At 62.4% G+C, this 136,857-nt stretch overlaps 4 protein-coding genes across 5 annotated transcripts; all 4 read left to right on the forward strand.

The window, feature by feature from the left end:
* The first annotated feature begins 33,845 nt into the window (after window positions 1-33,845).
* On the forward strand, window positions 33,846-64,310 carry AXL (AXL receptor tyrosine kinase). Its single transcript, XM_077840552.1, has 20 exons — window positions 33,846-33,915; window positions 38,284-38,482; window positions 38,980-39,080; window positions 45,122-45,304; window positions 48,468-48,548; window positions 48,838-48,953; window positions 50,006-50,201; window positions 50,755-50,894; window positions 51,301-51,439; window positions 52,217-52,243; window positions 52,666-52,798; window positions 53,789-53,880; window positions 55,075-55,170; window positions 56,530-56,607; window positions 56,784-56,876; window positions 57,737-57,858; window positions 58,602-58,711; window positions 59,142-59,301; window positions 63,187-63,323; window positions 63,953-64,310. The coding sequence occupies exons 1-20, from the start codon at window positions 33,846-33,848 to the stop codon at window positions 64,308-64,310; spliced, it is 2,631 nt and encodes an 876-aa protein (XP_077696678.1).
* Window positions 64,311-70,663: 6,353 nt separating this feature from the next.
* On the forward strand, window positions 70,664-78,667 carry LOC144279256 (olfactomedin-like). Its single transcript, XM_077840745.1, has 5 exons — window positions 70,664-70,729; window positions 71,051-71,203; window positions 72,294-72,506; window positions 77,102-77,267; window positions 77,874-78,667. Exons 1-5 carry the CDS (start codon window positions 70,664-70,666, stop codon window positions 78,665-78,667), a joined length of 1,392 nt encoding a protein of 463 aa, XP_077696871.1.
* Window positions 78,668-80,440: 1,773 nt separating this feature from the next.
* On the forward strand, window positions 80,441-105,126 carry HNRNPUL1 (heterogeneous nuclear ribonucleoprotein U like 1). The gene is made up of 15 exons (XM_077840712.1): window positions 80,441-80,692; window positions 82,643-82,777; window positions 83,626-83,935; window positions 85,827-85,900; window positions 86,718-86,857; window positions 89,685-89,784; window positions 90,286-90,398; window positions 91,833-92,099; window positions 93,154-93,276; window positions 93,905-94,033; window positions 100,340-100,508; window positions 101,265-101,594; window positions 102,213-102,415; window positions 102,606-102,770; window positions 104,206-105,126. Exons 1-15 carry the CDS (start codon window positions 80,515-80,517, stop codon window positions 104,320-104,322), a joined length of 2,553 nt encoding a protein of 850 aa, XP_077696838.1. The 5' UTR covers window positions 80,441-80,514; the 3' UTR covers window positions 104,323-105,126.
* A 2,189-nt stretch (window positions 105,127-107,315) lies between these two features.
* On the forward strand, window positions 107,316-115,383 carry CCDC97 (coiled-coil domain containing 97). Of its 2 annotated transcripts, none has more exons than XM_077840524.1 (5): window positions 107,316-107,394; window positions 111,904-113,085; window positions 113,687-113,929; window positions 114,123-114,252; window positions 114,662-115,383. In XM_077840524.1, the coding sequence occupies exons 1-5, from the start codon at window positions 107,352-107,354 to the stop codon at window positions 114,774-114,776; spliced, it is 1,713 nt and encodes a 570-aa protein (XP_077696650.1). In that variant the 5' UTR covers window positions 107,316-107,351; the 3' UTR covers window positions 114,777-115,383. The 2 variants fall into 2 exon arrangements, with proteins under 2 accessions (XP_077696650.1, XP_077696649.1); XM_077840523.1 differs by having other exon boundaries at window positions 107,320-107,394; window positions 111,901-113,085.
* The last annotated feature ends 21,474 nt before the right edge of the window (window positions 115,384-136,857 follow it).

A 136,857-nucleotide genomic window follows, 5' to 3' on the forward strand; every position in this document is an offset into this window, starting at 1 on the left:
TAGCCATGCACACCATCTGGTTTTCCGGGCGGGAAGGAAGGCTCAGACAAATGTAACCCGCAAAACTGGTTCCTAAAGCCTAGTAGTCTACACGGGAGAACTTTTAAGGTGTAATGAAGGGGTGGAGTTAAACCGATATGGTTATTCAGTTATAAGAGTGCCTGGTTTTGGTTTAGTTTATGTTGCTTGGGGAGGTGTTTAAGCCAACCCATAAAAAAGCTACTCTGATACTGGAATAAGAGTGTCCACACAGGCCCGTATACGGGTATAGCTAGACCTGGATCACTATATTGGTATCATAGGTAACCCTTCCCTGTGCAGACACTGTTTGGTCACCGAGTGTTTGCGGTCCCTACACGTGAATGCAAGATTAGACAGATGGGTATGGATTTAAATGGCTTCATAAATGGGTATGTATAGAGGGGCGGGGGCGGGGGAGGGGGGGTTGGTAGCCTGGTTATGTGTGGGCAGGGAAGTAGGGATAGATTCTGTCCGTCCATTCCTCCATTCCCAGACATACCCATCTATCCGTTCATCCATCCCATCTCTTCCAAGCAATCCTTCTTCCCGGAACAACATCCCGTGGTCGAAGAATCCAAAGCCCTGTCTCCGACATCGCCTGTGTAACCATGCATTTACCTCTACAGTTCGATAAAGGACAACAATAAAGTTGTCCTTTGTTAATTTACTTAGTGGCAGGATCTTCGCAATTCAGGCCAGGGCACGGGCCCCAGGTAGAGCGAGGGCTCATTGCGGGCTGCAGGGTCGCAACAGCCAACCTATCTGTCAAGGCTGATTCTCCACTCTGGCACTCTGAGTGCAGAAGGTGGGGCCTGCAGGGATTCTGAAAATGAATACAGGCCACTCCAGCCTTGTATTAAACTCCCAAGGTTACAGCTTCTCTCCGAACTCGGATGGGTAGATGCTGCCACCACCCAAATGCAAAAAAACCCTTTGAACCCAGGAAGGCACGCTTAGGAATTGCTCCCTGTGGAGCACCCTTTCACCCCGCCTCCGGCGAAGAGCTGAGAAAGAAAACAAAGGAAATCAGCTGTTGCCACCAGCTACTTAAAGAACACGGGCACAAACCTCTTAGGACACCAAAAATCGAATCCTGTTCTTAAAAAAGGTAAATTTTGTTAAAAACAAAAAAGAAGAAAATACATTTGGAACTTAGGCTTTTTGCTAGATTTAAATAGAGCCACTTATCAGGATTAAGCAACAAAATAACTTTCTGCAGGTCCAGCTTAAAGGTTACAAGCAAAACAAAAGCATTTGGGGTTATCATAGAGGAGTCCACAAGCCAATAAGAAAGAAACAGAGATAAACCTAATTGCATCTTTCTAGACATTTTCTGAACAACTTACATATCTGGGGTTTCAAAGGAGTAGTTTTTAGGTATGATCTGATGATTTCCATACCTGACAAAAAGCTTTTTACATCATAGTCCCAGCTCTGTCTCTGCTCTGTCCCCTCTCTCCGGAGAACAACAATAGACAGATAAAAGGAAATTTTTCCCAATTTGAAAAAGTTCTAGCTCTGCCATTTTGGTCAGGTGCCCACTCCTTTTCTTTACCTGTGGACTTTTTTAACCCTTTACACATAAAGCAAGTAGAGAACAGCTCCTAACAGGGATTTTATAGCTAACTGGCAGGCTGGGTGTCCTTCCCCACCCCTTTCATTTATCACACTATCTGAGAGGGTTTTTGCAGGAACAGGGGAGAACACAATCAGCCCTACCCCACAGACAAATTCTCCTGTCCTGGGCAGAGCAAAGTTTCCTCTCTCCGTGCCCACTGTCCACCAAGTGGGAGGGGAGGCCCAGAGAGATGCAGTCACTTGGCCAAGAGACACTGGGGCTGAGCTATCTCCAAAGGGCTTTGGATAAGGGTGTAGGGAGCTGTGGGGCATCAGAGGAGGTGAACACTCATGGTATTCCTTCCCATAAAGTCATTTGAAGTCATTTCAATTAGTGGGAGAATTAGGTTCATGCCAGGCTGGGCTGTTGGCATTCCCCTGGCCACTAAGTGGCGTGATTTCTCCATAATTCACAGCAGCCGTAGGGTTTGTCTGCTAGAAGAATACCCAGCTTTAAAGCGTTTAACTCTCCCATTACTGGTGGGTCCCCACCTCTCGTATCCAGGGCACAGTTGTTTACACTGCTCTGGGCTCTGCTCACTAGGCCCAGAAAACTTCAACAAGCCACAAAGCTTCAAACCTGGTAATTTCTTGGATGAGAAAACAGCTGTAAGAAGGACGATGCCTTTTGCAATTTTCCTCAGGTACGAGAACCCGTACCTGTGTGGATAAGAAAGCCTCAGGTCCAGTATTGACCCCTTCAGGGCTCAGTGGACAGAACGTCAACGTTGCTGCATTTAAGAACATAAGAACGGCCATACTGGGTCAGACCAAAGGTCCATCAAGCCCAGTATCCTGTCTTCCAACAGTGACCAATGGCAGGTGCCGCAAAGGGAAAGAACAGAGAGGTTATCATCAAGTGATCCATGCCCTGTCACCAATCCCAGCTTCTGGCAAACTGAGGCTAGGGAAACCATTCCTGCCCATCAGGGCTAATAGCCATTGATGGACCTATCCTCCATGAATCTGTCTAGCTCCCTTTTGAACCCCGTTATAGTATTGGCCTTCACAACACCCTCTGGCAAGGAGTTCCAGAGGTTGATAGTGCTTTGCGTGAAAAAATACTTTCTTTTGTTTGTTTTAAACCTGCTACCTATTAATTTCATTTGGTGGCCCCTTGTTCTTGTATTATGAGAAGGAGTAAATAACACTTCCTTATTTACTTTCTCCACACCAGTCATGATTTTATAGACCTCAATCATATCCTCCCTTAGTCGCCTCTTTTCAAGCTGAAAAGTCCCAGTCTTATTAATCTCTCCTCATACGGAAGCCGTTCTCTACCCCTAATAATTTTTGTTGAACTTTTCTGAACCTTTTCCAATTCCAATCTATATTTTTTGAGATGGGGTGACCACATCTGTACGCAGTATTCAAGATGTGGGCGTACCATGGATTTATATAGAGGCAACATGATATTTTCGGTCTTCTTATCTATCCCTTTCTTGATGATTCCCAACATCCTGTTCGCTTTTTTGACTGCCGCTGGACACTGAGGGGATGATTTCAGAGAACTAGCCACAATAACTCCAAGAACGAGGAGTACTTGTGACACCTTAGAGACTAACAAATATCAACAACCTATCCTGAAAGACAATCCCTCACTCTCACAGATCTTGGGAGACAGGCCAGTCCTTGCTCACAGACAGCCCCCCAACCTGAATCAAATACTCACCAGCCACCACACACACCACACAACAAAAACACTAACTCAGGAACCTATCCTTGTAACAAAGCCCGTTGCCAACTCTGTCCACATATCTATTCAGGGGACACCATCATAGGACCTAATCACATCAGCCACATTATCAGAGGCTCATTCACCTGCACATCGACCAATGTGATATGTGCCATCATGTGCCAGCAATGCCCCTCTGCCATGCACATTGGTCAAACTGGACAGTCTCTACGTAAAAGAATAAATGGACACAAATCAGATGTCAAGAATTATAACATTCAAAAACCAGTCGGAGAACACTTCAACCTCCCTGGACACTCTATCTCAGACCTAAAAGTTGCAATTATTCAACAAAAAAACTTCAAAAACAGACTCCAACAAGAAACAGCAGAACTGGAATTAATCTGCAAACTGGACACCATTAAATTAGGCTTGACTAAAGACTGGGAGTGGATGAGTCATTACACTAACTAAAATCTATTTCCCTGTGCTAATTTTTCCCCCTACTGTTACTCACACCTTCTTGTCAACTGTTTGAAATGGGCCATCCTGATTATCACTACAAAATATTTTTTTTTCTCCTGCTGATGATAGCTCACCTTAATTGATTGGTCTCGTTAAGAGTTGGTATGGCAACCCCCATATTTTCATGTTCTCTGTATATATATATATATCTTCTGACTGTATTTTCCACTGCATGCATCTGATGAAGTGGGCTTTAGCCCACGAAAGATTATGCTCAGATAATTTTGTTAGTCTCTAAGGTGCCACAAGTACTTCTCATTCTTTCTGCTGATACAGACTAACACGGCTACCACTCTGAAATAACTCCAAGATCTCTTTCTGGAGTGGTAACAGCTAATTTAGACCCCATCATTTTATATGTATATTTAGGATTATGTTTTCCAATGGGCATTACTTTGCATTTATCAGCATTAAATTTCATCTGCCATTTTGTTGCCCAGTCCCCCAGTTTTGTGAGATCCTTTTGTAGCTGTTCACAGCCTGCCTGGGACTTAACTATCTTAAGTAGTTGTGTATCATCTGCAAATTTTGTCACCTCACTGTTTACCCGTTCTTCCAGATTGTTTATGAATATGTTAAATAAGACTGGGCGCAGGACAGATCCCTGGGGAACACCACTATTTACCTCTCTCCATTCTGAAAACTGACCATTTATTCCTACCCTTTGTTTCCTATCTTTTAACCAGGTACCAATCCATGAGAGCACCTTCCCTCTTATCCCATGACTGCTTATTTTGCTTAAGAGCCTTTGGTGAGGAACCTTGTGAAAGGCGTTCTGAAAATCTAAGTACACTATATCTGAGGAAGTGAGCGGTAGCTCACGAAAGCTTATGCTCAAATACATTTGTGAGTCTCTAAGGTGCCACAAGTCCTCCTTTTCTTTTTATATCCACTGCATCTCCTTTGTCCACATGCTTGTCCACATGCTCAAATTTATCATATTACTAACAGTGTATCTGGGTTTTCACCCAGCATGGACCCTGAGGTCCTTGTCTGCTCCTCTGAAATCCAGATCCTTACCTATAGCACCAGACCGAGTGGATCAGAGCAGGCAGTCATCTATCCCAGTAGCCCATCTCCAACAGTGGCCAGTGGTAGACGTTTCAGAGGAAAGTACAAGAGATCCCTTAAGGGACAGTTATGGAATAACCTGCCCACAGGGTGGTTTCTTCCTACCCCCCAGAGATTGGTTTATGCCTTCAAATAGGAGAGGTGTCTAGCCCTTCCAGTTCTTGAGATGCTTTTCTCCCCCGTCCTTGCCCAGGTAAGTCAGGATGTGTGCTTGTAGTTAGAAGAGGAGGCCTTAGGAGTGAGGACTCCTGGGTTTATCTGAGTTAACCATATCATGGTTCTTTAGATCTCAGCTGCCTTGGTTAAAGTTCAGACTTGAGACTCTTTTAAGTTCATCAGTTTTATTAACTGAGATCTTGTGGTCAGTTTGGAAGCTACAGAAGGGAAAATAAAAGCTGTCAAGTAACAACGTTCATCGCTTTTCAAAGAAAGAACATAAAATCCGACAAAACTTTATCAAGGATCAATAAATTAACATCCTATCACAGTACAATTTGTTACATGCTGGTAATTTATTCTAACCTATTCTAGAAAGTTAAGTTTAATATTAATGAAAACTATGGATATTTAATTCAGATTAACTAAAGTTGTCAGTCAAGCTTGATATGCTAGCAACAAGCTATGGCACTTGGTTTTCAATCTATCAGATAATGCCTGCGTGGAATTGGGTCATACTGGTTACAAAATGGAATTTCTGTCCCATGTGAAATTCTGATATTTTGATATTTGTTTTTGTCCTGAAATGCGATGACATGATGAAATACTGAAAATATTTGCAGAATGAAAAATGTTTCGAAATTGATTTTGAAGCGTTGAAACAAAACCTTTTGCTTTGAAATGTCTATTTGAAATGAAAAATTGTATTTGGTTTGACATTTCCCATTTCATTTCTAAGTGAAAATCTTCATTCTGAATCAACACTTGGAAAGGAAAAGTTGGGTTTTGATTTTTCCAAAATTGACATTTTCTCATGGAAAATTTATATTTTGACAAAACTACATTTTCCCTTGTGAAAACTTTTTGGACAAATAATTTCAACCAGCTGTAGGAGTTAGACAGTCACTTCCTGAAAACACCAGCTTAAGTCAAAACTGCCAGGCAATTCAGATTCATTGGCAAGGTTTCTGCTCACACATTAAACCCCCGATATGCAGATAATGACCCCAAACTATCTTTGCTATAAATAAGCAGAGATTCACGTACTTTCTTGGGATTCTCATTCCCAATATTAATAGTTGTATTTGCATAGCACGACAATATATAGCAGTGTTGTGACCAATGCTGAAATACTGTGTCCAGTTCTGGTCACACACTACAAAAAGGATGTTGAAAAATTGAGACATGTTCAGAGAAAGCTGAAGAAATGATTCGTGGTCGGAAAAACCTGCCTTTGAAGGAGCTCTGGGTAAAATATTCAAATAAAAATTTAAAAATCCTCAGGTCAGACTAGATACTTTCTGACTTTTTAATCTCTGAATCTGTCAGGAGTCTAAGTGACTTTAGGACCTATGTCCCATTGACTTTCAAATCACCTTTAAAAATCTGGGCCTTAGGCATGCTTAAAAATGTTACCCTCAGACGATTTAGTTTATCATGGAGAAGGTTACAAGATGACTTGATCACAGTCTCTGATTACCTACACAGAGAGAAGATAATCTAATACTAGAGGGTTCTTTAATCTACCAGACCAAGCCAGAACAAGAGACAAAGGCTGGAAGTTGAAGTTGGCCAAGTTTCAGATTGGAAATAAGGTAAAAAAATGTAACGGTGAGGGTAAATAAGCATTGAAACCACTTACCAAGGAATGTGTTGGATTCTCAGTCTCTTGGCATCTTGCTATTGAGACTGGACGTCTCTTCTTAGAAGATACCCTCTAGCTCAGTTTTCTCAACCTTCTTGATACCAGGAACCGGCTTGCTGCCTTCCTAAACTGTATCAGGGAGATCTCAGCGCTGGTCCACGGACCAGTCATTGGGAAACACTAGCTCACCCATAAACGATTGTGCTCAATGGAAGAATCCCTGGGTGAAGTTCTCTGGCCAGGGTTAGACAGGAGTCAGACTAGGTGATCTAATGCTCCCTTCTGAAACTCAGCATCTATCCACCACTTGGATCATTGGCAGACAGCTTTCAGAAAATAGAATCAAGGGGCATTCTGGGATGAGGTCAGTGTCTCTTGGGTCCACCAGTCGCTGCCCAAAGTGAGGAGCAAGAACAAATTAGCTTTGCTGGCACAGCAGAGAGATGGCAGCTGTAACAATATCTAGCTTCGTGCATCAGGAGCTTTACAAAGGATGGTCTGACGAAACGGGACTGTTCTTAATGTTGCCTCTGAATAGTGTGGGGGTGCCTCAGTTTCCCCTAGGCAGTTCTTAAGTATCTAGGGGGTGGGGTAAGGGTGTATGATCCTTACAGAGCCCTAGAGGCAGGTGTGTGCAGGGGTCTGGACACAAAGAATGGCTGACACCCTGTTTCCTGGCAACTGATGGCCTGGCCCTTCCCCCCTGCAAGGTGAGAGCTAAAGGGTTGGAGAACAAAGGAATCAGGTGCCCTCCTGGCCTGGGAAAGGGACAAAGCCCAGAGGAGGAGGGGCTGGAGGGAGTTTCAGTTGGGGGCTGGCTGGGGACATGGAGTGAAGGGCAGACGTGGTTGTCTGGCTCACTGCCCCCAAAATGGACCCGGCTGAGGGGTCCTGTTCTCTGCACCTACAAGCTCTGGTTTACACCATGTTCCTGTCATCTAATAAACCTCTGTTTTACTGGCTGGCTGAGAATCCCGTCTGACTGCGGAGTTGTGGGGCAGGACCCTCTGGCTTCCCCAGGACCCCGCCTGGGTGGACTCACTGTGGGAAGCGCACGGAGGGGCAGAGGAGGCTGAATGCTCCGAGGTCAGACCCAGGAAGGTGGAAGCCGGGTGAGCTGTGTGTCCTGCAGACAGGCTGCTCACAGAGAGGAGACTTCCCCAGAGTCCTGCCTGGCTTTGTAGGGAGCCGTTCCAGAGCATCGCCTGGGGACTCCGTGACAACTGGTGGCAGAAGTGGGATGTACTGCACCCCATGGATGGCGCTTCCTGCAGAAGTGACTGGGGAGCAGTAAAACGAAGGGGGATTGATGAGGACCAGGCGTGCTGAAGGCTGAGAGAAGAGCGGTTTCGGGGGGCGGTTAACCCCTGGGAGTGAGTGACCAGCGAGAAGGACTGTGCAGTAATGGGGTCCCCCTGGGGACTGCGGTGAGCATTCTCAGGGGCGGAGGAGTCTGCAGCTTGACCCTGGCAGAGAGGTGGTGACCTCGAGAAGGGCTGGCACACTAGGGGTTCTCCCTGGAAACCGTGGGGAGCTAAGAGCACACAGGCCTGTGAGTCCACAACTTGGGAGGAGCGAAGTGATGGCCTGTCACCGTCTCCTTAAGAAGGACATTATAACCCTGTGCAGGAAGAGGGGGTTGAGCATTGGAAAGTTCACCAAAGCACAGTTAATCGTGCAGCTGGAGGAGGATGACCGCGCTAAGGAACAGATTCCTGACCCCAAATGGGGCTATAGCAGGATCTGGGAGCAACTGGAGTGGGAGCCAGACATCCCCAAGACTCCTGTCCCCGACCAGATGGGGGTCTTCACGATCGGGTTCCCCATCCGGGGATCGGAGACGGATGGGATTGGAGCTGAGTCCGAGAGAGCAAGAGGACCGTGAGAGACAGCGAGAGCCCGAGAAATTGCTGCAGAAGCAGCAGCAGGATGAACTGGCGGTGGGGGAGCGGAGAGGCCTAGGGGACCTCCCAGGGGTGAGTGGGGATAGACCCTGGCGGGCCAGTTCCGCAGGGAACCTCGAGACTAAATTGCTGCCCCTGGTTAAGGAAGGGGGGATGTGGATGCCTTTGAGCAGGCTGGCGATTTGAACCAGGGGGACCCTGAGGAAAAGCCCCGGTGTCTAGCTCCCTTGCTGGGTCCCAAGGCCATAGACTCTGTCAGCCAGATGGGTGGGGAGGTGGACAGGCTCCCACTCCTGACCCCAACCTGTATGTCTGTGTGGAGTTTCCTGGGGTCAGACCCCTTGGACTCCCAGTGGGACCGGAAGGTGATGGTCAATGGGGAGACATTCCTGGGGTGGCAAGATCCTGGGACTGTTGTCAGGCCCTGGGTGGTGCAGCCTCAGATGCTGAGGGACTGTGTGAGGGTCCCAGGGATGAAGCCCCTCGCCCTGCCTATGGCCCAGATCCCTGTGCAGACCCAGGAGGGGTAGGGCTGGCTGGCCATTGGGGTTCTCCAGGATACCAGCTGCGAGACCCTGTTGTGGGGTGACTGTGTCTCTTTGGGACAGGATCCAGGCCCTGCTCCTGTAATGTCCAAGGGTTTGAATTTGAATCCAGGGAACCGATCGGTGGAGAGGGAAATGGTCAGTGAAAATGCAGATGACCTGGCTAGCAGCGGGGAGGAGCTGTAGGCTCAGGCTACCTGCCTGCCTGTAACCAGATCCCTGGGGCTGGGTGGGACAGAGAGATGCTCCCCGCCCCCTTGCACACTGGAGAGGGTGCTCAGGTGGCTCACGCTGGGACAGCAAGGGCAGCGCTGAGCATGGGGGGAGCTGAGACCCCAGCTGAGTGAGGGGAGACACAGGCAGGGCAGGGCAGGGGAGCTGTTGGGAGTGGCAAGGTGCTGGGTAAGGAAAGTCTGGATGAGCCTAGGCAGCCTTGTGAGCTGATGGCTGTGTCCAGTCAGCAGGGTGGGAAGGCGAGGAGAGTGGAAGATGAGTGTCCCTGGACCTTACCTGTTAGCTGGGTGGAGAAGTGTGACAGGGAAGGAAACGTGCCTGTGTCTTTCAGGGGTATTGACTTGCCTGTGGAGGGAGCTACCCCGGTCTCCAAGCAGTTGTCTGTGACCAGCCTTGTGTGCTGGGACCAGGGGAATGAGATCCCAAGCTGTGTGTCTGGGAAAGGAGAAAGTGTGTCCGGCTCTTCTTTGTCTGTGGAGCAGACAGAAGGGGCCTTTCAGCCTGTGATGGTTGAGGGTCGTGCAGTTGTCTCAGAGCTGGTTCTGGATTCAGCTAAAGCCCAGGAAGGGAAGGGTCCTAAGTTTGTGTCTGCTCGGGAGAATGGCCCTGTAACTAGGTCGCATCCAATTAGTGTCCTAGCAAAATCCCAGAGCCCAGACAATTCTGGTGCTTGTATTTTGCCTATTGCTAGTGTGTGGCTGGGAAAGGGTGAAGCAACTCTGTCTAATCAGGGTGAGATCCTAGCCAGGGCACAAGGAGAGCATGAAGGTGATGTGATTGTGTTACCTACTGAGGGTGTGGAAACCTGTAGCAAGAAGGAAAAGATTCCTGAACTTGTGTGTGGCAAAGAGAAGGAGAATGCTTCTAACTTTTTATCTAGGAAGTCTGTAAGTTTGCCTGAAAGGGGACTGTGTAGGAATCCGCCTGATGGGCCAGAGGTAATTCTGGATGTAAGTGAGATCCAGAAAGCGTCTGTTGTTGCTCAGGAAAGTGTTCCTCTAGAGCAAGCCCTAGGTAAAGAGGGTGAGAGCAGAATTTCTGTGAAGGGTGAATTGTTGCATAGAAAAGCCCTCGGAAAAGGAATCCTCATGGAGTCTTTGCAAGCAGTTTACTGCAACTGAAGGGTGTGAAAGTGATTTAATCAAGAAAGTTTCAGTTCCTAAAACAGCCAGAAATTTTCTGTTGTGAATAAAGCCACTGACTTCCCAGTTGAAAGATCCAGTGTGGATAGCTTTGAGAAGGTCTCAGATGAAGTGAAAGCTGTTAAAAGAAAGTTAAACAGTCCTATAACCAAGTGGCTGTGTTTGGCCAACTTGTTGGGGAGACAAGGTTGTGGAGAAAGGGATGTTTCCATGCTAGTTCTGTAAGTGAACAGTATGTGACCCAGGTCAAGATGGGGGCTCTTAACCAAGAGAGCTCGAATTGCAGCCCTCCAGACTGGAGCGCTGGGAGAAGACCCGATCCCAGTTTGACCCCCTGGGGTTTTGGGGCGGCAAAAGGCACAGGCTGCATAAACCTTCCCACATGTGGCATGCGAGTGCTATCGACCACCCCCAACCTAAGGGAGGGCGTGAAACTGGAAGGGCCTGGTATAACTCCCACCAAGGAACAGGAGAGATGCTGGGGCATCCATGGGAACACTGGTGGCTTCGAACTTCCCCAAGGCACCAGCTAAAGTGACCCTGCTCAGTTCGATCTCGAAGGGAGGAGAGATGTGATGAAGCAGGACTGTTCTTAATGTTTCCTCTGAATAGTGTGGGGGTACCTCAGTTTCCCCTAGGCAGTTCTTAAGTAGCTAGGTGGTGGGATGAGGGTGTATGATCATTGCAGAGCCCTAGAGGGCAGGTGTGTGCAGGGGTCTGGACACAGAGAATGGCCGACACCCTGTTTCCTGGCAACTGATGGCCTGGGCCCTTCCCCACTGCAAGGTGAGAGCTAAAGGGTTGGAGAACAAAGGAATTCGGTGACCTCCTGGCCTGGGAAAGGGACAAAGCCCAGAGGAGGAGGGGCTGGAGGGAATTTCAGTTGTGGGCTGGCTGGAGACATGAAGTGAAGGGCAGACGTGGTTGTCTGGCTCCCTGCCCCCCAAAATGGACCCAGCTGTGGGGTCCTGTTCTCTGCACCTACAAGCTCTGTGTCAGACCATGTTCCTGTCGTCTAATAAACCTTCTGTTTTCCTGGCTGGCTGAGAGTCACGTCTGACTGCGGAGTTGGGGGGCAGGACCCTCTGGCTTCCCCAGGACCCTGCCTGGGCGGACTGGCTGTGGGAAGCGCACGGAGGGGCAGAGGAGGCTGAATGCTCCGAGGTCAGACCCAGGAAGGTGGAAGCCGGGTGAGCTGTGTGTCCTGCAGACAGGCTGCTCCCCGAGAGGAGACTCCCCAGAGTCCTGCCTGGCTTCGTAGGGAGCAGTTCCAGAGCATCGCCCAGGCACTCCGTGACAACTGGTGGTAACAAAGATTGTTATTCTCAGGGACACAGTGGGAACTTGCAGGTCAGATGAGCCACAAGAGATAGACTCCAGGAACCCTGACACCTAGTTCCCTCCCAGAGCCAAGAACAGAAGCCAGGAGTCCTGACTCCCACCCAGTGCTGTAGCATTATCCAGATCATCCGGCACTAGCCTGGCAACCTCAGTAATAATAAAACCTAACTCTTATACAGCATTTTTCCTCGGTAGATCTCAAAGCACATCACAAACGAGATAAGTAGCATTATCCCCATTTTATAGATGGGGAAACTGAGATGCAGGACAGCACCGTGACTTGCCCCAGGGTCAGCCAGCCGACCAGCGGCAGAGAAGGTGTGACCTGAATAGTAATATCGCTCCAGAACTCTCTTTTCCCACTTCACTCTCCTAGTCTCTCTCTTTTCATTGTTGATCTCACTCCAGAAGAAGCGAGGGTGAAACACGCACTGTTATTTTACAACATTCCCTCGCTGCAGTGTAATCCTGAGGGATTAGCCCAGGACTACTCACATCAGGGGATTAAAACCTGACACTCAGTTGACAATGTATGTTCTGACCTAAAACCACTGGAGAATGTTCCCCCGCCTGGTGTCTGTTTAATCTGCCAGCTTTTGAACAAGGGAGCGAGTGATGCAGTGTCCCCTTCACACCAGAGAGAGCTCTGAACATCAAGTGAACCCCTTTATCTGCACACACCTAACCTTGGCAAGAGGCTGCATTCAAATCTGGCGACACAGTTTGCAGCTCGGCGCTTGACGCTTAAGGCGGGTGGGCACGGCCTGTTGGCCTGCACCGTGGGCACCTTCTGGGACCATGAAGGAATGTAGGTTGTGAGGAATTGTAGGTTGTGTGGCGTTTTTGACAGGCAGGGGATAGGCAATGCAGAAGAACCGCAGAGTCGATAGATGGACGTGCACCCGACAACGGCAGGTGGCTTGATGGGCACACATACGGCAGTCGAGGCATGCGTACACGTACATGGCACTAGATAGATGGAGGCAGGTATTTGGCAACAGACGGACGCATACACTCGTGACAACAGATACACGTCCCTATGGTGACAGAAAGACAGGTTAGCTAACCATGGGCACAATCCAAACACCCCACTGCCCGGGGCTTTCAGCCTTCTCTGAGGCACTCTGCGTGTTCATGTTCTTGGGTGAGCAACGGAGCTAAGCCAAAAGGCAGGGCTAAGGTCTCAGGCATTAGCACAGAGGAGGGTGGTGTCCTCGTTTCCTGGCTCTTCTGGCTCCCGTGCAAATGTGATGTCAGCAGCAGCGTGGCTGGTTTGTAAACAGCTCCTTCCTCGTGGGCTACGCCCCCCACTAGTCCTGACATGGTTCCAGAAAACAGGACACCGACAGCTTCTCACTAGGCCTGCTCCCTCCGGATTGAGGTCCTGCCTCGAGCCATGGACAAGGTCTGGTGTTTCCGGGAGGGAGAGCAGGAGGAAGGCTCAGACATATGTAACCAGCAAAACTGGTTCCTAAAGCCTAGTAGTCTACACGGGAGAACTTTTAAGGTGTAATGAAAGGGTGGAGTTAAACCGATATGGTTATTCAGTTATAAGAGTGCCTGGTTTTGGTTTAATTTATGTTGCATGGGAAGGTGTTTAAGCCAAATCATAAAAAAGCTACTCTGATACTGGAATAAGAGTGTCCACACAGGCCCGTATACGGGTATAGCTAGACCTGGATCACTATATTGGTATCATAGGTAACCCTTCCCTGTGCAGACACTGTTTGGTCACCGAGTGTTTGCGGTCCCTACACATGAATGCAAGATTAGACAGATGGGTATGGATTTAAATGGCTTCATAAATGGGTATATATGGGGGGGTATATAGTCTGGTTATATGTGGGCAGGGAAGCAGGGATAGATTCTGTCCATCCATTCCTCCGTCCCCAGACACACCCATCTATCGGTCCATCCATTCCTCCGTCCCCAGACACACCCATCTATCTGTCCATCCATTCCTCCGTCCCCAGACACACCCATCTATCGGTCCATCCATTCCTCCGTCCCCAGACACACCCATCTATCGGTCCATCCATTCCTCCGTCCCCAGACACACCCATCTATCGGTCCATCCATTCCTCCGTCCCCAGACACACCCATCTATCGGTCCATCCATTCCTCTGTCCCCAGACATACCCACCTATCGGTCCATCCATTCCTCCGTCCCCAGACACACCCATCTATCGGTCCATCCATTCCTCTGTCCCCAGACACACCCATCTATCGGTCCATCCATTCCTCTGTCCCCAGACACACCCATCTATCGGTCCATCCATTCCTCTGTCCCCAGACACACCCATCTATCGGTCCATCCATTCCTCCGTCCCCAGACACACCCATCTATCGGTCCATCCATTCCTCTGTCCCCAGACACACCCACCTATCGGTCCATCCATTCCTCCGTCCCCAGACACACCCATCTATCGGTCCATCCATTCCTCTGTCCCCAGACACACCCATCTATCTGTCCATCCATTCCTCTGTCCCCAGACACACCCATCTATCTGTCCATCCATTCCTCTGTCCCCAGACACACCCATCTATCTGGTTGTGACAAAGTTCCTCCTCTACCTTGGTGGGTCTTGCGCTTATTGACAGATTTGCTCGCCTTGGAGCTTCATGGCAGCCCTCAGTTTGGCCATTTTCATGAACCCACAGTCCAGGTTGACTCCTCTTGTGTCTGACCAGGAGTGGAGGATTTGGAGGGAACCTGGGCCCGCCCTCTACTCCGGGTTCCAGCCCAGGGCCCTGTGGAATGCAGCTGTCTAGAGTGCCTCCTGGAACAGCTGTGCGACAGCTACGACTCCCTGGCTACTTCCCCATGGCCTCCTCCCAACACCTTCCTTATCCTCACCATAGGACCTTTCTCCTGGTGTCTGATAATGCTTGTTCTCCTCAGTCCCCCAACAGTCTGCGTTCTCACTCTCAGCTCCTAGTGCCTCTTGCTCCCAGCTCCTCACACGTGCCACAAACTGAAGTGCCTTTTTAAACCCAGGTGCCATGATTAGCCTGCCTTAATTGATTCTAGCAGCTTCTTGATTGGCTGCAGGTGTTCTAATCAGCCTGTCTCTCTTAATTGTCTCAGAAGGTTCCTGATTGTTCTGGAACATTCCCTGTTACCTTTCCCAGGGAAAGGGAACCTACTTAACCTGGGGCTAATATATCTGCCTTCTATTATTCTCCTGTTGCCATCCGGCCTGACCCTGTCACGCCATCCATCCATTCCTCCGTCCCCAAACAAACCCATCTATTTCTATCTGAGTCCCCCTGGATTTGTACACATTTGAACAGTAGTGGTCTCTCTGAAAAACCATGTCTTGTTCCCTGCTAGAAGCAGGATCCAATCCAGATGGAGCCATGTTCCGAACCACTATGGCAGGGCCGGTGAAAAGCGGCAGGTATAGTGTTTGAAGCCAGCTAGTGCCGACCTGTCATGGATTTCTATCGGTTCGTAGCCTGCACTTCACCCAGCTCACAGGAGCTGGGCCCCAGCAGGCTGTGTGGGCTAGTTGTTAAGGCCCCGGACTGGCAGCCAGGAAACCTGGCTTCTAGTCCCAGTTCGGCTACTGACCTGCTGTGTGACCTGGTGCGGGTCAATCCAGGTACAACTTTCCATGGTGACTTGGGAGTCTAAATAGCACTGAAAGTCAATGAGACCTTGGCTCCTAACTGCCTCTGGCCCATCTGAAATTGGGTCTACGCTTGGGCTTACGGGTGCACTGATATAACTGTCTTTTAGGGGAGTGATTTTTACCCAGATACTTACACCAGTAAAAGCCCCAGTGTGGACACAGTTATACCATAGAGTGGTACCTTATACAACCCATATGGAAACAACTATCCCTATACAGCCCCGTGATCCTGATCCAGCAGCACGCTCATTACTAAGGGGCTGTGCAGCTTTCATGACCCTTTCTATTGTGCCAGGGCCTTCGGCTGCTAAATCACTTGGGACTTTCCATGCCTCAGTTTCCCTCTCTTTAAAATCAGGGCGTTGACCCACATTAGAGAGCTGAAGAGTAATTAGCACACGCCTGTAAAGAGCTTCCTCAGTAAGAAGGTCCTGTCAGGGCTGCTGTTTGCATCCCTCCCCGACAGACCGACCGGCCGAGCAGAGACCACGGGGAGACGGGAGGAGATTTCTACAGTTTAATGCAAAAAAATGGCAGAATGAACACTCCGGGGGGCCTGATCCTGCCACGGGTTACCCCAAGTGGGGGGAGGGGACATAACCAAGGGCAGGAGTCATGCCCGAGTCACCACGGCAGCAGGGGCACACGGGAAACCTGAGTGTTGAGGACAGTCGGACACGGAGGAGGGAGAGATTAAAAAAACAACAAATGGAAGAACAAACAAACACACAAACAAACAAACCTCCATCTTGGGAGAAGAGAAAAAACCCCTGTTAAAAACCAGCCCACCCCCCTCCCTGCCCTCCCCTGGGACACCAGTGTAAGGCTGCGTAATGTGCTGCCTCTCTGAGCCGGCAGCTCGGTGTGCGCGGGGACCTTGACAACGCCTGCTGACAGCGTGAGCACACCGCCAGCCTGTGCAGGGGGGCCTGGGAAAGACTTACGTCCTCTGTGAGCTGGGCACGCACCGACCAGGGGGCTATGGGAGCCTCTCACCCTCGCTTTGCTCTCCAAGGGCCTGGTTCTCACTTACCCCAGCTCCGCCTTTGGGGTTAAAGAGGCTTTACAACCCTCTTTGCACTCCCTGTATTACGAGCCTCGACTAGTCCTCTCGGCTGCTCTACCTCACACTCCAACCCCTTACAGGCCCTGCGACATGGAGAATAGCCACAGCACACTGCACTCCAGCCCCAGCCCCGATCTACCCGCCCCCCGGGGGCAGATCCTTTTGTGTAACAGCCTTGCAAAGCCTCACATGGCTGCTCCACATAAAGGATAACAGCCTAAAACTGCTGCTGGCTCTGAAGGGCGTGATTCAAACCCTGACCCTCTGGCCGGGAAGGGGGCGGTGTGAGGGGCAAGGCTGGGGGAGCCCTGGGAGGTGGCTGGTTTCTGAGGAAAAGAAGCCAGCAGCAAGATCCCCTCCCAGTCTCTGCTTAGCCCTTTAAATCTGGGGGCGTTGGGGGAGGATCGTGTGTGTCTAGAAGGCAAACCCCCCGAAATCCAGCGTGTCGAAGTCCTGGTCCAGCCCTTCGTAATCCAGCGTCTCATACTGAGAGGCCTCAGAGTCGCAGGCGGACGGGTGATAGCCCAGTTCTTTGAAGTCGGGGGGGTGCATCTCCCCAGGCCGGCTGGCCGTGGCCGAGGTCACCATGTAGCCCATGGTGGGGCCAGCTGCTGCTCCCCCCATCAGCAGGCAGGCGGCCTTCACCCCCGCGTGCATCTGGGAGCCGTGGCGCAGGCACCGGGGCGAGCAGTTCTCCTTGCACAGGCTGCTCCTGGTGGCTGGGGCAGAAGTGGGGGGAGAAGGAGGGTCAGTCGCCCAGAGCCAAACCCTGGGCCCAGTTCTCTGTCAGCTCTAATGCACTGAATGGGGATTCAGGAGATCCTGGTTCAATTCCCAGCTCTGCCAGTGACCCAGTCACTTCCACATCTCTGTGTGCCTCGGTTTCCCCATCTATGTACCCTGGGAAGAATGAGCCTTCCTTTGTCTGATGGGACTGTGAGCTCTTTGGGTGGAGGCTGTCTCTGTACCTGTGCAGCACCCAACACAGTGGGGCCCAGGTCTGAGCTATCCTGGCATAACCCCATAGCGTAGATGCAGCCTTTGCCGGCGGAAGGGGTTTTCTGTCAGTGTAGGAACACCACGTTCCTGCATGCTAAGTCAATGCAAGCATTCTTCTGTAACCTCGCTGTGTCTACACTAGGGACTGGGTGGGTGTAATTATATCAACCAAGGGTGGGATTTTTTCACCCCCCTGACCAAGGTAGATAGGTCAACCTGTTTTATGTGGAGACCAAGCCTCCATTGGAGTCTTTAGGGCCTACTGTAATACTAACAATAGTGCAGCAACTCCTGATTTGCGCTGGATTGTGTCTACACAGCAGTGAAATTACTCTGGAACAAAAGGCTCTCACTTCGCACCTTTACACTAGGCTTAATTTGGTTTACTTTGAATTGATTAGGAACAGGACTAAGCTACGCCAAAATCAGAGCATCTACACTGAGGTCTGAACCAGTTTAACTCAACCAGCACAAGTCTGTGTGTAGACAAGGCCTGAGTGGGATCAGAACCAGGCCCCAAAGCTCATGAGGTGGCAAGAACCCACATCCATTCCTGCTTTTAACTATCCTGGAGTTTGGCGCTTCCTAGATGTCAAGGCCAGAGGGGACCACTGTGTTCACCTGGTCTGACCTCCTGCGTAATGCAGCCCAGAGAACCCCACCTGGGCCCATTAATGAGAGCTAAACCCAGGAGGGAATTTGCCCAGGAAGTCTAGCTCGGCGACGAAGGAGGGCATGAGCGCCACTGAGAGGCGTTAGCGGGGTATGAACTCCAAGGAGGAGCCAGCAGGGTGAAGCTGAGGGTCAAGGGGCACTGCCTGGCAGTGAGATGTGGCAGGCTGTGGAACTGCTGCCCTGCGATGAGGGTGGAAGCCCCGTTCGCTGGCGCATTCAAACGACCTTGGGCAGGCTCCGGGGAGACAGACTGTAGAGGACAGTCACGCATTGGGCCGTCTCTGATCGAGTGTCTCGTCTCTTCTGGGCAGTGTTCTGGGGAATAGACTGTAGCAGGAGACCCTGCCTCCAGGACCTGGAGCAGGGTCCTGGTGGGAGTGCCCCAGATCCAGTTACAGGGAATCTGGGAACAAGCCTATCACGGTAGGTCTCTGGCACCAAGACAAATAGCCAAGAAAGCCAGAGCCCTTCCGAACCGGGTCCCAGTACCTTCTCTGCTCTGTGTGCCAGGAGAACCTCCTCCCCCTTCTTTCCAGCAGCATTTCCTAGACGGAGAATCAATGTGGAGCTTGCATCTCGCTGGGGACCCTTGGGAGAAGCTCTGTGCAGAGGGAGGAAACACCATCACTGTGGGGACAGTGGGATGGACCATCCAAAGTGGGGAGATCAACCCAAGGCAGAGGCGGGACCCATGGATGACATCCTGGACCGGCTGATGTCAAGTGCAAAACTTCCATTGACTGCCAGGGTTTCACCCAAGGGCCCGATTACTCAAGAGGTGCTGAGCACCCATGATCCCCCCCTGACCCTGGAAATCAGGCCCCAGGCATCTCAAGCTGGCAGCAAGAGCCAGTGACCACTTGTGAAAATGCAGCTGCCCGAGGCCATAGGGCAAAAGGAAACAATGGGCCCCATTTTCAGCTCCCCATCCCTGCATGGGGTGGGAGGGAGAGTCACAGGGAACTGGTCCCACCCCAGAGCGGCACAGAAGGACCTGGCTGTGACTGAGAATCAGACCAAGAATAGCCCCAGGTCCAAACCGAAATTGCTCTCGGAGCAGAAGAGGTGGATGGGGCACTGGTGAATTGCAACAACGGAGCGGCTTCCTGGCCCTCCCGGCACTCCTCAGTCCGTTCACTAAGGCACCGAGAAACTGCCAGGGCCGGAAAGCCCACTGGTGCCTTTGCCTCCTTTCCCAATGGCCCCTGCGAGGGTGATGCCGACATGCTTAGCTGCTGCGAGCTGGCATGGCGGGCAGCCTGGCTACGGTGACTGATGGCAGCCGGGGACCTGGCCCTGTATTTCGTACTTTGATTCCACTTACTTCTTTGACTTTGCGGAGGATGTTGAGCCACTGTCTGCAGCGGTGGGGAGGGAGAGAAGGGAAAAGCCTGATTAGCCCCGACAGCCTAACAAGCCGGTCACTCCTCGCCAGCTCCACATCTCCTGCGGTCTGGGGCCCAGGAGAGCGGGGCTCATTTCCCCTGTCTGCGGTCTCCTCCTGGGACATGCCCCTACGTCTCCGGGCCATGGGCAGAACTCTCTCCCAGGGAGCAAGCAGCAAAGCTGGTCTAGCCAGGCAGGAGGCAAGCCGTTCGGGGAGCCATCCAGTGCCGCTCCCCCTGGGGCACCACCCCCAGCAGCTGTGCGGATTTCAGCTCTCCCCATGCACCCTCACTGCCCCCAGCCCAGCCCGTGCCCTGGCCCCCTGCACGCCCCCCTTGGGCTTCACCTGCATTCCTGGTTGTCCGGGGCCAGCAGCAGCAGGAACTTCCCGTCACTGAGGCTGAGGCCTAAGCAGCTGCCCCGCTGGGCGCCCAGGGGCAGGCGGGGCAGGCCGCAGATCTCGCTGCCCTCCAGGATGGCCCGGCAGCTGGTGCTGAGCGAGATGCCCAGCTCGGCCGGGGACTGGGCATCACGGCAGATCTGGAGGCTCCCGTCCACGGAGAGGAAGAGGAACTTCTCCTTCCATTGCTTAAAGAGAAAGCCCCCTGCAAAGCAGAGAGGGGCCATGTGAGTCCAAGTCCCAACTGCTCATCATCCTGCCTGGCAGCTGCGAGGGAAGGATTAGCCCCATCTCACAGCTGGGGAAGAACCCAGGAGTCCTGGCTCCCAGCCCCCCTGCTCTAATCCACCAGACCCCACTCCCCTCCCAGAGCCAGGAATAGAACCCAGGAGTCCTGGCACCCAGCCCTCCTGCTCTAATCCACCAGACCCCACTCCCCTCCCAGAGCCAGGAATAGAACCCAGGAGTCCTGGCACCCAGCCCTCCTGCTCTAATCCACCAGACCCCACTCTCTTCCCACAGGGGCAGAGATTCAGTGACTTGTCCAAGGCCACGTAGAGAGTCTGTGGCAGAGCCAGGAACCAACCTGTGTCCCCAGCTGGCACCCCACTACTAGACCCTCCACTGCTCTTCCTCTGGCACCAGCGTCTCGCTGCACAATAGTCTCCGGGGGCTGAACCTGGGTCCACCAGCTGCTCAGCCTGGGCGGGAGAGCCAGCCCCACCCGCAGGGAGCTGGGAGAGACTCCCAGGGCCTGACTCTCAGTCATGCTCAGGCCCCTCTGTGCTGCTCCAGCCCCGGACAGTGCGCAGGATCGTCCCCCTGAGAGCCCTCCCACCCCACACAGGAGCCTCCCTGGCCAGAGTGGAGCTGGCGTAAGGGCCTGGCACCCATCCTGCTCCCAACCCCGGGCATAGGGGGTGGATCGGGGGCGTGGCTGGGGCGCACTGTGCTGGGGCTAGTCCCTGCTCCCCAGGGCCCATGGGGGGCGGATCAGGGGCGTGGCTGGGGCTAGTCCCTGCTCCCCAGGGCCCATGGGGGGATAGAGCATGAGTTAGAGCAGCCCTGAGGCTGGGACAACATTTTTTAAAAGTCCTACAATACCAAACCAGCGTAAACATCCCCAGTGCTCAGACCAATGACGCCTCAGTGTACAATCTCCATGGGGCTCATCAGCAACCCTCCAATAACAAAGCAGCAGGGGGCCCTGCCGAGAGCAATCGTGCGAGCGCTGGTGTAATTAGTGCTGGTGAGCCCATTGCTGGTGCACACACTTCTGCAAGCTTGCTGGGAGATTGGACGGGGATCAGAGCCGTGCGAGGCTGAGTCGAGGTCTGTGAAACACCCAGAAACCATCTGCTTGGCTTATGGACTCCGTCCCAGCCTGTGGGTACATACACAGGGACGGCGACGCCTACATAACCAGAGCAAGAGCCGACGGCTGGGAAAACTCGCTGCGGGAAACGCGGGGGATTTTGTGGCACGGCTGGTGGAGCGGAAGGGGACACTGAGACCGGCCTGCCCCCAAACCGCTGCCTAGCCAGCATCCAGGCTTTCGGTGCAGGAGCCGCGTTTGAAGGAGGCTGATGGATCTTGACAGGAGTCTTTGATCCAGGCCTGGGTCCCACCCCTCTAAAGAGCTGCCGTTCCCCTGTCTGCCGAAGGGAGAGTTAGGGGTCACCGGGGGGAGACCTAGCGCTGCAAGCGGCAGTAGGGGACCCTGACACAAGTTCCGACGGCTTTCTGAACACCGGGCCCTTGGTGCCACCCGCCCCCGTGACTCTCCTGCGGTGCCTTAACCCACGGGAGCCTGGCGGGGTTGGAGTCACGGGCTGCAGCTTCCCAGAGCCGGGCACCAGGCAGATTTAAACCCCTGATTAAATTTGGTTGGCCATTTGGGGATTAGAATTCAATCAAGGGTTGGCGGTTCTAATCCCAGCCCACGTGGGGGGACACAGACACAGGTAGCAGAGGGACAATGCTAAATCCCTGTGGTCAACTCGGACAAGGGAAGCAAGTGGGGATTGCTGAGGCCATCGGAAGAAAATGTAACCCTTTGGGGGCAGGTGAGATTGGTAGAAAAAAAAAATAACTCCCCGGTTCGCCAGTGGACAGAGCCAGTTGGGAGCGAATGCCTCCGTGTGCTGCTAAAGTCTTCATTCGCCCACTCACTGGGCTCCTGATTTCATTAAGAACTGATTTCAATTTCCAAAGGCCAAAGCCATTTACCCTGCAAAGTTTGCCACAACTGTGATCCCTACCAGTTAGAGCTGGTCAAAATGTTTTTCATCAAAATATTTTTTGATCACAAATGGCTTTCTCAGGCAGAGGACAACGTGAATTGACATTTCAAAGAAAAATAAAAAATATTCAGTAAAAGTGCTTGGATTTGGGGGAAAAATAAGTTTTTGTTTTAAAAAAAGAAGCTTTTGGTTAAAAAATAGCTTTCAGTTAAAAATTCAGGATTCGGTTTGTTGCAAAAAAGTCAGTTTTGATATAAACGGTCGAGACTCTGTGAAAACGTTAGTTTTTCCAGTGCGGTTTTCAAGTTCAAAACGTTTAGGGGTTTGGATTTCACAAAGTCACCACTGAGGAAAAGAAAAAACATTTTCCAACGTCCAGAGAACAAATCCTGGGGGTTCCCCAGCTGGCTCCACTCCCAAAGGCTTTCGGGCCAGGTCCAAAGCCCCATTGGAACCCACAGACTTTGGACCAGCACCTTGGACCAGCTGCTGGGGGTGTTTGAACCAAGGGAGGATTGGGGGAAAGCTGGGAGCTGAAATCCCTTCTGGGCTGCCTGGGATTAGAATCAGTGGGCAGCTGAGGGGAAGGGGGTAGAACCGGACCTGAGGGCACCCGGCCATTCAAACAAGGGGTGACATTTTGCCTGGATACCCACTGGCACTAATGGGTTAGGTTGGAGATTCTCCTTCCTTCCCCAAATGGTGCCTAATTAACGACTGCCACCAACAGCTCCAGAGTCCCTGGGCTGGGACTGCAGAATTGGTGCTGCTCCTGGGGTGCTATTCACACAGCACAGCAACTGCCAGATCCTGATCTGTTCCCCCCGGGTAAATCCAGAGTCACCCCCTGACTGCAATGGGCTCAGGGCCAGATTGTGAGCTCAGCTCCCCCCGGGGGTCAATCCAGAGTCACCCCCAGAATCCCAGAGCAGTTTCACTGCGATCCGGATGCTTCTTCTCATTCCAGGCTTTTGATACGGGAAGACAAATCGCAACAGGAATCAAGGCAGCTACTGGGAGCGGGGAGAGACCGACCCCCTGGGCCGGCAGTGAGGTGGGTGCTGGAGGCGCGGAAGGGAGGGGGCGCTCACCGTATTTCCTTAGGTAACCCTGATGAATTCTGGAGGAGCTCATGCTGGACCAAACCATCCATCAGACCGGCGAGCCAGGAAAGAGCCCGGGGGGGCCAGCTGCCAAGAGCCTTGATCAGAGGCCAAATCTAATCCCTAAAGCAGCTGGGGGAAGGCCAGGGATCTCATCCCTGCTGGCCAATCGCAGCTCACGCAGGCAGCCGCTCCCCCAGCCCCCCAGCTGGGGGGTGGGGGCGCGTATCATGGGCCAAATGCACAGGGGGTGTAAATAGAACTGGAGCAAAGGTGGTTCACACCATCAGGGGATCTGGCCCCAGTCGACGCATCCTTTTCACCTGGCTCTAGGGCCTTTAGCCCCCCGAGGCTGCAGCCAGTCCCTGGGTTGTTAGCGCTGCTACAAAACGCTATTCCCCCTGGGGGGACAAGGGCCCCACACCAGCCCTGCCCTGGCTGGGCACCGCTCGCCATGACATCACCAATCAGAGATCCCCGACGGGCAGGCCGGTCAAGGCGACGGGCTGTGAGGCCACAGGGAGAGAAGCCGCCAGGTCCAGACAGACTGTGGCCAGCAGCGCCTAGAGAGGGACAGTGTCCCAGCCCCGGCACCCAGTGCCCTGGCGCTGCAGAGGGTCCTACCTTCTGTGGGCTCTGCTCTGGGTGCTCAGTTTCTCTGTGAAAATTCCTCACTGCTAACATTGTTCTTTACTGGAAGGAAATTGTGAAATTCAAGGTGTTTGCTAAGAAAACGCCAAAGATAAATATTGTTATTTACTGCACAGCTGGTGGAGGGAATGCAAAACATCTCCCAGGATTCCCATGAAACCAGGCCATTGTTAACAAACTATAAATGAAACCTAGGAATGACGGGGATCCATCAGGAATCCTTTCACCTCAGGATCTCCTCTCTGGCAATGCCCAGTACAGGTCACTTGAGAGGAAGGTGAAAAAACCCTGTAGCAGAGATGAAAAACCTCTGCTTTTTGGGAGCTGTTAATTTCATTGCAAACATGTCGAAACTCTCCGACATCCTCTTTCCCCAGTGCTGCCGCTTAGATAAACCTCCTGGTCTGTGCTTTTCACACCCACTTCCCCAGATCGCCCGGTGCAGCATGACACAGGTACAAAAAATGTTTTTTTATTATTATAGCACCTGGAGGCCCAGACCGAGATTGGGGCCCTGTCGCACCGGGCGCTGCCCAGACCCCAGCCAAGATCCGGGCCCCGTCGCGCCGGGCGCTGCTCAGACCCCAACCGAGATCAGGGCCCCGTCGCGCCGGGCACTGCCCAGACCCCAACCGAGATCAGGGCCCCGTTGCGCCGGGCGCTGCCCAGACCCCCAGCGAGATCAGGGCCCCGTCGCGCCGGGCGCTGCCCAGACCCCAGCGAGATCAGGGCCCCGTCGCGCCGGGCGCTGCCCAGACCCCCAGCGAGATCAGGGCCCCATCGCGTCAGGTGTTGCAGAGACACATAGCGAGAGACAATTCCTGCCCCCCAGATCTGATCGTTTAAACAGAGAAGGGAAGGGTTACTATCCGCAGCACAAGGCCTGATGTCATTTGCAGCCGTCAGCTGCTATTCTAATAAGGAGGGGTCAGAGCCACAGCTGCACTCAACTCCATTGACTTCCAGCTGACTGGGCGGCTCTGAACCTGACCTATAGGAGAGAGCAGAGATTCCCCCTCTCTGGCGGGAGGAATGAGTTTGCAGGGTCTCAGCCCAGTTCTTAGGATCCAGCCCGCTCCATTGCAGAAACACCCGCATTAACTGGTAGCACCAGAGGCCGAAGACCGAGCGTGCCACACGGTGAGAAAGCCCCCCTGCCCCCCACCCCTTAGAGGGGTCCCTGCAGAGCATGCGCATGCGAAAGAGAGAGAGCTCCCCCTGCAGCTGCCCCTCCTCTGGGGAGAGCACTCCTGGGCGCAGCTCCCAGCTGGTGCAAACGGGTGGAGCTGGGCTGATTGAAACGGCCAAGGGTCCGGCCCCAGGGAGCAGAGCCTGACGCATGCAGCCATGGAGTGACTCACCCCAGACCACTAAGGACGCCTGGCCAGAGCCAGCAGCTGAACTCAGCTCTCTCCTGTCCCAGGCCACCGCTGGAACGACCCAGTCATCTTCGTGAAAAACTAAACAACTTGGAAATCCACAGACTGGGGGAAGCAAATAGCGATCGTATTAATAGGACCAAAAAATAAATAACCGAAGTCAAGAGGCAGGAAATTCCTTCCTGCTAAGACAACAGCCTCACGGCTGGGGAATGCAACTGAGCCGCTGGTGGGTTTTTTTCCATCTCACACAAACCAGCAGGACCGGCCAAGATTTCAGCCCTTCACAGACCCATAGCGAGGCGACAGGGGCTGAGTCTGTTCCGGCTGCATGGGGACGGCAGGGCACAACCACGATTCATGAGGTTGGGAGGGGCTGGGGCTAGTGGGTCAGAAGCCAGAAGCCACCCTTGTGGGCAGTTAGGGGGTGACCCACTCCTGCGGAGCCCCCCAGCTCCTATCACTTAGAGGGGAATTGACACCCCAAAGCCAGTGGCCTCCAGTGCCTCAGGTCTCTCCTTGCAGTGCACACCAGGCCTGGGGCTGCTTAGCACGGAACCAGGGCCCGGAGACCAGCCCCCTAAGGGGTGGGGAGTTGTCACGGAGTCCCTGGGCGATGCTCTGGAACTGCTCCCCATGAAGCCAGGCAGGACTCTGGGGAAGTCTCCTTTCTGTGAGCAGCCTGTCTGCAGGACACACAGCTCACCCGGCTTCCCCCTTCCTGGGTCTGACCTCGGAGCATTCAGCATCCTCTGCCCCTCCGTGCACTTCCCACAGCGAGTCCGCCCAGGCGGGGTCTTAAGGAAGCCAGAGGGTCCTGCCCCCCAACTCCGCAGTCAGACGGGACTCTCAGCCAGCCAGTAAAACAGAAGGTTTATTAGACGACAGGAACATGGTCTAACACAGAGCTTGTAGGTGCAGAGAACAGGACCCCTCAGCTGGGTCCATTTTGGGGGCAGTGAGCCAGACAACCACGTCTGCCCTTCACTCCATGTCCCAGCCAGCCCCAAACTGAAACTCCCTCCAGCCCCTCCTCCTCTGGCCTTCGTCCCTTTCCCGGGCCAGGAGGTCACCAGATTCCTTTGTTCTCCAGCCCTTTAGCTCTCACCTTGCAGGGGGGAAGGGCCCAGGCCATCAGTGGCCAGGAAACAGGGTGTCGGCCATTCTCTGTGTCCAGACCCCTGCACACACCTGCCCTCTAGGGCTCTGCAATGATCATACACCCTTATCCCACCCCCTAGATACTTAAGAACTGCCTAGGGGAAACTGAGGCACCCCCACACTATTCAGAGGAAACAGTAAGAACAGTCCCACTTCGTCAGGTCTCTCCTTGCAGTGCACACCTGGGCTGGGGCTGCTTAGCACGGAACCAGGGCCCGGAGACCAGCCCCGCTAAGGGATGGGGAGACCATCCCAGGACTGGGGGGATGGACAGCAGCCATGGGGGACTCATTCACCCTCTGCCTCCGCTGACGAACCTCTCAGGGGCCAGCTCCCCGGCCGGTGTGACCCAGCACAGCTCCATCAACTGCACCCACGGGCCCCAGCCTGTAACCCCTCTCCCCCCAGAGGGGGGCAGTGATCGCTCACACCCCCGCCACATAGGGGGCAGCTGGGAGCTTGGTCCCCCCACCCCATTCAGAGGCTGCCAGCAAGAGGGGTTTTGCAATGAAGAGGGCCATCCCACTAAGAACTGAGTCGAGACCCTGCAAACTCATTACACCCTGAAATGGGAGAAATCTCTGCTCATTGCCACACGCTCGCTCTGATGGGTCACTTTCAGATCCCCAACGGGCATCTATCAGCCCAGCCACCACTGAAATCGGTTCAGCTGTGTTCATCTAAACCAGCTTCATTATAATGGTCGCAACGATAGGCTCCAGCTGGAATTGGGGACGCATCGGGCTGGGCACTGCCCAGACCCCAACTGAGATCACGGCCCTCTTCTGCCAGGTGCTGCACAGACCTCGACTGAGATCGGGCCCCCTGTCATGCCAGGCACTGCCCAACCCCCAACTGAGATCAGGGCCCCGTCGCACCAGGTGCTGCCCAGACCCCAACCAAGATCAGGGCCCCGTCGGGCCGGGCGCTGCCCAGACCCTAACCGAGGCCAGGGCCCTGTTGTGCCAGGCGCTGCCCAGACCCCGACCGAGATCAGGGCCCCATTGTGCCGGGCGCTGCACACAGAGTGGGAGAGAGTCCCTGCGCTGAAAAGCTTCCAGTCTAAACGGTCAAAGGGTGGGAAGGGAAACTGAGGCACAGATCAGGGAAGGAACTTGCCCAAGGTCAGTGCTGGGCTGAGAACAGAACCTAGGCGTTTTGAGTCCTTGTCTAGGGCCCTTTTTGAGTCCTTGTCAGTAGGCCACGCTACCACCCAGGGCACTTGTAAATGGTGGGAGCTATCGATCCAAAGCCATGAACTCCCCTGTGATCCAGAGCTGGCTGGAACCGGGTCAAAGCAGGAGAGAGTCAGGACTGGGGGTAATCAGCCGGGTGCGGCTGCTGCAGCCGTGATCCCCCACTGGGCGCGTGCCGGCTCCAGGGGGAACCCTGCCCTGCCCGGGCCCAGGCCCGCAGCACCGCACACGAGCCCAGCTGGGATGGGCGTCTGCGTGAGGAGCTGCCCGGGGGCGAAGGGTTTGATGCAGCTGCTTTCCCGAAAAACATCTGGTGCCGATGTCATCAGCTGTGCAGAGCCCCCAGGCAGCGGGAAGGTGGTGAGGGGCTTGTCCCTGTCTGGCTCAGCTGGCCCAGCCCCACGGAAGGGAAAAGGCCAAACCCTGGCCAGGATCAACCAGCCCTAGGTGCGTGGAGTCAATGGGGCCAGATCTCCAGCGGGTGTGAATGGGCCCTGGCTCCAGCGGAGATCCCCTGCGATCTGTTTACGCCAGCACTAGCTCTGGTTCCCCAGTGCACTGAGGTAACCCCCACCCCGCCGGTCCCGGCTGTGGGAGGGGGCGGTTACAGCTCACCGGGGGAGTTTCACATCCCCAAACTGGCCTCATCATCTGCTCAGCTCTGCGCTGCTCTGACCTGAATATTTATTTATGACAGTCAGCAAACGGGGCCAGACCACGGGGAGCCTTAGGGCCAGATCAGCCACTGGAGGAAAGCCAAGGAGCTGCATGGACACCAGTGCGACCGTGCTGATTTACACCTGCCGGGGATCTGGCCCCGCTGACTCCAGGGGCGTGACCCCCTTTACACTGCCGGGGATCTGGACTTTCCCCTCAATCACTAGTTTACCTTTACCCGCCAGGTGGAGATCAGTGACGGGGAGGGAATTGCCCGCAGGTGCCTCCAGGTGCCGCCCAGCCAGCGCTCCATCCTCATTTATACCAAGGCACTTCAGTGCTGCTTCCGCTGGGAATGGAACCCAGGCATCCTGGTTCCCAGCCCCCCGGCTCTAACCACTAGACCCCACTCCCCTCCCAGAGCTGGGGATAGAACTCAGGAGTCCTGGCTCCCAGCCCCCCGCCACAATATTAAATTCCTTTAGCCTCGAGGGGCTGGGAGTGGGTATCCTTTGCTTTGTGAAGCCCCCTTTTCCCAGGGCAGCTGAGCGATGTGATTAGCAAGGCTTTCAGTAGATAAGGAAGGGATGATGGAACAATCAGGGGAGGAGGCAGGTGTGTGGGGCAGACACCAGGGGGCGCCAGCGGGGGGTGGGGGCGTTATCTGTGCTGGCAGGGCTCATGCGCATCCCTACAATGCAGCAGTCCAGTGGTCCACCTACCCAGAGTCTGGTGGCCCATCCCCAGGGAGAGACATGACGCCCCACAGTGGATAGTGCTGGGATAACCGGTGTTACGTGCCCAGCACACCGGGGGACAGCCCAGACCCACAGGAAATGCTCCTGCTGGCAGACAGCAGCATGAGGCTCCTTTCCCAGCACACATGGACCCCAAAACAGGGAGAGACGAAGCAGGCTGCTCCCTAGGGCAGTGAGCACAGCTCCCCCCACCCTAGGCTGGGCTGGCTGGAAACTGAGGAGCTCTCCACAGAGCCCCCGAGCCTGCAGGCAGGATCAGGAACGAGACCCCCCCCACCCCACCCCCACATAGCCCTTGGTACCCCACAGCCTGTCCCCATGGACGGTCAGACCCCCACCCCACCAGACTGAGTCTTTGCTACGCAGCGGTCCAGCTTCTCCTCCAGCAGCCTGGGGAGGGAGCAGCCTTGGGCTGGGCTCTTTGAGATCCAGGGTTTGAATCGGCCAAAGAAACAGCCATAAAATAACTCCCAGAGCTCCGCCAAGGCGGCCAGGCCGGGACTGGGCGGGGCTGCAGGTCAGCTGGGATGTGCACAGCAGATTGCGGGGCCAGGGTTCGGTACTCCAGTTAGCGTCACTCCGGATTGACCCCGGGGAGCTGAGATCAGGATCCGGCCCCACCCACTGCAGTCAGGGGTGACTCCGGATTGACCCCAGGGGAGCTGAGATCAGGATCCGGCCCTGCCCCCATTGCAGTCAGGGGTGACTCCGGATTGAGCCCAGGGGGAGCAGAGGTCAGGATCCGGCCCACACCTCTATGAGGCAGCCAAGTTTGGTCCCCTGATGGGGAGAACACCCCACTCCTGGCAGGTCCCCAAAGTCCCCAAATTGGCAGCCCCTGCATTAACCCTTTTCACACCCTGATCTCCAGCTGGCGGTGGGCAGGAGCAGGCTGGGGGGGGGGATGCTCCTCCTTCCCACCCCCTCCTCCTGTCTATATTGACTCCCTTTGGGAGGCGAGTCCGGCACCTGGATCCTCTCAGCCCAGCCACTCAGCGGGGTCATTGACCACAAGGCCACATTCTGGGGTTTGCTGGAGGAGCCCCTGCTTTGTGTCCTGCCCCAGGGGGTGGGATGCAATGTCAGGCTGCCTTAGGGGTCCAGCTGAGCACCCCTTGGAGCTGTGCCAGCCTTCCCGGGCTGAGAGATTAGAGACATGAAAGAGACTGACCCTGGGGACTGTGGGTCGGGAGTGAGGGGCACCACCGATCTGGGACAGGGAGCCCAGGGCTGGGCTAGCAGGGGCTGCAGGTTGGGAGTGAGGGGCACCGGCAGAGCTGGGGGGGGGGAGCCCAGGGCTGGCACCGGCAGAGCTGGGGGAGCCGTCTCAGGTGCCTGTGTACTGGAGCCACGTGGGATATAGCCCCCTCAACCCCTGGCTGCCCTCGGCGCCAGGCACCCCAGAGCCCAATGATCCCAGCTGGCATGGGGCACGGCAGGGGGTGGGGGTGGATGGCTCAGGCTGCCTGGCCGGTGGCTTCTCTGCCCCAGCCTGAGGCATGACGCATCCGCCCAACAGACCCCTGGGCACAAAGCCCCCAGCCTGGTGCTCCATGGCATGGAAACCTGAGCCTGACGAGCACTGCCCTCCGGAGCCGTCCGCTCATCGCTGCTGCTTTAACCCCTGCAGACAGACAGAGCGGAGGGATCTGGGACACCCTCGTGACCTGCGGCAGAGATCAGGGGCTAGTGGTTAGAGCAGGAGGGGCTGGGGGCCAGGACTCCTGGGTTCTCTCCCTGGATCTGAGAGGGGAGTGGGGTCTAGTGGTTAAAGCAGGGGGGCTGGAAGGCAGGATTCCAGGGTCTATTTCTGGGTCACCGTGGGGTCCTTCCCATCTCCATGCCTCGGTTTCCCCATTTATAAAATGGGGACAGTACCACTGACCCAGCTCTCAGATCTAGGGCCAAAGAGGGTGGAGTCTCCTGATTCATTTAGGGTCCCCCGACCAGCTCCCCTCCCCAGTCCCAGCTAGGATCACAAGGGAGACCCACATGCCCCAAGGGTGGAAGTGGGGTGGCTCCCCTCTCCCTTCCAGTGGCAAGTGTTCCTCCAGCTTGGCCTGGGGGGTGATCCTCCTGCTGGAAGCAGCCGCCCAGGACCACAGTCCCACCTGGCAGCTCTTCTGGGGGTTAATGTTTAAACCAAAAAGCCCCAGGCTTGTAATAGGCTCCCGCCCCATTGCAGCTTTTATTGGGCACTTAATCTGGGCAAATACACCCCAGGCTTTACTGGGGAGGAGTCCTGGGCTGGGAGTCACCCACCGAGGAGCCAGGACACCTGGGTTCCAGCCCCAGCTGCAGGAGGGGGCTGGGAGCCAGGTCTAGTAGTTAGGGCGGAGGGCTAGAGCCAGGACTCCTGGACTCTATCCCCACTCTTCCAGTGACCTCAGGCAAGTCTTGTCCTCTCTCTGTGCCTCAGTTTCCACATTTGTAAAATAGGGATAAGATTCCTCTTTGCGTCTATGGAGACTGAGCTGGTGGGGGCCGGGACTGTCTCTCACTCCGTGTCTGTGCAGCTGCAGCCACCCAGGGTCTCATCTCAGCTCCCACTGTAGGTGGGACCCTCACACAAACACCAGATAAGATCCCCTGGCCTTTATCAGATGCATTGTCTTTCCCTAGAGCTCTTTTACTCATGGGGAACCCTGCTGTGTGCTGGTTTGTTTATTGCAGGGTAGCTTGTCAGGACTGGGCCTGTGGATGTATTATTATTCAAATTACCGTGGCATTCAAAATTCAAATTCAAAAGCCTTGACTGACATCAGGGCCCCCATCGTGCCAGGCGCTGCCCAGACCCCAACCGAGATCAGGGCCCTCTTCTGCCAGGCGCTGCCCAGACCCCGACCGAGATCAGGGCCCCGTCATGCCAGGCGCTGCCCAGACCCCGACCGAGATCAGGGCCCCGTCATGCCAGGCGCTGCCCAGACCCCGACCGAGATCAGGGCCCCGTCATGCCAGGCGCTGCCCAGACCCGACCGAGATCAGGGCCCCCTTCTGCCAGGCGCTGCCCAGACCCCGGCCGAGATCAGGGCCCTCTTCTGCCAGGCGCTGCCCAGACCCCGGCCAAGATCAGGGCCCTCTTCTGCCAGGCGCTGCCCAGACCCCGACCGAGATCAGGGCCCCGTCATGCCAGGTGCTGCCCAGACCCCGACCGAGATCAGGGCCCCGTCATGCCAGGTGCTGCCCAGACCCCGGCCGAGATCAGGGCCCCGTCGTGCCAGGCGCTGCCCAGACCCCGGCCGAGATCAGGGCCCTCTTCTGCCAGGTGCTGCCCAGACCCCGACCGAGATCAGGGCTGTTTGAGGTGTTTGTCTTCCATTGACATGAACGAGCCTTGCTTCTCTCTGACACCCCAGTCCCAGCACAGGGAGACGCAGAGGAAACAGCCAGTCCTGCTCTAAGACAGGACAAAACCAGGAACTTGGTGGAGCAAAAATAAACTGACAGAAAGTCCCCACGGCAGTGGGTGTAAAGGGAAGCATGCCAGTCACAGCTGGTGTAAATCAGGAATAGCTGCAGGGAAGGCAGTGGGGATAGCCTGGGGTAAAGCTGCCGTAAACGAGTGAGGAGCCGGCTCCGAATTGCCCCTTCCTGTTTCAGTATTAGCTCTGTGCCAGCCACGGGCCAAGGCAGCATCATCTGGCGGTTGGGGGCTGGGCTGCAGTCAGGACACCTGGGTCTGGGCAGCGCCCGGCCCAACGGGGCCCTGATCTTGCTGGGATCTGGGCAGCGCCCGGCGTAAAGGGGCGCTGATCTCCACTGCTCACTATTATCATGTTAATAAGAATAGAAAAGGTCGAATTTTTACTCGCCCCTGGTGTGCCCTGGACGTGGGCAGCAGCCTCCCGCCCCCCTCAGCGCCCCAGCCCTGCGCCCGCCTGCCCCGGGCCTCGCCTGCTCCTTTCCCAGCGCCTGTAACTTTAACAGACAGAAAACTTTCTTTCAGGCTTTCTTCTGCTCTCCTCCCATTAACCCCTCGGCTGCCGGCTGGAATTTCCCAGCCATTCACCCCAGCGCTGGGGACAGCAGCTCCCTGCCCCCTTCTCCATTCGGGCCCAGCCAAGTTTCAGCCCAGGCAGCGTGGGTGGGTGGGGAGCCAGGCGGGGAGGGAAGCGTCAGCAGCCCTGGCTCTGGCCCTGGCCCTGGCTCTGGCTCTGGAAGGAGAGAAGCCAGAGGGCTGGGAAGGGGCCAGGCACTCGCTGGGGTTGGGGTGTGTGTTTCAATCTTGCTTTGGGAACTTTTCTGACACCCAGGTGCCGGCGGCTGAGAGAAGCGGGGAGTCAGGTGCGGACACCGCGAAGGGGGACGCAGCCAGGAGTGAAACCCACTGGTCGGCCGAGGAAGGAGAACTGGAACCAGCTCTGTTTCGGGGGGCTTGCACTGGTCTGGCCCTTCGCAGGAGGGACTCAGCCGGGAGGAATTTCTTTCCCGCAAGCCCCGGCAAACCAGTCTTCGAGGCACGGATCCGCCGTGTGGAGCCAGCGCTGCTTCGGGACCCGCCTGGACCAATTCCGGCTGTGGGACAGTTCCCAACCCCTGGGTGTTTCTTTCCGGGCAGTGCTCCTGGCTCTGGCCCACCACCCCGGCCCCCCAGATCAGTTCCGGGAGCCGGCGACTTGGGGGGAAATCGGAGCCGACGGCTTGTTTTGGTTTGCAGAACATGGGCAAGGCCCGCAGCTCCCTCCTGTGCGTGCTGGTGGCCTGCTGGATGGGCTCGGGCACCCCGGCGGGTGAGTACGCGAGGCTGCCCAGTGACCCACCCTGAGCCCCTCCGCGGAGGCTCGGTTCCCAGGCTGGGCCAGGCGCTGTGGAAATCTGGCCCTTTTAAGGCAGTCGGGCACCCCAGGCAAGTCACCCTGGCAAGTGTGAGCCTCCCTCACAGCGCTGCTCCGCCGGGCCGGACAGATTGGTGGCGAAAGCCTTTGCAATCCTTCTGGAAGGGCCTGGGCTGGAGGTCAGGACACCTGGGTCCAACGCCTGGCTCTTCCACTGCCTCCCTGGGCCTCCTGCACCAAGTAGGGCAGAGCCAACCCACAGGATCGGAGCCATCTTCCCCTGTGCCCCACTGCATGCAGAGGCAGCTGGGTCCTAGAGGGTAGGGCAAAGGGCTGGGCCTATGGGAGACCTGGGTTCAAATCCTGCCTCTGCCACAGACTCCTCATGTGACCCTGGCCAAGTCCCTTCACCCCCCACTGTGCCTCGGTTTCCCCATTTGGGATCAGGATCTTGACCAATCTCAGGGGCGCGGGAAGGGTAAATCTCCGTTGGGTTTAGGGGTGGGCTGGGACAGAGAGGAGGTCAGACTCCCTGCGCTGTTGGGGAGGCGCCCAGAGCCCACAGTGAGGAGGGTCGTAGAGGTACCTAAATAGGTGGGTGCTAAAAATGGCTTCACCACAAAGTATGCTGTGGGCAAGGGGCCTGGTCAGAGCCTAGCGGGGCTGGTGGACTCAGAGCCCAGGGCTGGGCTAGCAGGGGGCTGCGAGTCGGGAGTGAAGGGCACCAGGGCACCGGCAGAGCTGGGACCCAGGGGGCTGCGGGTCGGGAGTGAGGGGCACCGGCAGAGCTGGGGGGGCAGGGCTGGGACCCAGGGGGCTGCGGGTCGGGGCTGAGGGGCTCCAGCAGAGCTGGGGGCAGGGCTGGGACTCAGGGGGCTGCAGATCGGGAGTGAGGGGCACCGGCAGAGCTGAGGGGCAGGGCTGGGACCCAGGGGGCTGCGGGTCGGGGCTGAGTGGCACCAGCAGAGCTGGGGGGGGCAGGGCTGGGACGCAGGGGGCTGCGGGTCGGGGCTCCAGCAGAGCTGGGGGGCAGGGCTGGGACCCAGGGGGCTGCGGGTCGGGGCTGAGGGGCACCGGCAGAGCTGTGGGGGGCAGGGCTGGGACTCAGGGGGCTGCGGGTCGGGGCTCCAGCAGAGCTGGGGGGCAGGGCTGGGACCCAGGGGGCTGCGGGTCGGGGCTGAGGGGCACCGGCAGGGCTGGGACCCAGGGGGCTGCGGGTCAGGGCTCCAGCAGAGCTGGGGGGCAGGGCTGGGACCCAGGGGGCTGCGGGTCGGGGCTGAGGGGCACCGGCAGGGCTGGGACCCAGGGGGCTGCGGGTCAGGGCTCCAGCAGAGCTGTGGGGGGCAGGGCTGGGACTCAGGGGGCTGCGGGTCGGGGCTCCAGCAGAGCTGGGGGGCAGGGCTGGGACCCAGGGGGCTGCGGGTCGGGGCTGAGGGGCACCGGCAGGGCTGGGACCCAGGGGGCTGCGGGTCAGGGCTCCAGCAGAGCTGGGGGGCAGGGCTGGGACCCAGGGGGCTGCGGGTCGGGGCTGAGGGGCACCGGCAGGGCTGGGACCCAGGGGGCTGCGGGTCAGGGCTCCAGCAGAGCTGGGGGGCAGGGCTGTGCATGTCACACATGACGTCTCCTGGCTGGGAGAGTTTTGCACCTGCAGCTCCCCTCAGCCAGCGGCTCGGGGACCAGCACGCCCAGGGCCAGGCTGGTGGGTCTCTGCTCAGACCAGCCCCCCCCACCCCGAAGGGACCCAGAACAGCTGAGGAGCCCGCCCTGCTGATCGGGGCCAGACATCTGGGACTGGTTACAGCCAGGCCGGCCTGTACAGCCCCCGCCCTGAAGCCAGGCGTCCGGGGGCCCTTCCAACTGGCCCGAGAGCCCGACCGAGATCAAGCCTCCCCTTGCCGGGTGCTGCCCAGACCCTGACCGAGATCAGGCCCCCCCTTGCCGGGTCCCCCTTGCCGGGTGGTGCCCAGACCCCGACCGAGATCAGGCCCCGTCGGGCCGGGCGTTGCCCAGACCCCGACCAAGATCAGGGCCCCGTCGGGCCGGGGCGCTGCCCAGACCCCGACCGAGATCAGGCCCCGTCGGGCCGGGTGCTGCCCAGACCCCGACCGAGATCAGGGCCCCGTCATGCTGGGCGCTGCCCAGACCCTGACTGAGATCAGGCCCCCCCCTTGCCAGGTGCTGCCCAGACCCCAACCGAGATCAGGCCCCCCCCTTGCCGGGTCCCCCTTGCCGGGCGCTGCCCAGACCCCGACCGAGATCAGGCCCCCCCTTGCCGGGTGCTGCCCAGACCCCGACTGAGATCAGGCCCCGTCGGGCCGGGCGCTGCCCAGACCCCGACCGAGATCAGGCCCCGTCGGGCCGGGCGCTGCCCAGACCCTGACCGAGATCAGGCCCCGTCGGGCCGGGTGCTGCCCAGACCCCGACCGAGATCAGGCCCCGTCGGGCCGGGCGCTGCCCAGACCCTGACCGAGATCAGGCCCCGTCGGGCCGGGCGCTGCCCAGACCCTGACCGAGATCAGGCCCCGTCGGGCCGGGCGCTGCCCAGACCCCGACCGAGATCAGGCTCCGTCGGGCCGGGCGCTGCCAGAGACACAGGCCCTGCCCCGACGAGCTCCCAGTTGACCAGCCCAGAGGAAGATGATTCTCCTCATTTCCCAGAGCGATGCAGGGACTGACCCCAGGCCCCCTGGGGCAGCAGTGGCAGAGCTGAGATTTGAATGCAGGTTTCCACAGCCCTTTCACCACTAACCCAGCCCTCCCCGGGAGCCAGCCCCCCATCTCGGAGCCCAGCTGGGCTCTCGGGGGTGAGTCCCAGGTCCTGAGATCTCTGCCGCGGGGCCAGCTGGGCTCTCGGGGGTGAGTCCCAGGTCCTGAGATCTCTGCAGCGGGCCGGGACATGCTGGAAACAGCCGCCCGGGGGGGCCCTGGCCCCAGCCCCTCTGCCGGAAGCTCGGAGGGGAGAAATGAAAGAGGAAATAAATAGTTTTGAACCACAACAGGGGGAGGGGGAAGGGGGGGGGTGTCATGCTCCAGGCCGGGTGCCTGTGGCTGATACACACAGCTGGGGGGCGGGGGAGTTGGGGGCAGGGGCTGTACAGAGCTCTCAGGCTGCTGCTGTGACCCACAAGCTCCCAGAGTGAGGAGTGGGGCCCTTGCCAAGTAGCTTCTGCTTCCCACGCCCAAGGGTGGCGGGGGGGGGGGGGAATCTGGGAAGATCCCTGCTCAAGGGGGCTGCAGAATAATCATCTGTCAGTTGGCCGCTGGGGAAACCGAGGCACGGAGGGGCGGGCAGGGACTGTCCAAGGCAATGCAGAGAGTCAGTGGCCAAGCCAGGGATGGAACCCAGGTGTCCTGATTCCCAGCCCTCTGCTATGCGCAGGCATTCAGGTGATACGATACCAGCATGGGGGCAGCCGTGCCCACCCCAGGCACCGCTGGCTGCCAGCTCGCCTTGCACAAGGCAGGCCGCTCGCACGTAATGCCAGCTCGTGCATTCCCTCGGTGCTGTGCCAGCCAAGTGCCTCCCGGGGGGGGGGGGGAACAAGGGGCCTCTGTCCTGGGGGTCCTCCTGCCCCCCAGCCCAGGCCGCAGGGCGTCGCTGTGCAGGGGGGTCTGTCAACCCGGGACAGGCTCCGAACCCTGCCCCACCTTACCCAACACACCAGAGAGCCGGGCCCTCAGGATGAGCCCCCCTGGGCTCACTCCCAGAAGGTGCAGCGAGTCGCATGCTTCAGGGCCAGAGCCCCAGGGGTCAGAAGGGACGTCCCCTCAAACCCCAGCCCAGAGGCTGGCTCTGGGTGAAAACCAGCCTCTGACTGTCTCTAGGACTTCGGGACTGACGCTGTCCCAGGGGCTCATGATGATTTATGTCCCTGGGATGTAGGCATACGCAGGGATCCCTTGCCCAGCAGAGATGCAGCTGCTTCTGGGGTGGGGCGCGGGGGCTGTTTATCCAGGGACCCCTCACCCAGAGCTGAGATGCAGCCACCTCTGGGGTGGGGCGCGGGGGCTGTTTATCCAGGGACCCCTCACCCAGAGCTGAGATGCAGCCACCTCTGGGGTGGGGCGCGGGGGCTGTTTATCCAGGGACCCCTCACCCAGAGCTGAGATGCAGCCACCTCTGGGGTGGGGCGTGGGGGCTGTTTATCCAGGGACCCCTCACCCAGAGCTGAGATGCAGCCACCTCTGGGGTGGGGCGTGGGGGCTGTTTATCCAGGGATCCCGCGCCTGGCTCTGAGGTGCAGCTGCTTCCATACCCAGGGGATTCTGGGGGGCAGCCTCTGGCTCTGGACCCCTTCATCTCATCCCGTCCCCCCCCCGCAGACCTGCACTTCCTGGAGAGCCCCTCGAACCAGACCTCATCCCTGGGCAAGGACGTGCGGCTGCGCTGTGCCATGCAGCTGAGCCAGGAGCTGCCCGAGATCAGCTGGCGGCGGGACGGGCAGGCGCTGGAGGTGGCCGACAGCAACCAGATGCAGATGCCCATAAACGACACGGTCTGGCTGGCCATCAGCGAGCTCAGGTGAGCGGGGGCCTGGGGGGAGGGTCCTGGGGGGCACAACAGCTCCTGGGGACCAGGCAGGGTCCCCCCTGCCGCCTCCTGGTGTCGGCACACGGGGCGGCCGCGTGGCCCGGTAGGGGAGGAGCCAGGATCCTGGGCCAGAGGGGCCCCTTGGTCTCACCTGGGGTGGGAAGGACGGGGACACGGGGCTGGTGGCCTGTTGCTCTGACCTGGCTGCCCGCAGAGGCCCCTGTGTTGGCCCCGTTGGGGAGAGGCGGGTGGACTGGGAGAGGGGCAGAGGAAGGGTTGGGGGGGAGGTGATATTGGGGGACCACCCTCGCCATGGAGACCATTATATCCCCTCATTAATAATGATTTGCCTTGGGTGGGCAGCCCCCAAACGACCCACCTGTCCCCCACCCCTGCCCATGGCCATGTCCCTGTCCGGGGGCGAGCGGTGAGACCTCGCTGTGCCAGGGGGGTGCCCGCCCTGCTCACGCTCCCTCTCCACCCTGCAGCATCCCATCCGTGCAGCTCTCAGACGCGGGCAGCTACCAGTGTGTCATGTGGGTGAACGGGGAGGAGGTGCTGTCCGACACAGCCCACCTGGGGCTGGAAGGTGAGTGTCCCTGTGCCAGGGCAGGGCAGGGCATGCATAGCCCTGATCCTGCCACGGGCACCGCACCAGGGGGCCCGGCATAGATGCCCATGGGGTCAGGACGGTGTCTGAATAAAGGGAATTGCAGCGACGCTGCCTGGGTCTGCCGCGAGCCTGCGCCCGTCGCTGGGGGGGGCGGCCCCGAGCGTGAGTGACGCAGCGACGCTGCCTGGGTCTGCCGAGAGCCTGTCCCCGTCGCTGGGGGGGGGGGGGTCTGCTGCGAGCCTGCGCCCGTCGCTGGGGGGGGGGGGGCTGCCCCGAGTGTGAGTGACGCAGCGACGCTGCCTGGGTCTGCCGAGAGCCTGTCCCCGTCGCTGGGGGGGGGCGGCCCCGAGTGCGAGTGACGCAGCGACGCTGCCTGGGTCTGCCGCGAGCCTGTCCCCGTCGCTGGGGGGGGGCGGCCCCGAGTGCGAGTGACGCAGCGACGCTGCCTGGGTCTGCCGAGAGCCTGCGCCCGTCGCTGGGGGGGGGGGGCTGCCCCGAGTGCGAGTGACGCAGCGACGCTGCCTGGGTCTGCCGCGAGCCTGTCCCCGTCGCTGGGGGGGGGCTGCCCCGAGCGTGAGTGACGCAGCGACGCTGCCTGGGTCTGCCGCGAGCCTGTCCCCGTCGCTGGGGGGGGGGGGGCTGCCCCGAGCGTGAGTGACGCAGCGACGCTGCCTGGGTCTGCCGCGAGCCTGTCCCCGTCGCTGGGGGGGGGGCGGCTGCCCCGAGTGCAAGTGACGCAGCGACGCTGCCTGGGTCTGCCGCGAGCCTGAGCCCGTCGCTGGGGGGGGGCTGCCCCGAGTGCAAGTGACGCAGCGACGCTGCCTGGGTCTGCCGCGAGCCTGCGCCCGTCGCTGGGGGGGGGCTGCCCCGAGTGCGAGTGACGCAGCGACGCTGCCTGGGTCTGCCGCGAGCCTGTCCCCGTCGCTGGGGGGGGCTGCCCCGAGCGTGAGTGACGCAGCGACGCTGCCTGGGTCTGCCGCGAGCCTGAGCCCGTCGCTGGGGGGGGGCTGCCCCGAGTGCGAGTGACGCAGCGACGCTGCCTGGGTCTGCCGCGAGCCTGTCCCCGTCGCTGGGGGGGGGGGGGGGGCGGCCCCGAGCGCGAGTGACGCAGCGACGCTGCCTGGGTCTGCCGCGAGCCTGCGCCCGTCGCTGGGGGGGGGCGGCCCCGAGTGTGAGTGACGCAGCGACGCTGCCTGGGTCTGCCGCGAGCCTGCGCCCGTCGCTGGGGGGGGGCGGCCCCGAGCGTGAGTGACGCAGCGACGCTGCCTGGGTCTGCCGCGAGCCTGCGCCCGTCGCTGGGGGGGGGGGGCTGCCCCGAGTGCGAGTGACGCAGCGACGCTGCCTGGGTCTGCCGCGAGCCTGCGCCCGTCGCTGGGGGGGGGGGGCTGCCCCGAGTGCGAGTGACGCAGCGACGCTGCCTGGGTCTGCCGCGAGCCTGCGCCCGTCGCTGGGGGGGGGGGGCTGCCCCGAGTGCGAGTGACGCAGCGACGCTGCCTGGGTCTGCCGCGAGCCTGAGCCCGTCGCTGGGGGGGGGCTGCCCCGAGCGTGAGTGACGCAGCGACGCTGCCTGGGTCTGCCGCGAGCCTGAGCCCGTCGCTGGGGGGGGGGCGGCCCCGAGTGCGAGTGACGCAGCGACGCTGCCTGGGTCTGCCGCGAGCCTGTCCCCGTCGCTGGGGGGGGGCTGCCCCGAGTGCGAGTGACGCAGCGACGCTGCCTGGGTCTGCCGCGAGCCTGTCCCCGTCGCTGGGGGGGGGGGCGGCTGCCCCGAGTGCGAGTGACGCAGCGACGCTGCCTGGGTCTGCCGCGAGCCTGTCCCCGTCGCTGGGGGGGGGCTGCCCCGAGCGCGAGTGACGCAGCGACGCTGCCTGGGTCTGCCGCGAGCCTGTCCCCGTCGCTGGGGGGGGGCTGCCCCGAGTGCAAGTGACGCAGCGACGCTGCCTGGGTCTGCCGCGAGCCTGTCCCCGTCGCTGGGGGGGGGGCTGCCCCGAGTGCGAGTGACGCAGCGACGCTGCCTGGGTCTGCCGAGAGCCTGAGCCCGTCGCTGGGGGGGGGCTGCCCCGAGTGCGAGTGACGCAGCGACGCTGCCTGGGTCTGCCGAGAGCCTGAGCCCGTCGCTGGGGGGGGGCTGCCCCGAGCGCGAGTGACGCAGCGACGCTGCCTGGGTCTGCCGAGAGCCTGTCCCCGTCGCTGGGGGGGGCGGCTGCCCCGAGTGCGAGTGACGCAGCGACGCTGCCTGGGTCTGCCGAGAGCCTGAGCCCGTCGCTGGGGGGGGGGCTGCCCCGAGCGCGAGTGACGCAGCGACGCTGCCTGGGTCTGCCGAGAGCCTGTCCCCGTCGCTGGGGGGGGGGCTGCCCCGAGTGTGAGTGACGCAGCGACGCTGCCTGGGTCTGCCGAGAGCCTGCGCCCGTCGCTGGGGGGGGGGGGGGCTGCCCCGAGCGTGAGTGACGCAGCGACGCTGCCTGGGTCTGCCGCGAGCCTGTCCCCGTCGCTGGGGGGGGGCTGCCCCGAGTGCGAGTGACGCAGCGACGCTGCCTGGGTCTGCCGCGAGCCTGAGCCCGTCGCTGGGGGGGGGGGCTGCCCCGAGTGCGAGTGACGCAGCGACGCTGCCTGGGTCTGCCGAGAGCCTGCGCCCGTCGCTGGGGGGGGGGGGGCGGCCCCGAGTGCGAGTGACGCAGCGACGCTGCCTGGGTCTGCCGCGAGCCTGTCCCCGTCGCTGGGGGGGGCGGCCCCGAGCGTGAGTGACGCAGCGACGCTGCCTGGGTCTGCCGCGAGCCTGCGCCCGTCGCTGGGGGGGGGGGCGGCTGCCCCGAGCGCGAGTGACGCAGCGACGCTGCCTGGGTCTGCCGAGAGCCTGAGCCCGTCGCTGGGGGGGGGGGCGGCTGCCCCGAGCGCGAGTGACGCAGCGACGCTGCCTGGGTCTGCCGAGAGCCTGTCCCCGTCGCTGGGGGGGGGGCGGCTGCCCCGAGCGCGAGTGACGCAGCGACGCTGCCTGGGTCTGCCGAGAGCCTGAGCCCGTCGCTGGGGGGGGGCTGCCCCGAGCGTGAGTGACGCAGCGACGCTGCCTGGGTCTGCCGAGAGCCTGTCCCCGTCGCTGGGGGGGGGAGCGGCCCCGAGTGCGAGTGACGCAGCGACGCTGCCTGGGTCTGCCGAGAGCCTGTCCCCGTCGCTGGGGGGGGGAGCGGCCCCGAGTGCGAGTGACGCAGCGACGCTGCCTGGGTCTGCCGCGAGCCTGTCCCCGTCGCTGGGGGGGGGGAGCGGCCCCGAGTGCGAGTGACGCAGCGACGCTGCCTGGGTCTGCCGAGAGCCTGTCCCCGTCGCTGGGGGGGGGGGGGCTGCCCCGAGTGCGAGTGACGCAGCGACGCTGCCTGGGTCTGCCGAGAGCCTGAGTCCGTCGCTGGGGGGGGGGGCTGCCCCAAGCGTGAGTGACGCAGCGACGCTGCCTGGGTCTGCCGAGAGCCTGCGCCCGTCGCTGGGGGGGGGGGGCTGCCCCGAGCGTGAGTGACGCAGCGACGCTGCCTGGGTCTGCCGCGAGCCTGCGCCCGTCGCTGGGGGGGGGGGGCGGCCCCGAGTGCGAGTGACGCAGCGACGCTGCCTGGGTCTGCCGCGAGCCTGTCCCCGTCGCTGGGGGGGGGGCTGCCCCGAGTGTGAGTGACGCAGCGACGCTGCCTGGGTCTGCCACGAGCCTGCGCCCGTCGCTGGGGGGGGGCTGCCCCGAGTGCGAGTGACGCAGCGACGCTGCCTGGGTCTGCCGCGAGCCTGAGCCCGTCGCTGAGGGGGGGGGCTGCCCCGAGTGCGAGTGACGCAGCGACGCTGCCTGGGTCTGCCGCGAGCCTGCGCCCGTCGCTGTGGGGGGGGGGGGGGCTGCCCCGAGTGCGAGTGACGCAGCGACGCTGCCTGGGTCTGCCGCGAGCCTGTCCCCGTCGCTGGGGGGGGGGGGGCGGCCCCGAGCGTGAGTGACGCAGCGACGCTGCCTGGGTCTGCCGAGAGCCTGTCCCCGTCGCTGGGGGGGGGGGGGCGGCCCCGAGCGGGAGTGACGCAGCGACGCTGCCTGGGTCTGCCGCGAGCCTGTCCCCGTCGCTGGGGGGGGGGCTGCCCCGAGTGCGAGTGACGCAGCGACGCTGCCTGGGTCTGCCGCGAGCCTGTCCCCGTCGCTGGGGGGGGGGCGGCTGCCCCGAGTGCGAGTGACGCAGCGACGCTGCCTGGGTCTGCCGCGAGCCTGCGCCCATCGCTGGGGGGGGGGGGGCTGCCCCGAGTGCGAGTGACGCAGCGACGCTGCCTGGGTCTGCCGAGAGCCTGAGCCCGTCGCTGGGGGGGGGCGGCCCCGAGCGTGAGTGACGCAGCGACGCTGCCTGGGTCTGCCGAGAGCCTGTCCCCGTCGCTGGGGGGGGGGGGGGGCTGCCCCGAGTGCGAGTGACGCAGCGACGCTGCCTGGGTCTGCCGAGAGCCTGCGCCCGTCGCTGGGGGGGGGCGGCCCCGAGCGCGAGTGACGCAGCGACGCTGCCTGGGTCTGCCGCGAGCCTGCGCCCGTCGCTGGGGGGGGGGGGCGGCTGCCCCGAGCGTGAGTGACGCAGCGACGCTGCCTGGGTCTGCCGCGAGCCTGTCCCCGTCGCTGGGGGGGGGCTGCCCCGAGCGCGAGTGACGCAGCGACGCTGCCTGGGTCTGCCGCGAGCCTGCGCCCGTCGCTGGGGGGGGCGGCTGCCCCGAGCGTGAGTGACGCAGCGACGCTGCCTGGGTCTGCCGCGAGCCTGTCCCCGTCGCTGGGGGGGGGCTGCCCCGAGCGCGAGTGACGCAGCGACGCTGCCTGGGTCTGCCGCGAGCCTGCGCCCGTCGCTGGGGGGGGGGGGCTGCCCCGAGTGCGAGTGACGCAGCGACGCTGCCTGGGTCTGCCGCGAGCCTGCGCCCGTCGCTGGGGGGGGGGGGGCTGCCCCGAGCGCGAGTGACGCAGCGACGCTGCCTGGGTCTGCCGCGAGCCTGTCCCCGTCGCTGGGGGGCGGCTGCCCCGAGTGCGAGTGACGCAGCGACGCTGCCTGGGTCTGCCGCGAGCCTGTCCCCGTCGCTGGGGGGGGGCTGCCCCGAGCGTGAGTGACGCAGCGACGCTGCCTGGGTCTGCCGAGAGCCTGAGTCCGTCGCTGGGGGGGGGGGGGGGCGGCCCCGAGCGCGAGTGACGCAGCGACGCTGCCTGGGTCTGCCGCGAGCCTGCGCCCGTCGCTGGGGGGGGGGGCGGCTGCCCCGAGCGTGAGTGACGCAGCGACGCTGCCTGGGTCTGCCGCGAGCCTGTCCCCGTCGCTGGGGGGCGGCTGCCCCGAGTGCGAGTGACGCAGCGACGCTGCCTGGGTCTGCCGAGAGCCTGTCCCCGTCGCTGGGGGGGGGCGGCCCCGAGCGCGAGTGACGCAGCGACGCTGCCTGGGTCTGCCGAGAGCCTGTCCCCGTCGCTGGGGGGGGGGGCGGCCCCGAGCGCGAGTGACGCAGCGACGCTGCCTGGGTCTGCCGAGAGCCTGAGCCCGTCGCTGGGGGGGGGGGGCTGCCCCGAGCGTGAGTGACGCAGCGACGCTGCCTGGGTCTGCCGCGAGCCTGCGCCCGTCGCTGGGGGGGGGCGGCCCCGAGCGTGAGTGACGCAGCGACGCTGCCTGGGTCTGCCGCGAGCCTGCGCCCGTCGCTGGGGGGGGGGGCGGCCCCGAGCGTGAGTGACGCAGCGACGCTGCCTGGGTCTGCCGCGAGCCTGTCCCCGTCGCTGGGGGGGGGGGGGGGCTGCCCCGAGCGTGAGTGACGCAGCGACGCTGCCTGGGTCTGCCGCGAGCCTGAGCCCGTCGCTGGGGAGCTGCCCCGGTGTCTTGGTGGGGTGCTAACACCCAATCCCACTGCTCTGGGGATGCTGTGTAGGGCAGTGTGGGGAGAGGGCAGCTAGAGATGCCCCAGCTCCTGGGGCCCCCCAGTGCCCGTCCAAGTGGGGGTGACACTGTGCATGGGCAGAGCCCTGGAGGATGGACTAGCCTGAATGCAATTCTGCCCTCCCCCAGGTCTGCCCTTCTTCTCCGAGGAGCCCCAGGACCTGGAGGTGGCAGCTGACACCCCCTTTAACCTGAGCTGCAGCGCCCAGGGCCCCCCCGAGCCGGTGCGGGTCATCTGGCTGCAAGACGGGGCCCCCCTCAACTCTCTGGTGGACCCTATGGCGCAGGCGCCCTCCATGCTGGCTGTGAGCGGTGAGTGTGGGGGAGGTGACCCCTTGGGGGCGGTGGGTGGGGGGCCAGAGCACCCCATCTGTGGGCTCTGTAGAGCGGAGGAGTCCTTGGGATGGGGGATGGGGAAGGAGGCAGAGGCAGGAGTGGGGGGAGCAGCCAGCAGAGGCGTGCACTGGCCTCCGTCACCATTCAGTGGGGGGCCCTCGCTGCCCCCCCTCACCGGCCCCGCTCTCAATAGGCCCCTTGTCTCCAGCCCGTGGCCCCGTTTGTCACCTGTCTGGAAGGTGGCATCGGTCACTGGCGGCAGCTGGTTCTCCAGGGCTGAGGCTGGGGCAGGGGGCCACTCTCCGGGCGTGGGAATGGCTTCTGCCAGCCCCCGGGGCGGGAGGCTCAGCCCGGGGCTCTGTTATTGTAGGGTTGCTGCTGGGCAGGGTGTTTATTGCAGAGTCGGCCGCTCGTGCCTGCTGGGTCAGCAGGACTTGTCCCTCCCGCCCGCAGCTCGCCCGGCGCTCGATACAGGGTGAAACCACCGCGGATCCTTGGAGACGAGCACACTGATTCGGGCGACAGCTTTCGCGGGCTGGACCCCACTTCACCAGCTGCATGGGGGGAAAGTACAGAGGCAGGTAGAAATGCACAGCGCCTGAAAAGCTGGGAGTTGCCTTACCAAGGGGGGCAGTGGGGGTCACTACAAAAACTACTTACACCTTCTTGTCAACTGTTTGAAATGGCCACCTTGATTGCCATGGCCTCGTTAGCACTACAAAGGTGATTTCCCCTCCCTTGGTATTCACCCCTTCTTGTCAGCTGTTGAGAATAGCCCACCTCCACCTTAACTGAATTGGCTCGTTAGCCCTGCCCCCCACCTGGCAAGGCAACTCCCATCTTTTCATGTGCTGTGTATTTCTACCTGCCTCTGTATTTTCCACTCCATGCATCTGATGAAGTGGGTTCTAGCCCACGAAAGCTTAGGCCCAAATCAATGTGTTAGTCTCTAAGGTGCCACAAGGACTCCTCGTTGTTTTTGCTGATACAGACTAACACGGCTGCCCCTCTGAAATCTTTATAGAGGATGTCGCTCATTACAGGGGAAACTGAGGCGCAGAGCACTGAAGCAGCATCTCCATGGTCACATAGGGAGTCCATGATAGACCCAGGAGTCCTGCTTCCCAGTTCCCCCGCCCTCAGCCAGGGAGAGAACCCAGGAGTCCTGGCTCCCAGCCTCCCCCACCCTGCTCTAACCACTAGGCAGGGGTGGAACCCAGTCTAATTAGCTGAATGTTGAAACAAAAGGCATTTTGACCCGAAAACGGGAATTTTTCCTTGTGAACCATTTGGCTGGTTCCGGTGTCCGTGGGACCGCGGGGAGCTGGGAGATGTCGGCGGTTGCCCCATCCGCGCTGGTCGATCTGCATGGGGAGGGTCTCGTCTTGCGTGTGGGGGAGGGTCTGTCCCCCCCGGATCAGGACCCGGGAGGGTGTCCCACTGGCCCTGCCCACCGTGTCCAGGGCCCTGAAGCCAGGAGCAGGGCCCCTACCCATGTACCTGGCAGTCCCGGGCTGTGACAGCGCCCGACCCCCCTCCCCCCTGCCCCAGCCCCTGCGGACGTGGCCAGCCCGGCTGTGCTGACTCAGGCCGGGGGCACGCGCGGCAGATGCAGGAGGTGACCAGGGAGTGAGTCAGGCGCCCATCCCAGCCAGGCTGGGGGGAGGAGGGACTGGAGAGGGGCTGAGATGGGTGATGGGGGCTCTGCAGTAGCAGAGTTGGGGGCTGGGAATGGAGAGGCAGCAGTGGGAGGGGCAGGGGAACAGGGGTGTGGGTAGGGGGTGCAGGGCAAGGGGTGCTGGGGGCAGGAGGACTGTGGCGAACAGGGAAGGTGGGGGCAGGGGGTGCAGAGCAAGCGGTGCATGCAGGACATGGGGGGCTATGGCACGGTTGGCACAGGGGGACCACAGGGGGTGCAAATCCCTGGAAATTGCTTTGCCCCGCTGCCCCTGGGCAGTGGTTCTGGGGCTGCTGCCCAGATCCCCACAGCCCCCCAGATCCCCTGGGCTGGGATCCAGGTAGCGGCAGGAGTGCTGGGGGGGGGGCAGTACAGCCCCTCACCCAGGTGTCAGGTCTCATGGTGCTTGAGCAACACCTCAGGCCTTCCATTGGCTGTATCTCTCCTGATCTGTACCCGCTTATCAGCCAGGAGAGAACCCAGGAGTCCTGGCTCCCAGCCCCCCAGCTCTAACCAGTAGACCCCACTCCCCTGCCAAAGCTGGGGGTGGAACCCAGGAGTCCTGGCTCCCAACCCCCCCAGTCCAGCCCCTAACCCCGTTTGCGGTCCCTGCGCTGAGCAGCGAGACTGGCTGCGGCCGGGGGGCCAGCCCCGGAAATGCCGAGCACACGGCGGGAGCTGGGGACCCGCCTGCAGCTGGGAGGGAGCCTGGGCCCCAGATGTGCGGGGGGAGGGGGGCACTGCCAGGCTGGGGATGGTGGGTCTGACTCCCCGGGCAGGCGCCGGATGGGTTCATGGAGCACAGTGTGGACAAACACACGCCTTGCTGCCCTGCCCCCCGCCCCGCCCCCTCTGCCCCCGTCAGGCCGGGGCACCCTGGCTGGGCCTGCCCTGCCTGGTGCCCTGGGCTGCGGCGGGCTGGGGACCCCCTCCCATCACTGCAGTCGGGGGGGCCCCAGGCTAGGCAGAGGGGCAGGGAGTGGGGAGGTGCCAGGGATTTGGGGGCGCTGGGAATGTGGGGCACTGGGGGGGACTGGGAATTTGCACCACAGCCGCTCCCTGCCAGTCGCCCGTCCTGGCGTCCTGAGCAATCTGGCCTTGGGCCGAAGAGCCAGCACCCCGCCCCCCACGCCCCGTGCCTCTTCTCCCAGTCCCTGCGGGGGACGCCCCGATAAGCTGGAGGCGCCATGACCTTGGGGGACGGGAGGCTGCAGGAGCTGGTGCTGGGAACAGGGAGGGATGGGAATGCTTGGCACTGACGTCCCTCGCCCGGACAGACCCGGCCAGGGAAGGGCAGGGCCCAGGAAACGGGGCGGGGGTCAGCAGGCGGGCGCTGCTGGGCAGGAGTGAGGGGCACCGGGGGGGGTAGGGCTGGCTGTGGGTTTGGAGTGCGGGGCACCGGGGGGCAGCCTGGTCCCCTTGCCCCATGCTCTCATCCCTCCCCCGCTTTACCCCTTCCAGGCCTGAACAGAACTGCCTCCTTCTCCTGCGAAGCCCACAATGCCAAGGGCGTGGCCACCTCCCGGACCGCGGCCGTGACAGGTGAGGGGGCCGGGCCCTGCCCCACGCCGTGGATCGGGCCCCGGGAGCCCAGGCTCAGGCCCCGTGGCTGATTGGCAGCTGCTGGGCTCCCCACTGCACCAGGGGGAGGGCGCGCCCCAGGTTGCTTGCAGGGGGCAGGCCCCTGCCCCGACCCCCCCATGAGCCCACAGAGGGTCCCTCAGGATAGCACCTCCCTGCCCAGCCCCCCACGGCCTGGAGCACAGAGGTGGGGTGACGTGGGGCACAGGCTGGGGCAGCCCCTGAACCCTCCCCCATTTGCCGCCGGCAGTGGTCCCCCAGCAGCCCAGGAGCCTGGTGCTGGTGACGCGCAGCGAGAACGCCCTGGAGGTGGGCTGGGAGCCGGGGGCCAGCGGGGCATCGCCCCTCAGCGTCTGCACAGTCCAGGTACGCTCGGCCGGGGGCTGGTCCGCGGGGATCGGGGCCCTGGGGAGCTGAGCACACGGGGGGCTGGTCTGCGGGGATCAGAGCCCTGAGGGGCTGAGCACATGGGGGGCTGGTCCTTGGGGATTGGGGCCCTGAGGGTCCTGAGGGGGGTCTGAGCACACGGGGGGCTGGTCTGCGGGGATCAGAGCCCTGAGGGTCCTGATGGGGGGCTGAGCACACGGGGGGCTGGTCTCCGGGGATCAGGGCCCTGAGGGTCCTGAGGGGGGGCTGAGCACATGGGGGGCTGGTCCGTGGGGGATTAGGGCCCTGAGGGGGCTGCGTACACGGGCCAGCTCCGGGGGATGTTATGGGGGTGAACATCCCCGGTGAGGAGGGGGGCGGTCACATAGGGGGTTAAGCAGGTGGGAGGGAAGGTGACACGGGGGGGCAGCAGCCCCCCATTTCCTGTGACCCACAGCTGAGAAAGGGGAAGTGTAAGTTGCTGAGCGCCCGGATTTGGGGTTTATGAAAGAAGTTGGCCTCCCACTTCTGCTTTCCCCAGAGCCCGGACGTCCCGTTCCCCCACCTCCCGTGGCTGGCGGTGACCGCTGCCCCCCCCCGTGACCACTGGCCCCCCCACACTGTGTCTGCTGCCCAGCCCGGCACCCTGGGAAAATGAAACTCAGGAGGGGAAGGGAGTTTCCATGGGGGGACGGTTACCCCACCCTGCTGCCCTTCGGCCCATGTGCGATGGGGATGGGGCTGAGAAACCTTCCGCCCCCCCTGCCCTGGGGCTGGGGGCGGGGGTTAGGACTGGCCCAGCAGCGAATGCAGATAGGGGCCCAGTTCTGGGGAGGGTGGGGGGGCTCTTGGCCACCCCACTGGTGCGAGAGCCTCCTCCTCTGCAGCCTGGAGCTGCCTAGCTCTGCTCCCCCAAGAATGGGGGTCAGGGGCCCGGGGGCGCCCCGTGGCTTGCAAGGGGGATTGAAGAGGAATCCGGACTCCTGCAGGCAGGGGTGGGGGCACCCCAGACGGGGCCCCGCCCCCACTAATGCCCCTGCTGTCTCCCCCAGGCCGTGCGCACAGACCCGGACCTCAGCACCGTCCCCGCCGAGGCCATGTACAACCAGAACCTCAACGTGCCGCCCTTCCGCCACCTCATCCAGGGGTTGGCGCCCTTCGCCTCCTACCACGTCCGCGTGGCCTGCCGCAGCGGGGCTGGTGCCTCCCGCTGGACCCACTGGGTGCCCATGGAGACCCTGGAAGGGGGTGAGGGGTGTCAACAGGCCCGGGGGGGGCTGAGTGGGGAGGGGAGTGGGGTCTAGTGGTTAGAGCAGGGGGCTGGAAGCCAGGACTCCTGGGTTCTGTCCCCAGCTCTGCGAGGGGAGTGGGGTCTAGTGGTTAGTGCATTTTGAACCACCTGCCCAGGGCCCAATCCCTGGTGCCAGCTGGGCATTTGCTGACTTATTACATGGCATCACCATGACTAAGTGCCCGGTTCCCCGGTGTCCTGGATTCCTGGGTCCCCGCTGGGGCAGGATGGAGCAGGGGGGCTCTCCTGGCCCCCCAAGGCCACTCCACGTGTCAGGGCGGAGGCGGGCTGGGCTGAGGAATGTTTTGCTCCGATACGGGGCTTTGCACGGTGCCAAGATAGACACGGGGGCAGGGCCGGGGGGAGCTCTGTTCCCATGGCGGGGAGGGGAATCGGCATGTGCCCAGTGCTGCATGGGGGAGTTCTGCTCCAGGGCAGGGCCCTGCCCCCGCCAGGGGACAGGCCTGGAGAGGGGCAGCCCCCGAGTGACGAGTCTGTGCCCCCCGGCAGCGCCCCACGACCCCCCGGAGAACGTCACGGCCTTCCAGAACGGCACCCGCGCCACGGTACAGTGGCTGGAGCCCCGCGGGCCGCTGGGCGGGATCCTGCGTGGGTACAAGCTGGCCTATCAGAGCCCCGATTCAGCCGAGGTGAGCTCGCCCCTGGCCCGGGACCCCAGCTGTGGGGCACAGGGGGTTCCCCCAGCCCTTGGTCTGCCTGCTGGGGCCACGCAGCATTAGAGAACCCACCAGCTCACCACCGCCCCCTAAGCTAGGCTCCTACTGCAATCCCGGCCCCCTTGCCGCAGCCAGAACCCCATGCTGGGGCCAGATTTGGGCTGGAGCCCCCTAGAGAGGACAGGCCCCCTGCCCCATGCCCTGCCCCCCTTAGCCAGCCAGTCCCTGCCCTGGGGCCAGATGGGAACCAGCACCCCCTAGAGGGGACAGGCCCTCTGCCCCATTCCCTGCCCCCCTAAATTGGCCAATCCCTGGGGCCAGCGCCCCCTAGAGGGGAAAGCCCGGTGTCCCAGCCCTGGCTAACCCCGCTCCCTGGCAGGTGGTGGTGGATGTGGGGCTGACCACCGAGAAGACCCTGGAGCTGGTCTCGGAGGTGCAGAACCTGACCGTGCGGGTGGCGTCGTACACCAGCGCCGGGGACGGGCCCTGGAGCGACTCCGTCATGGTCTCCCCGTCCTGTGAGTGCGGGGGGGCTGGGCCGGGTGGGGGACCGGCCCACGGGGTGGGGCTCTCCAACGGGGTAACCTGGGGGTGGTGCTGACGCCCGCGAACCCAGGGATGGCTCTGGTCCAGGTCCTGCTCTCAGCCCATTTCCAGGGACAGGTCCAATCCAGGTACTGTAGTTCTGAACTCAGTCTCCCGGCACCGATCCAGGTCCCATGGTTCTGAACTCAGTCCCCTGGCTCTGATCTGGATCCCGTGGTTCTGAACTGGGTCCCACAGCACCGATCCAGGTCCCATGGTTCTGAACTGGGTCCCCCGGCTCTGATCTGGATCCCCTGGTTCTGAACTGGGTCCCACAGCACCGATCCAGGTCCCATGGTTCTGAACTGGGTCCCCTGGCTCTGATCCAGATCCCGTGGTTCTGAACTGGGTCTCCCGGCGCCGATCCGTGTATTGTAGTTCTGAACTCAGTCCCCCAGCACCAATCCGGATCCCGTGGTTCTGAACTGGGTCCCCTGGCTCTGATCCGGATCCTGTGGTTTCTGAACTGGGTCCCCCGGTGCCGATCTGGGTCCCATGTTCTGTGTTGGTTGCAGTTTCTTGCTACCAGCAGTGGCTTTGATTTCTCGCAAACCCAGAACCAAGGCCGGTTCCGATCCAGGTCCCATTTCTGGCTCAAAAGCCCCTGGACCTGCTGGTTGGAAGCGACTTATTGCACCAGCCCCCTAAACTTGTCCCCCCAACCTGCTCCCCATGGCTAAGAGCGCCTCTCTTCTCTCTCCCCTCTGCAGATCAGCTCGCCCCACAGACCCAGCGAGGTGAGGAGCCCCCATCCCCCTGCCCGCCCCCCCACCCCCTCACTCTGCCCTGACCCCTAGCCCCCCTCCCCTCTGTCCACCCCCCCACTCTGCCCTGCCCCCTCTACCCCTTCTACAGCACTGCCCCCCCAGTCCTGCAGGACGTTTGGGGTCAGATCTCACAGGGATCTGTGAGGATCCGGCGCTGGGGGGAGGCACCTGACAGGGGCCAATTCTCCCCACCTGGGGTGCAGCCCTCAAGTGACACGGCCCCCGCCCCCTGCAGGGAGGGGGGTGTTCAGTCTGGTGGAGCTGGGGGGGTGGGGAGCCCAGGGAGAGCCTGGTTTCCTGGGCGGGTCTGTGGCCAGGGCTGGGGGCAGATCCACGGGGGGCACCGTGCTGCCCGCCCCCCACCCAGCTAACCCTCCCCCTTGGCCCTGCAGTGAGGGAGAACGCGACCCCCGCCTTCTCGTGGCACTGGTGGGCCGTGATCCTGGCCGTGGGCCTGGCCGTGGCCTTCGCCGTCTTCTTCGTCCTCATCCTGGCCCGGCTGCGCAAGAAGGAGACGCGGTTCGGGTGAGCAGGGGGCGGAACGGGGGCTGGGAGTAGGTGGGTGGGGAAGGGGGCAGGGGGGCCTTTCTCCTCTATGGGGCTGTCACGGGGTCCCCGGGCGATGCTCTGGAACTGCTCCCCACGAAGCCAGGCAGGACTCTGGGGGAGTCTCCTCTCGGGGAGCAGCCTGTCTGCAGGACACACAGCTCCCCCCGGCTTCCACCTTCCTGGGTCTGACCTCGGAGCATTCAGCCTCCTCTGCCCCTCCGTGCGCTTCCCCCAGCCAGTCCGCCCAGGCGGGGTCCTGGGGGGGCCAGAGGGTCCCTGCCCCCCAACTCCGCAGTCAGACGTGACTCTCAGCCAGCCAGTAAAACAGAAGGTTTATTAGACGACAGGGACATGGTCTAACACAGAGCTTGCAGGTGCAGAGAACAGGACCCCTCAGCCGGGTCCATTTTGGGGGGCAGGGAGCCAGACAACCACGTCTGCCCTTCACTCCATGTCCCAGCCAGCCCCAAACTGAAACTCTCTCCCAGCCCCTCCTCCCCTGGCCTTCGTCCCTTTCCCGGGCCAGGAGGTCACCGGATTCCTTTGTTCTCCAACCCTTTAGCTCTCACCTTGCAGGGGGGAAGGGCCCAGGCCATCAGTGGCCAGGAAACAGGGTGTCGGCCATTTTCTGTGTCCAGACCCCTGCACACACCTGCCCTCTAGGGCTCTGCACTGATCATACACCCTTATCCTACCCCCTAGAGACTTAAGAACGGCCTAGGGGAAACTGAGGCACCCCCCACACTATTCAGAGGAAACATTAAGAACAGTCCCGCTTCGTCACTGGGGCGCTGGTCCCCGATCCAGTCCTAGGGTGGGGACTGGCTGGCTCAGGGTGGTGAGCATGGGGCCTTTCCCCTCTAGGGGGTGCCGGCCCCAATCTGGCCCCAGCGCAGGGACTGGCTGCTTGGGTGTCCGGATGTTGCGGCTGGGGGGTCTCTCTCACCGGCTGTTGCCCCCACGCAGGGAGGCCTTTGAGCCCCACGTGGAGCGGGGCGAGCTGGTGGCACATTACCGTGTCCGCAAGTCGTACAGCCGCAGGACCACCGAGGCCACGCGTGAGTACCCTGCCCGCCACGCCACGCCCCGCCACGCCCCGCCCACGGCTCCCCGCACACTCCAGGACCTCACAGTCAACCTGTGGCCAGCCCCCCAGCCAGGCTGGTCCCAGCTGCCCCCATCCTCCTCAGGACATCTCCCGAGAGAGCATGGGCCAGAGACTGGGCCCCACGCGACTCCCGACACCTGGGTTCCCATCCTGGTTTTGCTGCTGGCTGGCACGCTGCCCCTGGGCCAGTCCCTGGCCCCCTCCAGGCCTCCTTCCCCTCCCGGCCCTGGTATCAGACTGAGAGCCTGATCTTGGCTGGGGTCTGGGCAGCGCCCAGCACGACGGGGCCCTGATCTTGGCTGGGGTCTGGGCAGCGCCCAGCACGACGGGGCCCTGATCTCGGCTGGGGTCTGGGCAGCGCCCGGTGCGACAGGGCCTGATCTCGGTTGGGGTCTGAGCAGCGCCCAGCACGACGGGGCCCTGATCTTGGCTGGGGTCTGGGCAGCGCCCGGTGCGACAGGGCCTGATCTCGGTTGGGGTCTGGGCAGCGCCCAGCACGACGGGGCCCTGATCTTGGCTGGGGTCTGGGCAGCGCCCGGTGCGACAGGGCCTGATCTCGGTCGGGGTCTGGGCAGCGCCCGGCGCGACGGGGCCCAGATCGCGGTTGGGATCTGGGCAACGCCCGGTGCGACAGGGCCTAATCTCGGTCGGGGTCTGGGCAGCGCCCGGCCCGACGGGGCCCTGAGCTCGGCTGGGGTCTGGGCAGCGCCCGATGCGACAGGGCCTGATCTCGGCTGGGGTCTGGGCAGCGCCCGGTGCGACAGGGCCTGATCTCGGTTGGGGTCTGGGCAGCGCCCGGTGCGACGGGGCCCTGATCTTGGCTGGGGTCTGGGCAGCGCCCGGTGCGACAGGGCCTGATCTCGGTTGGGGTCTGGGCAGCGCCCGGTGCGACGGGGCCTGATCTCGGTTGGGGTCTGGGCAGTGCCCGGCGCGACGGGCCTGATCTCAGTCGGGGTCTGGGCAGCGCCCAGCGTGACGGGGCCTGATCTCGGCTGGGGTCTGGGCAGCACCCGGTGCGACAGGGCCTGATCTCGGCTGGGGTCTGGGCAGCACCCGGCCTGACGGGGCCTGATCTCAGCTGGGGTCTGTGCCCCACTCTTGCTGTCCCAGAGTCTGACCCCTTGTCCCCGCCCTTGCGCCGCAGTGAACAGCCTGGGGATCAGTGAGGACCTGAAGGAGAAGCTGCGGGACGTGATGGTGGATCGGCACAAAGTGGCTCTGGGGAAGACCCTGGGTGAAGGTAGGTGGCCTGCACCCAATGCTGGAGGGCAGCAATGCATTGTGCTACCCCCTGATGGGGTTGGCGGGTTCCTCCCCACGCGGCCCAGGGAGCCAGGCCAGCGGGGTGCTGGGGGCTGCGTGTTCCCAGCGCGGGGAGCTGCGGGGCCGTGGCCAGGCCAGGTTCCCCACGCGCCGCCGACGTGGCCAGGGAGCTCCGGCTTTGGAAAGTCGAGGGCCCGGCTGGAAAAGCCCCTGGCTCTCAGCCCAGCGCTGCCGGTGTTTCCAGTCCCCGCCCCGGCCCGATTCCACAGCCCGGTCCAGCTCCCGGCTTGGCAGGGAGACTTTCCCCAAGCTGCTCCCTCCCCACGGAGCGGATTTAACCCTTTCCGGGCACATTTCCCTCCTGCTCTTGGCACTGAGATCTGGGGGGCAGCTGGGGCTGGTGGAAGTGGGGGTCTGCCTGTCAATTTCCCCACAGAGGTGCAAGGCCCCCCCCAAGGCAGGGCCCCTGCGGCCCCCAGGTAGGCATGCAGCTGGTCCCTGTCCCACCACGTTCAGGGGTGCCCGCCCGGCGCAGCCAGGATCAGCCACGGGAAGGCTGCGTCCATGTGCGCAGGGGCCGTGCCAGGCTGACGGCGTCGTGCCAGGCAGCTGGGAAAGCCATTCCCGTCCCACCCCCCCGGCTTCCTGTCCCCTTGGGAGCCTGCCACCCGCCATCCCCAGCCAAGCCGACGCCCAAGCACTCGAGTTCTGTCCTGCCCCCCGGGCCTGGCTCCCAGCTTCCGCATCCAGCCCCACACTGGGCATCGAGGGGCTCTAAGCCCGCAGGACACCCCCATGTCTTGGGCCTCCGGTGTCACTTACAGCAGCCCCTGGGCTCCTCTAACTCGCACACCACCCCACGGGCCCTGGGGGCTGTGAATAGCCCCAGCACAGCGCGCTCTGGCTACGCCCCTATTTGCCCCTGGCTTGGAGTGGGGCCCTTATTCCCAGCTCTGCACCAGCCGGGTGGCCCCTACTCGGGGCGGGGGGGATTCTCAGGAGGGGCCCGCGCATCGCTGAGACTCAGGCCCCAGAGTCAGCAGCGTGCGGGGTGGTGGGATTTTAGTCCCTGCTGCTGAGCCAGCAGGGGGCGCTGCGAGCAATGGGGGCCCTGGGAGCTCAACAACCTGCGGGGTAAGAACCCCCTATTGTGCTGAATGGGGGGGTGCACTGCTGGGTGTGCGCACTGCCGGGGGGGTGCGTGTGTGCACTGCCGGGTGTGTCTCTGTGCACAAGCTGCTGCCCCCTGCTGGCTGCCCGGGGGATGGCCGTGCTGTGTGTCCCAGCCCCCGCACTGCCGGGGATCTCACAGCCCATCTGCCTCCGGCTTCCCCAGGCGAGTTCGGCTCCGTCATGGAAGGGCAGCTCAACCAGGACGACAGCGTCCTCAAGGTGGCCGTCAAGACCATGAAGAGTAAGTGTCCGGCAGGCGCCTGGGGGTCTGGCGAGTCCCTTCCCCCCAGAACCCCCCTCTTGTTGCACCCCTAATGGGCCCTCCTGCCCCCGCCACCAGGGTCCCCTCCCCTCCCCTGCGGCTCTGCCCTGGTGCCCGCGGCTCTGGCGTCACCCCCCATCCCGTGTGCCCCGCAGTCGCCATCTGCACCCGCAGCGAGATGGAGGATTTCCTGAGCGAGGCCGTCTGCATGAAGGAGTTCGACCACCCCAACGTCATGAAGCTGCTGGGTGAGAGGCCCCCGCCTGGGCATGGCACCCACAGGGGTAACGGGGCAGGGCTTCCCGGGGGGGGCACAGCAGGGCCCATGGCACTGGCAGCCCCCAGCCCATCACGTACGCCAGGCCGGGGTGGTGAGCGGCTGCAGTCTGGCCCTGGCGGGACGGATGGCCTGGGAAAGCAGAGAGGAAGTTGGGGGGCTGGGGCCCCGGGGCGCAGGCTGGGCTGGGGGCGGGAGGTTTCCCTGGGAAAGCAGATGTGGGAGGGAGAGACGGGAACTCAGGGCAGCCGCCCGGGGAATTGGGCCCTGGATTCCCTCCCTCGCCGTGTCACGCCTTGGCTGCACAGGGCCCGGGTTCAGGCCCTGCCTCCACCGCTGCCCCACGGGTGACCCAGGCCGGTCCCCCGTCTCCCCAGGCCGCCCCCCAGAGCAGAGCCTGCCCCTCGTCCCATGGGGCCCGTGCGGTGCCCAGCTCGGCCGGGGCTCCCCTGGCCACACGGAGCAACGGACCACCGAACCGGGGGAGGGACTCACCCACCTCCCGGAACCCAGGAGTCCGGCTCTAACCCCTACACCCCACTCCCCTCCCCAAGCTGGGGATGGAACCCAGGAGTCCTGGCTCCTAGCCCCCTCCCCCGCTGGAACCACTAGACCCCACTCCTTCCTTTTCGATTGGTATCTAACCTGCCTTGGTGGCCCTGTCCCATCTCGGGGGCTGAGATCCAGGGGGAGTCTGGGGGTGGAGAACCGGGGGAGCTGGGACCCCGGGGGTCTGGGATCCAGGGGGGCAGGTATTTGAGGGGGCTGGGATCTGGGGGGGCTGGGACCCCTGGGGGCGGGTCTCACGGCCGCTCTGCTCCCTCTCGGCAGGGGTGTGTCTGCAGAGCACGGAGAGCGAGGGCTGCCCCTGGCCCGTGGTCATCCTGCCCTTCATGAAACACGGCGACCTGCACAGCTTCCTGCTCTACTCCCGGCTCGGGGAGAGCCCCGTGGTGAGTGTGGGCCCCCGGCCCCACGCGCTGCCCGGCCCCACGCGCCGCCGCCCGGCCCCGCGCCGCCGCCCGGCCCCACGCGCCGCCGCCCGGCCCCACGCGACGCCTCCCGGCCCCACGCGCCGCCGGCCCGGCCCCACGCGCCGCCGCCCGGCCCCACGCGCCGCCGCCCCGCCCCACGCGCCGCCGCCCGCCCCACGCGCCGCCGCCCCGCCCCACGCGCCGCCGCCCGGCCCCACGCGCCGCCGCCCTGCCCCACGCGACGCCTCCCGGCCCCACGCGACGCCGGCCCGGCCCCACGCGCCGCCGCCCGGCCCCACGCGCCGCCGCCCCGCCCCACGCGCCGCCGCCCGCCCCACGCGACACCGCCCCGCCCCACGCGCCGCCGCCCGGCCCCACGCGCCGCCGCCCGGCCCCACGCGCCGCCGCCCTGCCCCACGCGACACCGCCCCGCCCCACGCGCCGCCGCCCGGCCCCGCGCCGCCGCCCGGCCCCACGCGCCGCCGCCCTGCCCCACGCGACGCCTCCCGGCCCCACGCGACGCCTCCCGGCCCCACGCGCCGCCGCCCGGCCCCACGCGCCGCCGCCCGGCCCCACGCGACGCCTCCCTGTCCTACGCGCCGCCTCCCCAGCCCCAGCCGCCGCCCTGGCCCCAGGAGCCGCGGGCCATGTGGGGGGATGCGGCGGGGGCCCGGCTCGGGGAGAGCCCCCGGCCCGGGCACTGACCGGCTCGTCTCCCCCAGTACCTGCCCACCCAGACGCTGGTGCGGTTCATGGCCGACATCGCCAGCGGGATGGACTATCTCAGCAGCCGGAACTTCATCCACCGGGACCTGGCCGCCCGCAACTGCATGTGAGAGACGCGGGGGGGTCGCCCCCCCGGCCGGCGCCCCAGGGACGGCTCCGCACTCGGGGCACCCCATGGGGAGCCTGGCCCGCCCCCACCCCCCAGTGCTGCTCACTCCTCCTCCCCGGCCCCCCCAGGGTCCCATTTCCCCTCCTGCCCCCGCAGGCCTGCCCCTCATTCCCCGCCCCCCCCCCGTCCCATTTCCCCCCTCCTATCTCTGCCCAGGCCTGCCCCTCCTCCCCCAGCCCCCCCAGGGTCCCATTCCCCCTTCTGCCTCCCCCAGGCCTGCCCCTCATGACCTGGCCCCCTCAAGGTCCCAGCCCCTCTCTTCCCCCGGCAGCCCCAGGGTCCCAATCCCCCTCCCACCCACCCCTGGCCAGCCCCTTCTCCCCCAGCCCCCAAGGACCCCCCTCACCGGGCCCCATGCTCCCCGCAGGCTGAACGAGAACATGAACGTCTGCGTGGCCGACTTCGGCCTGTCCAAGAAGATCTACAGTGGGGACTATTACCGCCAGGGCCGCATCGCCAAGATGCCCGTCAAGTGGATCGCCATCGAGAGCCTGGCCGACCGCGTCTACACCACCAGGAGTGACGTGGTGAGCCGGGGGCGGCGCGGCTACGGACCCCTCCTGCCCGGCCACCGACCCCCCCCGCCTGGCCACCGACCCCTCCTGGTGCAGCCACCGACCCCTCCTGGTGCAGCCACAGACCCCTCCTGGCCCGGCCACCGACCCCTCCTGCCTGGCCACCGACCCCTCTTGGCCCAGCCACCGACCCCTCCTGGCCCAGCCACCGACCCCTCCTGGCCCGGCCACCGACCCCTCCTGGCCCAGCCACCGACCCCTCCTGGCCCAGCCACCGACCCCTCCTGGCCCGGCCACCGACCCCTCCTGGCCCAGCCACCAACCCCTCCTGCCTGGCCACCGACCCCTCCTGGTGCAGCCACCGACCCCTCCTGGCCCGGCCACCAACCCCTCCTGGCCCAGCCACCGACCCCTGCTGGCCCGGCCACCGACCCCTCCTGGCCCAGCCACCAACCCCTCCTGCCTGGCCACCGACCCCTCCTGGTGCAGCCACGGACCCCCCCTGGCCCAGCCACCAACCCCTCCTGCCCGGCCACCGACCCCTCCTGCCTGGCCACCGACCCCTCCTGGTGCAGCCACGGACCCCCCCTGGCCCAGCCACCAACCCCTCCTGCCTGGCCACCGACCCCTCCTGGTGCAGCCACGGACCACTCCTGGCCCAGCCACCGACCCCTCCTGCCCGGCCACCGACCCCTCCTGGCCCAGCCACCGACCCCTCCTGGCCCAGCCACCGACCCCTCCTGCCCGGCCACCAACCCCTCCTGCCCGGCCACCAACCCCTCCTGGTGCAGCCACCGACCCCTCCTGGTGCAGCCACCGACCCCTCCTGGCCCAGCCACCGACCCCTCCTGGCCCGGCCACCGACCCCTCCCGGTGCAGCCACGGACCCCTCCTGGCGCGGCTACGGACCCCTCCTGCCCGGCCACCGACCCCTCCTGCCCGGCCACCGACCCCTCCTGGTGCAGCCACGGACCCCTCCTGGTGCGGCCACCGACCCCTCCTGCCCGGCCACCGACCCCTCCTGGTGCAACCACGGACCCCTCCTGGCGCGGCTACGGACCCCTCCTGCCCGGCCACCGACCCCTCCTGCCCAGCCACCGACCCCTCCTGGCGCGGCCACGGACCCCTCCTGGCGCGGCCACCGACCCCTCCTGGCCCAGCCACCGACCCCTCCTGGTGCAGCCACGGACCCCTCCTGGCCCGGCCACCGACCCCTCCTGCCCGGCCACCGACCCCTCCTGCCCAGCCACCGACCCCTCCTGGCGCGGCCACGGACCCCTCCTGGCGCGGCCATCGACCCCTCCTGGCCCAGCCACCGACCCCTCCTGGTGCAGCCACGGACCCCTCCTGGCGCGGCCACCGACCCCTCCTGCCCGGCCACCAACCCCCCCCGCCTGGCCACCGACCCCTCCTGGTGCAGCCACCGACCCCTCCTGGTGCAGCCACGGACCCCTCCTGGCCCGGCCACCGACCCCTCCTGCCTGGCCACCGACCCCTCCTGGCCCAGCCACCGACCCCTCCTGGCCCGGCCACCGACCCCTCCTGGCCCAGCCACCGACCCCTCCTGCCTGGCCACCGACCCCTCCTGGTGCAGCCACGGACCCCCCCTGGCCCAGCCACGGACCCCCCCTGGCCCAGCCACCAACCCCTCCTGCCCGGCCACCGACCCCTCCTGCCTGGCCACCGACCCCTCCTGGTGCAGCCACGGACCACTCCTGGCCCAGCCACCGACCCCTCCTGCCCGGCCACCGACCCCTCCTGCCCGGCCACCGACCCCTCCTGGCCCAGCCACCGACCCCTCCTGCCTGGCCACCGACCCCTCCTGGTGCAGCCACCGACCCGTCCTGGCCCAGCCACCGACCCCTCCTGCCTGGCCACCGACCCCTCCTGCCCGGCCACCGACCCCTCCTGGCCCGGCCACCGACCCCTCCTGCCTGGCCACGACCCCTCCCGGTGCAGCCACGGACCCCTCCTGGCGCGGCTACGGACCCCTCCTGCCCGGCCACCGACCCCTCCTGCCTGGCCACCGACCCCTCCTGGCCCAGCCACCGACCCCTCCTGCCTGGCCACCGACCCCTCCTGCCCGGCCACCGACCCCTCCTGCCTGGCCACCGACCCCTCCTGGCCCAGCCACCGACCCCTCCTGCCTGGCCACCGACCCCTCCTGGTGCAGCCACCGACCCGTCCTGGCCCAGCCACCGACCCCTCCTGCCTGGCCACCGACCCCTCCTGCCCGGCCACCGACCCCTCCTGGCCCGGCCACCGACCCCTCCTGCCTGGCCACGACCCCTCCCGGTGCAGCCACGGACCCCTCCTGGCGCGGCTACGGACCCCTCCTGCCCGGCCACCGACCCCTCCTGCCTGGCCACCGACCCCTCCTGGCCCAGCCACCGACCCCTCCTGCCTGGCCACCGACCCCTCCTGGTGCAGCCACCGACCCCTCCTGGCCCAGCCACCGACCCCTCCTGGCCCGGCCACCGACCCCTCCCGGTGCAGCCACGGACCCCTCCTGGCGCGGCTACGGACCCCTCCTGCCTGGCCACCGACCACTCCTGCCCGGCCACCGACCCCTCCTGCCTGGCCACCGACCCCTCCTGGTGCAGCCACCGACCCCTCCTGGCCCAGCCACCGACCCCTCCTGGCCCAGCCACCGACCCCTCCTGGTGCAGCCACCGACCCCTCCTGCCCGGCCACCGACCCCTCCTGCCTGGCCACCGACCCCTCCTGGTGCAGCCACCGACCCCTCCTGCCTGGCCACCGACCCCTCCTGGTGCAGCCACCGACCCCTCCTGCCCGGCCACCGACCCCTCCTGCCCGGCCACCGACCCGTCCTGGCCCGGCCACCGACCCCTCCTGCCTGGCCACGACCCCTCCCGGTGCAGCCACGGACCCCTCCTGGCGCGGCTACGGACCCCTCCTGCCCGGCCACCGACCCCTCCTGGTGCAGCCACGGACCCCTCCTGGTGCGGCCACCGACCCCTCCTGCCCGGCCACCAACCCCTCCTGGTGCAACCACGGACCCCTCCTGGCCCAGCCACCGACCCCTCCTGCCTGGCCATGACCCCTCCTGCCCGGCCACCGACCCCTCCTGCCCGGCCACCGACCCCTCCTGGCCCAGCCACCGACCCCTCCTGGCCCAGCCACCGACCCCTCCTGGCACGGCTACGGACCCCTCCTGCCCGGCCACCGACCCCTCCTGGCCCAGCCACCAACCCCTCCTGCCGGCCACCGACCCCTCCTGCCTGGCCATGACCCCTCCCGGTGCAACCATGGACCCCTCCTGGCGCGGCTACGGACCCCTCCTGCCCGGCCACCGACCCCTCCTGGCGCGGCCACGGACCCCTCCTGGCGCGGCCACCGACCCGTCCTGCCCGGCCACCGACCCCTCCTGGCCCAGCCACCGACCCCTCCTGCCTGGCCACCGACCCCTCCTGGCCCGGCCACCGACCCCTCCTGCCTGGCCATGACCCCTCCCGGTGCAGCCATGGACCCCTCCTGGCGCGGCTACGGACCCCTCCTGCCAGGCCACCGACCCCTCCTGCCCGGCCACCGACCCCTCCTGCCCGGCCACCAACCCCTCCTGGCGTGGCTACTGACCCCTCCTGCCCCGCCACCGACTCCTCCTGCCCGGCCACCGACCCCTCCTGGCCCAGCCACCGACCCCTCCTGCCTGGCCACCGACCCCTCCTGGCCCGGCCACCGACCCCTCCTGGCGTGGCTACAGACCCCTCCTGCCCCGCCACCGACCCCTCCTGCCCCGCCACCGACCCCTCCTGCCGGCCACCAACCCCTCCTGGCGTGGCTACTGACCCCTCCTGCCCCGCCACCGACCCCTCCTGCCGGCCACCGACCCCTCCTGCCGCAGCCCATGCCAGCGCTCACGCTCTCCTCCCGCAGTGGTCGTTCGGGGTCACCATGTGGGAGATCGCCACGCGGGGGCAGACGCCGTACCCGGGCGTGGAGAACAGCGAGATCTACGACTACCTGCGCCAGGGGCATCGCCTCAAGCAGCCCCTCGACTGCCTGGACGGGCTGTAAGGGCACCCGCCCCCCGGGACCCCCTGGCTCCCCCCAGGACCTCCCAGCATGCCATGGGGCCACCCTCTGAGGCCCCCCCGGGACCCTCCCAGTGCCCCAGGACCGTCCAGCATGCCATGGGCCACCCCCTGCAGTCCCCTGGGACCCTCCCAGTCCCCCAGGACCTCTCAGCATGCCATGGGCCACCCCCTGCAGTCCCCTGGGACCCTCCCAGTCCCCCAGGACCTCTCAGCATGCCATGGGCCACCCCCAACCCAGGGACTTGCCTCCAGGCGTTCCCAGCATGCTGCATCTCAGCCCCCGCCGAGGGATCGCTCTATCACCCCCCTCCCGCAGCCCACCCCAGAGATGGCTGTATCTCTGTGCCGGGCGAGGGGACCCCCGTATAGCCAGCCCCACCCCGTGCCCCGCCCCAGAGATGGCTGTATCTCTGTGCCGGGCGAGGGGACCCCCGTATAGCCAGCCCCCCCCGTGCCCCGCCCCAGAGATGGCTGTATCTCTGTGCCGGGCGAGGGGACCCCTGTATAGCCAGCCTCCCCACCCCGTGCCCCGCCCCAGAGGGGCCACATCCCCATAGGCTGTGGGGCGAAGGCAGCCCCCTGTTCATCACTGCCCCTCTCCCCAGGTACCAGCTGATGAGCAGCTGCTGGGCCCTGCACCCCAAGGAGCGCCCCAGCTTCAAGGAGCTGCACGGGGAGCTGGAGAAGACCCTGCTGAGTCTCCCCCCCACCCAGGGCCCCGAGGAGATCCTCTACGTCAACATGGAGGACGGGGGCGCGGAGCGGGGCGCCGTGGGGGGGCTGGGCCCCCAGCAGCCGGCCAAGGAGCAGCTGCTTCCAAAGGGGGCCGTGGCGGCCCAGGTGCACCGGGCCGAGGGGGCGGGACGCTATGTGCTGTGCCCCGCCCCCCCCGAGAGTGGCCGGCGGCCGGGCGACCCCCCCGCCTCCCCCACGCCCTGCGCTGCCTCCGAGGAGGGGGCCTGAGGTGGGGCTGATCCCCAAGGGGCCCCGATCCCCGTCTCTCTGGCAGGGCTGGGCAGCCTATGGTGATGGGCAGGAGACCCTCCCTCTACCAGCTGCCCCCTTCTCCTGTCTGACCCCCCCAACCCTGGACCCCCACCCCTCATCTCCTGTCTGACCCACCCCCCTGATCCTGGGCCTCTGCCCCCCATCTCCTGTCTGACCCCCGCACTGACCCTGGGCCCCTCCCCTCACCTCCTGTCTGACCCCCCAATCTTGGGCCCGCGCCCCCCCCCCAACTCCATTCCCCAACAGTTCCTCCCCCAACATCGCCTGTTCCCACCGCCCCTTCCACCCCCAGCAATGGAACCCGACCCCCAAACCATCTTCCCGAATCCCTCCCACCCCTCCCTACCTGCACCCAGCCCCCCCACTCCCCAACTCCAGTCCCCCAGCTCCTCCCCACCCACAGCGAGACCTTCCCTCCCAGCCCCCTTTGCCATGAGGTGGGGCTGGAGCGTGGCCGGTCTCCCTGCCGAGCCCAGGCCTGGCTGCCCCCCATGGGAGGGACGCCGATTGCCCCCCGCCCCGCAGCCTGCTGGGACAGAGACACTTGGGGTGAGCAGGGGGCTGCCAGGCCTGGGCGGGGCAGGAAAAGGGACTGGCTGGGCCACTGCCCCCCCCGGCCCAGCCCCGCCATTTCCCCTCCAGCTGTTTCACTGCCATAGGGCGGGGCAGGGCCCCTGCCCCTCGCCAGGCCGGGACAACCAGGAAGAGGGCGACGCCGGGACAGGACCAGGCCCTCGGGGCCGGACCGAGGTCGCCCCGCGCCGGGGAATGGAGCAGGGGGGGAGCTCGCAGGAGCCACCGGGCACCCGGCCACCGACTCCCCCGGGCTGGTCCGACGGAGCCGGCGCCATGCGCAGAGCGTCGCGGGAAGAGAGTCACGGCACGGGGCCGGCTCCCAGCGCCCTGGGGCCGAGCCGCCCCCTGGATGCTGCTGGCCTCTGGAGCCCGGCTCCCCTCCGGGGGGGCCTCGCGTGGGGCCCCTGTCAGGTCCCGCGTCGCTCCGGAGCTTCGGACCCAGCTGGCAGCTCCGCAGACGCGGCCCCCACCCCGGCCGGCGCCCAGGGTCGCAACGAACCCTGCCGGCGAGCTCAGCAAAGGGCCGCGGGGCCGGGGCGGGTTTGCCGTGGCCAAAGCCCTGGGCGAGGCCGGGCCACCCCCACGCGGGGCCAGGGACTCGGGGCTGATGCAGGAGATTTATCTCCCCCCGGCCCGGCTTCGAGACAAAGCCATTTTTGCACTATTGTCCGTGCTGGGCCGGGCGCGCTCCAGGCTGAGCCACTGCCGACCAGCTCCGGGTTCGAATCCCTCGTGCCGTGGAGCCGCCCGGACTCGATGCAGCCGGCAGCTCCAGCTGGCCCAGGGCGGCCTGTGAGCTCCGTCCGGCTGGGGGGCCTCCAGGGGCTCACATCGGTGCTGCTGTGGGTCCACGAGTGCCGTGGGGCTCCCCACGGAAAGGGGGCGCAGTGTGGACATGGCAGACACCGGGCCCCGGCTTGCGCCCACCATCAGCTGTCAGGCTGGCGTGAAACCCACCGAGGCCAAGAGCTTCCCGGGGCCGCGCCCGCCGTCAGCTCCCACGGGGCGCCCGGCTCCGGCTTGGGGGCTGCAGGGAATTCGGCCTTCGTTAGCCCCCCGGATGCAAACGCCGCATGTGCTGGTCCATCCGGCCTGCCTGCCCCTGGCACCGTCGGCCCCAGCGCTGCCCCCAAGCGCCCGGCAGCAAACCCGGCCCGGCCGGGGTCCGGGGCGAGGGACGCGGCCCGTCTGCGGAGCGGAGCCGTTTCCGGGGACGTTTCCGGAAATGTACATACTTCGTTTACACGCTGTATATGGACCGGCTGCTCCGGTGTGTAACGCACCCGCTGCCCTGTCGGGGCGCGAGCCGGGCGAGAGCGTTCGGCCACAGCCCTGCTTATAAATAAACGCTTCCTCCAAGAGACGGCCAGTGAGCGGCTTTCATTTCCGCTTCAGAGCCTTCAGCAGGGGAGCGGGGGCTAGTGTGGAGAGCAGGGGGCTGGGAGCCAGGACGCCTGGGTTCTATCCCAGCGCGGGGGCGGGGGTCTGGCTCTGTCACTGACTTGCCACCCGGAGCCAGGCAGGTCCCGTCTCTCTGTGCCCCTGTATCGGGGCCGCCCCAGCCTTGCGCGCGGCAGGCGGGGGGATTAACGGGCCCGTCCGGCGCTGGGCAAGTGGCCGGAGGCTGCAGCCTGAGCCGACCCCGCAGAGCAAGGGCTGGTCCCCCAGGGCGAACGGGGCCCAGGACGGGGGACTGGTCCCCCAGGGTGAACGGGGCCCAGGATGGGGGACTGGTCCCCCAGGGCGAACGGGGCCCAGGACGCGGGACTGGTCCCCCAGGGCGAACGGGGCCCAGGACTCGGGACTGGTCCCCCAGGGCGAACGGGGCCCAGGATGGGGGACTGGTCCCCCAGGGCGAACGGGGCCCAGGACTCGGGACTGGTCCCCCAGGGCGAACGGGGCCCAGGACTCGGGACTGGTCCCCCAGGGCGAACGGGGCCCAGGACGGGGGACTAGTGCCAGGGCAAACGGGGCCCAGGACGGGGGGCTGGTCCCCAGGGTGAATGGGCCCAAGACAGGGGGGCTGGTCCCCCAGGGCGAACGGGGCCCAGGACGGGGGACCGGTCCCCCAGGGCGAACGGGGCCCAGGACGGGGGGCTTGTCCCCAGGGTGAATGGGCCCAAGACAGGGGGGCTGGTCCCCCAGGGCGAACAGGGCCCAGGACGCGGGACTGGTCTCCCAGGGCGAATGGGGCCCAGGACGCAGGACTGGTCCCCCAGGGCGAATGGGCCCAAGACAGGGGGGCTGGTCCCCCAGGGCGAACGGGGCCCAGGACGCGGGACTGGTCCCCCAGGGCGAACGGGACCCAGGACGGGGGGCTGGTCCTCTGGGGCGAACAGGGCCCAAGATGGGGGGGCTGGTCCCCCAGGGCGAACGGGGGGGGCGGCGAGGTGGGGGAGCTAGAGCAGGCTCCAGTGTGTCCGTCCGTCTGTGCGGCGGGTGGGGGGGGGAGCCTTGCTGTGAGTATCCTCTTAGCAAAGCATGCTGGGAGTGGGAGGAGCTTCTGGGGCTATAAAACACAGGCCCCTCCGACCCCTGCCTAGATTCAGTGTGAGGGGAGCAGTTGGGGGCTCTGTGGGGTCTGGTGCCAGCAGCCCCACCCTGCCATGGGCCCTGCGCTGCCCCAGCCCCACGGGAGCAGGGGGGAGGGGCTCAGCACAGCTGGTTCGGTTCTGCCGCGTGGGTCGGGCCCACGGCTGGTGCAAAGTGGGGTGGTTCTGGTGTCAGTTGAGTGATGCTCCTCACAGCCCCCCAGGGGCGTTCCTCCCCGCAGCCCTGCCGGTGCCCCTCGCTCCCGACCGCAGCCCCCCAGGGGCGTTCCTCCTCCCCCCAGCCCTGCCGGTGCCCCTCGCTCCCGACCGCAGCCCCCCAGGGGCGTTCCTCCCCGCAGCCCTGCCGGTGCCCCTCGCTCCCGACCGCAGCCCCCCAGGGGCGTTCCTCCTCCCCCCAGCCCTGCCGGTGCCCCTCGCTCCCGACCGCAGCCCCCCAGGGGCGTTCCTCCTCCCCCCAGCCCTGCCGGTGCCCCTCGCTCCCGACCGCAGCCCCCCAGGGGCGTTCCTCCTCCCCCCGGCCCTGCCGGTGCCCCTCGCTCCCGACCGCAGCCCCCCAGGGGCGTTCCTCCCCCCAGCCCTGCCGGTGCCCCTCGCTCCCGACCCGCAGCCCCCCAGGGGCGTTCCTCCCCCCAGCCCTGCCGGTGCCCCTCGCTCCCGACCGCAGCCCCCCAGGGGCGTTCCTCCCCCAGCCCTGCCGGTGCCCCTCGCTCCCGACCGCAGCCCCCCAGGGGCGTTCCTCCCCCCAGCCCTGCCGGTGCCCCTCGCTCCCGACCCGCAGCCCCCCAGGGGCGTTCCTCCTCCCCCCAGCCCTGCCGGTGCCCCTCGCTCCCGACCCGCAGCCCCCCAGGGGCGTTCCTCCTCCCCCCAGCCCTGCCGGTGCCCCTCGCTCCCGACCGCAGCCCCCCAGGGGCGTTCTTCCTCCCCCCGGCCCTGCCGGTGCCCCTCGCTCCCGACCGCAGCCCCCCAGGGGCGTTCCTCCCCCCAGCCCTGCCGGTGCCCCTCGCTCCCGACCGCAGCCCCCCAGGGGCGTTCCTCCCCCCAGCCCTGCCGGTGCCCCTCGCTCCCGACCCGCAGCCCCCCAGGGGCGTTCCTCCTCCCCCCAGCCCTGCCGGTGCCCCTCGCTCCCGACCGCAGCCCCCCAGGGGCGTTCCTCCCCCCAGCCCTGCCGGTGCCCCTCGCTCCCGACCCGCAGCCCCCCAGGGGCGTTCCTCCTCCCCCCAGCCCTGCCGGTGCCCCTCGCTCCCGACCCGCAGCCCCCCAGGGGCGTTCCTCCTCCCCCCAGCCCTGCCGGTGCCCCTCGCTCCCGACCCGCAGCCCCCCAGGGGCGTTCCTCCCCCCAGCCCTGCCGGTGCCCCTCGCTCCCGACCGCAGCCCCCCAGGGGCGTTCCTCCTCCCCCCAGCCCTGCCGGTGCCCCTCGCTCCCGACCGCAGCCCCCCAGGGGCGTTCCTCCCCCCAGCCCTGCCGGTGCCCCTCGCTCCCGACCGCAGCCCCCCAGGGGCGTTCCTCCTCCCCCCAGCCCTGCCGGTGCCCCTCGCTCCCGACCGCAGCCCCCCAGGGGCGTTCTTCCTCCCCCCGGCCCTGCCGGTGCCCCTCGCTCCCGACCGCAGCCCCCCAGGGGCGTTCCTCCGCCCAGCCCTGCCGGTGCCCCTCGCTCCCGACCCGCAGCCCCCCAGGGGCGTTCCTCCTCCCCCCAGCCCTGCCGGTGCCCCTCGCTCCCGACCCGCAGCCCCCCAGGGGCGTTCCTCCTCCCCCCAGCCCTGCCGGTGCCCCTCGCTCCCGACCCGCAGCCCCCCAGGGGCGTTCCTCCTCCCCCCAGCCCTGCCGGTGCCCCTCGCTCCCGACCGCAGCCCCCCAGGGGCGTTCCTCCTCCCCCCGGCCCTGCCGGTGCCCCTCGCTCCCGACCGCAGCCCCCCAGGGGCGTTCCTCCCCCCAGCCCTGCCGGTGCCCCTCGCTCCCGACCGCAGCCCCCCCAGGGGCGTTCCTCCCCCCCCAGCCCTGCCGGTGCCCCTCGCTCCCGACCCGCAGCCCCCCAGGGGCGTTCCTCCCCCAGCCCTGCCGGTGCCCCTCGCTCCCGACCCGCAGCCCCCCAGGGGCGTTCCTCCTCCCCCCGGCCCTGCCGGTGCCCCTCGCTCCCAACCCGCAGCCCCCTGCTAAGCCTGTGCCTCCAAGCGCCAGATCTCTCGGAGCCGGGGCTCGTGGCCTGTCTTGCCCCAGGGAGCTGAGCCCCCGGCTCTGGAGCCCTGATCTGACGGGGGCTGGTTTCCATTTGCCACGGAGCAGGGCCCAGCCGAGAACAAAGGCTCCCCAGTGCCACGCTCAGCGTTCCCCTTATCGGGGGGATTAAGCCATTTTGCAACTGGGAGGGTGGGGGCCCATCAGAGAAGGACAAACACACCCCCCTTGCTCCGGGGGCTGTTCCGCAAACTGATACGGGGGGGGGAGGGTGGCAGGAATGTGCCAAGTTCCTGCTGGGTGTCCGGCACCAGGCCCCTAATCAGGGCCCAGTTACGCAACGGGATTTACAGCAATTCCCCCCATCGCCCTCCGCATCATCAGCACTGGGTTAGGTGCCCCTCACTCCTGACCCGCAGCCCCTGCTAGCCCAGCCCTGGGCTCCCCCCCCCGCCAGATCTGCTCCCCCCCGCCAGCTCTGCCGGTGCCCCTCACTCCCGACCCGCAGCCCCTGCTAGCCCAGCCCTGGGCTCCCCCCCCCGCCAGATCTGCTCCCCCCCGCCAGATCTGCCGGTGCCCCTCACTCCCGACCCGCAGCCCCTGCTAGCCCAGCATGGGGCTCCCCACCCCCCCAGCTCCACTGGTGCCCCCCAATCCTGACCCACAGGTCCTGCTCGCCCGCTCCAGCCTTGGCTCCTTAGCACCCCCTGCAGCCCCCCCCCCCCCCAGGTTCCCATCAGGTCACACCCAGGCCTCAGGCCTCTCTTGCTAGGGCACGAGACCCCCCCGTTAATCCCCCTGCCCCGCTATCTCGCTGGCATAGGCAGCCTGTCAATCACCGAGCTGAATGAGCAAACCTGAAACCAGCCAATTTAGGGATCAGTGTCACATCACCTGGCTAGTGAGCAGCTATTATCGGACCGTCCCTCCGTCATGCGCCGGCCCGCGGCATCTTCCGCTGCCTATATAAAGGGCCTGGGGGCGCCAGGGGCTGACACAGCCTGGCCATGGCCACCATCGCACTCGCCCTGTTCCTGGCGGGCTGCCCGCTCCTGCGCTGGACGGCTGCCTCCGTGAGTACCTCGGCCCATGTGCCACTTCGCCAGGGTGGCCTGGAGGGGAACAGCCGCAGGGTTGAAATCCCCTGCCCGCCCTGGACACGGGTGAAATCCTGCCGGGACGGCTGGCGATTCCATCCCTGTCTGTGCTGCGTGGCCATGAAACGTCCCCTGGGTTTCCCCTCCGCCTGCCCCGATCCCCTCTGCCCTGGCCACTGCGCCCTGTGACGCGCTCCTCCCCAGAGGTGGCTGCATTCCTGGGGCGCTTTGCGAGGGACGTGAGATGTGACGCTCCCGTAACGGGTCCCACCTGCTCCCCCCTCGCCCCCCTTCCAGGCCGTCCAGAATCTGAGCAGCGTGATGGACGCCAGCGGTCACTGCGTCTGCACCGTCATCCTGCCCGACGACACCTTCCCCCTGCAGCGGATCGAGCTGCTGGAGACGTCGGCCCGCAACTTGACCTTCCGCGTGCAGTGGGAGATGAAGAAGGTGAGGCCGGGGAGGGGACGGGGCGGGATGAGGGGTGCTGGGGGGATCAGAGGTCTGTGAATTCCTTCCCCACCCTGGGCGAGGGCAGCGCCGGCCCTGGGGCTGGTTCCCACCGTCCCCGGTCAGGGCAGGCTACGCAAGGGGGGTTGGCAGGCTGGGGCCCCACGGAGCCGCCCTGGAGCCCGGGAGCCAGCCTCTGGGAGCTGCTGGGCACTCAGCCCTGGGCTGGGCTCCCCTGGGCTGGGCTGGAGCCCGCAGGCTGCGTGTGGCGTGGCTGCCCTCTGCTGGCCTGGCTCTCGGCACCGTCGTGGGGGGACGCACCCCGCCCTGGCCACCCGGCGGGCCAATTTTAGCCCACTCTTTGTCACTAGCGAATCACTCGCGGCCAATGTTCCTTGAGCGACCCCTGTCCCCGCTCTCCCTACTCCCCGGGGCCCTCAGCTCCCAGCGCCAAGGCCCGAGCCCAAGGGAACCACGAACGACGTCGTCCCGGGACTCGCCGGGGCCTGGACTCAGCCGCAGTGGGCATGACTCAGTCCCTGCCCTGGTCAGTCTCAGGCCTCCACCCCCCACAGCTCCAGGAGCCCTGTTGGGAGGAGGCAGCTGGACGGTTTTTGTCAGTGTGGCTAATGAAACTGACCCAGGCGTGGGAACGGACCCTTTCCCCCGAACTCCCTCCCCGGGGAATCTCGCCTCTGACTCTGTCCCAGCTCGAGAGGAATTTGGGGTTTGTTTCTTTGTTCCCCAAACTGTGAAATTTTCAGGAAAAGGGATTTCTGCTGCCCAGCTGCTGGGTGTGACTGAGATGGGTGGGGAGCTCCCCCCACATCCAGCCTCAGGGGAGCAGGGTCTGCACATATGGGGCTGGCTTCTGGGCTGAGTAACACGGGTGTGAATCCAGAGTCACCCCCAACTGCAGTGGGGTCAGGGCCAGGTTCTGATCTCAGCTGCTCCAGTGTTAATCCGGAGTCACCCCTGACTGCAATGGGGTCGGGGCTGGTTCTGACCGAGGGGAGCAACACGGGTTTACACCAGATGAGGTCTGACATCCTCTCCCCACTTCGGGGTCTTTGCTTCCTCCCCCCGGCAGCTCCAGGAATACGGGCAGCGCCTGGCGTGGTACGAGGCCAAGCTGCAGAACGCCAGCCGCCGGCTGCAGCTGCTGGAGGTGGGCGACCTGACCCCCGCCGAGCTGGCCTTCCAGGAGCTGCGGAAGGAGATCGGCGAGATGGAGTCCTTCGTGGGCCACCTCCGCTCCTCCCTCAACGGGAGCGACTCCACGGTGGAGGTGGTGCACCGGGAGGTGAGCGTCACGCGGTGCCGGGGTCTGACCCCCGGGGCCTGGTGGGAAGGGCCAGGGCCCCCCGGCGGGGCGGGGCTCAGATCCCGTGTGGATCAGACACAGACTGTGGGGAGTGTTCGGGGCGACCCCCAATTCCCACCTGCGCTCAGACCCCCGGCTGGCCATGGGGCGGGGTTCCCTGCAGCATGGAGTGGCCAGAAGAACCAGCCAATTGCAAGCTGGGAAGGCCGCGTGTCACTCTCATGCCTCTTCTGCGTCCAATTGCTTCCCTTCCCGACACAGGCCACGCCCACAGGGGATAATCCATCTAAGCCCCACCCCCAGAAGAGGGTCCTGGGCCGTCCCACTCCGGAGCAGCCCCGGCAGGGTGGGGCTGACACTATGAAGTGCCCTCGACACCGACTCCCACCCTCCTTGGGGCTGGCATGGGGCCCACTGCCAGGCCAGCCTTCCCTGGGCTTCAGCTGGGTTTGGGTCCAGCCCGCAGGAGGGAGGACTCAGCCCCTGCCTGTCCCTCCATGTGTAGGGCCCCCACCTGCCCCCACAGAGCCATGAGGTCCCCTGCACACACATGGGTCAACACCTGCTCCCAGCGACGGGGACAGGCTCGCGGCAGACCCAGGCAGCGTCGCTGCGTCACTCGCGCTCGGGGCCGCCCCCCCCAGCGACGGGCTCAGGCTCGCGGCAGACCCAGGCAGCGTCGCTGTGTCACTCACGCTCGGGGCAGCCCCCCCCCCCGCCAGCGACGGGCTCAGGCTCGCGGCAGACCCAGGCAGCGTCGCTGCGTCACTCGCACTCGGGGCAGCCCCCCCCCCCCCCAGCGACGGGGACAGGCTCGCGGCAGACCCAGGCAGTGTCGCTGCGTCACTCGCACTCGGGGCAGCCGCCCCCCCCCAGCGACGGGCGCAGGCTCGCGGCAGACCCAGGCAGTGTCGCTGCGTCACTCGCACTCGGGGCAGCCCCCCCCAGCGACGGGCGCAGGCTCGCGGCAGACCCAGGCAGCGTCGCTGCGTCACTCGCACTCGGGGCAGCCCCCCTCCCCCCCCCCAGCGACGGGCTCAGGCTCGCGGCAGACCCAGGCAGCGTCGCTGCGTCACTCGCACTCGGGGCAGCCCCCCTCCCCCCCCCAGCGACGGGCTCAGGCTCTCGGCAGACCCAGGCAGCGTCGCTGCGTCACTCGCACTCGGGGCCGCCCCCCCCCAGCGACGGGGACAGGCTCGCGGCAGACCCAGGCAGCGTCGCTGCGTCACTCACGCTCGGGGCAGCCCCCCCCCCCCAGCGACGGGGACAGGCTCGCGGCAGACCCAGGCAGCGTCGCTGCGTCACTCGCACTCGGGGCAGCCGCCCCCCCCCCCCAGCGACGGGGACAGGCTCGCGGCAGACCCAGGCAGTGTCGCTGCGTCACTCGCACTCGGGGCAGCCGCCCCCCCCCCAGCGACGGGCGCAGGCTCGCGGCAGACCCAGGCAGCGTCGCTGCGTCACTCGCACTCGGGGCAGCCCCCCCCAGCGACGGGCGCAGGCTCGCGGCAGACCCAGGCAGCGTCGCTGCGTCACTCACGCTCGGGGCAGCCCCCCCCCCCCAGCGACGGGCTCAGGCTCGCGGCAGACCCAGGCAGTGTCGCTGCGTCACTCGCACTCGGGGCAGCCCCCCCCCCCCCCCCAGCGACGGGGACAGGCTCGCGGCAGACCCAGGCAGGGTTCCTGCGTCACTCGCACTCGGGGCAGCCCCCCCCCAGCGACGGGGACAGGCTCGCGGCAGACCCAGGCAGGGTTCCTGCGTCACTCACGCTCGTGGCAGACCCAGGCAGGGTTCCTACGTTGGTTCTGCTCAAGTCACATTTTCAAGCTTTTCCTCGCAAGCGCAAGGGCTAGAAATGTAATTTCCTCCCCCTTCACCCCCACATTCTAGTCAGGCAAAGATACGATACAGGGTTAACCTCCGGCATACCTGATTCATTCCTCACCCGGGCTCGGCTCCAGGCCCAGAGAGCCTGGCTGACGATTTGGGCTTGCCAGCTGGGGAGCCCCCCTCCGCGGAGGACGCCAGACAGGGCGAGCCCGTTTCCAAACACCCGTCCGCTTTGTGGCGAGTCTCTCGTGTCCGTGCGCAGTGGGGAACCTTTGCCGGGACCAGGACGGGCCGTAGTTCGCTCCGCGGCACTTGGAAGGAGAAGTCCCGTTTCTCCGGCGATGGGCCACACGGGGTCTTGCTGCTAACCATAACGAGAAACGCATTGGTGGTGCCGTTTGCCGGAGCCTCGCGTCCGAAGGCAGGGGACCCGTGGGAGCCGGCAGCATTCTCGTAAACAATTCCCCCCCTTTCGACAGCCTCCCCGGCTCCGGTTCTTGGCCACAGACTTCTCCGCGGCCCCACGGGGCCTGCGCTGCTTTGACCCAGCTCTGCCCCCTACCCGCAGACGTCTCTCGCACCCGCAGCCCAGCCAGACGCCGGTGAATCCCGCGCCCTGCAGCCCCCTCGCCAGGAGGCTTCGGGGCCCCGGGCACCTTGACTTCTGCCCCATATCTTGGTCTTTCAGCTGTTTGTGACTTTCTGCCGCCCGACCAACTACATCCTGCCCTTCGTCAACGTCCGGGGCAAGTCCCTCGTCGACCGGCGTTGGAAATGCCCTCTCATCTACCTCCTGCGCAGGACCCAGAAGGCCCGGATGTGCGAGCTCCTGGACGCCCCGCAGCGGCGAGGCGAGCCCAAGGAGGACTACGTCATCCTGGCTCCCCGGCGCTGGGACAGGAGGTCTCACAGGAGGTCCTTCGCCTGCTGGAAGCTGCAGTGAGCCGCCGGCCGGGGCGGAAGGGTGAGGATGGGGCAGGGGGACTGGGATCCTCGCTCACCCAGAGGCTGCCCACTGCCCACCTGGAGGCCACCGCTCACCCGCCCAAGGGCTCGGACGTGCCCGGAACACTTCATCGTCACCTGCTCGCCCAGCCTGGCTCCGTGACACCCGCTTCGGAAGTCAATGAAGGGTTAATCAGTGCCAGTGATTGACAGTTGCCTCTCCCTTTGCCCCACCCCCGGTGGGCGTGGCCTATCTTTTGGCCACGCCCCAAGGCTGGGGGCCGGCTCTGGTGACTCTCAGGCACCCTTGCACGCCCAGCGTGACTGCAGCAATCGTGCACACAAGCTGGGTGCAGGGCGGGGAAACGTGCCCCTGAAATCCTAAACTCACCCAGGAGTCCCACGCGCTGGACGATCCGGCCCCAAGTTCTTGCCTCTCGCGGGCTACACCCAGCCGGGGCCTGGCCTCCTTCCGCCAAGGATAAACGCGGCCCCAAGCCGTCCTTCCCAGTGAAACGGCCCCTGCTCCCTTGTATTTCCCCGCATGCTCTGCCCCACCTCACCCCCCTGCCCTGCCTGCATGTCCCCTGGCGCCGTCCCAGTGTCCCGTTATTCGCTGCTAAAAAGCCGAACTGCAATAAAAACTTTTCTGCTTAACCCTCCCCCGTGGTCCCGCTGGTCGAGTTCATTTCCGAGGCTCAGGCGGGAAATATTTCAGCTGCCAGGGCAGCGACACCAAAACCCGTGCGGAATCCCGGCAAAGCCAGGTACGAAAACCGGGGACTCCCCGGAGCCCGCCACACCGGCCAGCGTGGGCTGAGCACCCGGGCAGATTTCCCGGGACAGCGACCTCCGAAAAGGGACGGTCCTGGGAACCCCTGGCCAGATGGGAACGCCAGCCACCACAGCGCCAAGGACGGCACCAGGGGGCTGAGCTGTGCAAATAACGGATATTTGGGTTCGCTGAAGAACACTTGTTTTGCGTCGAACCGAAAACGAACGGTTTTGTGCTGCTTGGTGCATCGAAAAGTGTGTGTGTTGGGGGGGGGGGGGATTTATCTGGGGCCCAACGAAACATTTTGTTTGAAAACCTTTCGTTTTGCTTTGGAGCCTTTTTAAACCTCTGCTATGGGGCGTGGGGTACTTGAGATCGAAGGATGTTTCTAAACAAAGAGCCCCATTGAGACCCCCAAACTAGCACGAGTCCGGTTTGCTCGGAATTGTTTCAAGGTTGTTGGGGGGGGGGGTTTCCGACCGAAACAATTTGGTGAAACTGATGCAAACTCACGAAACATTTTGGTGTTTTGCCAAATCTGCATTTTTTCCCTAGAAAAATTTCCTTCCCCCTCCCCCCCGGCTCAAGTGGGGATTTGGGCCATGGGCTGAGGCTTCCCCCAGCTGGGGGCTTGGCCCAGTGATGCCTTGCCATCTATTCTCCAGGCTGGGTTTCTCGGTTCCCTCTGCTTCAGAGGTGGGAGAGGAGACCAAGGCGCCTGCGAGCAAATATCTAGAGCGTGACCTGAAGTTATTGGCTAATGGACGGTGCTCGGGACACGATATTTTTGGTGACGTTTGGCTGTGTGGAAAACATGCCCGAGCTCGGCCGCTGCCAGAGGATGTTGCTCTTGAGCGGGGGTGTCCGCCGGAGCTGGATGATAAGGGTGCAGACTCCTTACTTCAGCAGCCGGCAGGGCTGGAGTTTGGGCACTCGGGGGATCCAGCGAGGGGGTGCAGGGAGTCCCCCGGAAAGGGGTGCCCAGGCCCCGTGGGGAAGGCCTGACGCTTGCCCTGTTCCTTGCAGCTCCAGAACATGTCGGTCACCGTGAGCGCCCTGGAATCCTACGACAAGAACCAGGTGGTGGCCATGAGGCGGGAGCTGACCACGCTCAAGCAGCGCCTGGAGGACTGTCAGAAGGGCAAGCCGCCGGTGGGACGGCAGCCGCCGGTGGGACGGCAGCCGCCGATCGGTGAGTCCCTCCCGGGGGCTCTCGCTGGGCTGGCGTTGGAGCGGGTTCCGGGGCCCTCGAGGGGAAGCATTGCCCTGTGGTTAGGGCTCTAAAGGGAGACTTCGCTCCGGTCCCGGCGCTGCCCCAGAGCCCCCCTGTGGGACCTACAAGTCACCGCGTCGCTCCCTGCCTCAGATTCCCGTCTGGGAAGTGGGGCTTGCAGCCCTGGCCAGCCCGCCGGGGAGGATGGGAGGGTAGGTCCAGGGAAGGCTGGGAGGGGCTCAGACGCTGTGGGGCTGGGGGCCAGACGGAAACAGGCGGCCGAAGACGAAGGGAGGCAGGGGAAAAAGTCAGTGAATCCAGGGCTTTCTGACATGGCTCGGGGCAGCGGGGGAGGCTGGTTTCCTCTGAATCTTTTCACCCACTGGTTGGCCTGAATCCCACTCCTGTCAGAGCTGGGGAGAGAACCCAGGAGTCCTGGCTCCCAGCCCCACTCTAGCCACAAGATCTCACTGCCACCGCAGAGCCAAGGACGGAACCCAGGAGTCCTGGTTCCCAGCCCCCCTCTGCTCTAACCACTGGACCCCGCCCCCCCCATCTAACCCTTGTGACTCCCCATCCCCCCAGGCACGTGCAACCACCAGGGGATCTGGCGCCTCAGCAAGCCCTCGGTGGTGCAGCTCAACTGGCGGGGCGCAAGCTACAAGGCCGGGGCCTGGGGCAAGGAGTCGTCCCTGCACGCCTGGCGGAAGAAGCGCTACTGGGTGGCCCCCCTGAACCTGGACGGCCGGCGGCTGGACTCGGTGCGTCTCTACCGCTCCTACCAGGACCTGCTGCTGTCCCGGAACCCCACGGACCAGCTGATCCCGGGCTTCGGGCAGGGGGCCGGGCTGGTGCTGCACAACGGCTCCTTCTACTTCAACTGCTACAACGCACGGGACCTCTGCCGCCTGAACCTGGAGAGCGGGGCCGTGGACCGCAGGGCGGTGCCCGACGCCACCTTCAACAACCGCTTCTCCTACGCGGGCACCAGCTGGCAGGGCCTCGACCTGGCCGCGGACGAGAGCGGGCTCTGGGTGCTGCACACCACCGAGCGCAGCGAAGGCAACATCGTCATCAGCCACCTCGGCCCCGGCTCGCTGGCCCTGGAGAAGACCTGGCAGACCTCCCAGTACAAGCCGGCGGCCACCAACACCTTCATGGTGTGCGGGGTGATGTACGCCACCCGGGCGGTCAGCACCCGGCGCGAGGAGATCTTCTACGCCTACGACACCCGCACGGGCCGGGAGAGACGCCTCAGCCTGCCGCTGGAGAAGGTGACGGATGTCGTGCAGTCGCTGAGCTACAACCCCGGCGACCACAAGCTCTACATGTACAGCGATGGCTACCTGCTTAGGTACAACGTCCTCTTCCGGCCCTAGTGCCCGGCTGTAGGGCCAGCGCCCAGCGCAGGGGGGCCTTCCGCCCTCTCCATTCCCGCCGTCCCCCCTCCGTCCCCTCTCCACCTCCGTCCCCCCGTTCCGTTCGCCCGCAAGCTCCGCTCCACCCCTTCCCTTTCCCCTCTTCCCCCCCTTCCCTGCCCCTTGCTCCCTGGATCCTTTCGCTCCTTCCTGCCCTCTTCCCCAGCCGCTGCCCCGCTTCCTCCTCTCCCACCTCCCGCTGCGTCACTAAACAAAACCAACGTGATTTTTGTCTCTTTAACCTCCTGGCTGTATCTAAGTTTGCTCAAGGGCCGAGAGGGAGATTCCCCCTCCCAGCTCCTGGGCTTTGCCTCCTTCCCCGATTGGGTTTCTGCCACCCCATGCAATGCAAGCGCGGGTGGGGTTGCGATCTCGGCTCCCGATTCCCCTTTACCCTAAATCCCCTGCCCACGGCTGGATTGGGGTAAAGGGACCAGAACGGACAATCAGAGCTTTGAGGTTTCCGGGTCATTTGTTCTCTTGGCTTTACATTCATCCCATTGCCTCACTGGCGTTACAGCCAGGACCAGGTCGGCTCCGGGATTTGGGGGTTAGTGAGTCCACTTCTCTTGAGTTTTCTGAGGCCCCATGGGAGCCTGATTTTGCCTAGAACTTCCCAGTAGTGAATAAACGTGATCATCTGACTGCAGCCCCCGTGTCTGTCGCCGCGTTTGTTGGTGTCACTCAGACCAGTAACCGATCGACCCGCCCGGGGCCGGGGCAGGGGTAGAAACGGGGGGATGGTCCCTGCCCCTCGCCTGCCCAGCGTTAAAGCCACCGGCCACCCTGCCACTGGGCGAGTGGTGCATTGATTCGTGCAGGGCTGCGTTGCCTGAGCAAACGCAAACACACCCTTGATCGGCCAATGGGAAATGCACTAACAATAAATCCCCCCGGGGCTCAGCCAATGGGAAATGCACCAAGAATTAATCCCCCAGGGCTCAGCCAATGAGAAATACACTAAGAATAAATCCCCCAGGGTTCAGCCAATGGGAAATGCACTAACAATAAATCCCCCAGGACTTGGCCAATGGGAAATGCACCAAGAATAAATCCCCCCCGGGGCTCAGCCAATGGGAAATGCACCAAGAATAAATCCCCCCCGGGGCTCAGCCAATGGGAAATGCACTAACAATAAATCCCCCAAGGCTCGGCCAATCCCCCAGGGCTCGGCCAATGGGAAACGCACCCACAACATCCCCACCCCGGGCTCAGCCAATGGGAAATGCATTAACAAAAGAATCCCTTGCACAAGCAGACAAAACATCCTCCAGGCTCAGCCAATGGCAGACAAGCTCACGCCCTCTCTCTCAGGCTCAGCCAATGGGAAATGCACAGAAAACAAACAAACCCAGGGCTCAGCCCGCGAGAGACTCAACAGGAAATTATGGGGGGGCCACTGTGATTGGTCCGCAGGCGGTCTGTCTCCCTCCCCCGTCAGCTGTCCATCAAGCCCATCCTTCACGCCCTCGGGGCTCGGTTTGATTGACTCACCAGGGAAGCGGCCTCCCGCCAATGGCAAGGCCCGTCACACCGCCCTCTCCACCTCTGGCCAATGAGAGCTCTCCTCACAAGCTCAGCGGGCGCGGGAGACGGGCGGCCAGGGGCGCGCGGAGGCTGCGGCCCAATCAGCAGCGGTCTTGCATCCCGGCGCGGGGCGCTCGGCCAATCGGCGCCCCCGTGGCACGGCGGCGCGGCGCGGGGCCGGGAGGCGGGCGATGGCGGCCATTTTGAGCGGGCCGAGCCGACGGCCGGGCAGCCGCGGCCCAGCGCGGGGGTCTGAGCGCGGCCGGGGCCCGGGCGGCGCCATGGACGTGCGGCGGCTGCGGGTGAACGAGCTGAAGGAGGAGCTGGGCCGCCGGGGCCTGGACACGCGCGGGCTGAAGGCCGAGCTGGCCGAGCGGCTGCAGGCGGCGCTGGAGGCCGAGGGGGCCCGGCGGGGGCCCGGCGGCGGCGGCGGCGGGGAGCCGGCGCCCGACGGACACTGTGAGGGGCGGGGCCCCGCGGGGGGAGGGGGGCCGCCCCCCCGGCCCTGCCCTGCCCTGCCCTGCCCGCGGGCCCCGCCCCCCCCCCCCAGCGCCGCGCTCCTCCCCCCCCACATCACTGCCCAAGCGTCAGCGCCCCCCCCCGGGCCCGGTTGTGGGGGGCGCCGCTCCCGGGCGGGAACGCGGGGGGCCAGGGCGGGTAACAGGCGCCCCGAGTCCGGGGCCTGCCCCGCTGGCGTCGCTCTGTCGGGTGCGGGCGGCCGGTTACCGAAGTCCCCAGGGGACCACACCGGGGGGGGGGCGGCGCGTCGCCATCAGCGCCCCGAGGCCCCTGGTGAGACGTCGTCTGAGGTCCCAGCCCGGGGAGCTGCCCGGGGCCGTGGCTTGGGCTCCGCAACGGGCCAGGCAACTCCACCGCAGCTGCTGGGGACCCGCGGGTTCTCCCCGGGCTCCCCTTGTCGTGAGGGGGGCAGGTGTGATGTGCGACCCCAGCCCCGCGGCGTGTGGGGCTAGTGGTTAGAGCAAGGGCCATGGGACACGAGTAGGACTCCTGGGTTCCAGTCCCAGCTCTGATGCAACTAACACGTCCCCCCCCCCCCCACCCCCATCTTGTACTGAGGTGGAGGCATAGGAAGTGTGTGTAGATATACACCCGATAGACCTCCACACCCCTCATGAGGAAATATTGCGTCCTTCTGCCAGTTGCGGATGCTTATTTGTTGCAGCACATGGGTTTTGGTCCACAGCTGGGTCAGCTCCTTGCCAGAGTAGTTCCTCGTTTTGTTTTCTTGTTGATGGATTTCGGCAGATGGGAATCCTGCCCGCCCTGAGGACACCTCCTCTAGACTTCTGCCAGCGTCCCCCCATTCGCCAGGTGGTCAGGGTCTGCTTCGGTTGTAGAATTGGTGTTGGCAGGTGCGCGCTGTAGAACAATGACTAGTCCGTTCTCCTTTTTTGCTGGCCTAATATTCCTACATGGTGCAAATGTACGGCTGGCGGAGCTACATGTGCAGGTGTGGAGATGTCTGGGTAATATACAGACTGAGCTTAAAAGACAGAAACTGAACTGCCCCTCAGGGATTCTGCATTGGGAGTATATATGGGTCTGGACTTGCTAGTCGTCTTACCATTTTATTATATGACACTTCAAATCATGTGCAGGAATGTTCCCTAAATCTCTGGTGCTGGGAAGCATGTGTCCCTGGGCAGCTTGTTTACTTGATAATGTCCCTTTGAAACATACCTTTATCCTTAATAATGGTGCATCTTGTACAGGTCGCTGGCATGTGGTATTTCCATGTAACTTGCTAAGATACCTCATCATGCCGTGAAAGGGAATGAGCCACCAAGCAATATTTCACTAGAAGACACTGATTTGCTTAGGTTCTGCACCGAGATGCTCTTGCTATATCATTGCTGAATTTGTTTGACGGCCTCTGAGCAGATCACCAAAATTGGCTGATTTGCATTTCGCCTGGAAGCGGGTGTTCCCTCCCTTGCCACTTTCACGTTTTGTGGCTCTTGGAAAGTAAATAGCAAGTTATCAGTCCTGCTCCTTACATCGCTGTCATGAGGGTCACAAGTCAATACTGTACATGTGGGAAGTGTTGTCTGTCATTGTTTGCTGAAGTGTTGGTTCGGAGACTCTCCTTACTCTGGGATTTCAGGGTTTTGTTGTTTTTAGTACAAACTGGGTTGTTTCCACTGGAAAAGTTTTGTGGCTGAAACACATGACTTTTTTGCAGTGAACAAGTGATTGGCTTCTTTGCCTTCATGATAGCTTTCTGAGAGTGCTGGGAGCCAGACCTGTTAGTCTTCTGTGCATAGGTCGCAAAAGTTGCAGGGACCAGTTCCCTGTTGATAAAGTGCTGAAGCACACTTTTCCTCTGCATATGCTAGTTACAGTCTGTTGTAAGTACCGGCCTTAATGCATGCCTGTTTCTATTTGAAGATGCTGTCGACAACAATACTCATCAGAGTGACCCCCAGGGTTATCAGTCCTTCGAGCACTGCAATATTAAACAGGAGAACGAATCCAAGTATGAGAGGAGATCTCTAGACCACGAGCGTCCGGTCTTACACTCAGGTAACATTCATTTTAAAGTCGGCCTTATCAGCAAAACTCCTTGAAAAGTAAGATTATAACGAATGGGCATGTAATTACTGCCTTAAGTCACTGTAGTGCCCAGAGCTCTCCTTTGCTGGTGGATCGGTCCCTACCAGAAGAAAGAAGCTTTCTTTGGTCCTCTTCCCCTCCCTTCCATTCCCCATGCTATGTAAGGCTTTGATACAGGTTTGCAGTTGTATTGCCCCATTGTGTGGTGTGACCAAAGAACTGGTTTCAGTCTGACAAGCACTAAAAAGGTAGCATCAAGGGATGGAAGCTACACTGATCTGGCGTCTGAGACTTGAAATAGCCTGTTCTTAGACAGCTCTCCGAAACCCTCAGCTATAGATCAGTGGTGCATTTATGGTCCAGCGTTTTGTGGTTGTTCAAGGCTAGAAACAATTTCTGCATCCCCTGGGGAAGCTGGGATTTTGATTCCCACCGGGGTACAGCAGCTGAATGTATTGCTGCCAAAAAGATCACAAAACATCAGCCCTTAAAATGACATCTCTCTGACCCCCAGCTTACTTGCTGCCATCCCCCAAGTTTGCAGTATTTTGCAGCCTAATAGGGCTAGAAATAATTTGGGACCAGTATGCTGCCAAAGACTGGTCCTGAACATGCGATTAGGAATAGGGGAAAAAATGGAGCCCTGTAATGTCTTTTAATCACACTGGGGGGAAAGGGATGAATGATCATAGCGAAACTAGCCTGGGGAGTGGTGGGGGAGTTGTTAACATTGAGCTGCTCTTGGTAAAGGCAGAAGAGTCCCTGTCCTGTCATGGGTGACTGGAATATTTTAATCTCACTCCCTGTTTTGAATGCAGAGATGAAGACAGAAGTGAAGCAAGAAGAACCAGCTCCTGGCTATAACATGCCGGCTCCTGGCTATAACATGCCGGCTTCTGGCTACAACGCCCCTAGCTACAATGCACCCTCCTCTGGCTACAACACCTCTAGTTACGGTGCCCCCAGCTCTGGCTACAACGCCCCCACTCCTGGCTACAATGCACCCCCCTCTGGCTACAATACGCCTGATCCATCTCAGCCCAGGCAGCAGCAGCAGCCACAGGGCCGCAAGAGACCTTATGAAGAGCAGCGAGGGCGAGGGTATTACGAACACCGGGAAGATAAGAGGTGAGCTCGTGAAGGGAAACCTGGATGAGTCTCTGGCTTATTGCGGTTAAAGATGTTAATTCCTGGGCCAGGGGCTAAGGAGGATCCTAGAAGCTGAGTTTAGAAAGAGCTGGGAGCATAGCTTGTTGGGTCTGTCGAGGATTTTGCCAAAGGCCAGCCATTCACTTTCACTTCTTTCACGCTTGACCTAGTGGGTAGAGCACAGGACTTGGACTCAGGGGACCTAGGTTCTATTCCCAGCTCTGCCACTGGATGTCTGGGTGTCCTTGGGTGAGTCATGCCTCCCTGTGCCTCAGTTTCCTCATTTGTAGAATGGGGATAATGATAGTGATGTCCTCTGTAAGGCGCTTTGAGGCCTAGGGATGAAAAGTGTTCTAATGAGATCTAAGGATTGCTGCAGTGGGGTTTGGGCTTTATTGCTTATGAATACTCCGGCACAGTGAGTGACCTGGCATGGCCGTTATCACAAAGATTGTGGGTCTCACGGTGTCTAATGTCCCACATTTAAGCAGGGTGTTAATGGCAGAAGGTAATCTGGCTCCGGGACCTCACTCCAATTGACTTTTTTTAAATGTTGCTTTTAATCTTGTGCAGTAGCAGAGAGGAAGAATTGTCTCATGTTTAAATCTCAGAACTGGGAGTCAGGAGATGGGGCGTTTAGAGAGGACCCTTCCACTGACTTCCTGTATAACCAAGGGCAAGTCACTTAACTTTGTTTCCCATGCGTAAAATTGGAATCCAGCATAGCTTCATGAGGGTGTTATGGAACTTCATTAATGCTTAACAGGGAGAACTTTCAAAAGTACCAGAGACTTAGGCACCCAGCTCCCCATGCCTTTCAGTGGGGCTTGTGTTCCTAAATCCCTTAGGAACTTTTCAGAAATCTCCTCCCTAAAGAGCTTTGAGATCGTCCTCAAAGGAAGTGCTAGAGAGGGGGAAAATAACACATGCTGCATGTGAGTGAGTGTTCACCTAACTTGAAATAAGAATTATAAAGTGGTATCTCCTGTTAGAACTTTTTGTTCTTCCTGTTTGTGGCAGGTTCTCCCTTGCATTTAGGTTTGGAAGGATTAGATTTTTATCAGTAAAAGTTGGCAAAGATTGATTTCATCGAACACACAAATGAGCAAAAAAAGTCCATTGATAATCAGGGTGGGCAAAGTGAGAAAAATGCTGCTTGAGAACTTACTCGTTTGATTTCAGGTTGTTTATTTGGTATATTTTGACAATAAAGGTATAACTTTATAAAGCTTTAATTTTTTGCATCTCAGAGTCTGCTGTTATTAAATAATCATTGACAGCTGCCCCTGTTGTCTAACCCTCCAGAATTTCCCTCAACTGTGAACATTTAAATAAAGTTAAAAGCAAATATATTATGTGTCAAAATGATAAACCAATAAAAATCCAGTTCTGCCACGCCTGCTTGTATTTAACAAAGTGATTGTCCGTGACATTTTTTCCATCTAGTCTTAGAGTTCATGTTTGTTTTAAGAACAAGTCTGGTTCTGTGTTCCCCACACCTTGTGTGGTTATTGACAATGGTGTGTCAGTTTCACCAATCTGATCTGGTGGTGTGTTACAAGCAGTTTGTACAGGGTCAATAACTCTACCAGATGCAGGGCCTAATGTAACATCCCCTGATGAAATCCTGGAAACTTTCAGTGGTGGGGAGAAGGGTTACTGTCAAACCTTCCTGGAGAGCCTCTTCACCTTTGCTTTTCTAGTAGGAGTCTCTGGTTGCAAATCCATACATAATCTGTCTCAGTGAAAGCCTGACGGTTCTTAAATCCCTCCAGGCTTTCTTCCCACCTTACTTGCTGCTCTTTGTCCCCAGAGCTCTGCCCTGCTGGTTGACATGAGTAACGTTTGTGCCTTTGTGTTTTTGCTCTAGGGGCCGATCTCCTCAGCCTCCTGCAGAAGATGACGAAGAAGAGTTTGATGAGACACTAGTGGCCATTGATACATGTGAGTGCGGGGGACAAAGAATTGTGGCATCCTGCACCCCAAATACCTTTACATGATGGTCTCCTTTCTGCCTCCTCTTCTCAACTCGAAAATTATCCAGGATAGCAAGACTAGCTTTCTCTGGTTCGACTGGAGGACTCTTAGGGGGTCCCAGAGATATACTGGCAGCTTTCTCTTTCGATCACTGAGGGGCAGGGCTATTGTGCCTTTAACATAGACTGCCTTTCTCTCTAGTGCTTACATATTGGAATTCAGAGTCCAAGGCCAGAAGGGACAACTGTGATCATGTAGTCTGAGGACTTCCCTGAATTCTTTCCTGTTTTAATTAAAAAGTGTTAATGAACACAGGTTTTAAGTCTGTCTAAAGATCTTTCCTGTTCCCTTGTTTATTTTTCGGACCCTTGAGATGTCGTCATCTCTCATGTCCTTATCTGGCCCCTATCACGGTAGTACCTGAGCGCCTCGCTTTCTGCAGTGTCTTGATCCCCCCCCACCACTCCAGTGAGGCAGGGGGTGCAACATAGGGATAGGCCCTTCCGTTATCCCTGTCTTACGTCGGGATCTGAGGTGGAGAGACAGTTTATAACCCAAGTTCCTCCTTGTGTTAAGACAACGTGTAACAGGTGGCTGAGAGAGACAAGCATGTCAGGGTGGGGGAATGCCAAGAATAGGGCTTTTACTGTATTATGGTAAGGCCTAAAACCTCATTGTGCGAGATGCTGTAGCCATAGAAGGTGGTGTGCGGTTCTTAACCAATCCAGTGCGCTGATCACCTCCGTATGGTTCCAGTTAACAACCAGACCTCCTTGTCTTCTAGATAATTGCGACCTGCATTTCAAAGTAGCCAGGGACCGATACAGCGGCTACCCGCTGACCATAGAAGGCTTTGCTTATTTGTGGTCAGGCGCCCGAGCTACCTATGGAGTGAGGCAAGGGCGAGTCTGCTACGAGATGAAGGTAAGAGCAGCATGCTGCCATTAGCAACGTGTAAGTCACCATGAATGGTAACTTCAAATTTCATGTTTCAGAGTAACAGCCGTGTTAGTCTGTATTCGCAAAAAGAAAAGGAGTACTTGTGCCACCTTAGAGTTTGTATGTATAAGAACATCTTCTGTATTTTCCATACCAGCAGGAGAGTGGGGTGGGGGGAGAGAAAACCTTTTGTAGTGGTAAACACCCATTTTTTTCATGGTTTGTATTGTATAAGAACATCTTTTGTGTTTTCCACAGTATGCATCCGATGAAGTGAGCTGTAGCTCACGAAAGCTTATGCTCAAATAAATTGGTTAGTCTCTAAGGTGCTACAAGTACTCCTTTTCTTTTTTCAAATTTCATGTGCTAGAGATCTTCCAGTGGGGAAAGAGAGCTGGATGTGGGAGCATTTCCAGCAGGAAACAGGGCTTAGCCATGAATAGGACTAACAGCAAATAGGTTCCTAAAGACTCGTCTGAATATCCAGCTTCACCAAGGGGAAGGAGTAAGATGAAATCGTAATCTTCACATGTATACTTCATGCCTGTTTTCATTGCAGCCTACGTAGTAGACATAGAACGCAGCTTCCCCCTGAGCAGAGATAGGGACTGTAGAGTAACAATGCAGATTTCATTCATCTCCTTCCGGCTAGAGAGGAATGTCTATCCTTTAACCCACGTCTCCTTTTTCCATGGAGGTGCCGAATTAACTGATGGTGATCATTAAATCCTCTCTTTTCTCATCTGAAGCAGCAAGCCCTCTTTTTTCCTTACAAGTAGCATAATCAGCAAAATTGGCTTCCTTTTTAATATGGTCAGACTGAAATCCGTCCACTCCTGTTGTGGGGCTAGTAACTTCAGTCTAGCCTTATCCCTCAGGCAGACGTCAATTGGGTCAGCTTGCAATGGCTTGGTGACCTGGGGTTCTTTCCCTGGTGGCTGTATCTTGTCCTCTTGAGTCTATAGCTTCATTTTTCTAAAGTTACAAAAAAAAGTGTGAAGTGTAAGTTGCTTAGCACTTCACAGGCCTAAAATGTAAATCGGTGCAGGGCAGTCTTCAGGCATGGGCAGAGAGCCTGAAACTAGCTTTAAAGAGATGACTGTCTTCATTCATTTCGGTTTGGTGTTAATTCTGATGCCTATTGATGATGCACTGCAGATCGTAGCATGGGTGCATGGGGAGGGATGGCCAGCTGTCCGGTCTGGCCTCGTTTTGTTTTGAGTCATAAGTGGACAGCCTTTGGATTGTGGTTGTAACATGGGAAAGCTTTGGCGCTCTTTCCAGTCTGACCCCTGGTTGATCGGGCTACCAGGCCACTTCTGTAGCAGAGCTCTCTGTTCGCTTCCGGGCACTGTGTAGTTCCACTCCACACAGCTGGAAGCAAAAACCTTTAAAACTGGTTGGAGCAGGAAACAGGAATCTTCCCCAGAAGAGCTGTGAGGGCACCCGTACCTCCCCACGCTCACTCGGGACTGTCGTGTGCGATCTGTCAGGTCAGACCGTCTGCATTGGGATTCATGAACTGAAACAGTAGGAAAACACTTCGCCCAGTTACCTACAGGGAGGTCTCATTTCCTGTCACCCTCCGTAGCTGATTTTATGAGCCTTAGCAGTAACACACAGCAGTCCTGTCCTCGTGTTCTTTCCCTTCTCCCCCCCACCCCCCCGTTTGTCACATAGTCTGGAGCTGGGCAGAAAATTTCCAATTAGTAAAGTGGAAACTTACAAACGTCGGCTTAACTCAAGTCATGCCTTTAGCCAGTTCCTTACTGCTGCTTCATGTAACACAGAGAATTATTCCAGTAATCCAGGCTGCTGGTGCCTCTCAGCTGTGGTCTGTTAAAGCTTCTGAACAGAAATCTGGGGAAGAGATCATGAGTACAAGGAGCTAGGACACCTGGGTTCTAATCTCACTGCGTGTTGCTTCACCTGTTTGTGCATCCCTTTCCTCATCTTACAGATGAGGCTAATAGGAACCTATCTCCCAGTGCTGAGAGGGTTATAAAGCTTTTTTAAAAGTACAGTCCTGTTCAATTGCAAAATGTTACTTACTGCGTCACTACGGTGGATTCGGATTGCCTCACCAATGTTATGTAACAAACCCATGGTTGTTAAAAAGCGTTCAGCATTTCATCTTGTGCTTCTCTCAGCTTGGGCTGTGCAAATAGCCTTGTCAGTTTCTCGTTCATTTCCGTTCTGCTAGTCAGCTCTGGTGTGCTAGTACCTTGTTTGTCAGCCCTTTATTCTAAGTCAGTTTTCGCACACAGCCCCCCCTTACATTTACCATAAGAGCGTATGTGACCATGATTCTAGTTATACTGGCGTGGGGCTGGACTAGATGTCCTCTTGAGGTCCCTTCCAGCCCCATGTTTTAGTGTGTTTCAAGGGGGTGACCCAGAACACAGTGACTTGAAAAGTCATGGTGCGGGGTGTGGGTGAGGTTTGGGTTGTAATAAAACATTCAGTGCCTTGGGGGTCGCAACCCACGGGTGGAGAAACAGAGTTACTAGCACAATGGTTCAGTGATCCCATAGCTTAAAAGTTGTTACCCTGAGAAGTCTTTAAACCTTTGTGGAAACACTGAATTTTACAGACCCTGAATTTGGGATCACATTTTACTGCGTGTCCCTTTGCTTTCGTGGCTCTAGATGAGACAGGATTGTTAGGCTGGTAATTTATTTCTCTGAAGTGTCTGTCCCTGGTTCTTGAATAGACCACTCCAGGCATTGACTTTAAAATGTAAAAGGTTTTTTGTGAACCCTCCAGTTGTTCTGGGCGTGAAGGTCATTTCAACCTTGTTTTCTGTCCCCAGATCAATGAAGAAATCTCTGTAAAACACCTTCCTTCCACAGAACCTGATCCTCACGTCGTACGCATTGGCTGGTCCCTGGATTCTTGCAGCACTCAGTTAGGTAAGAGCTGCCGCAGCTTTTCATGTGCGATGCCAAATAGACACATCACGTTACTTCTGTGGTGCACTGAAATGTAAGTAAAGTCTTTGATGTCACTAATCACCATGGCACCCAGGTGCTCATGTCCCTGTATGGGGTGGGAGGTGTACTCTGCCAACACCTCACTAACTGTGTATGAGGGTATTTTCTTCAGCTCTTGGTTTGCTCCAGGCGTAGCCAGGTCATTCTGCCACTGTTAGGGGGTGGCTTGCTCAGCCCTTTATCAAGAGGGCCGTCCACTGAAAATGCCCTAGCCCCAGAGACTCTTCTCTCTCTTCTGAAACAGGGCTGTGATGCTGGGAAAGTTGTAGCCATGTGCAGCTAGCCAGGGCTGGCAGTAACCCTGAGAGGGCAGAGCAGGGCCTGTAGCCTTTCTGTTAGCCCTCGGTTAAGGAAGTGGCATGTGCAACCCTATGTTTGAATTGGCCATGACCAAGCGAGCCCCTTGGACTCTCTCTTCAGGGGAAGAGCCCTTTTCCTACGGTTATGGAGGCACCGGGAAGAAATCCAGCAGCTGCAAATTCGAGAACTACGGCGAAACATTCTCGGAGAATGACGTCATCGCTTGCCTTGTTGTGAGTATCTGTTTTCGCTGCTTCCAGGGGATGCCCCCTTGTGCTGCCAGTGCCGCCCATCTCCCTCGTAGGCAGCACGTCCTGGCGTGGAAACTGACCTGGCCGTACATTCCACCAGCCGCAGCCCTGGGTGACCTGTTGGAGCTGCGGAGTTATCGGTGCCACTCTTTAAAGTGCATTCAGTCACTTCATTTCCATAGTCTCTGTTTAAATCTTTTGGAGCAGCTGTAGCTACCCCACCCCCTTCCCTCCTCTACAGTGCATTATTAAATATAATGTACTCTGCTGTACTCTGCCAGCACCTCACTGACTGCTCAGAAAGGTATTTTCTTCAGCTCTTGGTTTGCTCCAGACATAGCCAGGTCATTCAGCCGCTGCCACTCTTAAGGGGTGGCTCCCTGACCATGTCTGTGTAACCATGGCTGTGGCTGGGTTGAATCCACACCCTCGGGAGCTAAAACCAGTGAAGGAACTGGGTCTCTAGGAGTTTGCTACTGCACGTCTGCCCATGGTCCAGACGCTAGAGGGAGCTAGAGTCACGCTGTCAATGTGGGTTACATCTAGAAAAGGAACCCGTCCTCTCAAGGCCGTGCCGTTTTCTGGTACCACCCAGTGTGCTGGTTTGTTCTGTGGGCTCAAAGGGGCACCCGCAACTTAAACCATCACTTCTGTCTGCCGCGTTTTGTCCGCTCCTCTTACCTGTGACGCCGGAGGCTGCAGCTGAGGGAGGAGCTTCGCGTTCCGCTTCCAGGCTGCTTACTTTGTGCGTTTGACTGCGCTCTGTCTAGTCATTTTCACTGAAATCAGCCCACTTCCTCCGTCCCCTCTGCAAGTGCCCCATGGGAAGAGAAGCAGCTTAAAACCCCAAGACACTGACAGATATGACACTGAGCCTGGTGCTGTTTTCGCCCCCCAGGGGTGTTAGCGTAAGTGGTGATAGGGGAGAGCCCCCTGCTATAGGTCGGGCTTCCTTGCAAAGTAGTGCTGGGAATCCACATCTCCGCACGCCCATCTTCCTCCCCTCCTGAGTGTCCGGTCACCGACTAGTTCAGTTCGGGGCAGAGTCAGAAAGCACCTGTGGCAGTTACTCAGACCATGGTGTGGTAATGACCTCCCCCAGGGGCACTGGGCTTCCATGCTGGAGCTGTCGGTTGCTCACTCTGTGCTGGCTGACCTGGGAGCGGGGCCTCCAGAGAATTACCTTGCCAGAGCTGTGCTTGCAAATGGCTCAGAGCCAGGGGAAGGGGCTGCTTTGGTGGAACCAGCAGCCGCAGGGTCTTTCCCGTGACGCTGGGGGTGCTGTCTCGATGGGTGACTGTGACGTTAACACACATTTGGGTAGTGCCGCTAGTGTGTGTTGTTCAGACAGTAACTAGCTCTGTTTACCACCGCCCTGGCCCTGCATTTACACGGACTCTCTTCCCCTGTAACTAGGACTTTGAGTGTGGGGAGGAGGTGGAAATGTCCTTCATGAAGAACGGGAAGTGGCTGGGCGTGGCCTATCGGGCACGGAAGGAAGCTCTGGGCGGCCAGGCGCTCTTCCCCCACGTTCTGGTGAAGAACTGTGCTATCGAGTTCAACTTTGGGCAGCGGGATGACACCTACTTCCCCGTCCCCCCAGGCTTCACCTTCATTCAGCACGTTCCGCTGGCCGAGCGCATCCGTGGGACCATAGGACCAAAGAGTAAAGCAGAGTGTGAGGTGGGTGTTTTGCATTGCGCTCGGTGCTGTGTAGCTATATAAGCCACGCGCTTCCTGCCATGAGGTGATTACAGTCAGAGTGTAAGGCTAGAGGCGCCTAGGGCTAACAATGAAACCGTTCCCATCAGCATGAAAGCAGCACCAAACAGCATGCCGGCTGCCTAACCCTTGAGTGACTCGTAGGCATCCGGGCAGAGGGGAAGATTAGAGGGTGTTTGAAGAAGGACACCATGCGGTGGCTTTTTACTGCCGTCACTTCCTGTGACCAAAGATCTGAGCGGGGGTCCATTACCCCCAATATCCTGCCTCCAATGGCCAGGATCTGCTAGATAAGAACTTGGGGCAGGAAACTCTGCCATTATGGAATAACTTGCCACTAGCAGGGGGCTGGCTCATGCTGTGAAGCAGGGGGCTTTAGATTCCTTCCACCAGTCTGGTTTAAATTGCTGTTCTCATTCTTCATATAAATCTCCACTCCTGCTCTCAGTTCTGCTAAGCCCTTGGACTCAGTGGCCCCTTGTGGCAGAGAGTTCCTCAGGCTAGCGTGCGTCTCGTCCAGGAGTAACTCTATGGCATCACTAGAAGGGAGAGAAGCAGGTATATTGGTTTTTAGTAAACGTTGCCATGTTTTAAAGGCACCGCAGCTCTAGTCAGCTGAAGGAATGACGATTCTGCAGCGTGGTGTAGGTATCTGAGCACATGGGGTTCTGATCCAGACTCAGACCAGCTCTCTTGGTGCGTGGGTTTTCCTAGCTGTGAAATGGGGATGAGCTCAGATACCATGGTGATGGGCACGCACTAAATAATTGGATGGACAGAGAAGAGGAGGAGGAGGGTAAAGTTGTGTAGCCTTGTGGTTATGGTGCCAAACTGGGAATCAGAAGTCATTGGTTCGGCTCCCTGCATGACCTTGAGTAAAGTCACTCCCCTGCCTCTGTTTGCCCCATGTAAGAGGGAGTGTCTGTCTGTCAGAGGAAGTCTTAGAATTAGTGTGTGGAAAGGACGAAGCGCTCAGTGTTGTTGCAACAGCTGATGCTCTGTGTGTGTGTTTCAGATCCTCATGATGGTGGGGTTACCTGCTGCTGGCAAGACCACGTGGGCCATAAAACATGCGGCTGCCAATCCAGCGAAGAAATACAACATTCTGGGAACAAACGCCATCATGGATAAGATGAGGGTAAGAGATGAGCCCTCGTCAGTAGCTAAAAGTCTCCCACTTCTGCGCGTTGTTCCTTCTCCAGTGATCAGAGGGGTCGCTGAGTTGGAAAGCAGTCGCTCCTGTATTAGACGTTACAGGGGAGCGCTGCACCTCTCTTACTCCTGGTCCCAAATCAGCCTTTTCTTAGAGCAGATTATTCGCTCCTTTCATTCCAAACCCTGTAAGTGGTTCATACACGTGAATTGACCTCATACGCCCTGCACAGTGAAATGGGTATTGTCCACATTATGTAAATGAGGGAAATGATATACAGAAGGTAATTGGCTTTCTTTGGCGTTGTTGCCACAACTCAGAAAATAATCCCAAGAAATCCTGACTCCCAGCCCTCTGCTTCAACTGCTAGACCCTATTCCCTGCCTGGAGCTGGGGATGGAACCCCGGAGTCCTGACTACAGCCCCCTGCTCTAACCACTAAACCCCACTCCCCTCCCAGAGCAGAGAATGGAACCCAGGAGTCCTGACTTCCAGTCCTGTTCTGTAACCACTAGCCCCCACTCCCAGTACTACCTCATGAGGTGCTGAGGATCCCAAACCTGCTGCAGCACGCGGACCCCGCACTGTAATCTGTACCGTTTTTCCCTTCAAGGTGATGGGACTTCGCCGCCAGCGCAACTATGCGGGCCGCTGGGACGTCCTCATCCAGCAAGCGACACAGTGCCTGAACCGCCTGATCCAGATCGCCGCCCGGAAGAAACGCAACTACATCCTGGATCAGGTACAGAGTCCTTCGCCCAGCCGCCTCCCTGGCGTCCGCCTGTGTGCGTGACCCGTCGGAGCGGGCCCTTGTAAACGGGCGGTGCTGCGCACTCAGGCGTACCCAGTGCACTGCAGAAGTGTTATCCATGTGCACATACGTATACACCTGATGTATGTCTGGGACTGAAGGAAAACTCCCACTGTAAGGAGCACACCAGAGAAATGAGGTTTAAAACATTCCGTGGTGAGTAATAGGAAGCGCCCCCTTAGCTTAACCACACACAGCTCAAAATATTGAGTGCTTTTGGAACTGAATTGTTCTGTTTAAAGTGTATCCAGGTAAGTGGCCGTGCAACTAAATAGTGGCTTTTCAGGTCCAGGAAGATAGGCTAAGGTAAGTGCTGGTCTCTGGACGTTTCCTAGAGTGCCCAGGGGATCCGTGAGTACCACCGGTGAGTAGTTTGTTGTCTTTTGTTGGCATCAGTGTCCTGAGAAGAACAGGTAAGCCCATGTGAGTAGCAGCCAGGCTGGCATCGCTCAGGGTTATAGGAAACCAGACTTCCCTCCCGTTACACATGCAGGCTTAAACCTCATGGCTGCATTTTCAAGCCCATTAACTTTAATGGGAATGGAGCATCTCATTCCCTTAGGAGGCTTTGAAAAAACTCACAAAAGAACCCTGTTCTGAAGAGTCCAGCGGCTCTGGATCTTTATCACCTAGCTGGTAGTTTTCCCAGCAATCCGTAAAGTTCGTTGTGTCCATCTTGCTTTGGGTTAAGGCTTAAAGGCAGGTCTTCCTACGGCCGCCACTGTTCTCTAATCGTACTGCTGATGCAGTTTTCTCAGAGATGTGGACAGCATTTAGCGTCTTCCCTTTAGCGTCTTCACTTTATTAAGACGGCGCTAGCCATATTGGACGGTAGCACTCGGTTTAGTCTGTCCCTGTTAACTAGGGCATACGTGTAACTGACCCGCACTTATCGGTCAATTCTGTATATTGAAACCTGAACCCTGAAATGTAGAATAAGTGTCTGAGGATTTTAAAAAACTAATGAAACCCAATTTGGCCTAAAAGGTGCACGAATGAGATCTTTCTTTGCTTCATCTGTCTAAAATTCTGAATCCTGGTAATCTTTCCTTGTACAATATTGATTAAATTTGCCTTGAGCCTGCAAGTGAGATCTGGGTGCCAAGCAAACTATAGATCGTATGTGGGGTGAGGAAGTGTCTTCCCCTCTTGGGGCTGGAGAGTTGTGAGTGTGTCGGTGTCTGGAAGGTTTGGATTTAGCTCCTGCTGGTTTTAGTATGAGATTTCCGTTTACATGATAGAGAGGTGAATGCAGCGAGGGGTTGATGTCGTGTTAGAGGTTTAAGCATGTTTCCAATACAGCTGGCTGCTTTCTTGATGAAGAGAGAAAATATTTTTCCACAGCTGCTATTGATTCTAAAACATTTAGGCATCTCAGCACGGAGTTTAGACTAAAGCAATGTAGTCTGTGAACTCTGATGTGGACTGAGATCTTTTACTCTTTTTAGGCAACTCTGCATTTCACGTATGCTTCTCAGGCCTTGTCCTTCTGTTTTCTTACGGGTTTTCTTGAATTGTAGCTTTTTGCAAGGTTTAAATAAGATGAAGTGTTAGTGACTCTTCTATTTTAACTGTAAAACTGAAGAGGTGGTTTCTGACCTTCTTGTATCTGAAGAAGAAAGCCAAAAAGATTGTCCATGTAAACATCTTTCAGTTCGCTGCTATGCGTTGATGCGCGGATGCTGTGGGTTTTTGTAAGCTGCTGTGCTTTAAGGCAAACTCCTTTGCAGAAGTGCGTTTACAAACACTGTGTATCTGTCATGTAGATGAGTTTAATATTTTTTTAAAACCTTTAATGACCGAGGATTCAGGAAAGTTGTCGTGATCTCTATTTACTATGTGTTCTCTCTGTAAAACTTCCGTGATGTCAGCAGTAGCTGAAAAGTCTTGGCTGTTAACTTTTGAAGGTTCCATACTTGTTAAATGGCTGTGAGTTGCATCAGTTTGCTATATATGACAACCACAATGATCTGAATCTGATAAAGGTCCCCCCACAAAATTACAATGTTGTTTTGGGACATTTTGTGCTTTTCAGTCCCAAAGGGCATTATATATTTTGCTGAAAGTGTCGTGGGCTCCTCACTGCGTATATATGGGTTGGCTCCTTGCCTTGCTTAGGACAGTGCCCCGTTGCACCGTGGCTCCAGACTGGCTCTGAGAAAATAACGTGGCCCGTTGAATTATCATGCTTCTTGTGGAAGTTAGGGGAGACGTCCAGCTGTGTGCCGACTTAGGAGAGCCGGTGGAAGCACAGTACAAGCTGCAGCCAGCCAAAAGATTGCCAGAAATCTGGCTGGCCAAGCCGACAGGCTAAGCCTCGTTTTTGCTTTGAGTGTGAGCTAGCCCTCCTTTGGGCCGTGCTGGCGTAGTGCGTCCCCTGCTGGGGGGCAGTGGTATAGCTAAGGGAAGGGAGCCTTAGCGCTCTGAGGACGAATGCATTGCTGATGTTTATTTCATTGGAATTCCAGTGAGCGGTGCAGTAGCCATGTAAAAGATTCAGGGCAGGTCCTCAGCTTCTGTAAAACAGATGCTGATGGAGCTACGCTGATTTACACCAAGTGAGGATCTGGCCCAAATCATTGAAACCAAAGTTCCCTGGCTAGATCTGGTGCATTCTGGGAAGATAGGATCCCCAGACCATTTGGAAAACCCTGCTCCAAAAGCAGGGATCTCAAACTCAAATCACCACGAGGGCCACATTGAGGACTAGTGCATTGGCCTGAGGGCTGCATCACTGACACCCCCTCCCCACAGCTACCCCGGCTCTGCCCCTTCCCCACCTCTTCCCCACCCGAACTCCGCCCCCTCCCTGCCCTTATTCCAACCCCTTCCCCAAATCCCCGCCTCTTCTCTGCCTCCTCCCCTGAGCGCGCGGGTCCCCGCTCCTCCTCCCCACTCCCTCCTGGAAAGCGCTAAGCGCTGCCAAACACTGTTTGGTGGTGGGAAGCGCCTGGAGGTAAGCAGAGGAGCGGGGACGCGGCGCGCTGGGGCGGGAGGGGAGGCAGCAGGGGAGGGGAGCTTGGCAGTCGCAGAAAATAACTTAGTGGGGTGAGGGGAGCTTGGCGGGCCGCAGCAAATAACTGTGGGCTGCATGTTTGAGACCCCTGTCCAAAAGCATGAGTGAGACCCGAAGCCCTGGGCCCTGAAAGGTAACCAGTTAATGGACAGAGCTGTGTCCTCAGAGAACTGAGATTCTTGGCTGCATTGCTCTTATTTAAGGGCATATAGGTCTCTGTGATTGGCTTAAAAACGGTGTGCTTGTGACTGGCCTTGGGCCATTCCCAGCTGTCACCTTCCTGCCTGCAAGGTAACCGGCAGAGCGTGGGGTAGCAGGGGCAAATCCCCAGGTAGGAAGTGAAGCCGGGTATCTGGGTTCTCGGGTGTTCACACTGAGCAGCAGCAAAAGTAGCTTAAGAAGAACACTCCCCTTCTCCCTTTCCAGTGTTCTCCAGGCTGAGCCGGGGCTCAGTATCGTACCAGCCCGTGTTGTGTTCGAGGGAAGTGCTGCTTGCCACGCTGTTGGCATCGGCCCATTTCCTGGGGACTGGGGAGAGCAGCTCAGGGTCCCCTTTGGAACCTCAGACCTCACTCCTTTGTTGACCCCCAGTCCTGTGGCCCCTCCCTCGATCGAGGGGCAGGCTTTGCCCCTTCTGCTGGGCCATCAAGTAGGCCCAAAGCTCTTGCTAGAATGAACCTCCTCTGGCGTGCTGAATAGTAACCTAGCTGCCTGTAACTGACAGCAGGGGGTGAGAGCTTAGCTTTAGGTGCCACTCTGCCTTGAAAGGATGCCAAGAACTTGGTCCTTGTTTATTACATGCAGCCTAGGCTGCTGCTGGACCCAGTTCTGTTAGTCTGCTGAGGGCGGGAGGCGGCCGTGCTGAGCGAAGCCGGAGCGGCCAGCGGTTGAGCACGGGTTTGCTGGATGCTCAGCTTGAGCAGTGGTTACTGTGGAGTGCCTGGTGACCGCATGCTGGTCTGGCAGTGAGCGAATGCCTTTTTGCAGCAGTGTTCTGTGTCCTTGTCTCTCTGCTGTGGCAGTAGCTGCGGTGGTTTTTCCAGCTGTGGATATTCTCTCCTGCTTTGGGAGCAGTTTGGCCCGGTCTGGGACTGGCGCTTGTGTGAAATTTTATTTCCAGCTCATCACCACAGTTGAGCATGTACAATAGGTGCTTAAGGAAACGGAAGCATCAGTGTTTCAGCAACGCACGTATCTGGGTTTCACTGGCCTGTCGTGAAGATCTTAATCACCTGAGGAATTTTAGCTGAATAGATACTTGCATTGCAGAAACCACAACTGGCATCTGTCTGTTGAAAACCATTGCATACCTCAACCAGAGTGTGAATGTAGTGTGTGAAATCCCCAAGGAGGAGATGGTTAATCCCATTTTATATTAGAACTAAAACTGAGGCTCAAAGCAAATCAAGATGTTGAGGTGGGAAATGTGCTTCGTGACAGACATGTAAGGAATAGTCTCATTAAACCAATGAGAGTGACATGATTTTGCCTTAACAAACCCATAGGATGAAGTCCACCTAAATGTCAGTTTTTAATAGGAATAAAGTTAAAACATGCTGCTTCAGTTTCCCTGTTTAGTATTAGATCCCATCTTTGAAATCAAGATGCCTGTATACCTAGTGGTACCCCCGCTGTCATGGCCATCCTCCCAGTGAAGAGAGCATCGGTTAGGAGCCTTCCTCAAAATAGCGTATGTAAGAGACGGTATTTGATGAATCTACCCCACTGCAACACAAGACAGTGGTAACATCTGAGCTCATCTGGGAGACCCTCATGCAGTTGGAAGAACGCTAGCAGCTGTGCAGTCTAGCCGTGTGAGTGCTGGTTTAGATGGCTCAAAGCTCCCTCCATCACCAGCCTCTGATTCCTGTGTATCGCGCCTGCTTCTGTTCTCCCCTTCACTTTCTCGGTCATTCTTAAAACAGCCAGCCTGCAGGAGCATGAATTTTTACCACTCCTCGGCAGTCATTGCAGAGAATACAGTTGGTGAAAATAAGCCGGGGGAAGGGGTGTCTCTAGCAGCTAATCTGCACTGTTACAAGTTAGAATAAAAGAAACATTGGGCCGGAAAGGCCCTCAGGGGTCCATCTCCTCCCCCCGGCCCTCCTGGGCTGATGTAGGATTAAACAAACCTAGACCATCCTTGACGGATTTTTGGAGGTGTTTTAAAGAAGTGGTTGGACAGTGATGGGGATTCCACAACCTCCCTGGGTCAGCTGTTCCAGGACTAAATTATCCTTCGAGTTAGAAAGTCTTCCCTAATATCTAACCTGAATCTCCCTTGCTACAAATTAAGCCAATTACACTTCTTGTCCCATCCTCGATGGGCATGGAGTATGAATGATCGCTGATGTCGTCTTTATAACAACCTGTGACCTGTTTGAAGACTGTCATGTCCCATACCCCCTCTGCCCCCCCCCCCCCGGCCCTGCCTTCTCTTTAGACAAAACATGCCCAATTCTTTCAGCCTTTCCTCCTAAGTCATATTTTCTAAACCTCTTATTTTTGTTCTCCCCTGGACTTTCTCCAGATCGTCCATGTCTTTCTTAAAGCTGCTCAAAAGTACTGGACAGTCCCCCAGCTGAGGCCTTGCCAGCTCCTCCTGCCCTAAAATAAGATTTTTAATCCCTAAAAAGATTTAAAATCAGTTGAATACTCCTAGCCAGCCTTGTGATATAGGGGTTAACCCCAGTTTAGATGGAGAAACTGAGGCACACAAGGGCCGCGACTTGCTTAATGTGTTGATGTCAAAGTCACACCTAGATCTCGGATGCAGCTTTCAATCCTGTGTTAGCAACCATGCCTTTCAGGTGCTTAAACATTAACACTGAATTCCCATTAGTCACACACAAACATTCCTTTCAGTGTGCAGGTCTGCATTCAGCCTGTCCAGCTTCCCACTTAATCACTCGCTTATTTGTAAAGAAAGCAAACACATACCCTCGTCTTCATCAGTCTCTCTTGGGGGAAGAAAGCAATGAAAGATCTCATTTGAATTGCAAAAAGTACCAGATATGGGCGTTCTAGTTCTATCTCCCCCCTCCCCCCGGCTTCTTCGCTGTAAAAGGTAGGTTAGCCGTCCAGGGTTCTTCACAACCATCTAAACACACAGGGGCGGGGGCACCATGTCTTCTTTCACCATTGCAGGCCACAATGCTCTGTTGAAAAAGAGAACGCCGAATAATGAACGGTTTTTGCCTCTTCTTTGTCACCATTGCTAGACAAATGTTTATGGATCTGCCCAGAGACGAAAAATGCGTCCTTTTGAAGGTTTTCAACGCAAGGCTATTGTAATTTGTCCCACGGATGAGGATTTAAAAGATCGAACAATAAAGCGCACTGATGAGGAGGGGAAGGATGTGCCAGATCATGCAGTGTTAGAAATGAAAGGTAGGATCCTAGAAACAAACCAAACCGATCCGCAAACCACACGCGGCCAAAAACCCTGTTGTGTTGTTTAAGAGCTGGAAAGAGATTTATTTTTGGTTTCAAATGCTGACCCTGAGATTGATCTTTTGTCCTCCCTTCCTTTCGTCTCACTGTGGTCGTCTTCCATCTGTTCTCCCCCTATGCTTCTCCTCTGCCCTTAACAAGAGATGCTATAAACCCACGGTGCCTTTTTTCCAGGGGGGAAAATGTTACGTATCTTTCACGTTGTCCTCCCGGAAACCAATAATCAGAGCAGGGCTGAGGGGTTGTTTTTTTCCTCTTCCCCCCAACAACAGGAAACCCTTTCCCTCTGCATTGTTGGCTGTTTTTTCACAGCGAGATCATGATTCTGTCCAGATGAAAGTGACCGCCTGGTTCCTCTGTGGCTGCATTTCTCGCGGCTGGACACCAGGGGGCAGGAGAGGTGACTGGTACTTGGATGCAGTGGAGACTGGAGTGTGTGGTCCCCCGTCCCCCCGCCATTGGCTGGGGAGGGGATGACATCATGCATACATCATTTTTTGTGGTTTCTGGTGTCTCTTTCCTTCCTGTTCACTTCTGCCTTCCGATCTCTTGCCTCCTTTGTGGTGGTCCGACGCTGTGGTGCAAGGCTGGGCTCCCATGCGCGGCAGCCTTTGTCCCTCTGCCAGGCTGCTGCTGGCTTGCTCACGTCTCTTGTTTTCTCCCCTTTGCCCTCTCGCCGGGCCTGCCATCCAGCCAACTTCACGCTGCCGGAGGCTGGCGACTTCCTGGATGCGGTGATCTACATCGAGCTGCAGCGGGGGGAGGCGGAGACGCTGGTGAAGCAGTACAACGAGGAGGGCAAGAAAGCCGGGCCCCCGCCGGAGAAACGCTTCGACAGCCGGGGCGGCGGGGGCGGCTTCCGGGGCCGCGGCGGCTTCCAGCGCTTCGACAGCCGCGGAGGCAGCGGGGGCGGCCCGCAGGGAGGCAGTCGCGGCGGCTTCCAGAACCGAGGGGGCAGCGGAGGCAGCTTCCGGGGCAGCGGGGGAGGGGGCAGCGGAGGAAGTGGCGGAGGAGGAGGAGGAGGTAGAGTCTCAGCTGTTTCAGAGCCCAGGGTCCGAGCTGTTGGCGGGAGGGGTCTGAGCACGGAGCTGGGCCGATGCTGCGGTCTGAGGCTGGTCCTGGGCTATCAGCGCAGGGCTGGAGAGCTGAGTTTGGTTCCCGTTCCTGCGCACCCCCAGGCTGTGCTCGGAGGGTGGGGTCTCCCAGGTGCCTGCGGGGCTCACGCCCCATCTCTGCAGTGAGGGCTGCTGATCCTTCCACCCACCCCTTGTCTAGTGAGACTGTGAACTCTTTGGCGCAGGGAATGTCTGTCTGTGCAGCCCCTGGCCCCGTGGAGGGGGAGGCAGGCTCGGTCAGGATCTTTGCAACCCCCAGTACAATGCAGGGGGGACAGTCTCAGTGAGTGTCTGTGCAGCCCCCAGCCCAATGGCAGGGGTCCTTATCAAAGCCAGTAGGTGCGAGGGGGGCTAATCCTCACTTCTTGGGGAGAGTGGGCTGCGCTGTCTTTGAAGAGCTGCCGTGCAGAGTGGTTTTCAGGTGCTGGGCCCAGTCGCATAAACAGCCACAAGGGTTTATCAATGAGATTTGTTCCTCTTGGGTGTAGGGGTGATGCCTGGTGACAGCCCCTGCTTTCTCTGCTAGGCTTCAACCGGGGCAGCTACACCCAGAATCGCTGGACAAGCGGCACCAGAGACAACAACTCCAGCCCCCGGGGCAGCTACAGCCGGAACACCCAGCCACAGAGCAGCTACAGCCCCGCTCGCAACCAAAGTAGCTACAAGCCTCCCAGCAGCACGCCCCCCACCACCAGCAGCACCCCCAGCAGCTACAGTCAACAGCAGCAGGTCAGAGAACCCATCAAGATCTGTCTGACCCCACCCTGGGGGGAATGTTTCATGGCTGTTCACCCCAGGGCAGCTCCGCCGTTGACCCGTTCCCTGCAGGGTGCGGCTGTTGGGCCGCATGGAGAGCACCTGGGAATGGTTGTCAGTGAACCATGCAGCACAGTAACAGTCCTGTCCCTTTCATTTACAGCCAAGTTACCCCCAGCCCTACACCCAGGCAAGCTACACCCAAGGAGGAGGGTACACTCCCAACTACAGCTATGGAAGCTACAGTGGTTATAGCCAAAGCTACACCCAGCCTCCACCGCCAACAGCACAGACGTACAATCAGCAGAACTACAACCAATACCAACAGGTAGGCGGGAGACAGGCTCTCGGGCAAGCGGTCACCTGGCCGGAGGGTAGGCTAAGGGTGTATCTGACCGCAGGATGAATTGATGCTTGTAGGGATGGAGGAGGGGCCCATGCATAGGACTGGGGGAAGGAAGTTTCCATGCTTCACCCTGGCTCTGGCTGATTTGCTGTGAGCTTGGGCCAGTCGCAGAACTCCCCTTTGCCTCCTTGCTGTTAGCGGAGGAGTTGAGGGTTAGTGAAATGTTTGCTGTGTCCCTGGGAGAGATCAGGCAGGTGACTTCCAGCTGTAGTTGTCCTAGGCTTGAATTCAGTCTCTGATGCTGATTATAGAAATCCGTTTGAATACTGATCTGTTGGCTTCCCACACTCCTTCCTGGTGCCTGAGGATCCATGCGAGATGCTCTGGCTAGTCGTTTAGAGAGCGTGCGTAATGGTACTTTTCGGAAGATAATCCAAACCCAAGCGTCTCTGCCCCAGAGGGCTTAGTCCTGAAGCCTCGTCTTGACTTGTACCGTGCCCAGTTCTCGCTGTAGGCTCAAGGGAATTTACCCCACTCCTAGGCAGGGTTAAGCAGCACCCCTACAAATCCCACCTTCCAGCAGTATGGCCAGTCTGCACGCAGTGTTAATTGCTGTGAAATCAAGTATTGCAGGCCAGGGCCATCTGGGCCCCATTGTGCTAGGTGCTTAGAGCCATATGCGTGCCCCAGGGGAGTACCAGTCCAAAAGGCCAGTGGTCCGGTGCTGCGGGTGCCAGATGTGCAGCAGCACCTCTCCTGGGCACAGGGCATCTCAGAGCCTGAAGCTCCAGGATGAAGAGGTCAGTCAGTGACACCCCCTCCTCGGGCGCAGTGTGGGGCTCTGCCATCAGGGTGAGCCCTTCGGTGCAGAACACAGAGCGTTCTTGGTGCGTCCCCAGCCTGGGGAACAAACTCCCCCAGGACCAAGGATCAAACCTTCCCCTCCCAGTGCCAGGCACACTTCTCCAACCTGCCTCTCCCATATAAAGACAGCAACTCAGATATGTAGAAAGTCCCTTTCAAAACACTCCACTACCCGCCTGCCCCTGGGGAGTCAGTCACGTTGCGTAGTGCGCGCAGCAGGAGAATAAGAACAGCTCTTCCCCAGCACATAGCAGATCTCAGAGCACTGGCCGAAGGAAGTCAGTCTGGCTAGCATGGCTGTCCCCATGGCTAGCAGAGGTAAGAAGTTGCCGACGGTCACCCAGGCCAGTGGCAAGTCTCTTGACGGCTGGGCCACGCCTTGACTAGGTAGAGTCGTGAAAACCCTGGTCTTGCGGGTTTGCCCGGGTGTCTGAAATGGGTAAATCCCCAGAACGAGCGCGGCCTGATTCCTGGTGTTAAAGGGTCTGGTGATGCTGGGGGCTGCCTGCCTCGCCCGCACACTGCCCAGGGCTAACTCTGTCATCTCCCCCAGTACGCCCAACAGTGGAACCAGTACTATCAGAACCAGAGCCAGTGGCCTCCGTATTACGGCAGCTATGACTACGGGAGCTATTCGGGCAGCTCCCAGGGAGGCTCCAGTGCTCAGTGAAGGCCAGCAGGAGCTAAGGAGATCACACCCCTGCGTCTTTCTCTGGGAGCGGCCTGCAACCACTCAGGAAACCGCCGTGGCTCCATCAGAGCGGTTCCTGATCAGCTTTGGAAACAGGCAAGGGAAGTGGAATCCCCGCCCCTTGTTTTCTCTCTGTAGTTTTGACGATGAATGCGTTTCCTTGTACACTCTCGACAGACAATGGCATGCTCCCTTCTTCCTACCCTCTAAGAAAGTTGCATTATTTCTTTCCATGTGTTTAATACCATCTCCTTTCTATTTTTTGACTCTGAAAATGGTAGGATCTTAACCAGCTCCCCTGTTCTAGGTACTGTACTCCCAGGCCAGGACTCTCCTTGTCTAAAATCTCCAGTAGCAAAGGGCCAGCTGTGGCCGCTGATAGCCTTCTCCCTTCTCCCCTACGCTACACAATTGTGCTAGTGAGAACTTCCAAGCTTTCAAGACTTTACTGCAGTTCAGTGTCAGTCTTTCCTGGAGGTGTTTTATTCATCTATTCTGCAAAACGTTTTTAAAATAAAAAGAGGGAGGGGAGATGGCTGTTTTATGGTAATTATGCTTTTTTTTTTAGATTTTATGTAACTTTTTACCGTGGGTCAGCAGCTGTTAATATTTCATCAAGATAACAATTTCTTTGCTCAATCCGGGTGAGAAATAAAAGAAACCATCTTAAATGTGTAACTTTTTATACAATGTCTAAGTTTCTGTAACTTTGCACATGCTTTGTTTTGAGTTGAATTGTAACAGCTTTTTGTATTTGGAGAAAGAGTGAATATTGAACTTTAATGTCTTGGTGTTTTTTCTTTTCCCCCTTTCATAAATCCCCTGGGGTTTTTTAAAAAAAAAAAAATCTGATTAACAAGTCCCATCCGAAGCCTCTACTTCATGGAAAATAGCAGGCAGATTATTAGTAATGGATCGTATTATATGTCTGCCACAGTTCTTGCATACTAGCTGCTGCTTAAACCGTCTGAACTTCAATCAATGGAACACTTCAGCCGATTTATGCATGAAAAGTGTCTTTTAAAAACAGCTTTTCACAAAACCTTAATGTCACTCAGAGGTGTATGCAGGGAGAGTTTCAGAAAAAAGCTTTTTCAAAGAAAGTTTGTTTTTCAAGAAGGCACATTCTCTGGCTGTGTTTCCCAAAGAGCAAGAAATTGATTAGCTCCATCTCCTTGGCTTTTTTATAAACTAATGTGAAATTGATGCATCTGTTTTCATTACCTAGGCTTAGTGAAATGCAAACTAAGTGGCATAAACAGTGGAAAGTTAACTAGATTTTTAAAATATGGGGCCAGATCCCCAGTTGATGTGGCCCATGAATTTTAAATTGACTTACATCCCTTTTAAAATCCTTCAGTAAAAGCCACCTAGTGGCTTTTAGACACCAGAGGCTCAATTCACCACCACCCTTCTTGTTTCATCACTTACCAGTACAGTCTCAAGCAGCATTTCTGTTTCTTTGCCTAGCGGTGAGTTTTTATTGATGGACATACTTTTTGGTAGTTGGTGTGTGTGCGGTGAAATAGACCTTTATCAGGGCTCTACTCCGTCCAAGCCTACGCCAATAGGCAGCAATTAGTGACCCTCCCTTCTTTAGAGCTCACTTGCTCTCCTGTTAAAACAGCTCCCTTCTTCGGGGCAGAGGTGAGGGAGGCAGACCAAGCTGCGTCGAGCCCCACACTTGCTAAATGAGTTAAGTTTATAAAGTGTGGAGGACAAAGTATTCTGGGAAGGTTCCTTGTGCACAGCTGGAACTGAGCCCCTGGGATCATTCCAACCAGCGTAGTATGATGCGATGGATGCACGAGCCTGATCTGAATACGATGCCTGGGATGTGAAAATCTCCCCTGCCCCTCTTACACTGCACTCTGCCCTCGCTGTCTCAGAATGGTGGGGCATTTTGACACTTACCTCCCTGGTAAAGCACAGAGAGAGCTACTGAGGGGGAAAGAACAGCATGGTGTAAGAGCTCAGAGGTAGCTTGTGCAACCTTTAAGGGGAATAAAACCTGCATCTCCAGGGAAGCCTTTTGTGGGTAACTTGTCCACCAAAAAGTATAGATCCCCCTGCTCTCTTCCCTCCAGCAACCGGAGGGACCACCAGCTTGCTTCCCTGTGCAGCAGTATCTTCCAACAGAACGTAGCAGCCAGCCTGGGTCAGAACTGTGGTCCATTTATCCCAGGGTCCTGTCTTCTGACCCTGGCTGGTGCAAGAGGCTCCAGAGAGAATGAACAGAGCAGGGCAACTGAGTGATCCATTCCCTGTTATCCGCTCCTAGCTTCTGGAAGTCAGAGGTTTAGAAACAGCCAGGTTGTGGCTGTGTCCTTGACCATCTTGGCTAATAGATGCTCCCAGTCTACGCTCAGTGGATTTTCAGTTGGTTTCTCCTGCAGTCTGTACTGCTGCCTCCTCCCTACAGGTGTATTTTCCCTGGGATTTCACGGATTATAAAGCCCTGAACCCCCTGGGATGGTCTTCCTCCTGTACAATAAGCCAGAGAACCTCCTGGCATTCATTCCTGTTTGAACGTGAGCAGATTTTTGCAGGGGGACCAGTCCCAGCTTGATGTAAAAGCCACGACCGCTTGGTAAGTTGTTCCAGTGGTTAATTTACCCCTTATTTGCCAGACTTTCAGCCAGCAGCAGGTGTTAGTCCGGCGGGTGGGGGAGCTGCGAGCTGGGGGAACCCCCCCCAAAAATCTAATCCTTGCAGCGCCTGGGGCCAAATCCCCCTGCAGTGAGATTTGCCCCTGTATCTGCGGGGAGTACCCTGGCTGCCCGAGCGGCCCCTGGGCGGATGAGGTGGGGGTGCGGGGCTGCCCCCCCAATCTGTCCCCTTTGAATGAGCGATGAGCCCCAACAATGACACTTCCCCACCCGCCGCGGAACGGACCTGTCCCGGAACTAACGTGCCCGGGCCGCATTTCCCCATCCCGCGGGGAACCCTTTGGCCGCGGGACCGGCGGGGGGGACCCGGAACTTCCGGCCTGGCGCGGCGCTCGCGGGATGGAGGCGGATTCTGGGGCGCGCGCGCGGCCGACCCCGCCGGGTGAGCAGCGGGGCGGGGGGTGTCGCACCCAAAGGGGTCCCCCGGCGCCTTGCTCAGGCCTTGGGGTGGGGGGTCGCTGTCTCCCCCTGGAGGAGATTTGGGGGCCCCCCGAGTTCTGCCCTGACCCCCCCGCGGGGACCCCCGTTACCCCCCCCCGAGTGACCCCCCGGGGGCTGGGGGTGTGCTTCCCAATCCCCCCCCACTGAGTGACCCCCCGGGAGCTGGGGGCGGGCTCCCCGATCCCCCCCCACTGAGTGACCCCCCGGGGGCTGGGGGCGGGCTCCCCGATCCTCCCCCGACTGAGTGACCCCCCGGGGCCTGGGGTGGGCTCCCCGATCTCCCCCCCTCCCCCGACTGAGTGACCCCCGGGGGCTGGGGGTGGGCTCCCCGACCTCCCCCCCCACTGAGTGACCCCCCGGGGGCTGGGGGCGGGCTCCCCGATCCCCCCCCACTGAGTGACCCCCCGGGGGCTGGGGGCGGGCTCCCCGATCCTCCCCCGACTGAGTGACCCCCCGGGGCCTGGGGTGGGCTCCCCGATCCTCCCCCGACTGAGTGACCCCCCGGGGGCTGGGGTGGGCTCCCCGATCTCCCCCCCCCCCGACTCAGTGACCCCCGGGGGCTGGGGGTGGGCTCCCCGACCTCCCCCCCCACTGAGTGACCCCCGGGGGCTGGGGTGGGCTCCCCGACCTCCCCCCCTCCCCCGACTGAGTGACCCCCCGGGGGCTGGGGGCGGGCTCCCCGATCCTCCCCCGACTGAGTGACCCCCCGGGGGCTGGGGGTGGGCTCCCCGATCCCCCCCCACTGAGTGACCTCCCGGGGGCTGGGGGTGGGCTCCCCGATCTCCCCCCCCACTGAGTGACCCCCCGGGGGCTGGGGGCGGGCTCCCCGATCCTCCCCCGACTGAGTGACCCCCCGGGGGCTGGGGTGGGCTCCCCGATCCTCCCCCGACTGAGTGACCCCCCGGGGGCTGGGGTGGGCTCCCCGATCTCCCCCCCTCCCCCGACTGAGTGACCCCCGGGGGCTGGGGGTGGGCTCCCCGACCTCCCCCCCCACTGAGTGACCCCCGGGGGCTGGGGTGGGCTCCCCGACCTCCCCCCCTCCCCCGACTGAGTGACCCCCCGGGGGCTGGGGGCGGGCTCCCCGATCCTCCCCCGACTGAGTGACCCCCCGGGGGCTGGGGTGGGCTCCCCGATCTCCCCCCCTCCCCCGACTGAGTGACCCCCGGGGGCTGGGGGTGGGCTCCCCGACCTCCCCCCCTCCCCCGACTGAGTGACCCCCCGGGGGCTGGGGGCGGGCTCCCCGATCCTCCCCCGACTGAGTGACCCCCCGGGGGCTGGGGGTGGGCTCCCCGATCCCCCCCCACTGAGTGACCCCCCGGGGGCTGGGGGCGGGCTCCCCGATCTCCCCCCCCACTGAGTGACCCCCCGGGGGCTGAGGGCGGGCTCCCCGATCTCCCCCCCCACTGAGTGACCCCCCGGGGGCTGGGGGCGGGCTCCCCGATCCTCCCCCGACTGAGTGACCCCCCGGGGGCTGGGGGCGGGCTCCCCGATCCTCCCCCAACTGAGTGACCCCCCGGGGGCTGGGGTGGGCTCCCCGATCCTCCCCCGACTGAGTGACCCCCCGGGGGCTGGGGTGGGCTCCCCGATCTCCCCCCCTCCCCCGACTGAGTGACCCCCGGGGGCTGGGGGTGGGCTCCCCGACCTCCCCCCCTCCCCCGACTGAGTGACCCCCCGGGGGCTGGGGGCGGGCTCCCCGATCCTCCCCCGACTGAGTGACCCCCCGGGGGCTGGGGGCGGGCTCCCCGATCCTCCCCCGACTGAGTGACCCCCCGGGGGCTGGGGGTGGGCTCCCCGATCCCCCCCCACTGAGTGACCCCCCGGGGGCTGGGGGTGGGCTCCCCGATCTCCCCCCCCACTGAGTGACCCCCCGGGGGCTGGGGGCGGGCTCCCCGATCCTCCCCCGACTGAGTGACCCCCCGGGGGCTGGGGGCGGGCTCCCCGATCCTCCCCCGACTGAGTGACCCCCCGGGGGCTGGGGTGGGCTCCCCGATCCTCCCCCGACTGAGTGACCCCCCGGGGGCTGGGGTGGGCTCCCCGATCTCCCCCCCTCCCCTGACTGAGTGACCCCCGGGGGCTGGGGGTGGGCTCCCCGACCTCCCCCCCCACTGAGTGACCCCCGGGGGCTGGGGTGGGCTCCCCGACCTCCCCCCCTCCCCCGACTGAGTGACCCCCCGGGGGCTGGGGGCGGGCTCCCCGATCCTCCCCCGACTGAGTGACCCCCCGGGGGCTGGGGGTGGGCTCCCCGATCCCCCCCCACTGAGTGACCCCCCGGGGGCTGGGGGCGGGCTCCCCGATCTCCCCCCCCACTGAGTGACCCCCCGGGGGCTGGGGGCGGGCTCCCCGATCTCCCCCCGCACTGAGTGACCCCCCGGGGGCTGGGGGCGGGCTCCCCGATCCTCCCCCGACTGAGTGACCCCCCGGGGGCTGGGGGCGGGCTCCCCGATCCTCCCCCGACTGAGTGACCCCCCGGGGGCTGGGGTGGGCTCCCCGATCCTCCCCCGACTGAGTGACCCCCCGGGGGCTGGGGTGGGCTCCCCGATCTCCCCCCCTCCCCCGACTGAGTGACCCCCGGGGGCTGGGGGTGGGCTCCCCGACCTCCCCCCCTCCCCCGACTGAGTGACCCCCCGGGGGCTGGGGGCGGGCTCCCCGATCCTCCCCCGACTGAGTGACCCCCCGGGGGCTGGGGGCGGGCTCCCCGATCCTCCCCCGACTGAGTGACCCCCCGGGGGCTGGGGGTGGGCTCCCCGATCCCCCCCCACTGAGTGACCCCCCGGGGGCTGGGGGTGGGCTCCCCGATCTCCCCCCCCACTGAGTGACCCCCCGGGGTCTGGGGGCGGGCTCCCCGATCCTCCCCCGACTGAGTGACCCCCCGGGGGCTGGGGGCGGGCTCCCCGATCCTCCCCCGACTGAGTGACCCCCCGGGGGCTGGGGTGGGCTCCCCGATCCTCCCCCGACTGAGTGACCCCCCGGGGGCTGGGGTGGGCTCCCCGATCTCCCCCCCTCCCCCGACTGAGTGACCCCCGGGGGCTGGGGGTGGGCTCCCCGACCTCCCCCCCCACTGAGTGACCCCCGGGGGCTGGGGTGGGCTCCCCGACCTTCCCCCCTCCCCCGACTGAGTGACCCCCCGGGGGCTGGGGGCGGGCTCCCCGATCCTCCCCCGACTGAGTGACCCCCCGGGGGCTGGGGTGGGCTCCCCGATCTCCCCCCCTCCCCCGACTGAGTGACCCCCGGGGGCTGGGGGTGGGCTCCCCGACCTCCCCCCCCACTGAGTGACCCCCGGGGGCTGGGGTGGGCTCCCCAACCTCCCCCCCTCCCCCGACTGAGTGACCCCTGGGGGCTGGGGACGGGCTCCCCGATCCTCCCCCGACTGAGTGACCCCCCGGGGGCTGGGGTGGGCTCCCCGATCCTCCCCCCGACTGAGTGACCCCCCGGGGGCTGGGAGCGGGCTCCCTGACCTCCCCCCCGACTGAGTGACCCCCCGGGGGCTGGGGGCGGGCTCCCCGATCCCCCCCCTCCCCTGACTGAGTGACCCCCCGGGGGCTGGGGGTGGGATCCCCGACCTCCCCCCCTCCCCCTGACTGAGTGACCCCCGGGGGCTGGGGGTGGGCTCCCCGATCCCCCCCCTGACTGAGTGACTCCCGGGGGGCTGGGGGTGGGCTCCCCGATCCCTCCCCCCCGACTGAGTGACCCCCGGGGGCTGGGGGTGGGCTCCCCGATCTCCCCCCCGACTGAGTGACCCCCCGGGGGCTGGGGGTGGGCTCCCCGATCCCCCCCCTCCCCCGACTGAGTGACCCCCGGGGGCTGGGGGTGGGCTCCCCGATCTCCCCCCCCCGACTGAGTGACCCCCGGGGGCTGGGGGTGGGATCCCCGACCTCCCCCCCTCCCCTGACTGAGTGACTCCCCGGGGGCTGGGGGTGGGCTCCCCGATCCCCCCCCGACTGAGGGACCCCCGGGGGGCTGGGGGTGGGCTCCCCGATCCCCCCCTCCCCCGACTGAGTGACCCCCCGGGGGATGGGGGCGGGCTCCCCGATCCCCCCCCCCGACTGAGAGACCCCCCGGGGGCTGGGGGCGGGCTCCCCGATCTCCCCCCCCGACTGAGTGACCCCCCGGGGGCTGGGGGTGGGCTCCCCGATCCCCCCCCCGACTGAGTGACCCCAGGGGCTGGGGGTGGGCTCCCCGATTCCCCCCCACATCTGAGAAATCTGCCCTGAGCCCCCCCCCATGGGATGTCCCCCAGTTACTCCAAGGGGCAGAGCTGGGTGTGGGGCCCACTTGCTCTCTAGCAGCCCCCTCCCCATGTGGACCCTCCCACACACACACACCCTTAGAGGCCCCGGGCTGGCTGGTGGGTCCCTGTTCTCCCCCCTCCTCTCCCCACCCTCCCAGGTCAGCCCTGACCCCCCTTGGGGAGCCCGGCTGGCCCATCGTTAATTCCACGTCTCATCAGCAGGTAGCACGGGTGCCTGGAAGAGCAGGGAGCAGCAGGAGCCGGAGGCTGCACCTTCCCCGTTGTTGGCAGAGAGCCCAGCCCCGGGGGACCGTCCCCCCAATACCAGCGGGGTCACCGAACCGCCTCAGGGCACGTCGCGCTGCGGGGAAGGGATGCTGGAAAGGCCAGCCCCACAGCACCAAGCCCCCAATACCAACGTGGACACCGACCTTCCCCAGCGCACGTCACAGTGTGGGGAAGGGATGCTGGAAAGACCAGCCCCGGGGGACCGTCCCCCCAAGAGCAACGGGGTCACTGAACCCCCTCGGCAGACATGGCACTGGGGGGAGGAGATGCTGGAAAGACCAGCCCCGGGGGACCGTCCCCCCAAGAGCAACGGGGTCACTGAACCCCCTCGGCAGACATGGCACTGGGGGGAGGAGATGCTGGAAAGACCAGCCCCGGGGGACCGTCCCCCCAAGAGCAACGGGGTCACTGAACCCCCTCGGCAGACATGGCACTGGGGGGAGGAGATGCTGGAAAGACCAGCCCCGGGGGACCGTCCCCCCAAGAGCAACGGGGTCACTGAATCCCCTCGGCAGACGTGGCACTGGGGGGAGGAGATGCTGGAGAGCCCAGCCCCACAGGACCAACCCCCAAAGAACACTGGGGTCACCACCCCGCCCCGGCACCCGTCGCCTTCGGGGGAAGTGATGCTGGTGACGCCAGCCCTAGGTGACCATTCACCCGACAGCAGTAGGCTCGGTGAACAGCTGCAGGGCCCGTCCCAGCAGAGGGGAGGGATGCCGGAGCCCACCCCTGCTGTGGGCTTGGCTCACCAGGAGCCCGGGGCCCAGGAGCCGGCGGGCCCCCCCGCGGCCGGCGAGCGGGCCCTGCTGGCCATGCTGACGGCCGTCGCCAGCAGCCCGCTGCCGGTGCGCAGCCAGCAGAAGGACGAGCCGGACCTGACGGCGGAGGAGAAGCTGGCCATCCTGCGGGCGCTGTACCGGGACAAGCCCGTGGTCTTCCTGGAGCGCTTCCGGCGGGCCCTGCGCGTCGAGCACCTGGGCTGCTTCGCCCACCTGGCCGCCCGCTACGAAGTGCGCTTCTACTGCGACGAGGTGCGCCGGGCCGCCCGCGGCAAGGCCGGCCACACCCGGGTGCGCAACAAGAGGTACGCGGCTCTGCAGCAGCTCATCAAAGGTAGGGGGCCGCCGGCCCGCCAGGCCCTGACCCTCCCCGCGCTGCCCTCTGTTATTGCACCCCCCCCCACAGACGTGGGTCACAAGAGGGGAGGGCCAGGGAGGGCTCTGCCTTCACAGTCTGGCACCCCGGTCCTGGTGCTACGGGGCACGGACCAGCAGCCGTCCCTTGGCGGCCAGTGCTGCCTCGGATGCCCCAAGGCAACGCTAGGGGGCGCTGTGCTGCAGGGAGGGTAGGTTGGTGCCCGCTGGGTGCCCTGGCTGGAGACTGATCTAGCAGGACGTGACCATGTCAGTCAGCCCAGCTGGTGCCAGGTGCCCCCCGCACAGGCTGCCATGGCAGAGGCTAAGGACGGCGCGGGTCAGAGACAGGAACCCTGCCTGCGGGGGATCTCTGCAGGCTGAACAGTGGAGGCTAATGGTTAGAGCAGGGGGGGCCTGGGAGCCAGGACTCCTGGGTTCTCCCCCAGCTCTGGGAGGGGAGTGGGAGCTGTGTCTGCCCTGGAGAGCCCTAGAAGCCACCTGCCTCTGGAGGCCACCGCCCCAGCCCTGGTGCCCCGGCCCCATGGCTCCGGCCCCTCCGTGCTCCCTCTGCCTTGCAGGGGGGGAGTATTTCAGCGACGAGCAGATGCGGGCGCGGGAGCCCCTGCTCTACGAGCAGTACATCGGCCAATACCTGAGCGACGAGGAGCTGCTGGCTCTGGGCAGCCAGGCGCTAGCCGGCCCCTGCCCCCTCTCCGGCGTCCTGCTCGACTCCTACCAGGAGCAGGTGCTCCAGCTGCGGCTGCATATCCAGCAGGAGCAGGAGGACGCCTGCATGGAGGAGGAAGAGGAGGATGACGAAGGTCAGTATGTTGTCCAGCTTGGGGAGGGGAGTGGGGACTAGTGGTTAGAGCTGGGGGGGCTGGGAGCCAGGACTCCTGGGTTCTATCCCAGCTCTGGGAGGGGAAGGGGGGGGTCTGACAGCCCGTTACTGGCTTTGCGGCTGGTATCCGTCCCCTCCTTGCTGATTGTGCCCTTCCCCCCTCTCCTTGCTAGGCGAGGATTCCAGCTCAGCCTCGGATGCCTGGGTCCCCGACACGGAGGAGAAGGCCTTCCTGCGTGAGGAGTTCACCAGCCGCATGCACCAGCGCTTCCTGGACGGCAAGGACGGTGACTTCGATTACAGGTGAGGGGGGCGGGCACCGGGCGTCACTTGCTGGGCCACTGCCTGGGGGGGACACAGCAGAAGTGGGTCTGGCGGGGGTGGGGCAATCTGCGTCTGTCCCAGCTCTGGGAGGGAGAGAGGTCTAGTGGTTAGGGTGGGGCGCTAAGCCAGGACACTGGGTTCTGTCCCTGGCTCTGGGAGGGGAGTGGGGTGTATGGGTTGCGGGGGCTGGGAGCCAGGTCTCCTGGGTTCTCCCCCAGCTCTGGGAGGGGTGTGTGGTGTAGGAGTTAGAGCAGTGGGCCAGGACACCTGGGTTCTGTCCCTGGCTCTGGGAGGGGAGTAGGGTGTAGGGGTTAGAGCAGGGGGGCTGGGAGCCAGGACACCTGGGTTCTGTCCCCGAGGTCACAGCTCTGGGCTCGTTCTCTCCCAGCGAGGTGGATGAGAACCCGGAGTTCGACAACCTGGACATTGTGTCGCGGGACGAGGAGGAGCGTTACTTTGACGGCGAGGAGTCTGAGGAGGCGGAGGAGATGGAGGCAGAGTAGAGGGCCCCCCGCGCCCCCACCAAGCCCTAGCACCCTGATGGAGTGGGGGGACTCCAGGACCCACCTTGTGTACAGTAACCCAGACTCCTAGTCTGTGACCTGGGCTCCTTCCCCCTGCCGGCTGGGGGCGTGTCCCTGCAAGGCGCTGCCCCTGGACGCTCTCCCCAGGTCGCTCCCCGCCTCTGATCTAGTCCAGACAGGTACCTTTGTGTAACAGGATCCCGGCCCCCCTTCTCTCCCAGGCTGGGGCACCCCCACCATGGGCTTCGTTAGCCCCACATTCCTGGCTCTCATGGGCAGCCCAGAGCCAGGAGAGGCACCGGGGAGCAGCTGGACTGGGGAAGGGGCTGCCCAGACTCTGCCCCGCCCCGTCTCACGGGCAGAGGAACCGCTGGATTTCTGGCCTCGGCTCTGGGCCTCCGGGCCCCCGAGGGCGGGAAGCGTCCCAGTGGCGAGGCGAGGCCCAGGGCTGGGAGCCACTGGCCTCTCGACGCTGCACCGGGAAGCAGCCGCTCAGGGGAACAGCCCCCCTGGTGGAGCTGGCCAGGCGCGTGGGGCGGGGGGACGCTGTCACAATTAAAGCTCTTCAGTAACGGGTTTTGCAACAGCAGCAGTTTGGTCCTTTCAGCCTGGAAATCCAGGAGCCGGTGTCTGCAGCTTGAGCTGGGGCAACAGGGAGTGGGGGGCTGGGAGCCAGGACTCCTGGGTTCTCTCACCGGCTCTGAGAAGGGAGTGGGGCCTGGTGATTAGAGCAGGAGGGGCTGGGAGCCAGGACTCCTGGGTTCTCTCTCTGGGAGGGGAGTGGAGGCTAGGGGTTAGAGGTGGGGAGGGAGCTAGGACTTCTGGGTTCTATCCCCAGCTCTGGGAGGGGAGTGGGGCCTGGTGGTTAGAGCAGGAGGGACTGGGAGCCAGGACTCCTGGGTTCTCTCCCTGGGTCTTTGGGAGGGGAGGGGAGGCTAGGGATTAGAGGTGGGGCGGGGGGGTGGCTAGGACTCCTGGGTTCTATCCCCAGCTCTGGGAGGGGAGTGGGGTCTCGTGGTTAGAGCAGGGGGGGTGGGAGCCAGGATGCCTGGGTCCTGATGCCAGCTGAGGCAGGGCAGTGGGGGTCTAGTGGGTAGAGAAGGGGGCGGTTCTGTTCCTGGCTGTGCCGGGGAGCACTCTCTAAGCATCACAGCTGGGTTTGCTGGAACTGGGGTGTGCTCCCAGCCCCTCTCTCTGTGATGACTTACTTTGCCTCTCCGTGCCTCAGTTTACCTTACCCCAGGAGTTAGTGTCTGTTGGGTGCTCAGGAAGCTCAGAGCCTTATCCCCCCTGCCGAGCTCCTTCCTGCTGGCCAATCGTCCCTGCCGGCCCTGGGCCCTGCTTGATTCCAGCCCCCACTGTTTTGGGGGGAGGGTGGCCGGGGTCCACGCAGGGACCTTCTGCTAGGGGGTGTTGCTGGGCAGGGAGAGCTGAGGATCCTGATCCCTGCAGGTGACTCACTTTCCCTCACCGGTTTCGGTTCCTTTCCCTGTCCCTCGTGGGGTTTTCGATCCCTTCCCAGCTTCCCTGTGGGAACTTCCGCCAGCAGGTGGGGGGTACTGCCGCTCAGCTGACTGCCCGGGGCCGTCACCGAGGGGTGCTGGGAGCGGGCAGGAAATACCTGGTCCCAGGCAGCTTCCTCTTCGGTGACTGAAGCCAGTTCCCCTGGGGCAGTCCCAGCTAGGCCCCTGCTCGGGCTTCCTTGTCTCGGGCCTGGGTCACGGGCCTGGCCCCTGGTGTCGGTTACAGCAGCCTCAGGGCGTCTCTCACTCCTGCTTACACCCCTGGGGGGCAGAGAATAGCCACTGTGCAGGGCACCCCAGCCACTGAAATCCACCCCCTGTGGGCCCTGGGGGGCAGAGAATAGCCATAGCGCTATGCTCTCCGCCCACGCCCCTGATCCGTCCCCTGGCCGGGGTGACCCCTGTGTGAGGAGATTCCCAGGGGCCTGACTCCTCACCCCAAGGGTCTGGGTGTGACTGAGAATTCCCAGTTGTCCCGTGGAACTCACCGCCACTAGATCAGCCCCGGCGCTGGCAGTGGGGGGAGGTGGGGTCCCCGGGGCAGCTGCCTGTGGAAGGCGTGAGCTGGGCTTGCCGGCACGAGCGACCCGCGGTGGGCGAAGGAAAGAGGCGGCCGTCGCGGGCACTCGGGGTCAGGGGCGGAGAATCAGCTGCCGCCTGCAGGGCCAGTTCTGCCGCCTCTGGCAGCTTGGAGTGAGCACCAGCCAGACACCTGGGGACATGGGCCGGGGGGGTGCTCTCCCCCCACCCCATATGTGTCATCCCTCGCCCCCCCACACACACACACGCACATGTGCCTGGCGTCATGTGTCGGGTGCCCAGGGCTGGCTCTGGCCCCACTTGGCTCCAGGGGGCGACCCCAGGGTCAAAGCAGAGGCCGTGGGAGAATGGGGTTCATGAGTGTGTTGGGGGGGGATGCAGCAGATCACTGGGGTTGCTCAGCCCCCTGGGCCCCCTCCGCCGAGGCTGCCGATGGGTTTCTAGGGCTGAGCCCTGGGGAATGGCTGGGACCCTTACGCCCTGGGCCCAGACTGAGCCAGCACCCCCAAGAGGGGACAGGCCCCATGTCCTAGCCCCCACCCAGCCAGTCCCCACCCTGGGGCGGGAGCAGGGCTGGCGCCCCCGAGAGGGAACAGACCCTGTCCCCATCCGCTGTGGGAAACGCAAGGACCCTGCTGGCCTGGATCCTGCCCCGGGGCCTGCGTTGGCCCAGCCCACGGCTCATGTTCGGGTCGTGCCTGGTTTCTCAGAGCCCCGAGGTCAGAGCTCGGCAGGGAGCCCCCCGCCCAGACCCAGCTACAGGGGGCTCTGGGGGGCTCAGCCACTGGCAGCCGAGCGGCCTCAGGCCTGCGACGAGTTTGCTGGGGCTCAGCACTGCTGGGCCTGGAGCTGCGGGCAGCACGTGGCAGGAGCGGGGGGGCCAGGGTTCGTGCAGGAGGGTCCTGGGGGTGGGGGGAGCTTGTCCCACCGGTCCCTCCCCAGCTCACTTTCCCTGTGCTCCAGCGCTCCCCCACTCGGCTGTGGGGACCCTGCCCCTGATCCCAGGCCCTGGCCCGGCCCAGCAATGGTGCTGGCTCCTGCCAGGATTGGGCCCTGCCTTTCGGCTGCTGCCTCCTGGTCCCACCGCAGCTGCCCCCCTCCCCCCCACCACACACACGTCTCGGCTCCAGCCGCCCACACGCCGCCACCTCAACCACTCCCACAAACCGCTCGGAGGGGCGTGGGGCCTAGTGGTGGGAGCCGCGGGGGGCAGGGGGCAGACTCACTGCTGGTGAAGCACTGATCCCCGAAGGGCTGGGAGCCAGGACTCCTGGGTTCTCTCCCCGGCTCTGGGAGGGGAGGGGTCTAGTGGTTGGAGCAGGGCGGGCTGAGGGCCAGGACTCCTGGGTTCTCTCCCGGTTTGTCAGTGATGTGCTGTGGGACCTGGGGAAGCCCCCTGCCTCTGTGTGTGCAGAGTGCGGCAGGGCCCTGATCTCCCCCGGGGGGGGGGGCGGAGGCCCTGGAAGAGGCTCACGTAGGGAGAGCCCGAGCTCTTTGGGGTGGGGGCTGGCGGCCACAGCGGGCCCATTATGAGCGGAATCACGAGGGGCAGGAGCATAGGGGGGTCCCTGGGGCTCCTGGCAGGGCCTGGTTGTGGGCGGCTGGGATATTCCTGTCCCCGGCGCTGGGTAATTCAGGTGTTGCCACCAAAGGTTTGTCATCAGCTGCTCACCGCTAACACGCCAGGGCACCGCGGAGTGGGGGGGAGCCGGGTCTGGACTAGCAGGGGCTGCGGGTTGGGAGTGGGGGGCACCGGCAGAGCTGAGGGGGCCCCCGGTGCTGGGCTAGCAGGGGTCGGGTTGGGGCGGGGGGCACTGGGAGAGCTGCTGGGGGGCCCCCAGGGCTGGGCTAGCAGGGGGCTGTGGGTTGGGAGTGAGGGGCACCGGCAGAGCTGAGGGGGCCCCCAGGGCTGGGCTAGCAGGGGGCTGTGGGTCGGGAGTGGGGGGCACCGGGAGAGCTGCTGGGGGGGGATCTAGCCCAGTTTATATCAGTCTCCTCCCAGGGCTGCCAGCCCCACATTCCCTCTGCCCCAGACCGCGCTGCACGGGGTGGGGGGATTGGCAGCAGGGCCCTGGCAGTGACTCAGCCCCCGACATTCCCCCCGGGGGGGGCTTTCCATGGAAATTCCGGCTCCTCTCGCTGGGGGCTATTTTTGGAAACTTTTCTAAACATCCCGGGCCCGCCCCTGCCTTTGATTCACCCCCAGCTCCTGCTGCAGGGCCCCCGGCCTGGGGAGCCGAGGGGGGCTGGGCTGGGCAGGGGGGTCCCCCTTGCGGCTGGTGCCCCCAGACAGACCCTGTAGCCCAGGGGTTCTCAAACGGGGGTCAGGACCCCTCAGGCGGTCGCAAGGTTATTATATGGGGGTCGTGAGCTGTCAGCCTCCCCCCACACCCGGCTTCGCCTCCGGCATTGATAATGATGTTAAAAAGAGAAAAAGTCTTCGAACGTATGGGGGGGTCGCACGCAGAGCCTGGCTGTGGGAAGGGGGGCACCAGGGCAAAGGTCTGAGAACCCCTGCTGTCCACCGCCGGGGGGCTCCACTCACCCCACACCCTGCAGCCCAGCGCCCCCTACCGCCACCCTGGGGCCAGCCCCGCCTGCCAGGGGAGAGCGCCCCCTGCTGAGCCCCCCAACCTGCTCCCTGCCCCACAGCGCCGCCTAGTGCCCCATGGGGCCAGCCCCACCTGCCAGGGGAGAGCGCCCCCTGCTGAGCCCCCCATCCCACTCCCTGCAGCCCAGCGCCCCCTAGTGCCCCATGGGGCCAGCCCCACCTGCCAGGGGAGAGCGCCCCCTGCTGAGCCCCCTACCCTGCTCCCTGCCCCACAGCACCCCCTAGTGCCCCATGGGGCCAGCCCCACCTGCCAGGGGAGAGCGCCCCCTGCTGAGCCCCCCATCCCACTCCCTGCAGCCCAGCGCCCCCTAGTGCCCCATGGGGCCAGCCCCACCTGCCAGGGGAGAGCGCCCCCTGCTGAGCCCCCCACCCTGCTCCCTGCCCCACAGCACCCCCTAGTGCCCCATGGGGCCAGCCCCACCTGCCAGGGGAGAGCGCCCCCTGCTGAGCCCCCCATCCCGCTCCCTGCAGCCCAGCGCCCCACGGGACCCCAAGTCCCCTTGCTCTGGCCGTTGGCTCCAGCAGCAGCTGCTGTTATTGGTCCCCCGAGGGGGACGTGGCTGGTGCTTGGCCCAGTCGTGCGGCGCCGACTCTGGGGAAGCCCCCGGGCCTGTGGCCACGAGCACAGCTGCTTTCTCCATGCCCTCTTGACCTCCCGCAGCCGCTCTGCTGACACGGGGCTGTCCCGCCCCAGAGGTGGCTGCATCTCGGCGCCGGGCGAGGGATCCCTGGATAAAGAGCCCCCACGCCCCACCCCAGAGGTGGCTGCATCTCGGAGGCGGTGGCAGCCAATTTCACACGTTTTGTTTCGGGGGGCGGAAAAGGAAACTGGGAACTGCCCGGCTCCCCATTCTCGTCTCTGCCACTGACAAGGGGAGCTGAGCGGCTGGGATGTGACGTGAGTTCTGCAGGGCTGCTTCAGTCCACGCTGTGCCCCTGTGCCAGTCCCGGGGGGCTCGTCCCTTGCCCCCCTGCCAGGGGGTTCTCCATGGCCCCCTGCCCCCACAGCCAGCAAATGCCCCTTGTCTTGCCAGCAGCTAGGCTGAAACCCAGATCCACCCCTGACCCGGGCCCACGGCCACCGTCACCCCCAGATCCACCCCCAACCGGGGCCCACGGCCTCCGCCACCCCCAGATCCATCTCCGACCCAAGCCCACAGCCCCCGTCACCCCCAGATCCACCACCAACATGGGCCCATGGCTCTCATCATCCCCAGATTCACCCCCACCCCCACCTGGAGCCACGTCCTCTCTCGCCCCCACCCCCAGATCCCCGTCAGTCCAGGGCCACAGCCCCCATCACCCGCAGATCCACCCCCAACTGGGCCCATGGCTCCCGTCATCCTCAGATCCACCCCCCCACAGCTGGAGCCATGCCCCCTCTCACCCCCCCAGATTCCCCCTCAATCCAGGGCTACGGCCCCCAGCGCACAACCCGCCCCCCCCAAAGCCCCCGGACCACTGCACTTCCAGGCCTGCCGTGCGCTTGGCCTAGTGTTGAGGGGGGAGATTCTACCGTCGCGTCACCGACCCACAGCCACTTGGACCCAACGGCGCGGATTGAACTTGGATCACCCACACCCCCCGGCTCCCTGAGCTAATGGGGACTCCCCATTAGTGACGTGCAGCGCGGGGCCTAAGACACATGGGAGCAGTTCTGATTCCAGCCAGCAGGGGGTGGTAGCCCCCCCCCCAACACACACACACACACCCAGCTCACGTGCAGGCCCTCGCCTGTCCTGGGTGGGGGGTGCCGGCAATCTCCCCCAGGCCAGGTGGGCTGGGCGGGCCCGGGCCACACGGTGACATTGTAGGGGCGGCCGGCCAAGGCAGCATGTGGGGAGGGGAGGGGGGGGTCCGTGTTTGCTCTGGTGTCGCCGGCAGCTGCTTTGCAGGAACCCGTGGGAGGGGGTTTGGCTCTGTGTGTGTCGGTGTGGGGGGGGGGGTGCGCAGAGCCCCCTGGTGCTGACCAGCCTGGGGGGATTCGGATGCCGGCGGAGCTGGACCCACCATCGCCCAGTCCTGGGTTGGCCCTGCTGGGATGCTGCCCCCCAAGAGCATTTCAAAGACCGATCAGTGGGGCCGGGAGGAGGTGGGTTTTCCTGATCCACTGGGGGGGTCCCGCATCCAAGGGCTTTTTCCCATTTTCTCGCTGCACCCCCCAGCCCAGCCCCTCCGATGCCCCAGGCAGCTCGTGAGGCTCACGCCAGCCTGGTTGATCCCTCCCCCAGAGGGGCTGGGTTCTGGGGCCCTGTTTGCAGCGTGATCTAGGGCCCAGCCCCTGCCTGATGCCTCTGTGGGTCAAGAGGCGGAAGGGCAGTGGTGGCCCAGCAAGAGAGGTGGCTCTGGCCCCACACTGAGCCCCCAGAGCCATGGGGCTGGGGGTTAACCCCCCTGTGAGGTGCCTGGGCAAAGGGCTCAGGCTCTCTGCACACTCAGGCAGCCTCGCTGCATCCGACACACTTGGGGCAGCTGCCCCTGATCCCAGCGACAGGCTGAGGCTCCCTGCAGGCGCCTGGTGTCACATTTTTGAGCTTTTTCGCCCCAGCCTCGGCCAGAACCCCGGGCTGCCAGAGCCGAGACCCGGGGTACAGGAGGCAAATCCATCTCCCGCTGAGCTGAAGGGCCAGCCCCGGCCTCCCCAGGGAACTGTCTCTTTGGCATGAATAGAGCTGGCGCGGCACGTTCTCCCTCCGAGCAATGCCCGGCATGACCCCCGCTAACGCCCGTGGCTCTGGCTGGTTCTCGCCCTTCGAGGCTGGCACTGGGCATGTGGCGGGGGGTAGAAATTAGCATCCAGGGACATCTCGGCGCGTCGGTTCACTCTCCTGGCGCAGGGGCGTACAACTGGGCAGCAGCCTCAGGGGTACGACCCAGGGACCCCTGCTCCAACAGCCTAGCCCTCTGCGTGAGAGGAGAATCACCCCCCTGGGTGAGCAGTGTCGGGGATACGACACACAACATACAGTGCCGTACCCATGCTCTGGAGGGCAGTGAGTGGTGTGCAAAGCTAGCTATAGATACACATAGATGTCATAGACACAGACGTGCGAGTGTGCACAAACACGCACATAGAAACACACCCCCCTGCTCCTTGCACACCTGCGTCTCGTGCCCTCCGCTCACTCGCCCCAGGGGCTCCCAGCCAGGTGTGGGGCCCCAATGCTCCCGGTGCTGCACAGACAGACCTGGTCCCTCCCCTGACAAGTTCAAAGTCTAACAATGACCCAGGACTCCTGGGTTCTCTCCCCGGCTCTGGGTGGAGAGTGGGGGTCTCGTGATTAGAGCAGGGGGGGCTGGGAGCCAGGACACCTGGGTTCTCTCCCCAGCTCTGGGTGGGGAGTGGGGGTCTCATAGTTAGAGCGGGTGGGGCTGGGAGCCAGGACTCCTGGGTTCTCTCCCCAGCTCTGGATGGGGAGTGGGGTCTCGTGATTAGAGCGGGGGGGGGGGCTGGGAGCCAGGACTCCTGGGTTCTCTCCCCAGCTCTGGGTGGGGAGTGGGGATCTCATGGTTAGAGCGGGGGGGGGCTGGGAGCCAGGACTCCTGGGTTCTCTCCCCAGCTCTGGGTGGGGAGTGGGGTCTCGTGATTGGGGGGGGGGCTGGGAGCCAGGACTCCTGGGTTCTCTCCCCAGCTCTGGGTGGGGAGTGGGGATCTCATGGTTAGAGCGGGTGGGGCTGGGAGCCAGGACTCCTGGGTTCTCTCCCTGGCTTTCCCCTGACTTGCTGTGACCTTGGGTCAACTGAGGGGGGCCGGGGGGTGTGATGGAGGAGGGGAATTCACCCGGGGGGGCAGCACGGGCCGGGGGGCGGAGGAGGGCAAGGGGAGAGGAGGGGCTGAGGAGCGAACCCCCCACCCCCCCGCCTGGCACATTCCTTCCCACTTGGTCAGTGTCTGAGGCTCCTGCTGCCTCCACTTTCCCCGGCCGCAGGCTGATGGAAACCAGGCCGTTCCCAGGCCCCGGCCCCCGCACACGCGGCCTGGCGCTGCCGGGGGGGTCTCCCCCGGGGCCCCTCGCTGCGGGTGGGGGCAGGGCCTTTCTCATCGCAGGCTGCTCAGGGGGAGGGGAACATAATGCCCCACTCTGCCCCCCATGCACTGGGGGGTGACTGGCTGGCTGGGGGAAAGGGGCCTTTCCCCTCTGGGGGGCGCTGGGCCTGATCCGGCCCCATGGCAGGGACTGGCTGGCTTGAGGGGGGCAGTGAATAGGGCATGGGGCCGTTCCCCTCGGGGGGGCCGGCCCTGATCCGTCTGTAAAAGTTGAGCCCTCTCCTGCCCCCTAGTGGTTGGTGCACAGGGAGGATAACGATCTGCTACTGCTACCAGTTGGTGGAGAGACTCCCCTAGCTCAGCTGGGCTGCGATGCTGCAGGGCCTGGGTTCAAGCCCAATTAGCCTGGCCCATGTGAGCCCAACACTCCCCTCTTTGCCTTCCAGCCACGGGCCTCCCTGGGTGGGTCCCAGGAGCTCCCCCAAGGTACCGCCCATGCCCCCGTTCGAGTCCTGCAAAAGTGGGTGAAACGGGGAGTGATGCAGGAATTGCCAGTGACAGGGGAGGGGGCTAGGAGCCAGGACTCCTGCGTTCTCTCCCTGGCTCTGGAAGGGGAGTGGGGTCTAGTGGTTATAGCAAGGGAGCTAGGAGCCAAGACTCCTGCGTTCTCTCCCTGGCTCTGGAAGGGGAGTGGGGTCTAGTGGTTATAGCAAGGGAGCTAGGAGCCAAGACTCCTGCGTTCTCTCCCTGGCTCTGGAAGGGGAGTGGGGTCTAGTGGTTATAGCAAGGGAGCTAGGAGCCAAGACTCCTGCGTTCTCTCCCTGGCTCTGGAAGGGGAGTGGGGTCTAGGGTTTGGAGCAGGGGCGGCTGGGAGCCAGGACTCTTGGGTTCTCTCCCAGCTCTGGGAGGGCAGTTCCAACCTCGCAGCTGGGCCGTGTTGAGGGGACAGCTCCTGAGCAGTGAAATCCTGGGACTGTGGCAGGTCCCGGGACAACCCCCCAGCCCACCCCCGAGGAACCGTTCCCAGGCCCCTCCTCTGCAGCTCCCGCCCACCCCCAGGCGGGTCTGTCTGGCCCGTTCGCTGCAGTGCCCAGGGGGAACACCCGCCCGCCTGGCACAGGGGCCCACCCAGGGGAGGGGGGGACTGTGGACTCCACAAATACCAAAACATCTGGAGCAGCTGGTCTGGCGTCACTGCGATTCCCACAGCCCCCAGCCTGAGTGTCCCCCCATCTGCACCCCCAGGGCAGACTCCTGGCCATCCTGCTTGGGCACCCAGCCCTGTCCCCCGCCCCCAGTGCTCTGGGTGCATCTCACAGCCCAGGGCGGGGGCCCTGGGGCTGGCCACACACGTCCCGGCGGGGTCCTGCCACCCCTGGGAGATGAGCAGCGTCCAGCCCAGTCACTTCCCGCCGGGTTACTCGCATCCTGGGGGGACGAGTCAGGCTCTGGTGAGGTTCCTCCCCACGGCCCGTCGCTCAGCCTGCCTAGTAAGCAGGACTGGGCCTGGGCCACTGCGGGGAGCTTGAAGTGAGACCCCCACACTCTGCTCCCAGAGCTGGGAGAGAGCCCAGGAGCCCTGGCTCCCAGCCCCCCCTGCTCTAACTCCTAGACCCCACTCCCCTCCCAGAGCTGGGGAGAGAACCCAGGAGTCCTGGCTCCCAGCCCCCCCACTCTATCTCCTAGAAACCACTCCCCTCCCAGAGCTGGGGAGAGAACCCAGGAGCCCTGGCTCCCAGCCCCCCCGCTCTAACCACTAGACCCCACTCCCCTCCCAGAGCTGGGGAGAGAACCCAGGAGTCCTGGCTCCCAGCCCCCCCGCTCTAATTCCTAGACCCCACTCCCCCTCAGAGCCAGGGAGAGAACCCAGGAGTCCTGGATCCCAGCCCCCCCTCCTGCCCTGCCCGGAGCCACCCCGGCATGGTTCGAAGGAGCGTGGGGCCCACCTTGGGCCTGGCTCCCCGGCCAGCAGCCACCCAAGAAGCGTGCAGCTCGGGACAGGGCTCCTGGCCGGGATCCAGGGAGGAGGTCGGGAGACCATAGCTACGCGCCAGGGCTGACCACAGGCGTCCGCGGGACCCGCACGCAGCCCTGGGGGCAGGTACGGCTCAGCCGCCGACACCCTGCCAGGCTGTGGGACTTCACCTTGGGGAGTCTCATCCCCCAAGCATTCGTGGGGTGAAAGGCAGTCAGAGCTAGTGGTTAGAGCAAGGGGGCTGGGAGCCAGGACTCCTGGGTTCTCTCCCAGCTCTGGGTGGGGAGTGGGGGTCTCATAGTTAGAGCGGGTGGGGCTGGGAGCCAGGACTCCCGGGTTCTATCCCTGGCTCTGGGAGGGGAGTGGGATCTAGTGGTTAGAGCGGGGAAGAGGAGGGGCTGGAAGCCAGGATTCCTCGGTTCTATTTGCAGCCTTTGAAAGACTCCCAGGCCCCCTGAATTTGGCTTTGCATTTAGCCCCAGAGCCTGGGGGGCAGCAGGGTCCTGCCCTGGGGGCCCCTCTCTGCCGCCCCTCCCCCCATGGTGTGGGACCCTGCTGCTAGGACTGGACCTGGCTCGTCCACAGCTGGGCAGGCTCCCTGGCCTCCCTCGGCCCTGGGAAAGCTGCCTTGCGGTTGGGGCCGGCTTTGAACTTCTCCTGCCTTCGCCCCCCGCCTTCCCCCCGGCCTCCCATGGCGAGAGCCGGCAGGAAATGCCTGCAGCATGGGTCAGCAGCCTGGGAGCGCAGGCCGGGGCAGCAGGAGAGACCTGGGCTCCGCAGGGGGCTCCCCGGTCCAGGGACCCTGACAGCTTTGGCCCCCCCCAGCCAGCCTCAGCCCTAGTGCTCTGGCTCTGACTGGGGCCTAGTGAGTAGAGCGGGGGAGCTGGGAGCCAGGACTCCTGGGTTCTATCCCTCGCTCCACCACAGACCTTGTGTGACCATGAGCAAGTCACTTAGTCTCTCTGTGCCTCAGTTTCCCCATCTGGCAGAGGGTAGCACTTCCTCCCCACCGGCCCGAGGAGCTCAGATACCCCGGTGATGGACACAGGGCTGATTGGGATCTGGCCTGGGTCAGGAGCAGCGAAAAGGGATTAAAAGGGTCCATGGCTGAGCCCACCCGCCATGACAGAGGGAACGATCACGGGCTCATCTGTATTCACCTGTTAGGTGTGTGACAATAGCAGCTACAGGCCCCAACCCAGGCGCTGCCCAGACCGAGTGTGAGACACGCCCTGCCCCTAAACCCTCCCAGTCTAAACAGACAAGTGTGGCAGGGTGAGTGTCCCCGTTTACAAATGGGGAAACTGAGTCATGGGGCCAGGCAGTGACTTGACTGGGGTCACGCGGGAAGCCCCTTCCTCTGAAGCCGCTGGTCACCGCCAGGACAGGAGACGGGGGAGAAGGACCCGTGATTAGAGCTGCCAGCCCCATGAGGCCCCCCCACCCCCCCTAGTGCCTCGCCCCGGGGGCGGCACGTTGGGCAGGCTGGCGAGGGCGGTGCGGGATAATTACAGGCCGGGAGGGAGGGATGGAGCCAGCTTGGCAGGGAGTCAGCCTGTCGGAGCCCTGCAGCCAGGCATGGGGCGATTGTGTGCCAACGTGGCAGCGGGTCCCAGGGCTGGGACACAGAGTGGGGAGCGGGGGAGGGAAGGGGACACCCAGGGTCACAGGGCATCCCAAAGGGCCCACCCCAGGGTGCCCCCTCAGAGGCGGGGGGGCCTCAGTCTCTATGGCCCATTGCAAGCCCTGATCGCACCCCCGATAAAGTTGAACGGCCTCGGCCTGTAGCACACCAGGGGGCTGGGGGGGGGGCGGCTCGTTCAGGGTGGTGCCAGAGGAGTGGGGGGCTCAGGACCGAAGCTGGGGCGGGAGGGGAGTGATGTCTAGTGGTTAGAGCGGGGGGGGGGGTCTGGGAGCCAGGACTCCTGGGTTCTCTCCACAGCTCTGGGAGGGGGATGGGGGCTAGTGGTTACAGCAAGGGGGGGCTGGGGGCCAGGACAGTGGGAGGGGGTGGGGGCTAGTGGTTAGAGCAGGGGGGGGCGTCAGGGTCTTTCCCCCCCCCCCAGCCCCCGCATCCTGCATGGCCCTGCTGCCCTCCAGGGCCAGCGGCTGAGCCCTCTGGTGCCAGCCGTCCCCGCGGTTCCCAGGACTGGTGGGGCTGCCTGGTGCAGCCATTTGCACCCTGGCCTGGGCACAGACTGTCCCTGGAGCAGGGGGCCATGGGCCGGGCTCCAAACTTCCCACCCCGGCCGCAGGAACCTGCTCCCGGCTCAGCCTGCCCCACAGACGGTGACCTACAAAGCCCCTGGGCACGGTGCTGTGGGGTGGGGGACACCCTCCCCTGGTGGGCTGCGCTGCCCCCAATGCCCCAGTGCAGCGCTAGGGGGCACTGTGCCCCGTTTTCCATCGTACACGCTCTGGTCATTGAAAGCTCCTGGCCAGTTCCCCAGGAGCTGGGGGTGAACCCTGGCGTCCTGCCCAGCCAGGTGAGTCCGTCCTGCAGCCCTCAGTCACGCGCAGGATTCGGGGCTCCTGGTTCGACCTCGTGGTGTTAGCGGCAGCCGTGTTACCCCCCAGAGCTGGCTGCATCAGCTCCAGGTGCTTTGTGGTGAAAAGCGCCACTGAGGTGGCTAGTGGCTGCTGGTCCCCTGGCGTGTACCGGGGGCTTGGTGCAAGCCGTACCAGCCTGCCTCGTGTGCTCTCCCCACCCCCTAGCCCTGGGCGAGGAAAGCCAGCTCCTGGCTCTCCCGCTCCCAGCCACGGCCCAGGCCTGGAGGAGCAGCTCTGACCCTGCAGCCCTTGGAATCTGTCATCACGGGGCCCAGCTCCCGCCCCCCGGCCAGGGCCTGGCTCGCATCGATGGCCCCCACCCCCTCTTGGGGCTGGCAGCTCCGCGGCTCATTAGGAACACGCTGGCCCCGGGCCACGAGCCCAGTGCCGGATCCTGCAACCCCACACGGCCAGCTGCTATGTTGTGATTTAGGGAGGGGTGGGAATAGGACCCAGCAATCCTGGCTCCCAGCCCCCACTGCTCTAACCATTGGGCCCCACTCCCCTCTGAGAGCTGGGGAGAGAACCCAGGAGTCCTGGCTCCCAGCGCCCCGCTCCCTCTGGCTCTAACCACTGGACCCCACTTCTGCTACCCACCATGATCTCATACTTCACACCCCACCCTGCCCCTCTTCCTCTCTGCAGCCGGGGATGCTCTGGGGCTCTCCCGCAGCCCCACTTCTGCTCAGCCGGGCCCCTGGGGGCAGGTATCCCTGGGGCACAGGCCGGGCTGGAGCAGAGCTGAGAGCCCCGGGGCCAGGGGCTGCCGACTGGCCCCGTGGCTCAGCTCAGCCCCACCCCGGTGCCTTTTCCACCCTGTGGGGGGCAGATTCCAAAGCTGTAGCCTCAGGGCTCCAGCCTGTAGCCCCCAGGGTGGCAGCGACCCCGACGGGCTGGCCAGCCCCCCCGCCCCTGCCCTCCGCCCGCCCAGGGTCTGTCTGGTCACCGGTGCGCCCCCCCGTCCCCCCCGCCCCCGACCCTGGGCTCAGACAAGGCACCAGGCCAATCAGACCAGCGGGGCAGGCGGCTTCCCACCCTCGACTTCCCCCCCCGCCCTCCGTCCGGCGAGACAAGCAGCTGCCTTTCATTTGGGCCGGCCTCGCCCCAGCCTTGCGGGGTAGACGTGAACCGTCCTGGGTGGGGAGTGGGGCATGGGGCCTTTTCCCTCTAGGGGAAGCAGGCAACAGGGCAGGGACTGGCTGGCTCAGGGGGGCGGGGAATGGGGCCCGGGGCCTTTCCTCTCTAGGGGCGCCGGCTCGGATCGAGCCCCGGGTATTTCTGCACTGATCCGTCTGCCCGGCGTGGGCCCTGCACTCGCCGGGTTATTGCCAAGCCATTGGCAGTGCAATGGGTCGGGCTCCTGCTCAGCCCGGGGCTGGGTCAGCCCCTCGGAAAGAGGGCAAAGCTTGTTAGGGCTTGGAAGACCCTGGTGCATTTGGCTTCTTAATTACTGAGGAGTCGTTAGCTGGTGACAATACTGGGCGGCCAGGGAACTGAGCAGAAACCGATTCCTCCCCCGCCGTCCCAGCCCCCCAGAGTCTGTGGGTCTGCAGGGCCTGACCCGAGCAGGGTCCAGACAGGCCTTCATCCCTCTTCTGCTGTGGGGGGCCTTTAAAAACCACTCCCTGTAAAACCAGCCCCTGCACCCCTCCCCAGAGGTGGCTGCAGCGGGGTCCCCGGATAAACCGCCCATGTGCCCCAACCCCGAGGCTCCAGCTCCAGATGAGGACTTAGGGGGTGTTTATACAGGGATCCCATACCCAGCACTGGGATGCGGCCGTCTCTGGGGCGGGGCAGGGACCCCTCACACGGCGCTGAAGGGCGAGTGTGTCAGTCCCATGTCCTGGGTTCAAATCCCGGCCCCAGAAGCTGCCTGCACGGCTTGGCTCGGGCCGGCTGGGTCCTTTGCTCACTTGCCATGTGGGCGAAGGGTGCCGGGAGCCCCTGGGGGCGGGGGAGGTTCCCAGAGCCCATCTCCGCCCCGCTGGCATCAGCCCCAGCAGCAGGGACCCTGCCCGCCCGCCTGGCACGGGCCCCGCCAGGCCACCCAGCAGCTGCTCTCCCCGAACAGACCCGTCACTGTCCCTGCCGGGGGAGGGGAGTGAGGGAGTCGCCCCAGAGACGGCCCCCGGGCCGATGAGTCAGGGAAAGAATAACAGGCAGGCGGCACCCGCCACTCAGCCCGGCTGATTGACAGCGGGGGGAACCACGCCACTGACGCAGAGCCCAGGCTGAGTCAGAGCCTGGGACCCAGGCGTCCGGGCACCGCAGGCAGGCCTCAGCTGTCTGTCTGTCCTGCCCCTCCCACCCTCTGCCATCCGAGTGTCTGGTCATCTGTCCCCAGTCACCATTTATCCCTCAGTCCCTCCGTCCGTCCCCAGTCACCCCCTCATCCGTCCATCCGTCCCCGGACACCTTCTGTCCGTCCGTCCGTCCCCAGATACCCCCTTATCCAGGGCCTGATCCTGGGCTGTGTTGGCTCAGCCCTGGTTGCCCCCCCCCCCCCGAGGCCAAATTCCCCGGCGTGACGCAGGCGTGGGGGTGGGTGCCGGATGGTCCCTGTCCGTGACTCAAGGGACGTGCGCCAGCCTGTCCGACCCTGACATGCCCGGGCAGGGCGAAGGGACCCTACTGGGAATCCCTCGGGAGGGGGGGCTGGCACCAGGGCCCAGGAGCGTGGGTCTCCCTGAATAGAGACGGCCCCCATGGGTGTGACTCAGCCCCCACCCCCCCGAGGTGAGAGGGGATCCCGCTTTCCAACCCCCACCCAGCCTGGAGCTGATCAGCCAGTGCCGCACATGCCGGGGCCTGTCTCTCCCCATAGAGACTCCACTATGCTTCCATCCCCATACGCCACTGTCTGTCTGTCTGTCTCTCTATCCCCATACACCTTATCTATCTATCTATCCCCATCCACCCCCTCTGTCTATCCATCTATCTAACCAACCCCATACACCCCCTCTGTCTATCTATCTATCCCCATCCACCCCCTCTATCTATCCATCTATCTAACCAACCCCATACACCCCATCTATCTATCTATCTATCTATCTATCTATCTATCTATCCCCATACCCCATCTATCTGTCTATCTATCCCCATCCACCCCCTCTATCTATCCATCTATCTAACCAACCCCATACACCCCCTCTGTCTATCTATCTATCCCCATCCACCCCCTCTGTCTATCCATCTATCTAACCAACCCCATACACCCCCTCTGTCTATCTATCTATCCCCATCCACCCCCTCTATCTATCCATCTATCTAACCAACCCCATACACCCCCTCTGTCTATCTATCTATCTATCCCCATACACCCCCTCTATCTGTCCATCTAACGAACCCCATAAACCCCCTCTATCTGTCTATCTATCCCCATACACCCCCCTCTATCTGTCTATCTATCTATCCACATACACCCCCTCTATCTGTCTATCTATCTGTCTATCTATCCCCATACACCCCCCTCTATCTGTCTATCTAATCAGGTGACTAAGGAGTCCAGCAAACTGCCAAGTTCATGGCCCAGCTTCCCCAAAATGAAATTGACTAGAAACAAAGGTGAAACTGACAAGTTCATTTGTTTCATTGCAGCTGAGAGAAATGCGGGAAAGAAACAAAATGGGGGGGGGGTGTCCATCGGGGTGTGCGTGTGTCTGGGTGTGTCTGGGTGTGCACACGTGCGGGGGGGGTTTGCAGCGGTGTGCGCACGTGCGGGTGTGTGGGGCGCGGGGGGTTGTTCGCGCGGGTGACTGGCCTGTGACACCAGCAGGCAAGAATTCCCCAATCCACATGCCAGCCCCTTGTCAGTGTCACTTCCTGCCCTGGTGGGGGTCAACAGGCCGGGGGGGGGGGCTGCGGTGGGGGGCAGAGGAAGCCTCATTTCCTCTCCCCGTGATGCAGCGACTTCTGCTTTTTGACTCTTGCCGGAAATATATTTTTATCTGGCACCAGGTTGCCCCCCTCCCCCTTCCGCCCCAGCTCCCGGCTCTGCAGCTGCGGTTTGACCTCCCCCGGTCACGTCAGAGCTGCGCCGGCAAACCCCCCCCCCCCCCAACCGGGCCGATGGCTCCGCTCCTGGGGCTGGGCGGCTGGCGAACTGGGGGCAAACTCGGGCCCAGTGCTCCAGCTCCCCACCACAGCAGCCCCCTCTGGCCTGCCCTGGTAGCTTTTTTCACTCCCGTTTTGCTCCAAGCCAGCAGCAGGACAGGGGGGAGCTGAGCCCGGACGCCACCAAAATTCCCCCAGGCCAAGACTTTCCCAAGCGGCCGGATCCGCAGGGAGCGAAGGCTCAGGGCTGTCCGGAGAGCTGGCTCGGGTTGGGCACGGGAAAGCTTTGCTCAGCTGGCCCTGCTGCGTCGGGCGCTTGCGGGCCCAGTCTCAGCTCTGAGCGCCAGCCCTGAACGGGAACCTCCTCGCAAACCCCTGCGGGCATCACGGCACCGGCACGAAGTTTTTTGCCTTGGCATTTCCTTAGTTTTTACTGAGGTCAGCGCCTCACTCTTGGGGGGGCCTTTTCGCCGGCCGATCTCCAAGCGCTTCATGCCACATGATTTAAACTACCCAGAGCCCGAGCCGCGAGGCCGGTGAGCCGGGAGACAGCCCCCGAGCCTGGGGCCAGCCCGCTTGGGGCAGGGGCTGTGGGGCTGCCGAGGGCGGGCCTGGCTGCGTCTGGCCGGCGAGGCTGAGGAGGGGCTGAGGGCCGGTAGCTGCCTGGCCGCAGCGGAAGCAGGAGGAAGGCCTATTTTGAGCTGTGGAGTTATTGTGGCGGCTGTTTATTTTCCTAGGGCGATTTTAGCTTCCCCGCCGTGCAGGGCACCGCACGCCGCCCACCAGCGGTTGCTGCTCACACACTTGGTGACGGTCTGGAGTGCAGCCTGGCCCCCCGCTGTCCCGGGGAGCGGAGCCGGCTGGCTCCCGGCGCAGGCTGGACCGGGAGAGGCCGTGACAGACAGCGGAAAAGCACCCTTGTTAGTTTTAATTTCAATGCCTTTCGGTGGGGGGGGGGTTAGAGCTCGTTAACCAAAGGCTTGTTCACCTCCCCGCCGGCGGTTCAACGCCGGGCCGAGTCCAACGAGAGCAGGCGCCTGTCCCAGCTGTCGGTGGGCCGAGTTTGTGGGGTCTCAGGCCGGGTCTGAGCAGCGCAGGCCGCCAGACTCTGCGCCCAGTGGGGTGACGCCGGCTTGACACCCCCCCCCCCCCCGCCATGTGAAGGAGCCTGGCTGCTCTTCACCCCAGCGCCCCCCCGCCCCCCAGCCGGAGGCCCCTGGACAAGCTGCTGTTTACACAGGAGCCAGGCTCCAAACCCCCCCACCACCCTGTTTTTGTGTTTATGGGCCCTAGAGGCCTTTCCCATGGGGGGAGGGAGATCCCCGGCTTTTCCCCCACTGGATCAGCTACCCCCCAACACACCACCACCCACCCGCCTGACCCCGGGGCAGGGGCATCCTGGCACAGAAGGCACATGGGGGCTCTAGGGAAGGGGGGGGTGTCATCCGGGAGTTCCCCTCCCCCCACATTCATGTGTCTGCCCCTCCCATACACCCCCCAACCTCTGGGGCAAGCTATCGCCTTCCCCAGTCTCCATGTTCTACACCTGGCTCCAGGAGGGGAGTGGGGCGGGAGTCAGGACTCCTGGGTTCTAACCCTGGCTCTGGGCAGGGGAGGGGCTAGGAGTCAGGACTCCTGGGTTCTGGGGATAGACTGCAGTGGTGACATCAGGGGAGGGCGTGGGCCGCATCACATCCCTTGTTTGGGGTGGGGGGTGCTGCTCTGGTTCCCCCCCCCCCCTTTCACCAGACCCTGCTCAGCCCCCCCTGCAGCCCGGGATGCCAGCGGGGGGGCACCTGGGGCGGGGGTGGGGCAGGCAGGCATCCCCTGCCTGCCTAGCTGGTGCCATGTGCGAGGTGAGTTTGGCAGGTCTCAGCCCAGCTCCAGGGGGAGTGAGACCCACAGGTCACCTGAGCAGAGAACCCAAGGCCTGATATCTGGGGGACTCTGGGGTGCAGGACAAGGAGGCCCAGTCCCCCCACATGGGATGGTGGCTGTGGGGTGGGGGCAGTCCTGACTGAAGCGATTTACCTCCCCATCCCCCCTCTGATCAGGGGAGCTGCTGAGCTTGTCAGTTTCACTTCCCTCCCCCACACTTGACATGGAAAAGGGGAAACTGCTTGTGACCTTTTCAACATGGCCCTGCTGCCAGCCGGGGCCGCGGGTCGGGAGTGAGGGGCACCGGCAGCGCTGGGGGGGGCAGGGCTGGGCTGGCAGGGGCTGCGGGTCGGGAGTGAGGGGCACCGGCAGCGCTGTGGGGGGCAGGGCTGGGCTGGCAGGGGCTGCGGGTCGGGAGTGAGGGGCACCGGCAGCGCTGTGGGGGGCAGGGCTGGGCTGGCAGGGGCTGTGGGTCGGGAGTGAGGGGCACCGGCAGGGCTGGGGGGCCCAGGGCTGGGCTAGCAGGGGGCTGCGGGTCAGGAGTGAGAGTCACCGGCAGGGCTGGGGGGGGCAGGACTGGGCTAGCAGAGGGCTGCGGGTCGGGAGTGAGGGGCACCGGCAGGGCTGTGGGGGGCAGGACTGGGCTAGCAGGGGGCTGCGGGTCGGGAGTGAGGGGCACCGGCAGGGCTGGGGGGCCCAGGGCTGGGCTGGCAGGGGGCTGCGGGTCAGGAGTGAGGGGCACCGGCAGAGCTGGGGGGCCCAGGGCTGGGCTGGCAGGGGCTGTGGGTTGGGAGTGAGGGTCACCGGCAGGGCTGGGGGGGGCAGGGCTGGGCTGGCAGGGGCTGTGGGTCGGGAGTGAGGGGCACCGGCAGGGCTGGGGGGCCCAGGGCTGGGCTAGCAGGGGGCTGCGGGTCAGGCAGGGCTGGGGGGGGCAGGACTGGGCTAGCAGAGGGCTGCGGGTCGGGAGTGAGGGGCACCGGCAGGGCTGTGGGGGGCAGGACTGGGCTAGCAGGGGGCTGCGGGTCGGGAGTGAGGGGCACCGGCAGCGCTGGGGGGGCCCAGGGCTGGGCTAGCAGGGGGCTGCGGGTCAGGAGTGAGGGGCACCGGCAGGGCTGGGGGGCCCAGGGCTGGGCTGGCAGGGGGCTGCGGGTCAGGAGTGAGGGTCACCGGCAGGGCTGGGGGGCCCAGGACTGGGCTAGCAGGGGGCTGCGGGTCGGGAGTGAGGGTCACCGGCAGGGCTGGGGGGCCCAGGGCTGGGCTGGCAGGGGCTGCGGGTCGGGAGTGAGGGGCACCGGCAGAGTGGGGGAGGGGCACACTCCCATGCCCCCTCCTCGGTCCCGGCGCCCAGGCCAGGACCCTCCCTCCCGTTCCCAGGCTCCTGTGGCGGGCGTGGGGGGGCCGGGGGGGGCTGGGCCGAGCCTGGCAGCCACCCGCAGCCGCAGGAGAATCAAGCCCTTGTGTGTCTCTGGCACGTCCCGCCAGCCGCTGCCAGGGCCAGGGCCGCAGGCGTTTCCAGTCCTCGGACCCCAGAGAGACGTGACCCGAGCGAGGCCCAGACACCCCCTGGCGACAGCCAGGCCCCCCAGCCCCTGGCCAGTCATCGATCCCATACCCCTCCAGTACCCACCTAGCCCCCCCATCCCGCTGCACGCCCTGTATGGGGCCGGGGGTCCCCCAGCGTGGGGGGTGGACACAGCCTGCGGGGTGCTGTGCTGGGTATGCTGCCCCCCCGGCTTTGCCAGTGCCCCTCACGCCTGCCCCCCAGCCCCTGCTAGCCCAGCCCTGAGCTCCCCCCACCCCTACCCCTGAGCTCGGCTGATGTCCCAAGGCCTCCCCAGTGCCCACCTTAGCCCTTGACTGGCGGGCGGTCGGGGCCGGGGGGCAGCCCTGAGCCAACCCCTTTGTGCCCAGAAAGCTGCAAGGGGGTCCCTGGATAACCAGACCCCCCCCCCGCCCCCAGAGGTGGCTGCATCTCAGCGGCGGGCGAGTGCACCAGGATTAACAAACAGGACGCTCCGAGGGCCCCCCCTGCGTCACCAGCAGCCGCGGGCCTGGCCGGGACCGGGACCATTTCCTGGGCAAGTCGTAAACATTCCCCGCGGCGTCAGGCTCCCGGCTGGGGGGCTCGGCTCAGCCTGGGCTGACGCTGGGGACGTGAGGTACGCGGCTGCTCAGGCCGCCCCCCAGGGGCTGCGCACGCAGGACTCCCTCGCCCAGGCGTCCAGATGCAGCCACCTCTGGGGTGGGGCTCAGCAGCCCTGAGCAGAGCCCAGCAACGGGGGGGGGCAGAATCCAGCTCTGAGGGGCAGTGGGGGAGGAGATGTCTGGAGGCGGAGTCACACCCAGTGGGCGGAGCTATGCAGTCAGCAATGAGCAGAGCCACCTGGCACGCGCCCCCGCCCAGCCAAGGTGGTAGAGCCCAAGGTGGGCTCCCCTCTTGAGGAGGTGGGGTTAGGGGTCAGGAGGCGGAGCCATGTGGTGGGTGGGAGGAGTCAGATCAAATGGGAGGGGTCACAGTACACACAGGCTCCGCCCCCTGGGGCTGCCAAGCCAATACCCAATCAATGGTGGAACAGAAAGCAGGACCTGCTAGTGAGGAGGCGGAGCCATGTTGCACGAGGGGGCGGGGCCACACTTCTAGCCACGCCCATTCCCACGGCACTCAGTTCACACAGTCTCCGCCCTTCGACGTGTCCTCCACTGGCCTTCGACTCAGGCTGCCATGGCGCCCCCTGGCCCCGCCCCTCGGTTTGAATTAAAGCGACGGCGCGACCCGTTAATCCAGCAGGGGGCATCTCATCATTTTTAACTCAATGCCCGCCCCCCAAAACCCCCCCCCGAGGATTTTCGATCGAACCAACAACAAAACGAAACCTCATTAAATAATTCTCTTTTTCTTTTTTAAATTACAAAAAATTCAAGATTTTCACCCAAAAACACTG

This window comes from Eretmochelys imbricata, chromosome 23 (assembly GCF_965152235.1).
Source record: "Eretmochelys imbricata isolate rEreImb1 chromosome 23, rEreImb1.hap1, whole genome shotgun sequence".
Classification (NCBI taxonomy): domain Eukaryota; kingdom Metazoa; phylum Chordata; order Testudines; family Cheloniidae; genus Eretmochelys; species Eretmochelys imbricata.

Bases quoted from the DNA above. Each gene is read 5' to 3' on its own strand.
- HNRNPUL1 (XM_077840712.1), top strand. From the start codon at position 80,515: ATGGACGTGCGGCGGCTGCGGGTGAACGAGCTGAAGGAGGAGCTGGGC. The intron at 94,034-100,339 runs GTACAGAGTCCT...CACCATTGCTAG, and splicing joins GCAACTACATCCTGGATCAG to ACAAATGTTTATGGATCTGC. The intron at 101,595-102,212 runs GTAGAGTCTCAG...TTTCTCTGCTAG, and splicing joins TGGCGGAGGAGGAGGAGGAG to GCTTCAACCGGGGCAGCTAC.
- AXL (XM_077840552.1), top strand. From the start codon at position 33,846: ATGGGCAAGGCCCGCAGCTCCCTCCTGTGCGTGCTGGTGGCCTGCTGG. The intron at 52,244-52,665 runs GTGAGGAGCCCC...TTGGCCCTGCAG, and splicing joins CGCCCCACAGACCCAGCGAG to TGAGGGAGAACGCGACCCCC. The intron at 59,302-63,186 runs GTGAGCCGGGGG...CTCCTCCCGCAG, and splicing joins ACACCACCAGGAGTGACGTG to TGGTCGTTCGGGGTCACCAT.
- LOC144279256 (XM_077840745.1), top strand. From the start codon at position 70,664: ATGGCCACCATCGCACTCGCCCTGTTCCTGGCGGGCTGCCCGCTCCTG. The intron at 72,507-77,101 runs GTGAGCGTCACG...TGTTCCTTGCAG, and splicing joins TGGAGGTGGTGCACCGGGAG to CTCCAGAACATGTCGGTCAC. The intron at 77,268-77,873 runs GTGAGTCCCTCC...CCATCCCCCCAG, and splicing joins GGGACGGCAGCCGCCGATCG to GCACGTGCAACCACCAGGGG.
- CCDC97 (XM_077840523.1), top strand. From the start codon at position 107,352: ATGGAGGCGGATTCTGGGGCGCGCGCGCGGCCGACCCCGCCGG. The intron at 113,086-113,686 runs GTAGGGGGCCGC...TCTGCCTTGCAG, and splicing joins TCTGCAGCAGCTCATCAAAG to GGGGGGAGTATTTCAGCGAC. The intron at 113,930-114,122 runs GTCAGTATGTTG...TCTCCTTGCTAG, and splicing joins GGAAGAGGAGGATGACGAAG to GCGAGGATTCCAGCTCAGCC.